We start from the raw sequence: 142984 nt of genomic DNA on the forward strand, positions 1-142984 counted from the left end.
CTTTAAGCTGTATACGGTTAAAGTTTGATTTGATGTCATTTTACTGCACAGGGTTGCGCAACGACATGCAGTTGTAGTCTCTTTATACAAGAAAAAAAACTAAATAAAGCAAAATCTGTGGTGCATTTCTGTAGTGCTTTTTAAAAAATTTGAATCAGGAGGAATGTTAACAGTACAGCAACAAAAAGACTGGTACATTCTGGGCAGACAATATGGCCTGCTACATCTCATGTATGACATTTCCCCCACTATTTTGTGGTTAGGGACACAGACAACATGCTTGCAAATGTAATCCATTTGATCTTATTTCCATATACATATTTTGTATGTACCTTCGTAGACACCCTATTTTGAAAACCGGACATAGTCACGTCTAATCCTATGGTATCCTTCCGCTAACCTCACCAAGGTCATCACTGTCAGCTCATCTGGGCTGTTTGAATACATTTACCTTCGGAATGATTTCCAGTGATAACAAATTAGTTATCACGTTATCTCAAGATAACATGGTTGTTTTCTAGAGTGATCTTGCAATAAGGATATTTAAAAGGTTTATGGTCTCAATTGCTAGTTCAAAGTCTCCTTCAAGCATGATGTTCATTTATTAAATCATGGTCCCTTTTAGAGTAAAATAGATCATAAGCAGAATATGATACCAGAGCCGTATACGGCGTCTCTACATCACTCTTATGAATTCCCAATATGGTAATCTCCATTCATTAGTTGCAAAAAAACTGATATGGCGACACGAACCAATAGGTGACGTCACGATGACTACGTCCACTTCTTATACACAGTCTATGGTTTGGACTACACTGCAGACAGTAACAGAGGGACAGCTGACTCATATGAACGGGTCCAATATACAGTCTGTGGTTGAATGCACATCTGCGCCTATGAATCCTATACTGCTTTTCTTGCAGGTCTGCTACGTCTCATGTATGAAATATCTGCGTCGGCACTGCGCCGCCTTTTGTTTTAAAAATAATAAGCTGGTAATGAGTCGCATCTCTCGCCGCGTCCATGTGTCGTCCCTCTTCCCCTCCTTGCAGTTCTCTTAGGACCTACTCATAGAACTGCTAAAGAAAACAAAACACCAAGTGTGAGACCACTTTATTGTTAGGTAATTGGCACATGTGTTTCAGATACCCTACATGTTACAGTTACTGTGAGGAGCAGAGTGCCTCCCGTATCCAGATCCTGTTGTGTCTGTCTGACATTGTGGTTGTTTCCATTTCAACCCCTTTAATAAGATTATTTTGGCGCTACTGTGTTTAGTCTGACTGTAATCCTATAAGCATAGTGTATTCTTTCAGTCAATGCTAAAAGTTAAATCTGGACCATAGGCTACAAAACTGTCTCATTTAAAGATATATCACTTGGATGCTGTCACTGTAAACATTTTATTTAGTATATGTTATGCTATATGTAGGCTATTATCTTATAACCTTTTGTTTGTATAGCGGAGTTGATTTTTTCAGAATCAAAGTCCGAATCATCAGCTTTATTGGCAAGATATGTGTAGCCTACGCACACAAGTAATTTTGACTCCATTGCTCTCAATGTACAATAACCTAAACGAAGGACATGAGTAACAAAGCATTGGGCCAAATCCGTACAGCTGACTTACATCACATGATGGGACATAATGTCCAATTACAAATGTGAACATTTTCTGTACTAACCATGTAGGGTACTCTTACAATAAATCTGATGCTGTACATATCTATAGATGGATCCCAGCCGTCAACATGTTCATATTTGTTCCATCCATACTGTTAATCTGATTTTGGCATTTCATATTTGCAATCTTCCACTCTTTATTGCAACTGCTGCACAGCTAGTTTCCCTTGGGATACATGCAGTTTGGTCTTATCTTATCTTTTGGTCAGTTTCATATCTCTCACAACGTGACATCATAAAGATGAGCCCGACCACCACCCAAGTCCAACCCCACGATACAGACTTATATTCACATAATGTACAGGATTTCACATTTTGGTTCAATTCAACATCACTTCTGATGACGAAGTACGAATGTAATTTCGTATTCAGACTGAAATCCATCCGTTTGAATTCCTTTAGTCCCGGTTTAGATTGTATTTAAAACTCAAATAAAAAGCCATTTTAGTACTAGACATTAACTAAGACATTATAATAATGCTAAATAGCAATTGTCACAATTCAAAATATTCTGTGTATACATTTTGCAGTTCATAATTAATCATATTGTGTAGTAGCCTACTTTTAGTCCTAATATATTTGTCTATAAAAAGATGTACAGTGTTTTTATGTAAACTGTAGGATTGTCTATATAAAAATATACACACACTCAATTGTAAATGAATACAGTTTAGTGTAGGTTAGTCTCTATTATTGAGTGTATAAATCTCTGCGTTCATCATCTGACTAAAATAGTGCAGTTGTTAGTTACTAGTGAGCTATATAAACTGTAGAAACGGCATGGCCAGTAAAACAGCGCAACCCGTGCACTCACCTGTGCTGAGGGGCTGAGGCTTCTGCGGAGCTTCTGACTTGCGGCCGTACTGTCCAGCGCTGACTAAGGTCAAATGCAGAATGCAGAAGCAGAAGCACACGACAGCCAACTTCATCCCGAATGAAACCATCTGCCTCTCCTCGGATGCAACGATGGACCCCCCCAAAAAAGGGAAAAGAACCGCGTGTTGCGTTGCCAGCTGCCGCTTGTTGCCTACATCCAACTTGTTGCCCGTGTCGTTCTTTTTCTCTGCGTCTCACTCACTCGCGGACTTCTATTTATTAGAAAGGCAGGTTCTAACAGTACACGCCCCCTTGTCTTCATGCCTCTAAGTGCTGTCCCCCAACAAGAAAAACTATTTAACAAAATAATTAAGTATTCAGACATAGATATTTACTAAGAATGTGTTATGGTCTATTTAAACCCAAGGCATTAAATTAGATAGTGATAAGCTAAATATATACAAAATCATCATTTATAGGGTACTTTCTATTGGGAAGTAGCTGTCCCCAACCCTGACATCTAAATTTCAATTTCTGTAAATAACACTTAAAACAATTTTTAGATTTTGTTCAATGGTGTAATTTCAAAGATCTTTATGATTAAGTTTAAACAGAAGTTGTAAGATTTAGATTTATTTTGGGTTTAATTTTAAAATTAAAAAGCTATACCCAAAAAATCATGTCCCCAGTTTTCATGTCACAACCAAAACACAAGAGTTTTAGTCCATTGGCTGAGCCTGGTTTTTAGCCACACCCCTGCATTTTTGACCAGGCAGTGACACTGCATCCCTGTCCCTCATGGCTGAATGGTAAGTAGCTAAATCCCATACTTTTGATATAAATGTGTTCCAAAGTCTGAAAATCAGTGTGTAACCTTAAGAATTGTCACTACTGTTGGGGATTTACCCTCGGGCAAAAAGCCCACCGTATAATCTGACTCCAAAAGACTACACCTTCAGAAGGACCCCGCGCAGATCGTTTTGATTGGAATTACATTCGATGAACAGAAGACGGTAGACGATCTACAAGTATTAACAATTTAATAAGTCAAGCATCAAAGCATAAAAATCATAGATCTATGGTTTCACAAAACACAAGAATTGATTAAGTATCCCTAGCAACAGACAGAAAGTCAGGGCTCGGTCCACGCATCTCTCCTCTCAGTGTTTTGTGAGCCCCGCCTAATCCTTTCCCTGTTACTTTATTCATTCTCATGAGGAGTTGACCTTGTCCTGCACAGGGACGAGTTATCTTCACACACACACACGCCAGGGTTGGGGCCACTGTGTGTGTGGGAGTCCTCCAGTTCTCATGGACAGAGAAGATGCTGTTCCTGCTTTCCACCTGTTGTTGCTACATAATATCGCACGGACTAACCCGCTTCACAACACATCTAGTTTCGAGTTTAAGCTAAACCACCCGTGTGTCAGAGCTTCATCTTTGTACGGGGAGCGCGTGAGTGCCTCACCCGAAGATTCAAACCTTTGCTCTATGACACACGCAACACTATTGCAAATGAGCACACACATAATACTTATACGTTTTTGTAAATACCGTTAGCATATTTCTACAATCCCTCTTTTCACACTGTTTAACAGTGTGAATATAAATTGCTATATCAGTAGTCATCTTGCAATGTAAGCGTGCAGACAGAGCAAAGGAGCACATTACAATTATTTTGACACATGTGGAAATGGTTAAACAGTTTAAATGCGCGTTTTTAATACAGAGTTATTTGGAAGTGGTTATAACAGCAACATCGTCGTAGTTTAGTGGCTGGAGGGGATGGCATTCACCCCCTTCAGCGTCCTGATAGTCATCGTCAGAGTGTAAGTCAAGGTATCGGTCTGGGTCTTGTTGTGTCACAGGTTGATACAGTTGTTGGCACTGAGTGAGGAGCATTTGTCTGGGAATGGATCCCTCTTTTGTCAGTCACATTTTTATTAGGAGTATGGTCAGTAGTTGTTACATCAGTGTCACTTTGTCTCGTCAGTGACCTTTGGTAACCCTCGTAAAATAGGATGGGGACAACAATACAGAAGGTAAGGAGTCCCAGTACGCAAGTTGATTTTCGTAACCCACATCCCCACAGACGTCTTTGTCTGGACCTAGGGGGCCTTATTGGCCATTTTCTACAGATGTACACCAAATTAAGATAGAAAAACCCACTAATTACAGAAGCAAAGTGAGCCCTGCTATTAAGGCTGTTTTAGTTTTTACTGAATTGTTTGGTCCTGATATGTCCTGTGTATAAGTGCCTCGTAATTATCTGGTCATTTTATTCCACAAGAAGAGGAGGGCTGTTGACTATTATAGATACTTTCAGTTGCGCACACACATTTGGGCGTCCTGCCAACACACAGTAGACGGAGCACGAAAGGGAGGGCTATTGTAACAGAAGAAACAAAAAAGAATAAAACACAATAGGCAGTGATAACCTCTCCTCTGAGAGGGCCTGGTTTAGTTAATGTTTTATGAGCGTTTAAACCAAAGTTCCCCGTGGCACAGAGCTTTTTTGGTTGTCTTGTGCCTTTGCACACTGAGTCTGATGATACCAGTTTGACCCTTTTTTCTCAAGTCTTACTGAATGTGTAGTGGCAGCCTCTATTTTGTAAGGTCCTGTCCACCTTGGTTCAGTCCATTTTCTTTTAATGACTTTTAACCAAACCCACTCTCCTTCTTTCACGGTTCCGCTGGGGGAGCCCGATCCTTGGCTTACCTCTGCTGATTCTGCACCTATTGAGAGAGGGAAGCTACCAATATTGTTAGTGCATCATAGTATACTTTACCCTCTATACTTGATAGTTCTACAGGCTCTTTCAGAGGGCCACTGGATGCCGGTCCTGGCATCCTCCTTCCTGTTACTAATTCATGGGGAGAGAAAGATGATCTAATGCTCATTAGTACATATGGTAATGCCTCGACCCAATTTCCCAATTTCCCAATTACCCAGTTTCTCTGCAGGCTTTTGACAGTTTGTCCTTGAGAGTTATGTTTGCTCTCTCCACCTTCCCCTGGGACTGCGGGTGATACACTGAACCGTAAGAGTGCGTTATGTTTAACACAGCCTCTACCTTTTTTAGGTCCTTGCTTGAAAAATGTGTACCATTATCCGATCTTATCCTCATAGGGAGTCCAAGCCTAGGGATATGTTGATTTACCAAATATTTTATCACTGACGCGGCATCCTCTTTTTTTAGTGGGGACTGCCTCCACCCACTTTGAGAAACAGTCGACTATTACTAACATGAACCTGTAACCCCCAACTCGTTATTCTTGTCCCATGTCTGTATAATCGATCATTATTTCTTGCCATGGCGCTGTAGGAACTGGATAGCTGCCCATGGTTGGTTTTACTGTTGGTTTAGCATTATGTTCATTACATATTTTACAATCAATTACTCTATCATTGCTTTTAGGTAAGGATGCCACCAATGTAGCTCCATGTTTGTCAATGTTTGTTTTCTTCCACTATGAGTAACCCCATGTGCTTGTTTTGCCAATAGAGGGATAAGTCCTGCTGGATGTTACAAAAGCCATAACACCATGCTCAGTCAAAATGACAAGTGGATGGCTCATGACTATGTGAGCAGTTTTCAAAACCGCTTTAGCCACGCCTGCTGCATGTTTGACACATGGAGGCTGGCTGGATTCTGTAGAGTCAAGTTTTGCACTGTAGTACATTAGTACGTCTCTACCCCCCTCTTTTTTCTGGAATAAGGCGGCATTGACAATGCCTGCTTTTTCAGAAACATCCAAATAGAAAGGCAATGTGTAGTCTGGCACAGAGAGTGAGACTGCTTCTGACAAGGATTGTTTGAGTGAAATTAACTGCTGTTCAGCGTCAGGGCTCCAAGTCAGCTGTGCTGTGAGGGTCCGATGACCTACAGCGGCGACAAGGGCACGTAATGGAGATGTTCTGTCTGTGTATGCTGCGATGTAGTTTCTGCTGTAGCCTGTCAGGCCTAGAAAAGAGAGCATGTCTTTTACTGTGATAGGTTTTGAGTGGTGCAGGATTGATGTTTTATGAGCACTAGAGAGGCCAGAAGAGTTTTGAGCAACTTCTCGGCCTAAGAAGGCAACAACCTGTCTGCAAAGTTGAACCTTAGTTTTGCTTACTTTAAACCCGCACTCAGCCAATCGTGCGAGCACCTGGTGGCTTGCAGTCATCCATGTCTCTGCTGATGGAGCAGCAATCAGTAAGTCGTCCACATATTGAATTAACAATACGTCCTCAGGAAGTTCAAGAGTTGACAAGTCATGTTTCAAATGTCGGTTAAACAGTCCTGGCGAGAGAACCAAGCCTTGTGGCAGTCTGGTGTATGTGTACTGCTGTCCCTGGAAAGTAAATACAAAAACCTCTTGTAAGGCTGGGTCAAGTGGAAGACAGAAAAACGCATTTGCGAGGTCAATGACAGTGAAATGCGAGTGAGCAGGAGACGATGAGAGAGCAGTGTAAGGGTTGGGCATGGACATAGACTGTGTGGTGATTATTTTGTTAATCAACCTTAAGTCATGAACCATTCTGTATTTATCAGTGTTAGGTTTTGGGACAGGGAGAATCGGTGTGTTCCACGGTGAATGGCAAGGAACCAAAACACCTGCTTTCAATAGGCCATCAATCGTGTCTTTAATACCTGCTTCCGCTTCAGGTTTGAGAGGATATTGTCTCCTCCAAATAGGCTGCATATTCGCCTCGAGTGCAAACGTAACCGATGTGTGTGTGCAGTGGCCCACATCCATAGGGGAGGTGGACCAAAGAGAATCAGGGAGTGTAGCAAACATGGTGTCGGTGTGTGGGTGGTTTGTTCTCTCGCGACCATGAAACCGGTCCAATGTGGTTTGTTGCAAAACAACTGTGTCACGTGTGTGATGCGTAATCTTCCAGCTGTTATCTGAAGGTGAAAACATGATGGCAGGGCACTGAGTAGGCTGCCAATCCGTTAACTGAGACATTCTTTTAGTCATTGGGCCCAATTGCCTGGCTTCATGCCTGGCATGCAGAGCCAGAGAGACGTGAGGAGAGCTGTCCTCTGATAATTCATACCATTTTAGCTGTTCTTCTGTTAAGGTAACTGCAGCAACAACACCCTCTCTTCCCACAAACAAACAAGGTGATGCTATGTGCCAAACACCTCCTGCAAGTTCAGATTCAAAAGCCTCTGTGTACAAATCGTCAGGCTCGCGTAAGTAATTCAGGGTGACATGGAGGGGATCAGCTGGAGGAGCATATGGAGCAAGCTGTGCAATCCAGGGCTTCCAAAGCTGGAAAAGGGAGAAAATGCCTCCTTTTTCAGGTGTTTCAGGCTGTAACAGGCCCCAAAAGATTTCAGCTGAGAAGGTGGGAGGCTGCTGTTCAGACTGCAGCAACATGTTCTTTGAGCTGTACATAACATGTTCATTGCAGTGGAGGATTGTACCGTCTCTCAATGTCACTTGTAGTCCAAGAGGACCACACAGGATCACTGCACCCATTGTCTGTAACATATCTCTCCCCATTAAGTTCACAGGACATGCTGGTGAGAAGAGGTACTGCTGGCGAAAAGTCTGAGTGCCCACCTGGGCCAAGAGAGGTGATGTGAATGGTAATCGTTCTGTTTTTCCCGAGAAACCCGATACTGCTGTAGAATCAGTGGACATTGTCATTTTTGGCAAAGTCTTTGTCATCGTAGAGTATCTCGCCCCACAATCAACCATCATGTCAACAGGTGTATGTAAAACAGTACACCTTAACATGGGGTCGCTCAACCCACTTTGTGGAACGTTGGGGTTGCTTGGGCACCTCTAGTGGTTGCTCTGCCAGGCCTGAGTCGGCACCGCCGCTGGATGAGGCAGGCTGGACTGCTGGTGAGGAGGTGGTGAGGGACCTCCCCCTCTGGGCGGTCCCCAGTGTGGCACTCACGAGACCAATGGCCTGGGTCTCCACAGATGTAACACCCCTGACCTCCTGGGCCTCCTGGTCTTGGTCTTCCCCCTTGTTGCTTTGACATATATCTTCCCCTGCCTCGCCCTCTAAAACCCTGTGATGGTCTTTGATAGCCCCTCTGAGGCTGCTGCCATTGCTGTGCTTGTGCTGGCGGCGGATAATACTGTTGCTGTTGTGATTGTGGGAAGGGGAAAGTTTGTGGCTCAGCTTGCTGAACAGGCATTTGTTTAACATTAGTTGATTTTTTCTTTTCATTTTGTGCTGAATCAGAATCACGGATCTGCGCCTTTAAGAGACGGACTTGAAGTAGTTTAAGCTCTTCCTCTGTCTCCTGTTTCTGCACCTGAACACGGGACATGTGATGTTTGACATGTGCCAACCAGGGAGGGGCAAAAAGCTGGTCTGATTCAACCAGGCCGTCCATTTTAGCTTTTACACTAGGATCAGCACCTCTCAGTACAGCTGCTTTAAACATCATGCGCGTACCTGGATTGTTATCAGGATGTTACATGTTAGCTCTGGTAATTTTTGCTCTAACATTTGCATGTCTGCCATTCCCCAAAGTTGGTAGTGTGGTCTTACCCCTGTAGGCCCCTGAACCAATGGAAGTTGATAATTAACGTTGTGTTTTGTCTTATGTTTATGTTGCTGTTTTCTAGAGCTGAGGAGCTTGTATGGGTGTGTGTGTATGGAGGAGGTCTGTCGAGCAGTTGTAACTCTGCAACTGGATACAACTGAGGAGGAGAGGTGGGGGCCAGTGGCGCCTCCACTCTCTCTTTTTTCTTTCTTATCTCCTGTCTTTTTTTTTTTTTAGCTTTGTGATTCTCATGAACTGTGTTGAACGAATTCAGTCCTCTGACAGAAATCCGGTGTTTATTTGTGCATCGGCCAGAGCCTTATTGGTTTTCCGTTTTACTACGCATTGATTGTCTTTGTGATCTTTTTCTGTCTGCTCTGTGCGCTCTTTTGATTGCTCATACAGTTTATTTCACATGTCCATGTTGTAATCTGTGGCCTCGTCCCCTGGGAACAAGCCTTCTTTCTGATAATCTTCTTTTAGTTTTAACAACTCCTTTTTAAATTTTTCTTGATTCTCCTGTCCCTCATTACGCTGCGAACAGTACTGCTGCGGCATATATCTGTCCAAAATTTGCCATGTTTTTTATCAACCTATTGTTATCCCTATACACAGAATTACTCACACAATATCTACGTGATCCAAACTTTGACTTGCGATAGTTGATACTCAGTTAGGAAATCACCGGAATTCGACTTTCAGGGCGCAAACAATCAGTGTGTATGGAATACACCCGAGTCACTGATCTGAGCACCCCTGTTAGTCTACACAGTGAGATACACGAGTCAAGTATTTTCCACCTCAATTCTTAGTTTCTGTTAGATCCAGTCATTCACAAGTACAGTTTATTTCATACATTTTTATCAATACAGTTTTATCAATAGTTTTATCACATTGCGGGTCTCTAACCCGCCCTCCCTGAGGTCTTAGACGCGGGCCTTTAACCCCGTCTAGGGCATTTAACCCGTCTAGGGCCTTTAACCCCGTCTAGGGCCTTTAACCCCTCGAGGGCCTTTAAGTGAGAAGTAGGGTAATTTTCTCATAGACTTCTATACAATCAGACTTCTTTGGCAACCTCGTCCGGATGCTCTTTGCACATTGTTTTCCCCTGATATCCATTAGAAAGAATGCAAGTTTAAGGCACTATGCATCGGCTTTCATTTTTTAGACCCATCCCTTTCAGCCAATCAAATGCCAGCATACTAGGTCGTCTTGGACATAAAGCCTTTGTGAAGGCAAATGTCTGATAATATGATGATATGATAATATGACTTCCCTGCAAACATAATGTGAAAAAGTTCACTCAAATATGTGTATGGACAATTCTGTCCTCCCCCATATGCAAACCTACGCTCTTGGTTCCCGCTGAGGTAGGTGTCTCCAGGACCATATTTTGCGATGATTACACACACACACACACACAAACTCACACGTTAAAAACTAATACCCGAGTCGCTGTTATAGCTAGTTTAACACACTACTGCTTTATGTGTTTACTTCAACTTTGCATTGATATTCGGGGACTTGTTACTTGAAAAGGAACAGCAGCAGTAAAACTTTATTACACACTATGATGGTTCACAAGTGTGCCAAACCGTGAGGGGTGATCCGAACCGATCACGGATCGATCCGTGATCCGTTACACCACTAGCCAGTACTCGCACGTTGGTGTGTTTCGGCCGGTATCAGCAATCTCTTGCTACTTATTCCTATTTAAGTATTATTTTTTAAAGCAATAAACTGTGTCAGTTGATTATATTATGCATCTTGTATAGTAGGCCTACAACACTCCAATCATATTCTAACTTAAATATTGTAGGGTTCAGGGGGATGTTTGAATATGTACCCATAGTGTTAATACTTATAGTGCTTTCCTTTGTTATTTGTAGCCTATAGTATCTCTCTATAATATATTATAGCTCAGACCCTGGAATCAGTACCAGCCAGACAGACAGGTATGTATGCAGAGCAGAGGAATGTGAGCTATTCATTCAGGTTTTAGGAGCAGGGTCCGAGTAAGGATGCTCAAACATCCTGAGGTTTTGGGGGGTTTTGACTTATAACTATGCAATTCTACATCATTTTGGATCATTTTTATTATTATAGATAATGCCGAAAAAGCTTTAAGACTTGCCATAAAAAATATTTTGAATGGCAAATATGTTTGGATTGCAGTGTGTTGTTGAAACTGAAATATCTCAACAACTATGAGATGGATAGCCATGAAATTGGCATTGGCATTCATGGTCCCAAGGTAGTAAAGTATTTAAAAACATTTCATCAAGATCAGAATCATCCAGATTTTGTAATACTGTGCTTTTACGACAGATGGGAAAATATTGGGAGGTACAAATCAGTTTTGATATTAATCGTATTCACTTATCATAAACCCTTTCGTATTCACAACATTTGTTTGTCAGCATACGTTTTTATTGATCAAAAGCCCCAAAGAAAAACAAAGGTTCCCTAGAGCGTCTCTCATTGACTGTCCAGCTGGTCCATATGGTTGCGGTGCCAGTGGTAGGTCAGGGTCAACTACTTAGGCCTGTGAATGATCACCCCATCCATCACAATGAGGAACCTTGCGTTCTTGAGCAATATCATGAAGCGTGACGCAGACAAGAATTATGTTGCATTATGCAAATAAATAAATTTCCACTTACCTGACGTCTCTTGGAAATAACTTGACCTCATCACCCTCACTCCTGACCGGCCTCTTCTGACCAGCCCATAAGCCAAATGTGCATGTGTTTGGACATGTTTGAGAAACTCTCATTTATTGTTGTTTGCAAACAAACTAAAATTGAACTATAATCCGCTTGGGGAAATTCAGCAGAGAAGGATTTTGATCAATCACCATTTTGGGTTACAGACCCTGCATGCTTCCGTTGCATGACTATGTCAAAACTGTGTATTCCTCTGGGCTCAAAGGAATTCATTTTTTTCAATTTAGTAGGCTATGATTATAAAAGTGTTTGAATGTTATGTAAATTAACCGATTAAATCACGTAGGCTAATGTTGTTATGTCGTAATGATATGATCTGGCCTGTGTAAGGTCAATGTGCTAGTTTGAGGCCAAATTGTCACAGGAATAGTCAGTGGCAGTATCTATCGTGTCAATTCCTGAATATTACATATATTTCCATCTGCAATTTTCATAAGTGGTCCCAGTAAGATTTGTTCCTAAAGTGGCAATCCATAAGATTTCAGTTCTGGTTTATTTGGCGACACCGTATTTAGTGGTGGTAGCATTCCTGCTACCACCACTAAATACGGTGGTTTAATACTACAGGTCCCAGAATCCTGGGGGCAGTAATACAAATAATTGTCTTTTAAATAAAGAAGACAGGCAATTATTGGCCTATTCAGTGAGCTGCTCACAGCATGATTCAGCAAAAAGCAAAAGTGAAAGTAATTGATTACCTTCCTGTAAAGTTGGAGGTGTGCAGCCTTAAAATGAAAATGTTAGAGATCTCTTGAAGGTGTACTAAAGTGGTATATCATATGACAAGGTAAAGATACGTTCAAGTTCAATCCTGTAATTGTGGACTGCTTTAAATTCCAAAACATAGCCATGTTATTTTCAACAAATGGTTATTGTCCTTTTTCAATCACATGCAAACACACAGTGGACGTGCAATGGTTTACGTTAAACAGATCAGACATGCCACGTACAAGCTCGCTTCAAGCCCTCCACCATCATCCCCATCCCTAAAAAAACAAGGATCACAGCACTTAATGACTCCAGGCCCGTCTCCCTGACCTCTGTGGTTATGAAGTCTTTTGAGCACCTTGACCTGTCCCATCTCACAACCCTCACCGACCCACTCCCTGCAGGTTGTCTACAGAGCCAGCAGGTCTGTGGACGACGCCGTCAACATGGCCCCTGACTTCATCCTCCAGCATATGGACTCCTCTGGAACCTACGTCAGGCCGCAAACCAGTTTGAGCCACTCAATAATCTGCGCCACCTCCGTAAAATATGACTTTACAAGATATAAAGTCCAGATACAGTGACCAAGACTTACTTCCATAAACTCATCATTGATCAACTACATTAGTTTTTTGGGATTACAAGCTACATTTAAGATGAACTACATTTTAATTATTTTTGTGTGTTATCAATATGGCTGCAGTTTGCTTGGCATGTAATGTGGAATGTGATTTTTAATTGTGCAGAAAGCGACCACATCTGGAGACTATATCAGACTTTCAACAAAGCACTGTCCCCAGCCCTTCATTCATCCATGTGGACACAACCCAGAAAATTGAATCATGCACAATCAAAATAATCATGCAAGTAAGTGAACTTCAACAAATATGCTGATCTGCTTCAAGTGCTACATTTATGCCTCATTTCCACTGCATGGTTCTACTCAACTCGAGTCTATTTCACTCACTTTTTTTATATTTCATTTTCCACTGCAGATAGTACCCTGTCAATGTCGGTGGGACCATGGCTTATTTTTTGCAGTCCTCCTTTTTAAAAACAATCTGGGTCGAGCGAATACATTTTTATTTAAAGTTATTCAAAAATGGCAGATTTGTGCAGGATCTTCCATGTAGCGCTAGTAACTGTTCTCTCTGACCAATCAGTGGTCTATAGTGTTTAACTCCTACTCCTAATAGCTGCTCAGCTCGCTTGGAACCTCGACCAAGGTGGTACAAAACAAAAGTACCAGGTACCATCCACAACTTTTACCAATGGAAAACCAAAAAAGAACTATTCCAAATCAGTTGATTCGAGTCAAGCCGTACCAGTACCATACAGTAGAAATGAGGCATTAGAAACAATAAGATATTTTAATTTTACTTTTATTTTTTATGGAGTAAGGGGCAGTCGCAACAGATTTTTCCGTTTTTAGTCTGCAACAGAAGATGTGTAGAGTTTCTGCTGTCCTGATGTCAATGGGAGCTCGTTCCACTATTGTGGAGCCAGGGCAGCAAACGTGATGTTTGTCATTGTGTTGAGCAGTAGCCGGGGCCCCTTTGTGGTGAGGAAGTAGCAAGCCAGTTGGTAGTAGCAGATTAGTAGCATGTTGAAAGGGCTGGGGAGTATTGTTTGACCATGTACTGGATGTAGGACTGGCCTGAGCCATTTCCAGCTTGGTACCAGTGTCTTTAATTGGATGAGAGCAGCCACCGGTAGCCAGTGCAGGGTGCGGAAGAGTGGGAGAACTTTGGTCGGTTAAAGACCACACTGGCTGCCGCATTCTAGGTTGAACTGCAGAGGTCGGTTGGCAGGCGCACTCTAAATCTAAACTTAAATCTAAGTCTTAATTATACTGAATATATTTGCCAATGATTGTTTACTTTAAATAAATTGTTGCCTCAAATTTACTAAAAGCTGTGTTGCTGGCCCGGGATCCATTCTGAGGCTGCTGAATAAGAGCCCCAAGATCTATTACATATTGTTATGTCCGTGGTCCTATTTCGTTGTGTTGATGTGTTTGTTTGTGCTGCTGTCATCAGTGTAAATGTTACGGCATGATACCAGACAAGTAAGTGAACGGTAATGTATGCAAATAGGTGTGTACTAACCCGCAGAGGTGATTTGTCCAACACCTGCTGGTGATGGGCTTTTTTTCCTAATGCCAATCGAATATATAAAAGATGTTGGATTGTAGTTGTAAGATCTCCGGCATGGTGATGGCTTTTTGTCCTGGTTTTGAAAGGTGCTATAGAATTAACGTGTATTGTTATTGGTATTAGCGACTGCCTGGCCTGCTGTCTGCACCTTCTTCCTCTCTCCCTGTTGTTCCCTGAATGAGCTAGTGCAAATATGAAAATACTAACTAGTAACTGTGTGTCTATTCTGTATAAGCTGACCTCCTCCTCCAGGTCACCTGTGTCTGCCCTTTCTCCAGCTTCCTTCTCTACTGTCCACAGCGTGCAGCGGGAGGTGCACGACCAAGCCCCTCAACGGTCGCGATGATTTTCTGAGCAGACGCGCAGCACTAGATGATGTTATACTTATTATACTGCATTGAGCATAAAGCTGGCAACAGTGATGGCATTGAGATTTGCCTTGACGGAGTCTGAGCATGAGACCCTGTTTTTATTTTTTATTTGTCAGCAAATCAAGCCTTTACAGCCATCATGCGACTGTGTAGTTTGTTTATATCCCAATGTTACCATATTACTTCTGCTGATTGCATTTATACTCCAAAAATCCCAAAAGTGGTGTTCTTTGGGAAGATTATTATCTTACTGAACAAATCTTGAAAACGATCCTAAACTTTTGTTTTGCCACAGAGCTTATTTTCTTCCCTTTCTAGATCTAGAAGATGTTTTTGCTCTTCTCCCAACTTGCTTCCTTCCGTAAGAGTTTGCTTGACAGATGGTTCATCCAATCATCTGCCACGTATTATCTGAAAGTGCCTGCCCTTTTCCAAAAAGGTTTCCAATGATGTTTTCTCGGATGGTTCCCTGTAACAGACCATCTGGCGGGTCAGGTCACCTATTTTCTGCAATAATCCAAAATCCAAAGGAAAAATCCCACTGGCTTTTTCTAAAGGGAACCAGGGCGATGCTAACGTTCGAGTTGGCCAACAAAAATACAATATCCCTGCAGCACTCTATTACAGTTGATAAAATCTGCCAGCAATAATTATTTTAGCAGGCAGAATGTTGCCAGCTAGAAAAGAGAAGCCTGCTTTGTCTGGAATCAAAGACCCATTATTTTCACGATGAATGAGTGATAAATCTGCCACTGTTATTGTAAACTGCATACCAGTATGTGCCCTGTCAGAATGGAAAGCTTGACAAGCGTAGCACCAGTAACTACAGGGAGAGGGGCTTAGTGTATTTAACGCCTTAACACTTAAATGTATTCATGGGGGAAAAGTGGTGGACAAGGAGAATAGATGAACACTGATGACTTTTGATGCCATTTTCCCAGAATGGACATAATTGGACATAATTCCCTGAACAGAATCTCCCCTGGAGCTGTGCACCCTAATTTACCATGGAGATATACAACACTATCATAAGATCAAAAATCCGAAGTCATTTTGCTAATGCATTGATCTCACTCTGTGTGATAAGCGCCATGAATCCCTGCTGAGGTCCAAAGTCACAGCCAGTGCCAACCAGCCTTTCAGTATTTTTGGAAACAATTCAGTGCCAAAGGCTAGTCTTATGATTAGCACTGTCAAACATCTCTGTTCGGTCAAAACATCTCTCTTCTGATTACACACAACGATGCTGGACTTACAAGGCTGATTTCTATCAAACGTCAGGAGGGTTGTAGCCTGAAGGGTGAAGAGAAGTTGTGGTTAGTGACAATATTCTTGGATACGGCATAATAATAAAACTGATATCTGCTGTAGTCACTTGATTAGTATTAGTTCCAAGCTATTAAACAAATGAATAAGCTAGTAAACAACTTGCGTTGTGCCCAAAGTTCAACCTCGTTAATGTGTCCTGAACCCAGCGGCCGAGCGTAGCTCAAACTGCAAAAGTGCTCAATATAGATTTTATTTTTCTATGTAATGGCAAATTTGCAGGGCTGGGGTTATTAGTGTTTAACACTGAGCTGAAATCAACAACCAATATTCTGATTTAGGTCTTTAGTCTGAGTGGAGATGACATTCCTTTTGTGATCTGTGAGAATGCAAACTGGTGAGGGTCCAGGCTATCCGGGATGTTGCCTATGATGTGCTGGAGAACCAGTTCCACAAAACACTTTATCAGAATGGGGAAATGATTTAGACTAAACACAGCAGACTTTTTAGAGACAAGGACAATAGCGGCAGCTGGGAACGCTTTGCTGTGACAGTGATATGTTTGGAATGTCCGTGACGGGGCTTCCGGTTCCGGTCACCGAAGGGATGGCAGCATAAGGAAAGGTCTCTCAACAAAAGTGAAAGAATTCTGTCTCAAAGTCAAAATGATAGAAGTACTGCTTTATGTTTATTATATTCAGAAAGGTGGCGAGGATGACATCCAAGCAAAAGGGTCGAAAGCCCAGCCAGAATATCGATAAAGGCAACGAATAGCCAGGACAGCAACAGAAAAAAAATGGCGGGGAAGGGCCAGTGAACCTGACTCTGATTCTCAGAGAGATGCGTGACTTCAGGTAAGACCGCTAAGCCGAAGCGAGGATTGTAGAGAACGAAGAGAGGCTGCAAAACACGGAAGAGGCATTAGCAGAAGTGCGAAAACTAAAAGAGCAGCTCCAGGCAAAGCTAACAGATCAAGAGGGGTGCTCATGGAGGGAAAACATGAAGTTATGCAGAGTACCCAAAGGAGCTGAAGGCGGACCCAGGTCAGTGATTCCCTTCGTGTAGAAGCTGCTTATAAAGAACCTAGACATTCCCGGCACGAAGGACCTACAGAGAGAAAGAGCTCACTGGGCATTAGCGCCACTGCCTACGGCAAGTGCCCAGCGCAGATTGATCCTAGTCAGATTCCTCAGTTTCAGAATGAAGGAAGAAGTGCTTAAACTGGCATGGCAAAAGAAAATCCTCTCACGGACAAACTGCAAAAAGAGCCTTGACCACATATGCACTGGGAATCCCAGTCAGACGGAAGGAATATGCGGTGGCACGGAGGGTCCTGAATGAAAACATCAGAAAATTCCAGTTCCTGTAAGCAGCTTGGCTGAAAGTATTCTATGACAACGGGGAAAAATCCTACCTGGTGGAGGAGGCAGTGTTGGACCAAGTGGACCGGGGATTCACACAACCAGAATCGCTTCTGGAGAGGATTCAGCGTGGTCACGGCAGCCTGTGCAGACGCAGCGCACAACTCCAGGTTAAAAGGAGAAACTACAAGTATTCAGACCTGGACAATCAGAGAAGACGGACTAATGTAAAAGTCTGAAAAGAGCAGTTTGGCTCAGGTAAAGGTTTATAACTATTTAAAAAACAAAACAAAAAAACCCGGACAAAACACTTTAAATCATAGCAACATGGTAGAGACATAAAAAAGGCGGGATATTCTATGGTTGTTATCACAGCAGAAGGCCCTCTAACCCAGTTATCCCTCAGATTCAGTCAATAAACTTCATGAAGAACTTTACGAAGTCTGGAAAAAAGTTCAAATGTTCTATGTTCAAAACATCTCTTGTCTCAGTTCTGCTTTTTGTTTTTTTGTTGAGAAGGGATTGCTTGCTATCTAGAAGGCAAGAGTGGTCATTTTACTTCAGTTCGATCAAAATGCAAGGTGGATCTTTGAAAACAATTTCTTTTAAACATTTTGCAATATCGTCTTTACTGTGATAAACACACGTTTAGGTTTAGCACACGCACACACACACACACATTTTGGTTTAAACACACTTCAGGAGGAGGGAGATACAACACCCGATGACCTACGTTTCACAGTTTTTACTCTGAGGCTATCACCGTTCCGTTTCGTAGTGGAACCTCTTGCTTTTCATTTCTGCGCCCACGTGTATAGGTTAGAGCAGCCTCACAGCCCCTGTGAGCAGCGAAACTGCTGCTGCCTCACTGCTGTCACTAGTCCTCAACAGGTCATTATCATTGTGTATTTTTGCTGAGGAGAAATATGCAACACACAGCTGAGCTGCTGACGGTCCATGTGTCTTTTGTAGTACTGGTCCAACAGCGTGTAGGCTGCATATTTTCAACTTTCAAATGTGGGTTAAGATGTAAAAGATTATGTTAGCTTTCGGGTTCTTCAAAGATGTAAATTATTGTAAATGTTATGTTATTCACATTTTGGCTGTGGTGAAAAGAGGTGAAAAAATTTAAATAATATAGCAGTAAATATGTGGAAAAAAACCATTTATTTTAGATATTCTCTGTTGCTGAAATCCAGGTTGCTCAGCAACACAGTTCAAGCACATCTCAAAACAACAGCATGGCTGTTATTAAGTTAATTAAAGGATTGATGAAATTCAAAATCAAAAATACTTATTTTTCCTCTTATCTGTAGTGCTATCTATCAAACTAATCTAATCTAATTTTGGAGAGATCCGCTGTAGAGATGTCTGCCTTCTCTCAAATATAATTGGACAATATATTACTCAAAAAAAAATACATTCACAAAACTCAACATTAATGTGTCTTTCCAGAAATCAGGACCCAGTTACTCAGTGAAAACAGGCCAGTGCAGAAAACATGGATCTCTCTCTCAGTGAAGCAGAATCTGGGCACCAGGGAGCTCTGGAACGGGACAACAGGTTCAGTCCGGCAGGGTCACCTGGTTTTGTAGTTAATAAAATGGAATTGTATTTATTCATGTGTTGTTTAGAAGCAATAGGTTATCTTTCTTTTTTTAATTTGACTGATTGAGCCAGCTTTGGGAAGCCCTCAGACCCTTATAGTAGGGGACTGATACCGTTAAATAAGCTGCACCCAGACCCTAAAGGAAGACATCAAAGACTATCTAGAAATTAATGATTCTGGGAAAGTGTCAATTGTGTGGAACATAATGAAAGTTGTAATAAGAGGGAAAATAATTTCCAGCACTGCATATGGGGAAACCTAGGGGCAAAGATTGGCAGATCTGCAGGGGAAATTAAAACATATAATTTGTTGACAGCAATAAAACAACTGGAAATGAAAAAAAAACTACAGAGATTGACTAAATACATACACAGGAAAACCAGAAAAGGTTTCTTTTACAGAAAAAAATAAATAATGAAGTCAGAGGTAAATTAGCTAAATTTGTAGTGCACAAGTTATGCAAACAGGCGGAAAATTACATTTATAAAACAAAGAACCCTAAAACTAAAAATGAGGAGAATAGAATAGAGAAAGCGAGCTTTGAAACATTTTAACAGGAGCTATATTTTCAACCCCAGGCCTCCAACAAGACCCATATCAACACTGTAATTTCCATACAAGTGTCCATACAAAATGAAAAACTAGTACAAGTAGTTTCTACCAAAGAATTGGACTCGGCCAGCTCTGAATTAAAGGCTGGAAAGTCCCTAGGCTCAGATTGTTTTACCACAGAGTGGTACAAATCTTTAAAGTCACAGATATCACCATTATAACTCAACCCGTTAAACTCAATTTACCGAAAGGAGAATTTCCACCCTCTTGGAGGGAGGCAATTATCTCTGTTATTCCCAAAGAGGATAAAGAAAAACAAGAATTTGGGAATTATAGACCCGTCAGGGTTCTCAATTATCCAGCAACACTTGTAGTAAATAAAACAATTTTATTTTTTAGACCAAGGCATTTTGGCCTGTGTCCTTAATCAGGGTTGTCAATAAATGTTTTGACCTCTTCAGACTTTTCCCTTTCCCATGCACCTTGGAAGTTGATGAACCCCACCCCTCTGCTTCTACAATGTTCTCCATTATTACAAATTATTTACTTCTATTTTAGCTCGCAGATTCGAAAGACTCTTACCTGACCTCATCCATTTAGAACAAACTGTTTTTAACAAAGACAAACTATGGAAAACATAAGGACCTCACATATCGTCTCTGTTGGGCGGAAGCCATGTTCAATACAGTTACTTTTCAGGAAACGGAAGAAATAAAACCCTACATGTGGGTAAATATTTATGTGTGTGTGTGTGTGTGTTTGTGTGTACACTGTAACCAATTGCTGTTAATTTACAGCCAATTTCTAACATTAATCTACTGTATTAATGTAATACGGTTTTGTACTGTAGTCTGCAATGCATTGTGGGCTGGCCCATTTGAAGCAACTGCACAGAGGCCCTAAACAGTATCCTAATGTTTTAAATTACAGTACACTACAGTATTTTTTGGAAATCTGCAGTTTTTCCAGAGGAGGACTGACTTCAGAGGACATGTGCTACACATCAACAAGACGTCCTGCTTCATCTGCATCAATCCAGTTGTGTCTCTACAAATTAGACGGTAATTAAAAACAATATTATTTTCCTCTCAGTATGTTATTCAAACAGGTAACGTAGCATTACCGAAAATAAGGTTTGAAATCAAACTGATGCTCTGCAAGCTGTCTAGCCAGTCTATGATTCTAAAATGTCACTTATCGATGAGGTTGAGATTTGAATAGCTCAAACATTTATATTCACATGCATTTTAGAGTCACCGTTTTTAATCAAATGCTAACTGTTTATCATCTTAATTTCTTAAGACTGGTAGCAGTTGTTGCTAGCTAGCTAGCTGATAGCCTTTGCTCCTTGTTAATAGCTTCAAATGCCACAAAGAAAATAAGGTTTGAAATTAAACTGATGCTCTACAAGCTGTCTAGCTAGCCAGTCTATGATTCTAAAATGTCACTTATCAATGAGGTTGAGATTTGAATAGCTCAAACATTTGTATTCACATGCATTTTAGAGTCACCGTTTAATCAAATGCTAACCGTTTCATTTCTTAAGACTGGTAGCAGTTGTTGATAGCTAGCTCGTTGATAGCCTTTTGTCCCTTGTTAATAGCTTCAAATGCCACAAAGAAACAAAGAAACTTGAAGGTGGGAATGGTTAGGGGATCATTTAAAGTAGAAAGGTGGTTCATTTTCCTCCTTAAAAACCATATGGTATTCATAATATGGATGTATTTGTCTGTTCCCTACAGGTGTCTGCCACCACAGCTGATGTTGAGACAACCCTCACTCTACCTGCAAGTCCACGCCTGATACTGCCTGGTATGCATGTCATTGGTAGACATATTACACATTAGATTGGCCATTGTTTTTTGAATTTACAGATGTTTACTCAAGGTGAGAGGCATTCTGATGTTGCTATTACTTGAAGTTTCAGGTGGAACAGGGCAAGTCACTACTGGACGCTGGATGATCACCCTTGAGGGCCGTGTTATAGCTGAGGGCATCACACCAACTTTCTTGACGGGACTTGCTGCTGTGTTTGCGATTTACTATATATTCAACCTTCAATACCAAGAAGAGGCGGCCTGTACTCTAGAATTCATTCAGAGGTAAGACTCATTTAATTTCCTTGTCGTCATTATAGTATTTTTTTGGACAATTACTATTCTTGAAACCTTAATAACCACAAATCATTACTTTGCACAGTTAAAAGGATAGTTTGGATTCTTTAGCAGAAGATGGTATTAGTTACTTACCGGTATTTAGACAGACATTAACTCAGCAGAAGATTGGTCAGGTAACAAAAACATTTCAAGCCACAACACACACAAAAAAAATATATTAAGATAATTCTGCTGCTTGATGCTCCTGTCCGATCTCTCTGTATCTTAAAAATATTTTCTTTGTGAATTACGTCAGATTATTACTATGCAGTGGAGCCAATTCTCATATCACGCTGCCTATGAACTTTATTAGAGGCGTAATATGTGAACTGGCTCCAGTGCGAAGTAATACTGCCAGTCACTGGCAATTTTCAACAAATAATATAGTTAGTTCTAATATAGAAAGGTCTGATAGGAAAATCCAGCACCGGAATTACACAAAATACCTCATGACATCAGAACTGGTTAGTAACTCATATCACCTTATGTTAGAAAATTGAAACTACTCCTTTAAGACTATAAAGTGTTCCTAATAGTTTTTCATTCAGTCTCTGATTTTACACTATTGTGATTTTAGGCGCTTCATTGGTATTAATCCAGAGAGAGGAACAAAGGCCATACGGGGCAAGGTTGTCTCCAAGAAGACGGGTGTGATCGTCCAGAAGAAGTCTACCACCGTCAACACACACGTCTCCTCACTACTGAAGAACCTCCTGGACTTTGAATGGGACTTCATATAGGTCAGTGAACTCTCTCTCGTCTCTCACTCTCTCACTCCATATGTTGTTTTGACATACTGACGTTGCCACATTAAGCGACAAGACACTTTGGTATTATCAGCTACATAAGCGTTGATTGGACGTTGTTATTGTACATTCTGACTCTAGAGTTATTTTGATTAATTATTTTGTTTGTTGTTGTTTTACAGTGGCAACACTGGAATGTATCTATGGAGACGAACAACCACCAGCAAGGTGATGGCCATTTCTACCTGACCCAGAAGATTCCTCTATAAATAAGGACTGTCCACAACCACCCAGACTTTTCCTCATGCACCTATCTCACAGGACTCTTAAGAGGTAAAGCACAAGCCTACCTTCACTTTATTTTTTTCAAGATGTTGATATTGATGTATATTTTCTAAATAGTCTTAATGCTAATTTTCAAAATGTCCTTACTGATTAACTTTTAAAATGTTGTTCATAGTATAGTTAGTATAGTTTACAAATGTTGCTGATTATGCATATCTTCGAAATGTTCTTACTGATGTATATTTTACAGACAGTAGAGAATGCATTGCAGTACATTTAGATATTGTCACTATTCGAAACTACTTTTTGAGAGAACATCAACGTATCTCAAATTATTCTTTATAGGTTATTTCTTTTGTATTAGTTACCTTGGTATTCAGCCCAACTATTTAATTTAAAACTTATGTCTCAATTGTTTTCAAGTCGTTGACATGCAATTTAGGAATTCAAATGTATTGCCATTGTTTCATGCAGACATGGCAGTTTTTAATTTGCTACTAAAAAATCTCTTTGGCTTGTTTCGCTGCCAAACAAGCTGGGTCGTCCAAGTGTTTTATTTTGGTTATTATTATTTTGTACACTAGCGATATTTATGTTGACACTGTCCTGTTAAATAAACGTTTGTTTGATTTATATCCTTTCTAAGTCGTTTATTGCTTATGTTGCATAATTTACATGATAATGCAGATGTCTGTTGCCCACAGAAAAATAAAGTTGTAATGTTAATTGCATTGCAGATTGATATTTTAGATATTCTAAGCTGTTAAATTGAGTTATTGTATTATCAATGTTGCCCGTATACAGTAAACACTGAGAATTTAAAGTAATATAACTCCTTAATCAGAATGTTACTTCAAATAATCACTGAAAAATACTGCATTCATTTTTACTGTAATAGACTGTGAAATATTTCAACAGTATGACTACTGTAGAATTACAGTATGTTGCTGGCGTCTCTGCTGCCAGCATTTTACTGTAAATTGAAAAAAATACAGAAACACACTGTATTATAATTTTACAGTAATAGGCCGTTAAGTATTTCACGGTATGAATACTGTAGAATTACAGTACATTGCTGGCGTCTCTGCTGCCAGTATTATACTGTAGATTGAAAAAATACAGAAATATACTGTATTCTACTTTTACAGTACTATGCTGTTGTGCCATTTCACGGTATGAGTACTGTAGAATAACAGTAAAGAGCTGGCGTCTCTGCTGCCAGCACTTTACTGTTATTTAACAGAGAAATTTGTTACAGTGTAGATATGTAACATTTTACCTTTTTATTAGGAGAAAGTTGGCATGAGATACAGAGAAATATGGTCTAATTGTCCAAAATGGGGGCCGGGGGAGAGAATTTTTCCCTCAGCTACAGGTTAGGGCATGCTGGTGGAATGTAGTTAAAACAGTTCTGTACAGATGTACAGATGTACAGATGTAAAGATGTGGCCACAGCAGTGTGATTTCTGCCACCACATGAGAGTGGTATTGTCCTCGTCATGTTACTCTTTACATGAAAGTCACTAAGCATATTCATTTTGTAGTAGTCTGAGCATATTGTATCAGTAAATATTTTAGGTACAGTGTTTTGTGTATTTTTTTTACATATTTGCCTTTGTTTGACAGTCAGTATACAGAGAGACATGAAACATGGTGAGAGAGGGTAAGACTCGCATCGAAGGGTTTTTGTCTGAACAGGCTGGGATTTGAAGACACTGGTCCAGCAGCTAACACCTTCTAGGATCTTCCTAGCTCTTATGTAACACTCACCTTGCTGGCCTTCATTCAAGGGACAATGTAATCACTCTTATTCTACTTTTTAATTCAGCAGTTTCTGTGGAAGCCTTAACTCTCTAATTTTGGAAAAATATACCAGTCAAATTATTCCTATCAAATCTTGAGTTACAACAAACACAGCAAGTCGAGAAAGGATTTGTTTTGGCCGACCTTTTTTCACAAAAACTCTTCACACTTATGATACACATATGACCAGTTTATTTAACACTTGGACATGATGCAGCTGTACTAAGCACCGGACACCACACAACATTTGCACAAACTGATGAATGACATGACATCTCAGTTTACACTTTAGTTTACATGTGAGCGGTTTAGTCATGGATAAGCAAGAGGAAAACTTGCCTTTTAGGGTACATAAAACTGCCAGTGTGCACACTGTCCCTGTGTTCCTGTTTGGTTGCACTGTAACTTGCCAGTTTGTCTTATTAATCCTTGAAAATGCCTCTGTAGAAACTGTGCAACATACGTTGCGACACATTGTCCATAAAATTGTGGACTGTTTTTTTTGTCTCAAAGAAAAAGAGAAAGAGAGAAGGGAGGAAGGAAAGAAGGGAAAGAAATTAAACTACTTTTAGAGCTGGCTGGGATAATGCTAACAAAGCTGTACATAAATAACAGGCTACCAGCTGGCCACCCACTTGTGGGTAGTTTAGAATTAGGAAATTATACACCTGGAGTGAAATGTGTGAAGCATTTGTTTCTAAAATCATTAAGGGCTATCCGAACTGACAGGGTGCAGTCAACTCATGGGGGGGGGGTTTGGGTTGCCCAGATCTGAGCCATTCTGAGACAGACGCAGTGTTTTTAGCCATAATGTGGCAAAAATAAGACTTGGACAGTGAGCGAACAGACGGGCAGCAAATACGTTGATTACAGCAATGCTGCACGATTGGCATAAGAAATAAAGACATTTTGATACTTCTTTTGTGCCACGAAAACTTGTTACTTTTGGAATCTAATGCAATAGAAATAAGATAAACAGCATTTTAAATCAATGACTAATGTTGAGTATTGTTGAGTATGACTGTAAACTACTCAAAAAGATCTCTTCAGATAACTGCTACACATCTGACTTATTCATTATTCAACAAGATGAACCTAAAATTTACAGCTAGGTCTATAAGTCACAGAGGCAATCAAATGCAGGACCGGCATACCAGAGTCAAACAGGAAGCAGAAAAAAACAAACTAAGTCACACAATAACAGAAACAAACTAACGACCGGGCAGACCCCGTGCTCTGCAAGGCAAATTTAGTGTTTTTCTTAATCGAGTCTGATGGCTTTGACGAAAGCATAGATGGATGCAACAGTTTCCGTTGCCCTTCTGAAATGGTTGTCTCATGGCAGCCATAACTGGGCACCACAACATCAGTTAGCTGCAGCAGAATGCGAGATTAGCTGTTGACCGACACAGAGGTGCAAAGGCACGCACCCACTCGCCATCACATGATTCTCCAGGCGGAGATAATACATAGGCCTATAAACAAATGAATTGTGCAGTGCGGGGTGTAATTCTTGTCTCATTTGTTATCTAACAGTAACTCAATTAAATTCAGTGCCCCATGCCTTATCGCTATTATCCAAGCTAACGTTGCTGTAGTTGACATGTTTGTCCTCGCTGCGTCAAGGATGTCAGAGAAATAGGTGTGATTTCATCTCTCAGCCCACTTTTTTAAAATGATGCAATGGGTGAAGTTAGGCTAGGACCTGAGGGCTTTATAATGCCCATCGCTGTGTGAAGTTACACTTTATAATGCCCATCGCTGTGTGAAGTTACACTTTATAATGCCCATCCCTAGTACAGCGGGGCTTGTACAGTTCATTAGTGATGCACCGATATCTGCATCGGGTCCGATACTGTGCTCATGTACTTGTAAAACCACTCTGGTACAACCACACCCAAAACCACTATGGCAACGTGACATCTGATGAAAATAAAACAATTATTTTGTTAAGTACTCATCCCTCGATATGGATACTATAATGTAAGTACTCGTACCTGGTCTGAATATCGGTATCGGTGCAACCCTACAGTTTATGATGTTTGCCTTATCGCAGTGGCAGGAGAGGGGTAAGGTTGGCAGTTCTTGGTTCTGGGATCTTCATTCCAGGGATCTCGAGGTCTCATCTGGGTTGGCCAGCCATCAACTTCGAATTGACTCAAAAGACCTGACATGCAGTCATTGACATGGCCAAAAATGTTCATTAATCAATTACCTTTTCCATTCATCAGGATATACATTATAAATACAATGTAAATTGCACATCAAACAATTTGAGTACTGTTTTCTATCTTAACGCATCATTGCATTTACTTTTTAACTGTTCATGATGTTACAATCTCGTGTAACATATACTACGCAGACAGTAAGCATACAGTCCCTTCTCTAGGGACATTTTTAAAGCTTAAAAGATACTATGTTGGCAAAGAAAGAAGATATTTCTGTGATAAGAATTTATTACATTTTGAAAGCATCACACTTTTAAAATGGGCCTTACAGTAACTGTAAACCCACATCATCTCATCACTTATGAGACCTGACAGTTTATTTCACCCAAGCACAGACTACTAATCTGATTTCATGAAAGCAGACTTTAAATGTGAAGAAGCATACACGTGTATTCAATAGATCATTCCACGTTTGATTGTGGGTGAATTCAATATTTATTTCTGATAAACATCTCTGCTGTGACATTTTTTTGTGTCCACAGTATTCATTTCGGACCAGACGTCTCAGTGAATTACCCCCTTTTAAACCCAGGACATTAATAGTGACACCAAAGGTTATTCATTTAAGTTTTTCATAGTGCAACTATAGGTGTATATATGCAACTAAAACTTCATATTGATTCATGTATCATTACAAAAAAAAGTCTCTTCATTCTATTCCAAGCAACAACATACACATAAGGGTTATTTAAAAGATTGTTTCCATCAGAGGAACAAAGTGGAATTGTTTCATGTTCTGCACAAATCTATAAAGCTATTTAAACACATCAAAAGAAAAGTTAGGTGAAAAATGTTCCAAGGCACTTAGAATTACACGTGAAGGGAATTTACAGAACAACACATTAACAAAACTCATATATATAAATCAAACATTGACACATTAGATCCAGTTGGAAATCAAGACAGATTCAGTGGTTGAAAAGGCACGTTTCTGTCTCAAACAAATGGAGTAAAAAGCATATCCTAGCAAACGTTATGGGTTGCCATTCATCCATAAAGTGCATCACATAACCTTTTTTTCCAGGTCGAATGTGAGACGATTCGATAGAGCTGTGGTTGTTATACACTTCATTAACTCATCATCAAAGAGTGAAAACACACTACAAAATGTGAAACCACTGCCCTTCAAGTGTTTTATATGGCTTTTGGGCCTGGTGACACTCTTTTCTAATACCCGCACCCACCGACCCGCTATATGAGCCAATCTGCACCACCCGACCTGCAAATTAAGCGTTTATCAACCACCCGACCCGAACGCATACCGCCAACTTTATGCATTATAGTCGCAGAATTGTCAAGACTCTGGTCTGACTCGAGTGCCGCTGCTAACATACTCTTGCTAGTGTCTCAAGATTAGCTCATCCAGACGACAAAATGTTCTCGCCTACTCTTACAGGAATCTAGCATTGCAGATAGTTTTGGTTTTATGTGCAGAGGTCACAGTTCCTCATGATGTTACCCTCAGATGGCCCTGTCAAGAGGGATTATGTGCCGGTAGATGGTGGTTTCACCGTGTCTGTGGATAATCTGTGGATTACCGTTTTTCATGCCATTTTACCAGTACTTTAGACACCACAAACAAAAATTCCATTGACCTAAATTAGATGAAGATAGAGGCAGAAACCTTAGAAGTGGATATATTTAAAGATGCTTGCTGAGAACAGAATTCAATGCCTCCACACAGCTTTCAACACGGAGCCGGCTGAGCCTGCGGCTAGCAGCTAACGGTGCTATAAGCACGAAACAGCGCAGATGACGGCACCAGTGCTGAGAGAGCTAACAGTGTTTACCTAAAAGGGGAACGATCTGGGGCGGGGCGGCATTATCAGCGGTAATTGCCATATGAGCGCAATGCACAGCGGCGGCCATTACTTCGCCAGTGGGGAACAAAAGAGACTGGCGTCCACTAAAATGTATGTCGTAGTGACTCAGTGTCTGTTAACCGTGTTAACTGATGACTTTCAGCCAAGTCCGTCCTTGGTTACTCGTAGTAACTTACTTAAATGGTTGGTGTAGATAATAAACAAGTTAGTATATATTTGTTAATTGATTAAAGTAAAATTGAAGGCTATTACAAGGACATTAGGTTAGCTTAGTTGTCTTAAGCACACTAACCTTTGCTACGCTAGCTAAGCAGCGTTGACTTGGCTGATGTTACTTGTTTCACCACGTTAGACTAACATTAGGCAGCTGATAAGTGCAGGTTGTTCTCGACATCGTTGTTAAAAGTAAGTTAATACGGAAAGTAAACTTGAAAGTAGAACATTTTACACTTCCTAGGACAGCTTGCATGCGAGAGACGCCACCGTAGTAATGGTGACTTGTTCACTTCCGGTATTTCCCGGTTTTGTATATATTTTTTTTATCTTCACATTACAAATAGCTGTTTGCTGCTATGTTAATGCACTGAATTCTGTATATAGATAACCGTTAAAATCTATAGCAGATATGACCAAAACCTTCTGCAAGGCCACACACTCGTAGGGGTAAGTAGAAAATGTTTTGTTTTTTTGTTGAATGGGTGAACTGATCCCTCGTTGATACCCATGTTACAACATCTAGGTTGACCTCGAGGAAACTGATGCAAGTCCAGGCTCAGTCTACTCTATTAACAGGCAAGGTGCCAGAAGAGGTTTAGTGTTGTAAATATTTATGGACTTTCCTTAAATTGGCATAAGCAAACTGATGCATGTGTCAGGGGAATGACATTACATTCCTCTAAAAGCAACAATGGACCACATTTCCTTGTCTCTCTCTCTCTCAATAGAATACATTACAGATTTGATGTATGGTCTCTCACAGGACTTTAGTTCACCAGAAATCTTCCATGGCACTAACACATGGGGGAGCCGAGGCCTTTAGACGCAAACTGAAAGTGAAAACCCCAAGAAGTATCTAAAGGTCAGTCCATAGCCTCAATGGGAGTCAATGCCAGTACAAAGCAATGACATGGAAGTACATAAAGTTATCAATCCTCTGTGATACCCACCTGGTTACTGGTGCATATCCTGAGACATCTAATCTATCCAGACTTTTATTTATTCCTATAGTCGCATGGGGGGGGGGGGGGGGGGGGGGGGGGGGGGGGGAGGTGTTTCTCTGGTTTGAGAGGAGGGCCTCTCGTCACAAGTGATGTGCCACAACGCACGTCTGCAGAAACTGATGAGGTGATGGTTCAGGTTTTCTGTAGATTGTCATGACTGTGAATGTCTTTAAGTGATCTTTTTTTTTTTGGTCAAGAAGCCAAACTTTGGCTTTGTGACTGCAGGATCAAGTTGATTCAGACTGGCGGCCGCTGTACGAGGTTCAAAAGTAAACAGGAAGGATTGAAAAATCCCCACAAGACAGATCAACTTAGTTTTAGGTTTAAATAAGTGCAGCCATGTAATTCAAGATATAGTTCATATCTTGCACATGTTGAGTGAGGTCTTCAGGATGTCTTCTGTAGGGGCCAGCTAAAATATCCCATGACCCATTGTGTAGGGGGAAATATAAGTGAAACAGGCTGTTGCAGTATGAAGATGTTCCCTTTTAACATTTACACGGATCTTGAGATAACTGCTGCTTCAGATCCATCTCCAAGACTGAAAGGCCAAACAGCAGTAACAAAGTGGAAAGTGAAAAGAGGAAATTGGAGTTGTGGCGGGAGGAAGGAATGATAAGGTAAACGAGAGGCCAGAAAAACAAACAAGAAGTTATGGAATAGCACTCAAATATAATGAAGTAGGGGAGGAGGAAATGGAGGGAAGAGGAGGAGAGGGGGACCAGTGTTCATTGTTATTCTTCCAGCTTCTGGTGGTGAAGCTGAGTGACCTCAATGACCGGAGGAGAGGCGCTGAGTGGCGGACCACACCAACAGGCGGAGGATCGCAAAGGTTGGACCTCACATCTGCCACTAGAGATAAGGAGGTCACAGCAGAGGAAACAAATTCAGTAATTGACCTATTCAACTCAAATGCTATGCAACATGAGAGCTGTACACCTCAGACAACATGAAGCCAGACAGACAGAGAGGATCAAAGAGGAAACATACAGTGGAGGAGAGATGCTAATACAGCCCAACTTAGGAGCCATCCTTGGAAGGAGACGCATACTGTAGGGACGTGTTATTAATGCCACGACAACAGCAAGTTACAGGTCGACTGAAAACACAGCAAGGAGACAGGTTTTTACTTCGGATCCTCTTCCATCTCACACTGCATGACATATAACCAGGAGATGTCTGTGTACAGAACTCCACACTGTTTGTGACTAGCCGACTAGCCATGTGTTGAATACATTACTACTAGACAGCTCAAACAGATGGTATAGTCCGTTTTACACATGCTGATTCAAAAGGCAGAATGAGAAGGATTTGTCGGTTTGTGGACGAGCAGGTAGAAGCCAGCCCCAGATTCACTCTTGTTTTGGAACGAGCTTTATCCACTTGCCTTGCTTATTTCCGGCCTTTTTTTTTTTTATAGCTCAGAAACATCCCCAACAGAGCAAAATAAGAAAATCCTGACAGTGTGCAGGGTATCTGCAGATACAACACAACACACTTGTAATGGGTCATAAGTGATGATTGAGAGGGATTATGTTTGGATGAGAACATTTCATTTTCTCACCCCACTCATTCTGCCTTCAATTAAGGGATTTCCCCTGCATGTCATGAAACCAGATGATGAGAGGAAGAAGCAAGACCTGAAATCCAACAACCTACAATGCCCACATAGTGAGCATACATCACCGTGTGAAAGAGAGGCGCTAACAGCACGTGTTAGTCAAATATGATGCAGGGGAGCAGTGTGGCACAGCCAAAAGGTTCACAGAGCACAGACCACGGCAGTACAATGGATAGACGCCACGGTTGGGAACAAATCATTTTCAGGACAGTTAAATTCAAAAAGGGGAAATACTACGAAAAACTTCACTTTAGTGTCTATTTTAAAATGTATTTTGTGGCCTGAAGCCCTGTTGTCCTTATAAATAACAAGAACCTTTGTAGCAAAAAACATCTTTCTTTCAAGGTTCAAAGTTTAAAGGGACATTTTGACACATTAAATGTGGATGTCAAATCAGTGTTGATAGTAAATGTAGTCAATTGAAGCAGTACATTCCTCAATGCGTGTTATATTGACCCAGAGTTTGCGGTTTAAAAAAAAAATCCCTTCCTGCATTTGATGCGACAGCTGAAATATGTGAGGATGTTATGGACGAGGACACATTTTACAGTGTTTTTGATGAATCGGATATTCAGGCTGCAGCGGGGATCACACTGAGGAATTAATTGCTTTAATTGACTACATTTACCATGAGCACTGATTGTGATATCCACCTATAAGGTGCCAAATTTCCCTTCAAGACAATTTGTGTAAGAGAAGGTAAGATCTTTTCCTGAAAGTGAAATGACCCCAACCTTGATAAACATCCAATCACATAAAAGATAGGTTCATATTTTTTTCCAATGGAAATCTCAATACAATGCTCACATGTCATATACAGTATATATGGCCAGTGTGGATATTAGGAACAATAAGAGCAACAATTAACTGCACATATGGCATACGAGCATGGTATTAAGACAAGATGTGAAAATAATAGAAACCTGTTCTTTTGCATCCTGATACCACGGAGAAAGGACACGTCCATTCAAGTTAACAGTGGGATGCAGGTTACTGAGAAGAAGAATGTGACAAGACAGTATGCCCGTGTAGTGTCAGCCTGAGCTGGTATACAGTATAAAGTACCTCACATGTTATGGGACTCGTTTTTTTTCAGATTGGGGCAGCACTGCTGTGAAATGTGAAGGTCGAAAAAACACAAGAAGGGAAGGGAAACATTTATTTTTTTTAAAAGCACACTAACAGGTGTGATTATGATGAAAATAATAATAATAATGGTATTCATATTTTCACTTTCAAAATCAATGGTATCTTTGCAGACGTACATGCCAACAAATCATTTATTTAAAGAACAGATCAGAGACTGATGTGTTGATACAGCCATGTGCAAAGGTTTGTCATTTAGGCCCAAAATTATTAAAGGACAGTTTGGGTTTTGCATTTCTTGACATTAAAAAGCCAGTTACAAATTGGATCAATTACTGGAAATGACCACTGATATCTGGGAATCATGTGGGGATAAAGATACTAGGACATTGGATATCCCGTCAATGGGCAATAAAAAATAATGGGCAATAAAAATATCTAAAGTAACCTTCATAGTGCTTTATAATGGATCTGTATGTCCGTAGCAATTGGGATTATTTTGTGGTAAGGACTAATAAATCAATGCAGTGCAAAAAAAGGAAGCTTATAGTTAGTGATGAATCAAAAGAATTGTGATTGGATTAGTGTATCATTTTTAAGATGAGAGGCGGAACTTTTGACGGGTAAATTTGAACGTTTAACAGGAGTATTCTCAGATCAGATTACATCATTTTGAGATAAAGTGCTTAAATATTACACAGTTAGGAGGCTTATCAATTAGACCAGCAGGCCCAGGACTCATAACAGGACCAGTATTACTGAACATAACCTGGTATTATGTAAGATAGTAAAAGTCTTGCATTTGCATGTATCTAAGCGTATGTGTAGCAATAACAGCATTTTTTTTTTAAAATCAGGACTTTTACTTGTCGCGCAGTATTCTTTCCATTGTGGTATTGCTACTTCTGCTAAGGAAATTAGAATACTTTTCCAACTATAGGTCGAAGCAGAGCACAGGGTTTAAATGCATCTGTCTTCTTGTGCCTATTTCCTCCTATGTCATTTGATTAGGTAGTAGAGAAAAGTGCACACTGCTTAGGACCGGCCAATCAAGTTCACCACGGTAGATAGTCAATAAGCCATGGTTTAACTGAAGGCAGATCCATGCCTTTGTTTACACATGCTTTACTTCATATTTAGTAAGAAGCCTACAGCTTTTTCACCTGCTCCCTTTTACCATGTTCATTTGGTGTTAGAGGATGTGTTGAATTTCGGTTTCACATTAAGTGCTTCCTGTGGTTAACGGGGCGTAATCCCTTTACTTCCCTGAAAGGCTTTTTCTGGAAACATCTTCAGGAATAGTGGAGTTTCATCAGCAGCAGCTTAGCCCCAAAAAAAAACACAAGTGCAACAGTAGAACTCACCAGAAAATAATGTATACTCATCATAATCACTGTAGTTACTGTGCGTGTGTAACATGGAAGAAAATGGATTTGAAACTTAACAGTCACGGGAGGAAAACACGAGCGAAACGGGAGACGTGGGCTTTAGAGACATGTGTATTTGTACAAGCAAAGGTCACAGTGCATGGACGCTCCCATAGGGTGATTGATGCAGCATTCAACCGTTGACCAGTTAACTGTGCCCTCGACTCCTGAGCCACTTCCTAAAGCATTAGAACATATATTTTGGGGCTCTCTTTTTGTGGCAGAAAAACACCAAATGGGGAATATCACTGGGCATCATTTGCTCTGTGTAATAGAACCAACCGGAGAATGGGATGGTGGGATTCACTTGAGAATGGGGCCGTGTGAGTTGTGTTTGGTCTCTACATTTGTGGAGTTTTCTGGCGCTGCACTCATGAATCTCATTCACTACTGCGTGTGGTGTGTGTGTGTGTGCGTGTCCATTACCCAGTGTCGTCAAGCACATCCTGATCAGCCTCTGCAGCGGACGACTCCACATCTGCACTGCTCTCGCTGCCCTGAGCTGACAGATCGCACAGAGACTCGGGGCTCACACACTCGCCACTGGGACGGACAGAGACACACAGAACCAGGTGGTTTTTATTGACTTAGTTACCACGTTTGATGCTATTTTAGAACTTGCGTGTGGACCTCAACGACCACCTCCCTCTGCCTAAGAAGCAGCACATGGTGTGAACCACATGTGCGCCGCTTGTATGTCATTTTTTGTCTTTTGTAGTTTGTACTTTGTTACAACCCTGATTCCCGTTTCTTGTATTGTATTGTATGCGTGTGTGTGTGTGTCTACTGACTTGATATGCTTCTGCAGTAGCAGGAGGGCTTGCTCCCTCTCCTGCAACCTCCTCTTCAGGGAGGCGATCTCCTTCTGCTTCTCGAGCAGCTCCTTCTGGAGACGATAGTTGCTCTCCTCCAGAGTCTCACAGAACGCCTGGAGGGAGGCAGTGACGGAGAAAAGATGAACAGAAAATATTTGTTAGGAACAAGGATTGGCGGGCAAATCCTGACAAGCAACAGAGGAGATGACGGGGATAACATTTCTGCATGCAGGATACCTCAACATGGCAGACTCTAAAGCCACTTGTTGAATCTAACAAGTGAAACATGTTCATTGCCTGCTGTGATGTGAGTGAGTTCAAGTCACTTCATATGATATCCCTGGAAAGTGTAGGGCTGGGTATCGTTTTTATTGCTCAAATACATATAAATAATAGAAAGCTTTGTATTTACTGTAGTCTTACGACACACACAGAGGAAAAGAGATCTCAAACGGTGATAGGTCAGTCCTAATAGCTCAATAAAACACAATAAAGACAATAAAAACACTGGTGACAGCAGAAATGGATATGGCAGCAAATTAAGATGTATAAAAAAGGTCACTTTACAAGAGCTCTCAGGGCCACAACCTTTTTATACCTTTCTCTTTCCAAAGATTCCATCTTAATGTATTTATTTCTGTCTTCTGATCTGCAGTTGGGTGTTTCTTTTCATATCTAATCTAAAATTAAATAATGTGGTCAAGTAAATATCTAAGAGTCTGAAGAAAAACTAAGTGTGAACTTTAGAGTAGTCTTGGTTTCTATACATCCTGCGACGGACAAAACATGGTCGGTTCTCAAAGCTACTGTATCAATGATCAATACTCTTTAAAGGGCCTTGAAATGACACGGATAACATACACTACATGAGCTAACGTGATGTCACATGCGTATGCACACTTACTCTGCTCTCCTCCAGACTATCAAAAGGCCCAGGTGGGTCATCCAGACACAGAAACTCTCTCACTGCCAGGCTGTTGAGGAGAACAAATGAGGTGACATGAATATATGTGTGTGTGTGTGTGTGTCTGTGGTTGTTGTTAATGAACGGACCGGTGTGCTCAGTAATACAATAAAAAAAAGCTTAAATAAAATTGAAGGGTTCATCAACTATCAGATGACCACGTCGTTTACACAAAAAGGCAAAAATAATTCCATTTTAACAAAAGACACTGCATAATCATGTGACATACCAGTTGGCGATGTCCTTGTGTGCCACCAGGTTTTGCAAAAAAGCCTGTAGTCCCAACTGTCTGTCTTCCAGGAAGTCGCTGTCATAGTTGTCTTTGAACCACCGCTTGGGAGGAAGCGAGAGGCGGAAGCCGGGGAACATCTCCTTCAGCTAGAAGACACACAAACACACACTTATCACATGGTCTCTCTCAAAGAGTTAGTCACAGCCGTTATTGTGAAAGAATACTTTACAGTTGAGGACAATGTGAGGTAAGAGTGGCAAAGAGAAATAGTACATGCTGCTGCTCCCTGAAGCACTCGCGCCACACTTCTGCATTACATGCTGGGATCAACTTGTGAAGTCTGCTGTCCTCCAACCCGTTTCCCTCATCAAATAATTTGCATGTTATCTCGGTTTGGTTTGAACACGATTCAAGTCTTATGTCACATGCAAAACACTTACAGAGAAGTTCATAGTTTTTTGTAAAACAAGCGGATGGATAGATCTGTGAGAAAAAAAAAAGCTAAGAGCAGCAAATAAAATCAGCATGCCAGATATTTAGCTGGTACCCTTCAGCACTGAGCTCCAGGTGCCCCTCGGTGTGTCTCTACCACCTTCTTTTTTTCTCTATTGAATGCATGAGTGTAGAGACGGTGCTCAACAGCAAATAAGATGTGCAGGGCGCTGTGATTCAGTGTGGAGGAAGAGAAATCGCATCATTACACCAAATTGTTACAAAACCTAGGAGGTATGCCTCCACCAACCAGTCAAAATGCAGTTTAGAGACATATCTGTACTAAATGTCATCACTTTATCATTTTATCCTATTAGCTATTTTTGTGAAATTGGCATAATTAGCATATAAATTATTGAGTTTTGGTCGAAAACATGTTTTGTCAGGTCACAGTTATTTTGACCATCGACCACCAAAATCTAACCAGCACACGCCTCTGGCCACGGCTGTCGCCTGGTGCGGAGGCTGTTTCAACTGTGTCGCAAACATGCGTCGACGCCTCTGGAGAACTCTGACGTAAATTACATTGGCATGGCATTCTCTGCTCGAGAACCGCTCCCACAGTCTCGGGAGCAGAGAAAGAAAGACATTCATTCCCTCTACTGATAACCCTTGCATCAACCTCCTGCCACATTATGAGATACGACCCTGACGGGAGGAACTGTTGCTTACGCGCCAAACCACACAGCTTCTGGAAGTACTGCTCAGTGTGCGTGTGCAATGTTTGACATGAAAACTCAAACTTGTCACAATGCCATTATAAATGAACCCCTTGAAAAATGACCAATTGCTGCCTTTGATAAGAACTAGGGCTGACCTCTTCTGCTCATTGTCCTGTGCGGACTGCCTCAGCTGGAGCCTTCAAAGTTAATCACGCCTATTTCCATCGCGATTTACTAAATCCTCAAAACAGATGTAGGCGGTATAGTGGAAGGCGGAATTTTTTTTTATGTGGTCAACTTTGGGAGATACTGTATTGAGAAGAGGCCCTGATGTCAGTTTGCTCAGCAGGAGGTGGGTTCAGTGTCTATGTACACATTGTTGTCTTCACTTGGCAGCCTGAGCCATCTGCACAAACGTACAGTAAAACAATGTTGGGTGAGGTTCCACACCACTAAACACGCAATGGTTGATTCCGGCAGTGTGAAGACCGTGCCGCATGCCGAAAACCGGATCAATCATGTGTTCCATGCCTCGTTTAGCTTAATTACGTGTGCATGTTTGGCTGTGTGCACAGAGGGCAAGTCCTCTTCAATAACTTCTAGATAAATGCACAAAGGAATATCATCCACATGTTTGTGCAGACGTGCCACATTGATGGATGCACCTGATGCTGAAACATTTCCTGTCATTTGAATGTATGAATGAGGCCTCAAAAATGACAGTAGGTGGATGACAAAAGACCATTTATCATGGACATTACAGCTGCCTTTTGCGGGAAAAGTCACAAGAACGCTAGAGAAGTCCCCCCTGCCCATCCTTACCTCTTCCTCCTAACCAGGTGGATCCCATTTCCTGTGTTTCCATTCTTCTTGCCTGGGGTTACTGAATTACTGCATTTCAGTTATAGATTTAATCGCTATTTTACAACCCTATAAAAATAGGTTTTGCTTGTTTGTTGCAGATATTTAACATCATTGTTTTTTTTCTGTTGCGGGCTCCTTTTTTTTCATACAGTATTATCACATGGCATCACATCCCCGTCTGCTGGCAATATTTCCCCCCCTTTTATAATCTGTGACAAAACGATCCATCCCGAAACCACGAGAGACCTGTTCCCTAGTTGGCTCGGCCCTGTTGGCCATTTGGGAACAGAAGGCTTCTTTGTGTAGCTTTAATCACTTCCACAGTGCACTCAAAAACAAAAGAAAGTACGCTGAAAGCAATTCTTTGATGGTCATAAACAGCTTCCGCAAGCAGATGATCACTAAATGAAGCTTCAGATAGGCCTGAGATTTGGGACTGCCCGTACTTTGCACACACATGTGCGTATGTACATAGAACACACCCAAACACACCTTGTCGTTGAGTCTGGAGAAGTCTGTGTACCTTCTAAAAACAACCCAGCTCTCATCGGGAGTCTTCCTGACCAGGACCTTGAATACCTGCAGCAGAGATAAGACAATACACGTGAACTTAAAGCCACATATTATTAAGTAATTGTTGACATTTGACCTTTAATCTCTAGTATTCCTCATGCTGTGTGTTTGTCCTCAGTGAGCATATCTGGTCTCTTTAACCTACATGTCAATATAGGCTAAATAACACAGCATTTCAAATGTAATCAGAGCACTTAGCTGGAAAGTTATGCCACAGATAGACAAGTTCAAAAAGGTTGTCATGACAAGCCCATTTTCTGCTTTCATACCGTGAACTTGGCCCTCTCCTCCATGACCTCATACCCCAGCAAAGTGGGGGTAAAGGGCCTCTCCTCGCCTTGCTGGCTCCCAGCAGGATCCGAAATGGAGCGTGGACAGCTGGAGTACTCGATGGAGGGCTCCAGAGTCCCGTTCACCCTGGCCAGTGTCACAGGGCTGAAGAGGGGTGGTGGTGTCCTGCTCCGACCGCCACTGTCCATGCCGCGGGATTGCCGCCGGGAACCTAATCCTCCGCATCCTCTTCCATGGTCCTCCCCGGCCAAGATGCTGGAGACGCTGCCTAGTGACGAGGCTCGCTGTGGCCGCCTGAGCTTGCTGCTACCTGCTGACAAGGCTCTGTCAAACGGCACGGGGACAGGCACAAAGGGTGATGCCATCTTCCTGAGCTTTGTCCTCCTGCCCTGCCACCGCAGTAGTCAACCAGGCTCTTCACACGGACCTGGCTTTGCTTCAGTGGAAGCTGTGCAATAATGAAGTGAAGCAGTGATGCTCACCGTGGGGGGGCTGACAACGACTCCGAGTACCCTGCACCAAGAAAAAGAAGAGAATAATCCTTATTCCTTTTATTCATCATGATCAAAATGGACTATAAGCCTCCCTAAATACAGGCGGCAAAAATGGGATCTTGAGATTTTCCTTAAACTTCCACCAATGTAGCATAATCTGTCAGCAAACGTTATCCTTAAATGAGGGTGCCAGACTGTGAGGGCAGATGAATTATTGACATGAGCCACATATCATTCATAATTCATGGATTTGTGCATTATTTGTAAAATGCATGATGGGAAAGGGCCTGTGAAGATCTGTAGATAATTATAGTGAGTCAGATCCTCTCGTCCACTTATTCTCATAGCAGCCTGATTGATCCTAGCAAATGCTGCAAAAAGCCACGAGGAGATGAAAGTAAAGAGGAACCTGCAGATATTGATTTCAGCTCAGCCTGAGAGACTGTTGGCTACCTGTCAAACCTGTTTGGATTAATCCAGCATCAGTGGCGCTTACAGAGACCAGCCCTGTGCCTCTGTGTGATTATCTTAATAATTACACGTTAGTACTACACATTGCAATGGGTGTATGGGATGTTAAAATACATATTTCAATGTAAATGTAAGGCCAGAGGACAAAAGAAGAAAAAAAAACAGATGGAAACATTACAGAAGAAAGGCACAAAGGAAGAATTGGTTAAGTTAACAAAATGACACTGTTGATATTTAGGCTGCTTACTCTTGACTATATCTATTTTGGTGCGCTTAGGAAACATGTAGAACGAGCTGAGACTAGAGCCAGCATGACTACAGAACGATGGCTGGCAAATATCCTGCTTTAACCAACGTTATACTTTTATGTCACGTTTCTTAAGTCAAGCGGCCAATGATGTAGCTAGCGTTTGGTAGGCAAAGTTAGCACGCGAGCTAACCTGAGAGCAATAGATGACGTATTTTTACTGAGGAGCACGACATCCATTAACAAAATGTGGCAATGTACAAATACCGAATAGGAAGTAACCACCAAGCAAAGCAGCTGCAGCAGCTGCAGCTACCGTTAGCTAGTTATAGTTGCTTACAATTCACATCGGTACAAAGTAGGTTTACTACAAATAAAGGGGCTGCTTATAATATTAGTTGCATGCCAAATGGAGTAGAAATTCCTAACAGTTGGTCAAAAGTTGTCTTCTATTTTCTACAAGGTATTGTGACAATAATACACAAGGTAACTCTAAATCGATAACATTTTGGACGGCGTTGGCTGTGTGCTCCATACCAGTGGAAGGACCCTGTGATTCAAGGCTATCACGTTACCCTCAAGTTAGCTCGTGAGCTAGGACGGGCAGCCGGTGTGGACAAAGATGACGCATGATGACAACGATGTTCGCTTACCAGGAAGCCAGTATCCGTCCCCTTCAGAACAGCATTTTTAAACGTATAAAGCCCGAGGTCTGGTTGTTCTGTTGCTGTTATTCCACTGCACTATCTCCTCCCCTCCCCTGTTCATGTTACCTCGGTTAAATTCGGACCAAGACAGTTGCAGTGCGCCAAGGTAACCAGGTGGGGGCGCTGTAGCATAAATAATATTGAAATGATGCCAGTATCCGTCTTTCTGTGAAGTAGTCAGACGATTCCTTGCTGGATAAAGTCCAGTCTGACCCAAAATGCTACAAATCCCAATGGTTTATCCCTACAATTTATACAGTTTTTTTCATAAAATCAAATACATTCAACTCACTAGATCATAACAATATTTCCTTCCTAAAATTAAAATCTGTTGTCATCTAATGGGAACAATATTGGCATTAGAGGAAGCAGTGAAATGCAAACTAAATCACATAACATGATCAGATTATGCAGAACCTTCTAAGCAAATGGAGGCCAGCAGTGTGACTTCACTGGTTTGCATGTCTTTAACCCCAGTACTCCCTCATTCTACTTTTGGCAAACTTACTAAAACAATTTGAAACTGATTTTTTATCGATGCATCTCTAAATTTACAAAATGCAAAACAATACAACCACAAACGTGTGCGTGCACATATTAAAAAAATTCAAGCAGCCTTATATTTTGTGAGCCACAGGTGAATAGTACCAACATTATATGAGAAATATCTGATAAGAAACTGCACCTGAATTAATAACCCAAAGATCTTTGTCATTGACGCCAAATAATGTCCCACTGTCAGCATCTCAAGTATACTTTACTTTTCTAGCCTTTAACAAAGAACAATTTGAACTCTATTCTGTGATGCCACAACATCCGCACCTGGAATGATAGCAGGACTTATGAGCTCTGAACCCGAATGCATCTAAATCCAGTTTGATTTGCTTGATACATTTCAGATCAGAAATGTGTTAATGACATTTCTATTGTGATGTTTCTAAAGGTTATTCCTATATATACTGTAGACCGCACCTTGTCTTTATCTCAGCACCATCCCTCCATCTATCCATGACCTTTTATGCCTCTGTGCAGCCGTGGCTGGAGGCATTATGTTTTGGGTTGTCCACCCGACTGTCTGGCCCATTCTCGTGAACATGACATCGCAAGAACTCCTGGGGGGAAATTCTTAAAATTTGGCACAAAAATCCACCTGGACTCAAGGATGAACCATAGACTGTAAATAAAAAGGGATGAACTGATTAGCTCTTGGAGGTCAAAGGTCACTATGAACTTGTGTCTGTGCCATTTTCGTAAACGCTCAATGATGAACTTTGACAATTTCACACAAATGTATCATGGTATAAAAATGATGAAGTGATGACATTTCGTCAGACAGGGATGTAAACCGCAACATGACTGGTTGGTGGAGGCTTACAACCTGCGAGGTAATATTTCTAGTATGGTGTGTGTCTGTGGTTAGCAGACTCTCACAAAGCACACCCATTGCCACAAGGCATGCCAAAATCATGATATGGGTGTGTCTTTTACTGATGGGTGTGATTTCTAGATACTTTCTCAAGCTGCAGCCAGACATACTTGAGCTTGGGTGTGTCAAATAAAATAACACTGATGGTTCAAACAGAACAGGTCTTCCTTTCACTGAATCGTTCCCGATCACTTGTTGCCTTGAAGAAGAGTCTCTGTCAGTAAGTACAATATGTGCCTTGTTGTGATTTGATTTTGATGAGAGCGATAGCAAAATATTACCCTGTTTTAGTAACAGTTCATGACTTTTTACCTAGTTTCCAATGGTAACAGTGGTCGAGCAGTGATAAGCAATATCTGTGTGAGTTCTACTGTGTTTGGTGACATTTCCCTTTTGTTTAAGAATCTGAATCGATTTAGAATAATCAGTGAGTGAAAAGATTATGGGAAAGGAAGAATGAGGATTTGTCTACACGTGTCTGGGGAAGGGAGAGTATTGTTGGAGGATGCTGCCAACTTCTAAACTAAAAACAATACAAAAGTATTTAAAGGAATCCAGAAGCTGCTTATGTTGTACAACTGTAAACGATTTAAGCCAAGAGGTCGAAGACTTTCAAATTCATGAAAACCATAATATGGATTCAGTAGCGTCTCTGAAACACCACTCATGTTGTCCCTGAGCATCCGCGTAAAAAGCGCAAGAATGCAGACAAAGAACTATTCTTGTGGCTGGAAAAAGTTTTTCCGATAAAAGATATGCTACGGTTTATAGTGCGATGAGTAATGCTCCTGCTCTGTAACAGACACAATGGCGACATCCACCTCATCCAAGACATCCAAGGCCAACACCACCTTCTCTCTGGCCTTGTTCAAAAAGCTGAGTGATGACGACAAGACAGCGAATATCTTCTACTCCCCTTTCAGCATCTCTTCAGCCCTGGCTATGGTGATGCTGGGGGCCAGGGGCAACACAGCCACACAGATGTCAGAGGTACAGTATACACACACTTTAACATTTAAAATGAACAGTAAAAGTTTCACTTCCCAGGTTAACACACCCATCTGGAAGTGTTTGTACAGGCATGCATTCAAAAGTCATTGCAAGTCAGTGGATCTGATTCATCACGGTGTTGGAATTTGGCAACTATATTAAAGGAGAAAGGCGTGGGTTCAGGTTTACCTTTGTAATATAAACAAGTTATCTTAATGTATTCTTAATGAAAGAAGAGGCATCTTCCAAGAAATATTAAAAACATGAGTAAATGATTCAGACCCAGAAATATATAAGAGGTGAGAGGGTTTTGGCCAGATTTTGCGATGGAAAACTTTGACCTCACTGTCTTGCAGAGTGGGTGTGGCAGGAGAAAGTGTTTGGACATGCATATATTACTCATTCTGTCTCCCAGCGTCAGCAGGGATCTGTTCTATTCTGCCTCGGATTTCAGGGAGAGGACTAGTTCCTCTGTTGTAGACCACAAAAATGATCAGCACAGTGAAGCGACAAAGCCTGTAACTTTTTCCTTCAGACTTTCACAAAAAAATCTTGAAGATTTTCATGTAAACAAATGCTGAATGATACTAAGGTGACTGGGCTGATGGGATATGTGCCGCCAAAGAGAACAAAACAGAGACGTGTGATATTGTAACTTTAAGTTCATTTTGCTGTTATTAGAGAGCTGCAGGGATGACACAATTTGGTTCAGCAAGATAATCTTTACAAATGAACAACACCTTCATGATTTTTGAGGCATGAATGCAATCACCAGAAGTAAAAAGCTAACCTCAGGCTACAAACAAACTACACCATGGTCGCATGACTTCACATCACCACCACTAAGATAAAGGAGGACTAATGTTCTAGTGATGACGATTAGTCAGTCTCTTTTTTCAAGATAGGTAAAAGCTTCAAAATTCTCAAGACGGGTATTCACTGACTTATTATATCTCATAGAACAAAACATTAAAATCTGTTCAGCTTGTGTTAACAGCAGGCCTTGTTTCAGGCATTTAACCAAAAACATATTTAAAAAACCTATTGTCTTCTAAACGAGAGACCCGAAAGTGCAAAAATGCTGACTCAGTCTCGGGTTTAAACTTCTAAACATATGTTCTTCTACTTTTTGAATGACTATAACCTTTACAGCATGGAATTGCTACTCTTACTTAAGAAAAAGATGTGAATACTTTATGACTGAGGGAATTAGACAACTTGAAGACTGGAGTGACTCCAGAATAAAAAATGTGTATTAAGGCTGCGGGATGTCGGGATGTCGATGGAGTAACAATTCAGTCAGATGTGAAGTTGACGATGTGGGCAGTTGAGGATGAACATGCGATGGAATTTCACTGGGAAGAGATTCTGACTTTGTTGTTAGCAGAAGAGCATCATCAGTTAATGTGTACATGCATGCCTTTGTTTGTATGTGTGACTCAGCATGAGGCTGTACAGAGGTTTATTTTCTCTAGCCAGTCGCCAGAGATGTATGACATATATGCATCAATTTGCCCTGCCACACACACACACACACACACACACACACACACACACACACACACACACACACACACACACACACACACACACACACACACACACACACACACACACACACACACACACACACACACACACTATCACCTTTACAGTGATCCTATACTGATGAGAGAAACTCCCATTTGCACCCACAGGTCCTTCGCTTCACTGAGGCAGAGCAACCGAAGCAGGCGGGAGAAGAGCCGATGCAAACGCAGTCGGCGATGCACTCGCAGATGCAGACACGGATGCAGTTGCGGACGCAGATACAGCGCACCAGCAGACTGCCTCAGTACCTGGTCAAGGTGGTAACAAAGCCAGAATTAAAGGCTTAATTAATGATTCGGCTTAGTGGTGTCATCGGGTGAGGAAAACTGAGATTTTGGTATTCACACTTCATTTCCCACTGCTTTGCTCGCTAATCTTATCAAACTGCATCTTTTAAAACACAATTTGGAAATATGAAGTGTACTGTGAAGCTTTAAAAGGCAAAACAAGCTGAGTTATGAACAGGTGGAGAATTTGGTGATTTGACAAAGCAACGAAAGCACTCCATCCTAAAATGTCTTTGGTCCACTTTAAATAAGACGGTGTAAAACAACATACTAGTGAGCAAATGGGTGTGTAACTGCGAAAAAAAAACGTCCACATGGGTTATTTATTATTTCACAATAATGTTCATGATGTGATGGCTTTTGTTTAGTCTGTTTTTGCCTTTTTCCATATTCTTTCCAAAAGGTGCTGTGGGTCTCATAAAGAGAAATTTAACTTCTGAAAACTTCTGGGTCGTGTGAGGTTTTGCTGAAAGTCATTCTAATTACAGTAAATGATGAGAACAATGACACCAAAATCATCCATTTTATATTCCCTTCACTGGGCAGCATTCCATGCTGGCACAGACAAATTGAGAAACAATTGCATTGGCCTACAGCATGGATTCATGACATGACATGTATTAAAGGTGCTAAACGTTTTTTTTCCTGCTTTGGTAATGTTTAAACACCCAACACAGCGTTTGCAAACTGTATATGGAGCACCAGGGTTTAATGATGATGTTGGTGTCTATTCTCATTATTTAAGAGGTAAGCTGACCACTAGGTCAATAGTCCATATTAACATAATACAAAGTTGTCTTGATTCTATCACTGGCTCAGTGTATCTTTGTAACAAGCAGGTCTTCTCTGTCTGTTCGCAGTGCCTGAAACCCGAGAATGTTGAAGACGATGTCCACGCTAGCTTTTCCCAACTGCTGAGTGAGCTCAACAAGAAAGACGCTCCATATGCCCTCAGCCTTGCCAACAGGCTGTATGGGGAGCAGTCCTACCAGTTTGTCAAGGTGTGTATGTGAGCCTGTTTTGCTCAGCACAAATTGATTAATTGGTAAGAAAGTGAACTGCAACCCTGTAAATGTGCACCCTAATTTCTAGTTAGCTGGATCCAATTGCTTCTCGAGGTTGAACACATCCAATTGCTAACTGTATGAGACAATTTGCTAAGCCCCACCCCCCTCTGCTACTCCGTCAAGCTCTCAGAGCTACCATGGAGCCCACACTGTCACTAACTGCACTCACTGAGTAAATATTAACAATTATTTTGGAGAAAAAAGCTATCTCAGAGAGAAGCAGACAGAAGGGAAACGTTTGCATTAGAGTCTATGGAGCAGAGCCGGATAGTTGTCGGACACTGGTCGGGGCTGGCTGCTGATAAGCTATGGTTGGCCAGTCGGTGCTCTAGGGCGGGTCTTAGCAATGGGTCAGTTACATAACCAGCTCTCAGAAAATCATACTCAATAAGGGCTTTTAACACTCCACTCATGTTGGCTTTATTTCAAAATCAGAGATTAACAAATCCATTATTAGTTCAAAGATCTGAAAACTGTGAATATACAAATGAAACTCATGCAGATGACCTAGTATTCCTTGAAATATTTCTTCCTTGTGGATTGGTTAATGTGAGTATCTAATTGTGGTGTGAGTGTTCAAATGTGCTGTTTTTGCTTCCAGGATTTCTTATCAGAAACCAGAAAGTACTACAACGCTGACCTGGAGTCTGTGGACTTCAAAACCAAGGCAGAGGACGCCAGGGTCAACATCAATAGCTGGGTGGAGAAGGAGACGCAAGGTAGATCTCACACAAACTCATCAGTACATTACATAGATTGGGAACTACATGGCCCCTTTCCAAGCCCTCTCCTTCTTATGAAAAAAGAGAGAGAGTGTACATGATACTGTAGGTGTACACCTGGGTTTTGTGTTGATGTGTACAAGTTCTTTGACCCATCTTTACTTTACGTTTTGTGTCCTTTGGTTATGTAATATTTATTTTCTTTTTAATTATAAAACGATTCTACCTGATTCTATATTTGAGCCTTCTGTTCCTTGTTTTTCATGCATCTCTTGTTCTTGTTCTTCAAGTGGTGTTAGTACTTCTAGAAGTTGTGGTGGAATATGAAATCAAATTTTCCTGAGCTCTGGATGAAAACATTGCTAATCTGTGTCTCTGTCTTAATAATGATGTCTTTGCTCAATACTGACCACCAGGAAAAATCAAGGACTTGCTGAAGAAGGATATAGTGGACAGCGCAACCATGCTGGTCTTGGTCAATGCCATCTACTTCAAAGGCAACTGGGACAAAAAGTTCAAGGAGGATTCTACTGTTGATGCTCAGTTTAAAATCAACAAGGTAACGCTGCACAAAGTCTGAAGAAATTAGCATGTCTTGCAAAAAATGTTAAGACATCACGCTTCCATCGTAATAATTAAAGTGTTTATTTAAAACTATGATATCAGAAGAATCATAAACTGGACCTTTTGATGTGATGATAACGAGGGATGGGTACCAACACACGCTATTAAATGGGCCCCGGTGCTAAATTCTTAAAGACCAGAGTATTGATAAGCTCCCACCTTATCAGTTCTTTTATCGGTGCTTTTGAAAGTTTTGGTGTCGGCTAATATATCATCAGACTGCAGCTCGTATCTCCTCTGCTCTCTCTGTCGGGGGCTGAGCTCCTCCAACTGACGATTGCTACGACAGCTATGCTCGTTACTGTAAGTGCAATAAAACAACAGCGAGTAAAAAGCCAATACTTTTTCAATACATCTGTTCAACAAGCATGAACATGTAAACATAAGTAGCTTCTCATCAACCGCCGCTAGCAATAACAGAAGCCTGTTTAGCTTAGTTTGTTTTTGTGAACTTCTCTGCCGGCTGAGACAAAGCAGCCCTCCTCAGGACAGAGGACAGGAGGAGTGACTGATACTGACTGATGTTTGTGTTCTTCATTCTTTATAAACGCTACTCAGGAATGTTGTTTCATTTATTGACATTTTAGATGTTGAATGTATTTTTTTTTTTTAAATCATATACATGTCTTAAAAGCAATTATTTAGTTGTGAAAAAGAACCAATTAGAGTCTTGATAAAGAACTGAACCAATAAGGAGTATCACTAAGAGTTGTATCGATAAAATCCTAACGATACCCATTCCTAATGATGACTCAACAAGAAAAGGGCTTGTTCTGTTTGCTGCTTTCTTTAGAATGACACAAAGTCGGTGAAGATGATGTACCAGAAAAGTAAATTCAGTCTCACCTCCATGCCTGAGACCAACTGCCAGGTAATGTCCGTGTTTTTTATCAGTGTGGTTTTGCCCATGTCTGTTTGTCTGCTATGCAATCTGATATTTGGAGGATTTGAGAACAGATTTTTTTTTAAATACAGTGAACGGATTTACCACGATTGATTCCATTTTGACTATGGTTCCATCTATCAGACTTACGTTTTTGAAGATATGTCCATTCCTGTAACTAATCAGATTATCTTCAAATGAAATGAAAAGAAAAACATAATGTGTTTGGACAGATCCTAGAGATGCTCTATGAAGGGAAGGAGCTAAGCATGCTCATCTTCCTGCCCGACGAGATAGAGGACGACACAACAGGCTTGGAGAAGGTGGGACACATACACACAAAAAAACAAATGCACAATTTTAAACGGACCAATTAATAATTCATATTGCACCCACACTAGCTGGAGAGGGAGCTGACCTATGAGAAATTTGTGGAGTGGACTCGTTCAGACATGATGGGTCAAACTGAGGTTGAGGTGAAGCTGCCTCGCTTCAAGATGGAGGAGACATATAACTTGAAAGATGTTCTAACCAGCATGGGCATGGTGGACGCTTTTGATGTCTCAAGGAGTGACTTTTCCGGTGAGAAACACACCATAAATGTATAAGCTGCATAATTATTCTAAGAGCACAGCATATCTGAACAGACAGATGAAAGAGCACCACTTCCCATACAGAAAGGTGTCTTTCAAAACCCAAAATGTCGCACTTGAAATTTAAACAAAAACCTGACATCGGAAATAAAATGGACTCTCTCCTCTGCTGACAGGCATGTCCCCAGCAAACGACCTGGTGCTGTCAAAAGTCATCCACAAGGCTTTCGTGGAGGTCAACGAGGAGGGAACGGAGGCTGCTGCTGCCACTGCTGCTATCCTGACGGAACGCTCTATAATGATTCCTGCCACATTCATCGCAGACCACCCCTTCCTCTTCTTCATCCGACATAACCCCACCATGAGCGTTCTCTTTGCGGGCCGATACTGCTCCCCCGAGTGAGAACTACTGTACGCCCTGCAGACATGGGAGGATTATGAGAAAATGGGCCCCTGAGCACAGACATGTAAAGGGCCCCGGCCCCATTCTACGTGAGAACGAGAGCCACAGATAAAAAAAAAAAACAAAAAAAAAAAAAAAAGAGACATATTTTTGATAATTTGCATCTTTGTCTTTGTGGTCATATCCTGTCTCTTGGTTGTTCTGGGTCTCGTTTTTGGTCATTTCGCAACTCTGTGTATATTATATACTAGATCAAATAAAAGTGCATATTGGAGCTTGGTGGGGTTAAATCTTAGTCATGTCTTTTTGTGCATGCATTTTACTCAATGAGTCTGTTTGTCCACCTTCTGTTTGTCATCCTGCACAAATGTGACTGTGAGCCACATCATACACACTGCACCATTACATTCATCCTCCCATCCATTCATCTGTCACAAAATGGAAACTTTTGTAGTTGTTTGTGCAAGTCTGTTCTCTGCAGGTGTGTAGCACCTCTAGTTCTAAGCAATGATAGCAATAGAGACACTACTAATACAAACAGCTAACTAGGCTCGGGGAGCGGTATGCCTTGAGTAACTCATGAGAGGAGTTGGTATTGAGTTAAACTGTTGACAGTTTTATTGCCTTACAACAAAACTTGTACAACACTGCACTTTGTATATAGAAAATTGAAATAAAAATAGAGCTTGTTAAAGTACCAAATAGAATAGAAAAAAGCAAAGAATAAGCCCTTTGAGTGGAAATCTTCAAAGCATGCTCCTTTAAATGAAGGAGTTTGAGATTCAAAGAGTTCAGTTCCTTGTCTTTGTGTGTGTGTTGGGTGTACGAGTCATCGTGTACATCTTGTAGTGTGTACGTGTTCTTATCTGGTGTCTCAATGGTTGAATGAATCTTGTCAGACATCTTCTGTGGGCAGATCCTACAGTAGGCCACACCGCTTCCACGACCATCCACAGTCTTATGGGGCCGGGCTCGCCAATAAGGAATCCTTCAGATTCTAGTTGAAAAAAAACACCCAACCCACACAAATAAGTTATTCTCGTCTCTTTCTGTTTCTTCGGTTTTTGGGGCGTGTCAGCCAGGATAGGTGTGATACTTTCTCAAGCTGCAGCCAGACATACTTGAGCTTGGGTGTGTCACATAAAGTAACACTGATGGTTCAAGAACACGTCTTTCTTTCACTGAATCGTTCCCGATCACTTGTTACCTTGAAGAAGAGTCTCTGTCAGTAAGTACAGTATGTGCCTTGTTGTGATTTGATTTTGATGAGAGCGATGGTTAATAATATTACCCTGTTTTAGTAACAGTTCATGACTTTTGCCCTTTTCACCTAGTTTTTAAAATGAACCGTTGTCGAGCAGTGATAAGCAATCTGTGTGATTTTTACTCGGTTTGGTGACATTTCATTTTTGTTTAAGAATCTGAATCGATTTAGAATAATCAGCGAGTGAAAATATTATGGGAAAGGAAGAATGAGGATTTGTCTACAGAAATATTCTTGTGGCTGGAAAAAATACGATAAAAGTGATTTGTGTTTTGCATAATCAGGGAAACGGATCCAAGCAGGAGAGTGGAAGTTTTTCCGATAAAAGATATGCTACGGTTTATAGTGCGATGAGTAATGCTCCGCTCTGTAACAGACACAATGGCGACATCCACCTCATCCAAGACATCCAAGGCCAACACCACCTTCTCTCTGGCCTTGTTCAAAAAGCTGAGTGATGACGACAAGACGGCGAATATCTTCTACTCCCCTTTCAGCATCTCTTCAGCCCTGGCTATGGTGATGCTGGGGGCCAGGGGCAACACAGCCACGCAGATGTCAGAGGTACAGTAGACACACACACACACACACACACACGCTCTCTCTCTTAAAGACATTTTGTGAAAATGAACAGTAAAAAGTTTCAGTTCTCAGGTTAACACACCCATCTGGAAGTGTTTGTACAGGCATGCATTCAAAAGTCATTGCAAGTCAGTGGATCTGGTTCATCATGGTGTTTGAATTTCCCAACCATATTATTGAAGGAGAAAGGCGTGGGTTCAGGTTTGGGCACAAGTTCTCTTAATAATGTATTCTTAATGAAAGAAGAGGCATCTTCCAAGAAATATTAAAAACATGAGTACATGATTCAGACCCAGAAATGTAGAAGAGATGAGAGGGTTTTGGCCAGATTTTGTGATGGAAAACTTTGACTTCACTGTCTTGCAGAGTGGGTGTGGCATTTCACTGGGAAGGGATTCTGACTTTGTGGTTAACATGTGTGCATGCCTTGGTTTATATGTGTGACTCGGCATGAGGCTGTACAGAGGTTTATTTTAGCCAGTCGCCAGAGACTTCAGATGCAGATAGTTAACCTATGCATCAATCTGCCCTGCCACACACACACACACACACACACACACACACACACACACACACACACACACACACACACACACACACACACACACACACACACACACACACACACACACACACACACTATCACCTTTACAGTGATCCTATACTGATGAGAGAAACTACCATTTGCACCCCCAGGTCCTTTGCTTCACTGAGGCAGAGCAACCGAAGCAGGCGGGAGAAGAGCCGACGCAAACGCAGTCGCTGATGCAGTCACAGCCGCTGATGCAGTCACAGTGCACCAGCAGACTGCCTCAGTACCTGGTCAAGGTGGTAACAAAGCCAAAATGAAAGGCATAATTAATGATTAGGCTTAGTGGTGTCATCGGGTGAGGAAAACTGAGATTTTGGTATTTACACTTCATTTCCCACTGCTTTGCTCTGTAATCTTATCGTGCTGCATCTTTTAAACATAATTTGGAAATATGAAGTGTACAGTGAAGCTTTAAAAAGCAAAACAAGCTGAGTTCTGGTTTGTTTTTGCCTTTTTCCATATTCTTTCCAAAAGGTGCTGTGGGTCTCATAAAGAGAAATTAAACTTCTGAAAACTTCCGGGTCGTGGGAGGTTTTGACGAAAGTCATTCTAATTACAGTAAATGATGAGAACAATGACACCAAAATCATCCATTTTATGTTCCCTTCACTGGGCAGCATTCCATGCTGGCACAGACAAATTGAGAAACAATTGGCAATACAGTAGCATTGTCGAAAAAAAAATAACTGACCATAATACTACAGCATGGATTCATGTAATAAAGGTGCTAAAAAATTTGCTCCTGCCTTGGTAATGTTTAAACACCCAACACAGTGTTTGTAAAGCTGTATATGGAGCACCAGGGTTAATGATGATGTTGGTGTCTATTCTCTTTATTTAAGAGGTAAGCTGACCACTAGGTCAATAGTCCATATTAACATAATACAAAGTTGTCTTGCATCTATCACTGGCTCAGTGTATCTTTGTAACACGCAGGTCTTCTCTGTCTGTTCGCAGTGCCTGAAACCCGAGAATGGTGAAGACGATGTCCACGCTAGCTTTTCCCAACTGCTGAGTGAGCTCAACAAGAAAGACGCTCCATATGCCCTCAGCCTTGCCAACAGGCTGTATGGGGAGCAGTCCTACCAGTTTGTCGAGGTGTGTATGTGAGGCTGTTTTGCTCAGCATGAGTTCATTATTTGGTAAGAAAGTGAACTGCAACCCTGTAAATCTGCACCCTAATTTCTAGTTAGCAATTGGATGTGTTGAACCTCGAGAAGCAAGGATTCAGCTAACTGTATGAGACAATGGACCCTTTGCTAAGCCCCGCCCCCACTGCAACTCCGTCAAGCTGTCAGAGCTACCATGGAGCCCACACTGTCACTAACTGCACTCACTGAGTAAATATTAACAATTACTTTGGAGAAAAAAAAAGCTATCTCAGACAGAAGGGTCTACAATGAGTGTTTGAAGGAAATATCCAGGATGTCAAACTGATTCAGCAGCGAAAACAGGTTGAAAAGATAAAGATAGATGCTAAAGCCTATAGACCACAGTGTTAAACTGAACCACCACATCACCTGGCAATCGAGACAGAAGACGATCAAAAATAAGGAACTATACACTGTTTCTGTAAAGCCAAGCCAAGCATGTGTATACGTTCAGTCTCCAGCTCAACTCTCCGGGTAACGAGTATCTCTACAATGTTTCACCATGACTGGCTTGAAATCCACAAAACCACCATGAAAATCTGAAACGTTTGCATTAAATCGATATGGAACAGAGCTGGATAGTTGTCGGACACTGGTCGAGGCTGGCTGCTGAAGCCATGGTTGGCGGGTCTTAGCAAAGGGTCAGTTACATAATCGGCTCTCAGAAAATCATACTCAATAAGGTCTTCCAGCACTCCACTCATGCTGGCTTTGTTTCAAAATCAGAGATTAACAAATCCATTATTAGTTCAGAGAACTGAAAACTGTGAATATACAAATGAAACTCATGCAGATGACCTAGTATTCCTTGAAATATTTCTTCCTTGTGGATTGGTTAATGTGAGTATCTAATTGTGGTGTGAGTGTTCAAATGTGCTGTTTTTGCTTCCAGGATTTCTTATCAGAAACCAGAAAGTACTACAACGCTGACCTGGAGTCTGTGGACTTCAAAACCAAGGCAGAGGACGCCAGGGTCAACATCAATAGCTGGGTGGAGAAGGAGACGCAAGGTAGATCTCACACAAACTCATCAGTACATTACATAGATTGGGAACTACATGGCCCCTTTCCAAGCCCTCTCCTTCTTATGAAAAAAAGAGAGAGAGAGTACATGATACTGTAGGTGTACACCTGGGTTTTGTGTTGATGTGCACAAGTTTTTTGACCCATCTTTACTTTACGTTTTGTGTCCTTTGGTTATGTAATATTTATTTTCTTTTTAATTATAAAACGATTCTACCTGATTTTATATTTGAGCCTTCTGTTCCTTGTTTTTCGTCCATCTCTTGTTCTTCTTCTTCAAGTGGTGTTAGTACTTCTAGAAGTTGTGGTGGAATAAGAAATCAAATTTTCCTGAGCTCTGGATGAAAACATTGCTAGTCCGTGTCTCTGTCTTAATAATGATGTCTTTGCTCAATACTGACCACCAGGAAAAATCAAGGACTTGCTGGTCCAGGGTGTAGTGAACGACAAGACCTTGCTGGTCTTGGTCAATGCCATCTACTTCAAAGGCAACTGGGACAAAAAGTTCAAGGAGGATTCTACTGTTGATGCTCAGTTTAAAATCAACAAGGTAACGCTGCACAAAGTCTGAAGAAAAGAAATTAGCATGTCTTGCAAAAAATGTTAAGACATCACGCTTCCATCGTAATAATTAAAGTGTTTATTTAGAACTATGATATCAGAAGAATCATAAATTGGACCTTTTGATGTGATGATAACGAGGGATGGGTACCAACACACGCTATTAAATGGGTCCCGGTGCTAAACAGCTATGCTCGTTACTGTAAGTGCAATAAAACAACAGCGAGTAAAAAGCCAATACTTTTTCAATACATCTGTTCAACAAGCATGAACATGTAAACATAAGTAGCTTCTCATCAACCGCCGCTAGCAATAACAGAAGCCGTCTGTCTGTTTAGCTTAGTTTGTTTTTGTGAACTTCTCTGCCGGCTGAGACAAAGCAGCCCTCCTCAGGACAGAGGACAGGAGGAGTGACTGATACTGACTGATGTTTGTGTTCTTCATTCTTTGTAAACGCTACTCAGGAATGTTGTTTCATTTATTGACATTTTAGATGTTGAATGTATTTTAAAAAAAAAATCATATACATGTCTTAAAAGCAATTATTTAGTTGTGAAAAAGAACCAATTAGAGTCTTGATAAAGAACTGAACCAATAAGGAGTATCACTAAGAGTTGTATCGATAAAATCCTAACGATACCCATTCCTAATGATGACTCAACAAGAAAAGGGCTTGTTCTGTTTGCTGCTTTCTTTAGAATGACACAAAGTCGGTGAAGATGATGCGCCAGAAAAGTAAATTCAGTCTCACCTCCATGCCTGAGACCAACTGCCAGGTAATGTCCGTGTTTTTCATCAGTGTGGTTTTGCCCATGTCTGTTTGTATGCTATGCAATCTGATATTTGGGGGATTTGAGAATCTATCTCAAGAAAATACAGTGAACTGATTTACCACAATTGATTCCATTTTGACTATGGTTCCATCTATCAGACTTACGTTTCTTAAGATAATGTCCATTCCTGTAACTAATCAGATTATCTTCAAATGAAAAGAAAAACATAATGTGTTTGGACAGATCCTAGAGATGCTCTATGAAGGGAAGGAGCTAAGCATGCTCATCTTCCTGCCCGACGAGATAGAGGACGACACAACAGGCTTGGAGAAGGTGGGACACATACACACACGAAAAACAAATGCAAAATTTTAAACGGACCAATTAATAATTCATATTGCACCAATACTAGCTGGAGAGGGAGCTGACCTATGAGAAATTTGTGGAGTGGACTCGTTCAGACATGATGCGTCGAACTGAGGTTGAGGTGAAGCTGCCTCGCTTCAAGATGGAGGAGACGTATAACTTGAAAGATGTTCTGACCAGCATGGGCATGGTGGACGCTTTTGATGTCACAGGGAGTGACTTTTCCGGTGAGAAACACACCATAAATGTATAATTATTCTAAGAGCACATCATATCAGATAAATCAATGTACTCTCTCTCCTCTGCTAACAGGCATGTCCCCAGCAAACGACCTGGTGCTGTCACAAGTCGTCCACAAGGCTTTCGTGGAGGTCAACGAGGAGGGAACGGAGGCTGCTGCTGCCACTGCTGCTATCATGTCGGCGGCCTCTATAATGATTCCTGCCACATTCATCGCAGACCACCCCTTCCTCTTCTTCATCCGACATAACCCCACCATGAGCGTTCTCTTTGCGGGCCGATACTGCTCCCCCGAGTGAGAACTACTGTGGGCCCTGCAGACATGGGAGGATTATGAGACAATGGGCCCCTGAGCACAGACATGTAAAGGGCCCCGGCCCCATTCTACGTGAGAACGAGAGCCACAGATAAAAAAAAAAAAAAAAGAGACATATTTTTGATAATTTGCATCTTTGTCTTTGTGGTCGTATCCTGTCTCTTGGTTGTTCTGGGTCTCGTTTTTGGTCATTTCGCAACTCTGTGTATATTTGCGTCTCTTTTTGATAGTTTTGTGTCACTTTTTGGTCCTTTTATGTCCATTTGTGACTTCCCAACAAAAATTCTAGCAGAAACTTCAAACAGATCTGTGCCAAGTAGCCTTCTTCACTAATCCGTCCATGCCTGTAGAGCACAGTGAGGGGAGGGATATATCTATTGAAGCTACTCTATATGGCTATGATGGTAAAAGGTATTGCTGGAAGAAATGGAGAATCACTGCTCTAGAATGTGTGTGTAAATTCTCATCATTGTTCCTGTCCAATATTTTCAAGACCCGGATTTTGCTAGAGAGCCTTTGAAAAGAAACTGCTGTATGGTACTAGATCAAATAAAAGTCCATATTGGAGCTTGGTGGGGTTAAATCTTGTTCATGTCTTTTTGTGCATGCATTTTATCCAATGAGTCTGTGTTTGTCCACCTTCTGTTTGTCATCCTGCACAAATGTGACTGTGAGCCACATCATACACACTGCACCTTTACATTCATCCTCCCATCCATTCATCTGTCACAAAATGGAAAGTTTTGTAGTTGTTTGCACAAGTCTGTTCTCTGCAGGTGTGTAGCACCTCTAGTTCTAAGCAATGATAGCAATAGAGACACTACTAATACAAACAGCTAACTAGGTTCGGGGAGCGGTATGCCTTGAGTAACTCATGAGAGGAGTTGGTATTGAGTTAAACTGTTGACAGTTTTATTGCCTTACAACAAAACTTGTACAACACTGCACTTTGTATATAGAAAATTGAAATAAAAATAGAGCTTGTTAAAGTACCAAATAGAATAGAAAAAAACAAAGAATAAGCCCTTTGAGTGGAAATCTTCAAAGCATGCTCCTTTAAATGAAGGAGTTTGAGATTCAAAGAGTTCAGTTCCTTGTCTTTGTGTGTGTGTTGGGTGTACGAGTCATCGTGTACATCTTGTAGTGTGTACGTGTTCTTATCTGGTGTCTCAATGGTTGAATGAATCTTGTCAGACATCTTCTGTGGGCAGATCCTACAGTAGGCCACACCGCTTCCACGACCATCCACAGTCTTATGGGGCCGGGCTCGCCAATAAGGAATCCTTCAGATTCTAGTTGAAAAAAAACACCCAACCCACACAAATAAGTTATTCTCGTCTCTTTCTGTTTCTAACAGAATTGTGTCTGCTGGTTGTCGGTTACTGATTTTTGGACTCATCTGCCTAGTAGGTTTTGTTATTTCTTCATTAATGGCACTGTTTATCATTCCTCTGCTCCCCATGTCTCTAAGCACTTGGGTAAATCCAGTGTACCTTTTTGCCCCAACCATGACAGTAACTTCTCCCATGTGCGGTTGGTATAAAGTTCTAACAAAACATTTAATGTAAGTTATATAAAGTTAGAGGCTTTGCACAGATTGTTTGGATTGTTGATTTTTCATCAATGCCCATGTTGTAGTTGCCATTTGCGAAACAACAGCTGATCCATGAAAAATATATAACAAAATACGTATACATTGATGTTATTGGATCTTGCTAACAAGTCTCAGTGGTCCATGCTTTACCAGTGCCTACAGAATTTGCTGGTTTCACTGGTAAAGCTGCCCTGTGGTGGCAGAGAGGGAGGGGGAACTTTTGATTTATCCAGTTAATTCAAGCACTAGTTGCTGTGCGCACCAGCGACCACCAAGGCCATTAAGGCCTACACATGTGAGCAGTCCAGACTGCCCCAGTACAGTGAGTGAACACAGTGATGCGAGCGAGTGAAAGCTGAGCCCTGCATTTCTGCTCCTCATAGAGCACAATAACCATTTTAATGTAACATAGTGGAACTTAGCGTGGAGGCAACCCTGTTTCCAAAAGTCATCAATTTCAATTACTGTGTTCCTTTTTAATTCCCATATCCCCACTGAGTTGAAGAGCAAGATTTCCACACACCGGATCAGAATCGCATTACGTGAGGTTTACATTGATTTTCACTAAAACAAGACGTTTTTCACGTTATAATAACATATTTTAGATTTTCCTGTTTTGTTTTCAATGACTGAAAGGAAACCAATTTGCCTCAGAGTAGATTTATTCATGATCTTAATGGTATTAAATGTTGGGTTTTCACCAGCAGCAACTTAACACGACTCCTATAGAGCTGTAATTGTAACAGAATCCCTGCACAGCTACCGTCTTCCTCAGTTGCGCTGCTTCCAGCACAGCTTGTTTTAAGTAGAGCATTTATCCAATCAGATTTCACCTCTATGCTGTCTCTAGGTAAAACCAATTTGCCCGGATGCCTTCAGATTTACAATTGAATCCCTTTGCAGTTTAAGTAAATGAGGACGATATTGTTGATTGTCATAGTCTTCAACCAATCAGATCTTTAGTTTGGCATGTTGGGCGTATTCTTTGACGTGCCAGAGCTTCTAGCTGGCCTACAAGTACGTCAGCATTAACATGCAGCTTGATTGGTCAGTGGCCTAGCGTGACTGTTGTGAATCTAGCTAGCAGAAGTTTGTAGTAGTAAGAGTTAAAGATATGTAAGAAGTTTCTACGTGACATTACATTTCTAGTGTTTGGCGGTGACAATCCCAATATCTACTGCCTCTGTCGAGCGGACATTTTCAGCCCTCAAATGCATTAAAACGTATTCAAGAAACACAACTGGGGAGGCTCGACTGTCTTCACTGGCGTCCATGAATCGAGAAGGACTTCTTACTGGAACTGAACCGATGTACTGTACAACCGTATCATTGAACTCTTTGTAATCAAAGAAAGGAGGATATACTTTGTCTTTAAGTGAACTGCTTTTGTTTTTTACATCTGCAGTAGCGTTACTACTAATGTTTCTATCGTGTCGTTTTTATGATATGGTTAATATTGTTCCCTCTGATGTGAATAATATTTGAATGGCCCGTGCTCTTCAGTGTGTGGAGGAATGCGTGTTTTAGCACCGCAGTTTTGCTGGAATGTGCAGAGGCCTGTTGAATCGTTATTTGGGTTTTATGTTATTCAACCTGCTTTGTTGTCATATATATATATATATATATATACACACACACGTGACTGGTTCTTGTCATTGTGTTACAAAATACATTGATTTTGAGTATATGCATTGTCCGTAAGCATCCCGTCATGAGGTTATTCGGAGGTGGTTCTAATGAAGCTCTAGCGTAAGTTCAGACAGGAAGACTATACTCTCGCATGCCTAAGCCCATAGCTTATTTACCATATATCTGCCATCACTCCTCATGCAGGCACACTCATTATTTCCTGGCTGTTATTGTTCGGGGCTGTCAATCATATCAGCTGTCTAGATCAGCTGGTCTCTCTAGCCAATAGCACAACGACACAGGACATTGTTAGCCCATCTGGCTGCTGTCTCTCTTAAATATGATTGTGTCTCTACCTTCAGTTCGTTCAAGCTGCTGTTGCGCAACCCTCCACCTCCCCATCTCCGCCCAATCTTCGCAGATTCATCAACTTCATCAACTTCATCAACTTCATCATTCTATCAACCTCATCAGCCACCATCACCACCAGTGTCTGGACTCCACGGGGGGATTTATATTGTTGTCGCTCAGGGCAATCACAACTCGATCACCAATCTCCTCGCTGAGTTAAAGTGCCAAAGAATTTCTGTGTAACTCATTAACGCAGCATCTGTCATAATAAATGTTAACTACTAATCATTCACTTGTCTCTCCTGATTGAACTGTAGTAGGACAGCAATGAAGGCCCAGGTATTAAATACACGGCCCCCCCATTGCTCTAAGGAAAAACGATGTATTCACAAATAGATCCACTTTTAAGGAAATGTACTAAATCAAGCCTAATTACGTCAAGACACAAAACCAAACCCTGTGTTTATTATTACAGTAATAATAGTTACTGGATAATAATTATACAGCAATAACTTTAGAAAAAATGAGAAGGCTGAAAACTATTTTCTCCATACGGCTTCCGTACAATGAGATGTGAGAATTAAGGCTTATTCACATCCATGGGCTTGTTATGACACATGCGCAGTGTAGCAGAGGCTGTGACGTCGGACGGCGCTAGAGATAAAGGGATGGTGCCCGTACAGGTGCTCTTTTGTTGCGCTCCGCCTGACAAAATGATTCAGGTACGCTCGTGCGCCAGCTAATGAGTCAGTCCAGACCAGATTTCACTGCGCATGTGTTGTACCGCAATGATATGACTCGTGACATTTTCTCTTTTTACTATCCTTGATGAGAATGCGGAAGCTCATTTAGCAAGGTTTTTGGGGCGTGTCAGCCAGGATAGGTGTGATACTTTCTCAAGCTGCAGCCAGACATACTTGAGCTTGGGTGTGTCACATAAAGTAACACTGATGGTTCAAGAACACGTCTTTCTTTCACTGAATCGTTCCCGATCACTTGTTACCTTGAAGAAGAGTCTCTGTCAGTAAGTACAGTATGTGCCTTGTTGTGATTTGATTTTGATGAGAGCGATGGTTAATAATATTACCCTGTTTTAGTAACAGTTCATGACTTCTGCCCTTTTCACCTAGTTTTTAAAATGAACCGTTGTCGAGCAGTGATAAGCAATCTGTGTGATTTTTACTCGGTTTGGTGACATTTCATTTTTGTTTAAGAATCTGAATCGATTTAGAATAATCAGCGAGTGAAAATATTATGGGAAAGGAAGAATGAGGATTTGTCTACAGAAATATTCTTGTGGCTGGAAAAAATACGATAAAAGTGATTTGTGTTTTGCATAATCAGGGAAACGGATCCAAGCAGGAGAGTGGAAGTTTTTCCGATAAAAGATATACTACGGTTTATAGTGCGATGAGTAATGCTCCACTCTGTAACAGACACAATGGCGACATCCACCTCATCCAAGATATCCAAGGCCAACACCACTTTCTCTCTGGCCTTGTTCAAAATGCTGAGTGATGACGACAAGACGGCGAATATCTTCTACTCCCCTTTCAGCATCTCTTCAGCCCTGGCTATGGTGATGCTGGGGGCCAGGGGCAACACAGCCACGCAGATGTCAGAGGTACAGTACACACACACACACACACACACGCTCTCTCTCTTAAAGACATTTTGTGAAAATGAACAGTAAAAAGTTTCAGTTCTCAGGTTAACACACCCATCTGGAAGTGTTTGTACAGGCATGCATTCAAAAGTCATTGCAAGTCAGTGGACCTATGCATCAATCTGCCCTGCCCTGCCACACACACACACACACACACACACACACACACACACACACACACACACACACACACACACACACACACACACACACACTATCACCTTTACAGTGATCCTATACTGATGAGAGAAACTACCATTTGCACCCCCAGGTCCTTTGCTTCACTGAGGCAGAGCAACCGAAGCAGGCGGGAGAAGAGCAGATGCAGTCACAGTGCACCGGCAGACTGCTTCAGTACCTGGTCAAGGTGGTAACAAAGCCAAAATGAAAGGCATAATTACTGATTAGGCTTAGTGGTGTCATCGGGTGAGGACAACTGAGATTTTGGTATTTACACTTCATTTCCCACTGCTTTGCTCTGTAATCTTATCGTGCTGCATCTTTTAAAACATAATTTGGAAATATGAAGTGTACAGTGAAGCTTTAAAAAGCAAAACAAGCTGAGTTCTGGTTTGTTTTTGCCTTTTTCCATATTCTTTCCAAAAGGTGCTGTGGGTCTCATAAAGAGAAATTAAACTTCTGAAAACTTCCGGGTCGTGGGAGGTTTTGACGAAAGTCATTCTAATTACAGTAAATGATGAGAACAATGACACCAAAAAAAAGTAACTGACTATAATGTTTGGCCTACTACAGCATGGATTCATGACATGTAATAAAGGTGCTAAAAAAATTTGCTCCTGCCTTGGTAATGTTTAAACACCCAACACAACGTTTGCAAAGCTGTATATGGAGCACCAGTGTTAATGATGATGTTGGTGTCTATTCTCATTATTTAAGAGGTAAGCTGACCAATAGGTCAATAGTCCATATTAACATAATACAAAGTTGTCTTCCATCTATCACTGGCTCAGTGTATCTTTGTAACACGCAGGTCTTCTCTGTCTGTTCGCAGTGCCTGAAACCCGAGAATGTTGAAGACGATGTCCACACTAGCTTTTCCCAACTGCTGAGTGACCTCAACAAGAAAGACGCTCCATATGCCCTCAGCCTTGCCAACAGGCTGTATGGGGAGCAGTCCTACCAGTTTGTCAAGGTGTGTATGTGAGCCTGTTTTGCTCAGCATGAGTTCATTATTTGGTAAGAAAGTGAACTGCAACCCTGTAAATCTGCACCCTAATTTCTAGTTAGCAATTGGATGTGTTGAACCTCGAGAAGCAAGGATTCAGCTAACTGTATGAGACAATGGACCCTTTGCTAAGCCCCGCCCCCACTGCAACTCCATCAAGCTGTCAGAGCTACCATGGAGCCCACACTGTCACTAACTGCACTCACTGAGTAAATATTAACAATTACTTTGGAGAAAAAAAAAAGCTGTCTCAGACAGAAGGGTCTACAATGAGTGTTTGAAGGAAATATCCAGGATGTCAAACTGATTCAGCAGCGAAAACGGGTTGAAAAGATAAAGATAGATGCTAAAGCCTATAGACCACAGTGTTAAACTGAACCACCACATCACCTGGCAATCGAGACAGAAGACGATCAAAAATAAGGAACTATACACTGTTTCTGTAAAGCCAAGCCAAGCATGTGTATACGTTCAGTCTCCAGCTCAACTCTCCGGGTAACGAGTATCTCTACGTTTCACCATGACTGGCTTGAAATCCACAAAACCACCATGAAAATCTGAAACGTTTGCATTAAATCGATATGGAACAGAGCTGGATAGTTGTCGGACACTGGTCGAGGCTGGCTGCTGAAGCCATGGTTGGCGGGTCTTAGCAAAGGGTCAGTTACATAATCGGCTCTCAGAAAATCATACTCAATAAGGTCTTCCAGCACTCCACTCATGTTGGCTTTGTTTCAAAATCAGAGATTAACAAATCCATTATTAGTTCAGAGAACTGAAAACTGTGAATATACAAATGAAACTCATGCAGATGACCTAGTATTCCTTGAAATATTTCTTCCTTGTGGATTGGTTAATGTGAGTATCTAATTGTGGTGTGAGTGTTCAAATGTGCTGTTTTTGCTTCCAGGATTTCTTATCAGAAACCAGAAAGTACTACAACGCTGACCTGGAGTCTGTGGACTTCAAAACCAAGGCAGAGGACGCCAGGGTCAACATCAATAGCTGGGTGGAGAAGGAGACGCAAGGTAGATCTCACACAAACTCATCAGTACATTACATAGATTGGGAACTACATGGCCCCTTTCCAAGCCCTCTCCTTCTTATGAAAAAAAAGAGAGAGTACATGATACTGTAGGTGTACACCTGGGTTTTGAGTTGATGTGTACAAGTTCTTTGACCCATCTTTACTTTACGTTTTGTGTCCTTTGGTTATGTAATATTTCTTTTCTTTTGAATTAAAAAACGATTCTACCTGATTTTATATTTGAGCCTTTTGTTCCTTGTTTTTCGTCCATCTCTTGTTCTTCTTCTTCAAGTGGTGTTAGTACTTCTAGAAGTTGTGGTGGAATAAGAAATCAAATTTTCCTGAGCTCTGGATAAAAACATTGCTAGTCCGTGTCTCTGTCTTAATAATGATGTCTTTGCTCAATACTGACAACCAGGAAAAATCAAGGACTTGCTGGTCCAGGGTGTAGTGAACGACAAGACCTTGCTGGTCTTGGTCAATGCCATCTACTTCAAAGGCAACTGGGACAAAAAGTTCAAGGAGGATTCTACTGTTGATGCTCAGTTTAAAATCAACAAGGTAACGCTGCACAAAGTCTGAAGAAGAGAAATTAGCATGTCTTGCAAAAAATGTTAAGACATCACGCTTCCATCGTAATAATTAAAGTGTTTATTTAGAACTATGATATCAGAAGAATCATAAACTGGACCTTTTGATGTGATGATAACGAGGGATGGGTACCAACACACGCTATTAAATGGGCCCCGGTGCTAAATTCTTAAAGACCAGAGTATTGATAAGCTCCCACCTTATCAGTTCTTTTATCGGTACTTCTGAACGTTTTGGTGTCGGCTAATATATCATCAGACTGCAGCTCGCATCTCCTCTGCTCTCTCTGTCGGGGGCTGAGCTCCTCCAACTGACGATTGCTACGACAGCTATGCTCGTTACTGTAAGTGCAATAAAACAACAGCGAGTAAAAAGCCAATACTTTTTCAATACATCTGTTCAACAAGCATGAACATGTAAACATAAGTAGCTTCTCATCAACCGCCGCTAGCAATAACAGAAGCCTGTTTAGCTTAGTTTGTTTTTGTGAACTTCTCTGCCGGCTGAGACAAAGCAGCCCTCCTCAGGACAGAGGACAGGAGGAGTGACTGATACTGACTGATGTTTGTGTTCTTCATTCTTTATAAACGCTACTCAGGAATGTTGTTTCATTTATTGACATTTTAGATGTTGAATGTATTCTTTAAAAAAAATCATATACATATCTTAAAAGCAATTATTTAGTTGTGAAAAAGAACCAATTAGAGTCTTGATAAAGAACTGAACCAATAAGGAGTATCACTAAGAGTTGTATCGATAAAATCCTAACGATACCCATTCCTAATGATGACTCAACAAGAAAAGGGCTTGTTCTGTTTGCTGCTTTCTTTAGAATGACACAAAGTCGGTGAAGATGATGCGCCAGAAAAGTAAATTCCGTCTCGCCTCCATGCCTGAGACCAACTGCCAGGTAATGTCCGTGTTTTTCATCAGTGTGGTTTTGCCCATGTCTGTTTGTCTGCTATGCAATCTGATATTTGGAGGATTTGAGAACAGATTTTTTTTTAAATACAGTGAACGGATTTACCACGATTGATTCCATTTTGACTATTGTTCCATCTATCAGACTTACGTTTTTGAAGATATGTCCATTCCTGTAACTAATCAGATTATCTTCAAATGAAATGAAAAGAAAAACATAATGTGTTTGGACAGATCCTAGAGATGCTCTATGAAGGGAAGGAGCTAAGCATGCTCATCTTCCTGCCCGACGAGATAGAGGACGACACAACAGGCTTGGAGAAGGTGGGACACATACACACAAAAAAACAAATGCACAATTTTAAACGGACCAATTAATAATTCATATTGCACCCACACTAGCTGGAGAGGGAGCTGACCTATGAGAAATTTGTGGAGTGGACTCGTTCAGACATGATGCGTCAAACTGAGGTTGAGGTGAAGCTGCCTCGCTTCAAGATGGAGGAGACATATAACTTGAAAGATGTTCTGACCAGCATGGGCATGGTGGACGCTTTTGATGTCTCAAGGAGTGACTTTTCCGGTGAGAAACACACCATAAATGTATAAGCTGCATAATTATTCTAAGAGCACAGCATATCTGAACAGACAGATGAAAGAGCACCACTTCCCATACAGAAAGATGTCTTTCAAAACCCAAAATGTCGCACTTGAAATTTAAACAAAAACCTGACATCGGAAATAAAAATGGACTCTCTCCTCTGCTGACAGGCATGTCCCCAGCAAACGACCTGGTGCTGTCAAAAGTCATCCACAAGGCTTTCGTGGAGGTCAATGAGGAGGGAACGGAGGCTGCTGCTGCCACTGCTGCTATCCTGACGGAACGCTCTATAATGATTCCTGCCACATTCATCGCAGACCACCCCTTCCTCTTCTTCATCCGACATAACCCCACCATGAGCGTTCTCTTTGCGGGCCGATACTGCTCCCCCGAGTGAGAACTACTGTGGGCCCTGCAGACATGGGAGGATTATGAGAAAATGGGCCCCTGAGCACAGACATGTAAAGGGCCCCGACCCCATTCTACGTGAGAACGAGAGCCACAGATAAAAAAAAAAAAAAAAAAGAGACATATTTTTGATTATTTGCATCTTTGTCTTTGTGGTCGTATCCTGTCTCTTGGTTGTTCTGGGTCTCGTTTTTGGTCATTTCGCAACTCTGTGTATATTCGCGTCTCTTTTTGATAGTTTTGTGTCAATTTTTGGTCCTTTTATGTCCATTTGTGACTTCCCAACAAAAATTCTAGCAGAAACTTCAAACAGATCTGTGCCGAGTAGCCTTCTTCACTAATCCGTCCATGCCTGTAGAGCACAGTGATTCAGCAAGGGGAGGGATATATCTATTGAAGCTACTCTATATGGCTATGATGCTAAAAGGTATTGCTGGAAGAAATGGAGAATCACTGTTCTAGAATGTGTGTGTGTAAATTCTCATCATTGTTCCTGTCCAATATTTTCAAGACCCGGATTTTGCTAGAGAGCCTTTGAAAAGAAACTGCTGTATGGTACTAGATCGAATAAAAGTGCATATTGGAGCTTGGTGGGGTTAAATCTTAGTCATGTCTTTTTGTGCATGCATTTTACTCAATGAGTCTGTTTGTCCACCTTCTGTTTGTCATCCTGCACAAATGTGACTGTGAGCCACATCATACACACTGCACCATTACATTCATCCTCCCATCCATTCATCTGTCACAAAATGGAAACTTTTGTAGTTGTTTGTGCAAGTCTGTTCTCTGCAGGTGTGTAGCACCTCTAGTTCTAAGCAATGATAGCAATAGAGACACTACTAATACAAACAGCTAACTAGGTTCGGGGAGCGGTATGCCTTGAGTAACTCATGAGAGGAGTTGGTATTGAGTTAAACTGTTGACAGTTTTATTGCCTTACAACAAAACTTGTACAACACTGCACTTTGTATATAGAAAATTGAAATAAAAATAGAGCTTGTTAAAGTACCAAATAGAATAGAAAAAAACAAAGAATAAGCCCTTTGAGTGGAAATCTTCAAAGCATGCTCCTTTAAATGAAGGAGTTTGAGATTCAAAGAGTTCAGTTCCTTGTCTTTGTGTGTGTGTTGGGTGTACGAGTCATCGTGTACATCTTGTAGTGTGTACGTGTTCTTATCTGGTGTCTCAATGGTTGAATGAATCTTGTCAGACATCTTCTGTGGGCAGATCCTACAGTAGGCCACACCGCTTCCACGACCATCCACAGTCTTATGGGGCCGGGCTCGCCAATAAGGAATCCTTCAGATTCTAGTTGAAAAAAAACACCCAACCCACACAAATAAGTTATTCTCGTCTCTTTCTGTTTCTAACAGAATTGTGTCTGCTGGTTGTCGGTTACTGATTTTCGGACTCATCTGCCTAGTAGGTTTTGTTATTTCTTCATTAATGGCACTGTTTATCATTCCTCTGCTCCCCATGTCTCTAAGCACTTGGATAAATCCAGTGTACCTTTTTGCCCCAACCATGACAGTAACTTCTCCCATGTGCGGTTGGTATAAAGTTCTAACAAAACATTTAATGTAAGTTATATAAAGTTAGAGGCTTTGCACAGATTGTTTGGATTGTTGATTTTTCATCAATGCCCATGTTGTAGTTGCCATTTGTGAAACAACAGCTGATCCATGAAAAATATATAACAAAATACGTATACATTGATGTTATTGGATCTTGCTAACAAGTCTCAGTGGTCCATGCTTTACCAGTGCCTACAGAATTTGCTGGTTTCACTGGTAAAGCTGCCCTGTGGTGGCAGAGAGGGAGGGAGAACTTTTGATTTATCCAGTTAATTCAAGCACTAGTTGCTGTGCGCACCAGCGACCACCAAGGCCATTAAGGCCTACACATGTGAGCAGTCCAGACTGCCCCAGTACAGTGAGTGAACACAGTGATGCGAGCGAGTGAAAGCTGAGCCCTGCATTTCTGCTCCTCATAGAGCACAATAACCATTTTAATGTAACATAGTGGAACTTAGCGTGGAGGCAACCCTGTTTCCAAAAGTCATCAATTTCAATTACTGTGTTCCTTTTTAATTCCCATATCCCCACTGAGTTGAAGAGCAAGATTTCCACACACCGGATCAGAATCGCATTACTTGAGGTTTACATTGATTTGCACTAAAACAAGATGTTTTTCACGTTATAATAACATATTTTAGATTTTCCTGTTTTGTTTTCAATGACTGAAAGGAAACCAATTTGCCTCAGAGTAGATTTATTCATGATCTTAATGGTATTAGGAAATGTTGGGTTTTCACCAGCAGCAACTTAACACGACTCCTATAGAGCTGTAATTGTAACAGAATCCCTGCACAGCTACCGTCTTCCTCAGTTGCGCTGCTTCCAGCACAGCTTGTTTTAGTAGAGCATTTATCCAATCAGATTTCACCTCTATGCTGTCTCTAGGTAAAAACAATCTGCCCGGAGGCCTTCAGATTTACAAGTGAATCCCTTTGCAGTTTAAGTAAATGAGGACGATATTGTTGATTGTCATAGTCTTCAACCAATCAGATCTTTAGTTTGGCATGTTGGGCGTATTCTTTGACGTGCCAGAGCTTCTAGCTGGCCTACAAGTACGTCAGCATTAACGTGCAGCTTGATTGGTCAGTGGCCTAGCGTGACTGTTGTGAATCTAGCTAGCAGAAGTTTGTAGTAGTAAGAGTTAAAGATATGTAAGAAGTTTCTACGTGACATTACATTTCTAGTGTTTGGCGGTGACAATCCCAATATCTACTGCCTCTGTCGAGCGGACATTTTCAGCCCTCAAATGCATTAAAACGTATTCAAGAAACACAACTGGGGAGGCTCGACTGTCTTCACTGGCGTCCATGAATCGAGAAGGACTTCTTACTGGAACTGAACCGATGTACTGTACAACCGTGTCATTGAACTCTTTGTAATCAAAGAAAGGAGGATATACTTTGTCTTTAAGTGAACTGCTTTTGTTTTTTACATCTTCAGTAGCGTTACTACTAATGTTTCTATCGTGTCGTTTTTATGATATGGTTAATATTGTTCCCTCTGATGTGAATAATATTTGAATGGCCCGTGCTCTTCAGTGTGTGGAGGAATGCGTGTTTTAGCACCGCAGTTTTGCTGGAATGTGCAGAGGCCTGTTGAATCGTTATTTGGGTTTTATGTTATTCAACCTGCTTTGTTGTCATATATATATATATATATATATACACACACACGTGACTGGTTCTTGTCATTGTGTTACAAAATACATTGATTTTGAGTATATGCATTGTCCGTAAGCATCCCGTCATGAGGTTATTCGGAGGTGGTTCTAATGAAGCTCTAGCGTAAGTTCAGACAGGAAGACTATACTCTCGCATGCCTAAGCCCATAGCTTATTTACCATATATCTGCCATCACTCCTCATGCAGGCACACTCATTATTTCCTGGCTGTTATTGTTCGGGGCTGTCAATCATATCAGCTGTCTAGATCAGCTGGTCTCTCTAGCCAATAGCACAACGACACAGGACATTGTTAGCCCATCTGGCTGCTGTCTCTCTTAAATATGATTGTGTCTCTACCTTCAGTTCGTTCAAGCTGCTGTTGCGCAACCCTCCACCTCCCCATCTCCGCCCAATCTTCGCAGATTCATCAACTTCATCAACTTCATCATTCTATCAACCTCATCAGCCACCATCACCACCAGTGTCTGGACTCCACGGGGGGATTTATATTGTTGCCGCTCACGGCAATCACAACTCGATCACCAATCTCCTCGCTGAGTTAAAGTGCCAAAGAATTTCTGTGTAACTCATTAATGCAGAATCTGTCATAATAAATGTTAACTACTAATCATTCACTTGTCTCTCCTGATTGAACTGTAGTAGGACAGCAATGAAGGCCCAGGTATTAAATACACGGCCCCCCCACTGATCTAAGGAAAAACGATGTATTCACAAATAGATCCACTTTAAGGAAATGTACTAAATCAAGCCTAATTACGTCAAGACACAAAACCAAACCCTGTGTTTATTATTACAGTAATAATAGTTACTGGATAATAATTATACAGCAATAACTTTAGAAAAAATGAGAAGGCTGAAAACTATTTTCTCCATATGGCTTCCATACAATGAGATGTGAGAATTAAGACTTATTCACATCCATGGGCTTGTTAAAAGAAGGCTGGGACACGTTCTTGAGACATGCGGTATGACACATGCGCAGTGTAGCAGAGGCTGTGACGTCGGACGGCGCTAGAGATAAAGGGATGGTGCCCGTACAGGTGCTCTTTTGTTGCGCTCCGCCTGACAAAATGATTCAGGTACGCTCGTGCGCCAGCTAATGAGCCTGTCCAGACCAGATTTCACTGCGCATGTGTTGTACCGCAATGAGATGACTCGTGACATTTTCTCTTTTTACTATCCTTGATGAGAATGCGGAAGCTCATTTAGCAAGGTTTTTGGGGCGTGTCAGCCAGGATAGGTGTGATACTTTCTCAAGCTGCAGCCAGACATACTTGAGCTTGGGTGTGTCACATAAAGTAACACTGATGGTTCAAGAACACGTCTTTCTTTCACTGAATCGTTCCCGATCACTTGTTACCTTGAAGAAGAGTCTCTGTCAGTAAGTACAATATGTGCCTTGTTGTGATTTGATTTTGATGAGAGCGATGGTTAATAATATTACCCTGTTTTAGTAACAGTTCATGACTTTTGCCCTTTTCACCTAGTTTTTAAAATGAACCGTTGTCGAGCAGTGATAAGCAATCTGTGTGATTTTTACTCGGTTTGGTGACATTTCATTTTTGTTTAAGAATCTGAATCGATTTAGAATAATCAGCGAGTGAAAATATTATGGGAAAGGAAGAATGAGGATTTGTCTACAGAAATATTCTTGTGGCTGGAAAAAATACGATAAAACTGATTTGTGTTTTGCATAATCAGGGAAACAGATCCAAGCAGGAGAGTGGAAGTTTTTCCGATAAAAGATATGCTACAGTTTATAGTGCGATGAGTAATGCTCCGCTCTGTAACAGACACAATGGCGACATCCACCTCATCCAAGACATCCAAGGCCAACACCACCTTCTCTCTGGCCTTGTTCAAAAAGCTGAGTGATGACGACAAGACGGCGAATATCTTCTACTCCCCTTTCAGCATCTCTTCAGCCCTGGCTATGGTGATGCTGGGGGCCAGGGGCAACACAGCCACGCAGATGTCAGAGGTACAGTAGACACACACACACACACACACGCTCTCTCTCTTAAACACATTTTGTGAAAATGAACAGTAAAAAGTTTCAGTTCTCAGGTTAACACACCCATCTGGAAGTGTTTGTACAGGCATGCATTCAAAAGTCATTGCAAGACAGTGGATCTGGTTCATCATGGTGTTCGAATTTCCCAACCATATTATTAAAGGAGAAAGGCGTGGGTTCAGGTTTACCTTTGTAATGTAAACTAGTTCTCTTAATAATGTATTTTTCATGAAAGAAGAGGCATCTTCCAAGAAATATTAAAAACATGAGTACATGATTCAGACCCAGAAATGTAGAAGAGATGAGAGGGTTTTGGCCAGATTTTGCGATGGAAAACTTTGACTTCACTGTCTTGCAGAGTGGGTGTGGCATTTCACTGGGAAGGGATTCTGACTTTGTGGTTAACATGTGTGCATGCCTTGGTTTATATGTGTGACTCGGCATGAGGCTGTACAGAGGTTTATTTTAGCCAGTCGCCAGAGACTTCAGATGCAGATAGTTAACCTATGCATCAATCTGCCCTGCCACACACACACACACACACACACACACACACACACACATACACACACACACACACACACACACACACACACACACACACACACACACACACACACACACACACTATCACCTTTACAGTGATCCTATACTGATGAGAGAAACTACCATTTGCACCCCCAGGTCCTTTGCTTCACTGAGGCAGAGCAACCGAAGCAGGCGGGAGAAGAGCAGATGCAAACGCAGTCGCTGATGCAGTCACAGTGCACCAGCAGACTGCCTCAGTACCTGGTCAAGGTGGTAACAAAGCCAAAATGAAAGGCATAATTATTGATTAGGCTTAGTGGTGTCATCGGGTGAGGAAAACTGAGATTTTGGTATTTACACTTCATTTCCCACTGCTTTGCTCTGTAATCTTATCGTGCTGCATCTTTTAAAACATAATTTGGAAATATGAAGTGTACAGTGAAGCTTTAAAAAGCAAAACAAGCTGAGTTCTGGTTTGTTTTTGCCTTTTTCCATATTCTTTCCAAAAGGTGCTGTGGGTCTCATAAAGAGAAATTAAACTTCTGAAAACTTCCGGGTCGTGGGAGGTTTTGACGAAAGTCATTCTAATTACAGTAAATGATGAGAACAATGACACCAAAATCATCCATTTTATGTTCCCTTCACTGGGCAGCATTCCATGCTGGCACAGACAAATTGAGAAACAATTGGCAATACAGTAGCATTGTCGAAAAAAAAATAACTGACCATAATACTACAGCATGGATTCATGACATGTAATAAAGGTGCTAAAAAATTTGCTCCTGCCTTGGTAATGTTTAAACACCCAACACAGTGTTTGTAAAGCTGTATATGGAGCACCAGGGTTAATGATGATGTTGGTGTCTATTCTCTTTATTTAAGAGGTAAGCTGACCAATAGGTCAATAGTCCATATTAACATAATACAAAGTTGTCTTGCATCTATCACTGGCTCAGTGTATCTTTGTAACACGCAGGTCTTCTCTGTCTGTTCGCAGTGCCTGAAACCCGAGAATGTTGAAGACGATGTCCACGCTAGCTTTTCCCAACTGCTGAGTGAGCTCAACAAGAAAGACGCTCCATATGCCCTCAGCCTTGCCAACAGGCTGTATGGGGAGCAGTCCTACCAGTTTGTCAAGGTGTGTATGTGAGCCTGTTTTGCTCAGCATGAGTTCATTATTTGGTAAGAAAGTGAACTGCAACCCTGTAAATCTGCACCCTAATTTCTAGTTAGCAATTGGATGTGTTGAACCTCGAGAAGCAAGGATTCAGCTAACTGTATGAGACAATGGACCCTTTGCTAAGCCCCGCCCCCACTGCAACTCCGTCAAGCTGTCAGAGCTACCATGGAGCCCACACTGTCACTAACTGCACTCACTGAGTAAATATTAACAATTACTTTGGAGAAAAAAAAAGCTATCTCAGACAGAAGAGTCTACAATGAGTGTTTGAAGGAAATATCCAGGATGTCAAACTGATTCAGCAGCGAAAACAGGTTGAAAAGATAAAGATAGATGCTAAAGCCTATAGACCACAGTGTTAAACTGAACCACCACATCACCTGGCAATCGAGACAGAAGACGATCAAAAATAAGGAACTATACACTGTTTCTGTAAAGCCAAGCCAAGCATGTGTATACGTTCAGTCTCCAGCTCAACTCTCCGGGTAACGAGTATCTCTACAATGTTTCACCATGACTGGCTTGAAATCCACAAAACCACCATGAAAATCTGAAACGTTTGCATTAAATCGATATGGAACAGAGCTGGATAGTTGTCGGACACTGGTCGAGGCTGGCTGCTGAAGCCATGGTTGGCGGGTCTTAGCAAAGGGTCAGTTACATAATCGGCTCTCAGAAAATCATACTCAATAAGGTCTTCCAGCACTCCACTCATGCTGGCTTTGTTTCAAAATCAGAGATTAACAAATCCATTATTAGTTCAGAGAACTGAAAACTGTGAATATACAAATGAAACTCATGCAGATGACCTAGTATTCCTTGAAATATTTCTTCCTTGTGGATTGGTTAATGTGAGTATCTAATTGTGGTGTGAGTGTTCAAATGTGCTGTTTTTGCTTCCAGGATTTCTTATCAGAAACCAGAAAGTACTACAACGCTGAGCTGGAGTCTGTGGACTTCAAAACCAAGGCAGAGGACGCCAGGGTCAACATCAATAGCTGGGTGGAGAAGGAGACGCAAGGTAGATCTCACACAAACTCATCAGTACATTACATAGATTGGGAACTACATGGCCCCTTTCCAAGCCCTCTCCTTCTTATGAAAAAAGAGAGAGAGAGTACATGATACTGTAGGTGTACACCTGGGTTTTGTGTTGATGTGTACAAGTTCTTTGACCCATCTTTACTTTACGTTTTGTGTCCTTTGGTTATGTAATATTTATTTTCTTTTTAATTATAAAACGATTCTACCTGATTTTATATTTGAGCCTTCTGTTCCTTGTTTTTCGTCCATCTCTTGTTCTTGTTCTTCAAGTGGTGTTAGTACTTCTAGAAGTTGTGGTGGAATAAGAAATCAAATTTTCCTGAGCTCTGGATGAAAACATTGCTAGTCCGTGTCTCTGTCTTAATAATGATGTTTTTGCTCAATACTGACAACCAGGAAAAATCAAGGACTTGCTGGTCCAGGGTGTAGTGAACGACAAGACCTTGCTGGTCTTGGTCAATGCCATCTACTTCAAAGGCAACTGGGACAAAAAGTTCAAGGAGGATTCTACTGTTGATGCTCAGTTTAAAATCAACAAGGTAACGCTGCACAAAGTCTGAAGAAAACAAATTAGCATGTCTTGCAAAAAATGTTAAGACATCACGCTTCCATCGTAATAATTAAAGTGTTTATTTAGAACTATGATATCAGAAGAATCATAAACTGGACCTTTTGATGTGATGATAACGAGGGATCAACACACGCTATTAAATGGGCCCCGGTGCTAAATTCTTAAAGACCAGAGTATTGATAAGCTCCCACCTTATCAGTTCTTTTATCGGTACTTCTGAACGTTTTGGTGTCGGCTAATATATCATCAGACTGCAGCTCGCATCTCCTCTGCTCTCTCTGTCGGGGGCTGAGCTCCTCCAACTGACGATTGCTACGACAGCTATGCTCGTTACTGTAAGTGCAATAAAACAACAGCGAGTAAAATGCCAATACTTTTTCAATACATCTGTTCAACAAGCATGAACATGTAAACATAAGTAGCTTCTCATCAACCGCCGCTAGCAATAACAGAAGCCTGTTTAGCTTAGTTTGTTTTTGTGAACTTCTCTGCCGGCTGAGACAAAGCAGCCCTCCTCAGGACAGAGGACAGGAGGAGTGACTGATACTGACTGATGTTTGTGTTCTTCATTCTTTATAAACGCTACTCAGGAATGTTGTTTCATTTATTGACATTTTAGATTTGTTTCCAGTGAGATATCAATGACTTTATATCGGGACTTTGCTGCTGTAAACATTATTGTTGCGGCTAGAAACAACATTTAGTTATGTTTAAAATGTATCTAAATTCCAATCATGTTATGAATGTATTCTTTTTTCTTTTTTTTAAAAATCATATACATGTCTTAAAAGCAATTATTTAGTTGTGAAAAAGAACCAATTAGAGACTTGATAAAGAACTGAACCAATAAGGAGTATCACTAAGAGTTGTATCGATAAAATCCTAACGATACCCATTCCTAATGATGACTCAACAAGAAAAGGGCTTGTTCTGTTTGCTGCTTTCTTTAGAATGACACAAAGTCGGTGAAGATGATGCGCCAGAAAAGTAAATTCAGTCTCGCCTCCATTCCTGAGACCAACTGCCAGGTAATGTCCGTGTTTTTCATCAGTGTGGTTTTGCCCATGTCTGTTTGTATGCTATGCAATCTGATATTTGGGGGATTTGAGAACCTATCTCAAGAAAATGCAGTGAACTGATTGACCACAATTGATTCCATTTTGACTATGGTTCCATCTATCAGACTTACGTTTCTTAAGATAATGTCCATTCCTGTAACTAATCAGATTATCTTCAAATGAAAAGAAAAACATAATGTGTTTGGACAGATCCTAGAGATGCTCTATGAAGGGAAGGAGTTAAGCATGCTCATCTTCCTGCCCGACGAGATAGAGGACGACACAACAGGCTTGGAGAAGGTGGGACACGTATACACACACGAAAAACAAATGCACAATTTTAAACGGACCAATTAATAATTCATATTGCACCCACACTAGCTGGAGAGGGAGCTGACCTATGAGAAATTTGTGGAGTGGACTCGTTCAGACATGATGCGTCGAACTGAGGTTGAGGTGAAGCTGCCTCGCTTCAAGATGGAGGAGACATATAACTTGAAAGATGTTCTGACCAGCATGGGCATGGTGGACGCTTTTGATGTCACAGGGAGTGACTTTTCCGGTGAGAAACACACCATAAATGTATAATTATTCTAAGAGCACATCATATCAGACAAATCAATGTACTGTCTCTCCTCTGCTAACAGGCATGTCCCCAGCAAACGACCTGGTGCTGTCACAAGTCGTCCACAAGGCTTTCGTGGAGGTTAACGAGGAGGGAACGGAGGCTGCTGCTGCCACTGGTGCTTTCATATCGGTGACCTCTATAATGATTCCTGCCACATTCATCGCAGACCACCCCTTCCTCTTCTTCATCCGACATAACCCCACCATGAGCGTTCTCTTTGCGGGCCGATACTGCTCCCCCGAGTGAGAACTACTGTGGGCCCTGCAGACATGGGAGGATTATGAGACAATGGGCCCCGACCCCATCCTATGTGAGAACGAGAGCCACAGATTAAAATTAAAGACATGTTTTTGGTCATTTTGTATCTTTGTCTTTGTGGTCGTATCCTGTCTCTTGGTTGTTCTGGTTCTCGTTTTGGTCATTTCGCAACTCTGTGGATGTTTAGCATCTCTTTTTGATAGTTTTGCGTCAATTTTTGGTCCTTTTATATCCAATTGTAACTTCCCAACAAAAATTCCAGGAGAAACGGTAGCCTTCACTAATCCATCCGTGCCTGTAGAGCACAGTGATTCATTATTGAAGTTACTCTATATGGCTATGATGACCATCATCATATGACGTGGCGGGCCGGATCCGGCCCGCCACGTCATTTTATGTGGCCCGCGAATCCGCCAGATAAAAAAAAATTCAAAATGAAAAGTTAGATTTGATAATGAAAATATCCCCATAGTCGAAATTATGAGATAGAAAGTCATAACTATGAGATAGAAACTCATAATGATGAGATACTTAAACACACAGTCATAGAAGCAGCTCTTTGGCTGGTTACCGTACACTTGAAATGGAAATGTATTGTGAGTACATTGAAGACTACTTCAAACGTGGTTTTAAAACACATGAAATACTTCACGTGGGATTGTGCAAACGCACCCTTGAAAGGATTTTAAGCATTGAACAAAGTTATCATATTAACTTGTGTTTGTCTTTGCTATTTTCTTTAAAAGTTTGATCTTTGATAGAGTAATGTGGGTTTCTTAACCCTAAATTAAAAGGATTTAAGTTATAATGACAGAAATGTGCTTAAATATATTTTTACATTTATATAACTGCATGTACAATATTTTAACACTTGAATAAACAATAATCAAATGCAGAGACAGTTATTCACCAATATGTTAGGAGTAGTTACGTTTACACAGTCTTACATTTACAACCGGCCCTTTGAGGGCGACCGTGATGCTGATGTGGCCCAGAGTGAAAATGAGTTTGACACCCCTGCTTTAAATGAAGGAGTTTGAGATTCAAACAGTTCAGTTCCTTGTCTGTGTGCGGTGTGTGTGTGTGTGTGTGTGTGTGTGTGTGTGTGTGTGTGTGTGTGTGTGTGTGTGTACGGTACATCATTTAGCATGTACGTGTTATCTGGTGTCTCAATGATCAAATGAAGCTTATCAGACATCTTCTGTGGGCAGATCCTACAGTAGGCCACACCGCTTCAACGACCATCCACAGTCTCATTGGGCTGGGCTCGCCAATAAGGCGAAATTAAAATACAAATGTACGTATATATTTAATGTTATGACTTTTCCTGTAACTGAGCACAAAGAATTTTATTAGCGCTGTCTTTATGATATTTGAATATCTTACAATTCCAGAAGTTCTCCTCTTTATGTATACATAATTCTGCCATCTGTTTGATGTACTGAGTAAACCAAAAGAGTAAAAGCAAAGACACTTATGTTTAAACACTGAGTTATAATACCTACTTTAGTAAAATTATCCAAAGTACAACAAAATGTACCGATTATTTTATCGTATACATATACTGAACAATGAACATGGAGTAAAGACAGAAGTGTTTACATTAAGGTTGCTGCTGGGTGAAGACTGATTTGCTTTCATAGTTACAGAATACAGTCACTACAAGACGATTAGCCTACATTATAGCAAAAACAGAAACAGCAAGTGAACTGTGAGCTAAAGTAAACTAACATATTTATTTTAAAAGCTACCCTGGCTGTAATTTTAATTCCACTGAATGAGTGAATCAATGCAATGATTATGTAGTTAGGGTGAATCGATAAAAGTGGCTGGAGAAGCACACACAAGGTGCATCAAGCACACTAACATATCAATAATATGCAACATGAGTCCCTCCATTACCTTCATCTCAAAGAATTCGTGAGATGAGCTCCATCTGGTGGAACATCACAGTGTTGTAACGTTGTCTCGACAGTCTTGTATCAGCCTCAAGTTTTTGTTCATCTATCGAGCAAGTACACAGCACCTCTGCATTCCCCCAGCTATCCAGCACATTCTCCATCTTAAGTTAAAGATATAAATCTAAATTCCCGTCTGTTCGTCCCTCTATCAAGAGCACAATTTTGTAGGAAAGCCACGTTAAAACTGGCTCACTGAACCCACACATTTACATCCGAAGGTAAAAAACTGAAAGTCTCCCAATTGTTGCCCAGTCGGTTGTTTAGAATTCTAATGAATGATTTTCCTGATGATTATGTGTATTTTAGAAATAGTCTTTGCCTGTAGTTGAGTAGGAAAATCACACTGTATCATTTGCTATCTCAGACAAACACTCTGATCTGTTGCACCCACACATCATTAGTAATATGCAATATAATGTAATGTTACCATTTGAGTATGTTGAGAGTGGACTATAATAAAAGAGGATTTTGTCAGCTACTGAATCCAAACTATTACAACAGTATGTATTCTTGTGCTTGTATAAAAGGAGTGTGGTTTGGAAACACTGTACATTTTTTTATGCTGTCATTTTATTTGTCCTTGTTTCTATAGGCAAACATTTGAAATGTTGGAAAATAAAAAGCTCATTAGCTGTATTTCCCAAACATAGAATATAGTAATACAGTATCAAATATATGATCAAACAAGCATATGCAAGCAAAACCAGGGATCTTGTATTTCCAGAACTATAATAATAAATAACTCAGTCCAAGTTCTCTGATGAAGGTTTTGTTTTCCTCAGTAATATTAATTTAATTTCATCCCCTCGATCTCATAGGCAACTGATTTATGTAGAAATAACACTTACAATCATATGAGCACTTCCCTTCTTTTTGCAGGAATCTTTTGTCATCGACATCACTAAATACTCTCAGGAAAAACGATGTATTCACAAATAGATCCACTTTTTGGGAATGTACTAAATCAAGCCTAATTACATCAAGCCACAAAACTAAACCCTGTGTTTATTATTACAGTAATAGTAGTTACTCTACAATAATAATTATACAGCAATAACTTTAGAAAGAATGAGAAAGCTGAAAACTATTTTCTCCGTACGGCTTCCGTACAATGAGATGTGAGCATTAAGGCTTATTCACATCCATGGGCTTGTTAAAAGAAGGCTGGGACACGTTCTTGAGCCGTGCGGTATGACACATGCGCAGTGAAGCAGAGGCTGTGACGTCGGACGGCACTAGAGATAAAGGGATGGTGCCCGTACAGGTGCTCTTTTGTTGCGCTCCGCCTGACAATATTATTCAGGTACGCTCGTGCGCCAGCTAATGAGCCTGTCAGCAAGTGCAGACCAGACTTCACTGCGCATGTGTTGCGCCGCAGTGAAGACACGTGGCATCTCCTCCTTTTACTATCCTTGATGAGAATGCGGAAGCTCATTTAGCGAGGTTTTTGGGGCGTGTCAGCCAGAGTGTAAATAATAAAACTGATGGTTTAAACAGAAGTCTTCCTGTGACGGAAAGGCTATTGAACACTAGAGGAACACAAGAAAAGTCTCTGTCAGTAAGTAGAGAATGAGTTTAATTACTGTTTATCTACAGTTCTACTGGTAGAAAGTTTACTCGTTTGTACAACTCAGATATAATGTGATCGACCGTGTGTTATAGACGATTTACAGGCATTTAACCTGGTTGACTCATGATCTGGCGTTAAGAATGAAGTACAGTAAATGCTAGTATATGTTATTCTAAGTTGTTATATATAGCTACTAAATGTAACATGATCACTTTTTACTCTGTGTTATCCACGAGCCATATTCACTATTTCAGCTGTTATTATTCCATTGAAAAATCCGGAAGTGTAATACTTTATTGAATTTATAATGTTTTGCAATTATATTGACAAAACATCATATATTAAATACTTTATTTAATATATGATTTTTTTGTAAATATAATTACCATCTACAGGTGAATTTGCATAGAAACCACCAACGATGCAGCCAATTTCAAAATCATCTTAAATTAACAAAAACAACCACCACTTTACTTTGGCAAATATTACTAATATATCTCGGTAAAGAGACAACCGTTTTTAAAGTTTGTAATGCAATAATGAATGCTAGTCTGCCCTCCCTTCTTTGTAGACACAATGGCATCACCAACCCCTCTGTCCAAGGCCAACACCACCTTCTCTCTGGCTTTGCTCAAAAAGTTCGGAGATGAGGACAAGACAGCGAATGTCTTCTACTCCCCTTTCAGCATCTCTTCAGCCCTGGCTATGGTGATGCTGGGGGCCAAAGGCAACACAGCCACACAGATGTCAGAGGTACAGTATACACACACACACACACACACACACACACACCGACTGTCCTTGTGAAAAGTAAAAGATTAACATGAATGGCTTTGAGGTCTTGGTGCACCTGGTTCGGCGTGATTTTGTGAATTCTCGTTGGTTTGTCCATGTGGTGGACAATAGGATGCAGGTTTCACACTGTGAAATACACTCCGGCAAAACACCACCACGAGCTGCGTCTTCTGAAAACTCCCAGAGAGTCAACCCAGCACCTCTCTGAGACAATTTCAAGCAACAATGAAGATGGTGGGATAGATTTGGTAGGAAGGAAGGCCAGAGTGCAGTACTGCAGATGTGTAGGCACTTGTTCAGTATGAATCACTGGTTGGTTTCTTTCAGCGTCAGCAAACATGATAAAGATCTGTTCTGTTCAGGTTTCATGGGGGAGGGGGCTCTTTGTTGTGTTACTATGGGAACCTGAAACACAATATTGAAGTGTAAGGGCAATAAAGATATCGGTAAAGTAATCTGTACACCTTATCAGTTCCCATTATGTTATGTGCAGCAGACACTTCTCTGGCTTGCCTGGGTGTCATACGTTGAGTCGCTGAATGGATGTCAGCTGGAAGAATATTTTCAGTCCTCTATAATTAATTCGAATGAATTAAATAAATAAACCCAACTATTCCGAATCAGACAATTAATAGTAATGACTGATTTTACTCTTTCGATGCTCCCATGAACAATGTAGGTAAAGCAGCTGTAGACTGAATTTCCTTCATTTAATTTATGTCTATTCATGAGACATAAAAATAGTTATGCATAGCAACATACTTGTGGAATAATGGACTGATTTGTACTTTAACACCTTGAGGAAGACAAAAAAAAAGCTCTCACACAGTGGCAGTCTGTACAGCAGAAGCAACAGCAGCAGCAGCAGAAGAAAACAACAACATTTTTCGAAAGGATTGCTAAAGCAAAGACACACCCAGATAACTCTGGGCTGGTGTGAGTATGTGGGAGGGGCAGGGCTTCGCCCTAAATCCACCACATCTCTTCCAGTCGCTTGAAATGACAATATTGACGAAGATTACATAAGGATCTTCATTGTGAGGAGGGGTAATAGTATTTAGTCTTCTGATGCGATGACAGAAGGGTTATTACCAGGCTGCTCGACAGGATCAGGCACAAAGTTGGTGTTGTAAATACAGCCTTTTGTGAAAGAGTTCACTGTGCAAAGCAAGGAGCTCTGTCCTTTTGTGTCCTTTGTATAAAGACTGGGTTTGTTCGAGAAGGTATGTGTGTGTGTGTGTGTGTGTGTGTGTGTGTGTGTGTGTGTGTGTGTGTGTGTGTGTGTGTGTGTGTGTGTGTGTGTGTGTGTGTGTGTGTGTGTGTGTGTGTGTGTGTGTGTGTGTGTGTGTGTGTGTGTGTGTGTGTGTGAGTGAGAGCAATTACATCATCCGAGGTTGCAAGAACTTGTCATTTATCTTCCTGCCAACCATTAACGTAATGATTCAATCCAATTTTGTACTGCGCATACACTGGTACCTGCAATATAATATGCAGCTACGATCATCATCTCTGCATTTCTTTGTGCTCTGTGAGAGGGGTTTAAAACTGTAGAGAAGTGTTTTACTGAACAAACAATAGGATCCGTATGGCTTGGCATCATTTTTGATCTATCTTCCAAATATAAGGTTAATGTACTGCATACAAATCAACCCACACACCACTGCTAAGAGCGTATTCTAACTTCCCTTCCAGAGACACATGGGGTCTAAGCTAACAGTCAACACAACTGCACCCCTACTGTAGGTCCTCTGCTTCACCGAGGCAGAGAAGCCACGTCATGCAGGAGCAGAGCAGATGCAGATGCAGCAGCAGGCCCCGTTCAAACTGCCAGCGCATCTGCTGAAGATGGTAACAAAGCCAACAGCGGAGGAATGATAAACTCCCTGAGGGGCGTTTCACTAACACTCTGGTGTCACCTGGTGAGGGGATCCTCGGAGGCAAAGAGCCGGTGGTTCAGGAGAGAATTTTGTGCTTGTTTTCACTCCCCTTTGCTTGCTGATCTCCAATCTGCTGGTTTAGTGTGTATGTGTGTGTGTCCAACGGCTTGAAACCACATATTATTAAATAATACACAGGAATGTAGTCCCGGCTTTTCTATTGATAGCTTCTTCCTGGTGTGCTTTTTAAAACATATCTTGCAGCTGCTGGAAACCACAGTGTGATTAGACTCACTTACAACAAAAATTAGGAAAATAGTGTACACACAAATTAAGCTGTTTCCTTTTGTATACATGCCTTATTCTTGTGTATAACCTTCTTGGATGTGGTTAACGCCAAATTTAACAAACGTCATGACGACTTTCTACGAAAGTGGCTGTTTTAGGGTCTTACTGATTTGGATACACACCGCACTGAATCCAGCTGAATAAAAAGCTTGGTCATGCGTTTTTGAAGATAACCCTGTAAATAACAACGTGGTGGAGGGATGGCGTGCGTCTTCACGTGGCTGTTTCCTGAAAGACTCGTCCACGCTTTTCATTTCCATGGGTTCTCTAAAGTCTGTGTTAAAGGTGTTAAAGTGGTCCCTCTTTTTTTTTTCCATGTCAGTTTTCTTTTTTTTTTTTTGCCTTCTGCCATATTATTCAGTCCGTGTTGGGATGCTGTGCATTAACATTGACATGTAAATGGTTACGGTGTTCTCAGATGCAATATGTACAGAATGTGGAGAGTGAAACACTGGAAGCCTTCAACTTAAAGGAGTACCCCTGTACAAAAAATATGTATCATACCTATTAAGTGATGAGAAGGTCCAAGCAGTCCATTTCCTACCAGTAGATTGTTATGGACTCATCTTTCTGTGCTGCAAATATATCAGGAAGTATTTGAGGTGAGCTACTGCTGCCCGCCATCCCTCAACGTAATGTATGCAAAACTGCTGATGCATAGCATGGAGGAAACCTTGTCAAACTCATCACTTAATAGGCAAGCTAACCCGTCAAATATACGGTTTATAACAGACTGGTCTGTCACGTGCTCAGTGCATCTCTGTAACACTCGTCTACTTTTTTCCACAGTGCCTGAAAACCCAGGATTGCCTGGACGATGTCCACGTTAGCTTTGCCCAACTGCTGCGCGAGCTCAACAAGGCTGACGCTCCGTATGCCCTCAGTGTTGCCAACAGACTGTACGGGGAGCAGTCCTACCAGTTCGTTGAGGTGTGTGTGTAGTTCACATATTAGGCCGGAGTGAATGAGAGGCACACATAGGAATCTTTAAGCTTTGTAAGAGGGAACGATGAATGAGGGTGTGGACAGTGCGCCAGTATACAAGCAAGTAAAACCGTGGAAATACTTCTCTGGCTTTTACTACAACTAAGTAAAGTCAAGCAAAGAGATTATTTTATTTGGGTGATCTGACTCAGTAAATGTGTCGTTGATGATTTCAGGATTATTTGGGAAAAACCAAGAAGCACTACAGCGCAGAGCTGGAGGCGGTGGACTTCGTAGCCAGCTCAGAGGCGGCCAGGCTCAACATCAACAAATGGGTGCTCGAGCAGACACAAGGTGGGCCATACACGCCAGCATACATGGAAACATGGCAATAGACACGCTTTCATTTGTGTGGCATTGCTTCACATCCGTGTCTGTTTTGATTACCAGGTAAAATTAAGGACGCGCTGGCCCAGGGTGTGGTGGACGGCCTCACCAGGCTGGTGCTGGTCAATGCCATCTACTTCAAAGGCAACTGGAACAAGCAGTTTCAAGAGAGTGCCACCAAGGATGCTCAGTTTAGACTCAACAAGGTAACACTGCTCAAAGAACACATTTCATTGGCTAACACTGATTGACAGAAGTCAGTAAATATGTTTTTTTATTTTAACTGTATTGCATGGAGGTTGATTTTGATTCTTCATTGAAAGAAGGAAACCTGACCATATGAAATGGTGGAAAGACAAAAAGGGTGGAATTTGATCACTTAATAAAAAGGCATTTGTCTGACACTTTTGTATTGGAAGTTAGTCAAGACTTGGAGGGAGCGTTTCCCAACAGCTACGCATTAATCATAGGTTGCTTCAGTCCAGAAATGATGCTTCCATTTGGTGAAGAGAAGAGAATGTGTGTTTTAATGAAGCAGAGTTTGAGTCACTAGACACGCCTATGTAATGGTACAACATTGACAAATGGTTCACCAGAGTAAAAAATGTGATGATGTTTGACTTTCCTCTGAGTAATAACAAGTGACCTCGCGTTGAACTTGTGGACAAAATGCTAAAAGTGCATGCAGTGATTTTTAACCAGCAGGTGACGGAAACAGTGGAAAAGAACCAGCAATCATTTTTGCCAAGTTTGTTGCGCCTCTGACCACACCCAGCAGTGATGTCACTATGTACTGACCACACCGTGAAGTACACTTTTACGTCACTGCAACCAGGCGATGTGTACAACATTTCTGTTGGTGTTAAGTTTCTCTTCAAGCTTGCGTATTTTTCTGCTTATTGTCAGAAAGAAACCAAGTCAGTGAAGATGATGTACCTGAAATCTAAGTTCCCCGTCACCTACATCCCGGAAGCCAACTGCCAGGTAACTAGTTCGTTGATCAATCAAACAATTGTTAACTGACCAGGCAACAGCTGAACTAATTGTGTATGAACTTTGTTAATGAGGTTAAACAGGATTTAACAAGATTTCCATGTAATGTGAACGATTCCAAGGAGAATGGATGAGGTTTTGATTGTCATCCATTGTGATCCTAACAAGGTTTTTTTTTTTTGGTTGCATGTAATCCCATAAACTATCTTGTTAATGCATAACAAATAACCATGTAGTTGTCAGACCAGTAAAAGGAATTTGCTGTAATATTTCAAACCCTCTGTTGCACAGATCCTAGAGATGCCTTACAAAGGAAAGGAGCTCAGCATGCTCATCTTTTTACCCAGTCAGATGGAGGACGGTACAACGGGTCTGGAGAAGGTGGGACACACACACACACACACACACACACACACACACACTTGCTCTCATAAAGAAATCCACAAAACGCAGACAAACAAATAATTGATTGTGTGTCCGTCCCCTAGCTGGAGAAGGAGCTGACCTATGAGAACTTTGTGGAGTGGACTCGTCCAGACATGATGGATGAAGTTGAGATCCGGGTGGGGCTGCCTCGGTTCAAGATGGAGGAAAGCTACGACATGAAGAATGTCCTGGCCAGCATGGGCATGTTGGACGCTTTCGACGTGTCAGTGTGTGACTTCTCTGGTAGGACGTGTGCCTGGATCACATCAGATATACGTATATATTCATAATAATTAAAAAGAACAGACACGTGAAACCTGAACTGGCTCCTGCCAACGTGCTCATGCTCCTGTCATGTAGGGTGACACGTGAACTTGTGTTTTTTTTTTATATTCCGACTCCGTTCTCTTCTGTGACAGGCATGTCTCCCGGCAACGACCTGGTGCTGTCGAAGGTCGTCCACAAGGCTTTCGTGGAGGTCAATGAGGAGGGAACGGAGGCGGCTGCCGCCACTGCTGCTGTCATGATGATGCGCTGCATGCCACAATCCTTCACTGCAGACCACCCCTTCATCTTCTTCATCCGACACAACGCCTCCTCGAGCATTCTCTTTGCTGGCCGATACTGCTCCCCTGAGTGAGCCGTTTAGAGCAGTGTTTCTCAACAGGAGGGGGGGGGTCTATTACATCTACTATTGTAACAGTATACAATATAAGCATTACTGGAAGTATGTTGAGAATCACCACCCTGGAGTTCCCTATAGCTAATCACACCCTGAGTTCTCGTCCTTTATCTTCAACACTAAGAATGACTAGTAAAGTCGGTTGTGTTGAAATTTCCTGAGAGTCGCTTGTCGTTGGCGTCACCTCTGTGTGCAATACCTAATCTCATCCGTAGGATCTGCTTCACTTTATGTCTGTAATGCACGTATGGCCCTATTTGCTGCACCCTCACACCCTACCTTAGTTAATCTTTACCATTGAAGTCTAATGTATCTTATCTTAAGCCTTACACCCTTTGAAAGAATTTGCCTTAATCACAATTTCTCTTTTTTCTACCTCCAGCCAAGACGTTAACTTTACTTATACACCATATGAAGATACGAGTGTTGCAAGATTTGCTGCACTTTTTCTACCGAACATGCAATTTAAGCATTTTATATGTTCAGTCAACCAAAGAGAATAAAGTGATAATATAAATCCCATTGTCAGATAGATGATTGGTGTAGTGAAGGAAAGCACGGTTATTTGTAATTGTACCATCATGCATATAATAAATATAGACCATAAAGAACAAGAGCTTACATGAAGGTTTGAACTGGCATTGAGTCCATGTTAGTTTATGCATCCTTGTGCTTTTACATGTGGAATAAAAGTGTGTGGTTTAAAAATAATTTGTCACAAGAAAATCATTTTATTGACATTTTCTAAGATCTGGTTCAGCCACTTGTGTAAGATGGATAACCTGCAGTTTGATCAGTCATTGTGGTTTGTGTGTTAATACTACACTGGTTGTCTATGACACGCCTTTATCTTACTGTTAATGTTTAACCCTCGCTGACAGTAGTAATGCTTTGGTCAATTATATATGAGGGAGACTAAGTATACTATAGGAACTACTTTAAGTGTCCTATTCCTACAGGCGTGTCTTCCCTGAGATCAAAAGAGTAACACATGTTCTTGAAAGAAAACCACACTGTATGAACCCTCTAGACTGGGGCTGTTACACTATTCCATCATGAAGGTCTAATAACATTTGGAATAACTTTTTTAATGGGATTGAGTGTACCTGAAAGTGTTTAGATGTAGAAACATGAGAAGAAACAAAGCAGGCTTACTGTTCTGGACACAGGTTTTAATTCTATCTAGCAGATAAAATAAGATGTATGCTGCGTGATAGAGCAATGGGACATGTAATGGTGTGTTAAACATAACACCGGAAGACACGGGATTTGTCGTTTGTCACAAAGGGACTACATAATATACAGTATGCCAGTAAACGCATATTACTCCAGCCCAGTAGGTGGCGCTGATGCATCGGTGTTTGTGCCCCGAGTAGAAGGCAAGGAAGAAAAAGTTAGGAACGGCACTTCCGGTTTACTTCCTGGTTGTCATTGTTTGAAGTCCGATTATTCAAAAACGAATCGCTTATTAACAATACATGACGACTGTATAACCAAAGGTCGTAGGGGATAATGAGATGAGGGAAACGGACACTTTGGCTGACCTATTCCGGCTGAAAGACGACAAACTAGCTTAGTTAGCTTCCGGGAGCTGCCTGCTGAACTGGTTTCCCTGCTTGGTTGGTGATGGAGAGGCTAATAACCAAGCTCACGGGAAAGCATGTCCTCTTCACGGCTTCCTTCGCTTTACGACTGGCGCTGGTCGCTTATGGAGACTACCAGGACAGGACTATGGTGGTGAAGTACACTGACATTGACTACCATGTGTTCACAGATGCTGCAAGATTCATCACTGAGGTAACAGCAGTCTAATAACTTCTGTGACAGCAGTGAAGTAGTCAGATAAAGCTGCTTGGTCCCAGAATATGTCTACTAATATAAAGTACTGCTTATTGCATGTTAATGCCTCAATAATAATGATCCAATAACATGGACTGGTGCCATTCTGCATGATGAGTACTTGTGATGCTTTCAGTACACTCTGTTGCTCATGCTTCTGTGCACAGGGTCAGTCCCCGTACAACAGATCAACCTACCGCTACACCCCTCTCCTAGCCTGGCTGCTCACCCCGAACATCTATCTCAGCCTGGTGTTTGGCAAGATCCTCTTCATTGTGTGTGACGTGCTGTCAGGACTGCTCATCTACAGAATCCTCCGTCTGAGAGGCCTGAGCTCTGAGGTATGCTTTTGAGGCACTTTTAGCAATTTGTGTACTCATTCGTTTTGTCCTGTAAAACAACAGTGTGTAGCCTTCCTGGAAATACACAGTTCAGATTAAGTTGTGTTTTTTGGGGGGGGGGGGATTTATGTTCAGACCGCGCGCCGTGTTTGTTCTCTGTGGCTACTCAACCCACTGCCCATGGGAGTGTCCAGCCGAGGGAATGCTGAGTCAATACTGGCAGCTCTGGTGCTGGGGACATTACTCTGTATGGAAGGTAAGGGTGTGGATGGTGTGTGTGGAGCTTTTGAGTTTTAAAAAGACATTTTAAGCTCTTTAAAATAATGTTTTGTAAGGGTGTGGATGGTGTGTGTGGAGCTTTTGAGTTTCAAAAAGACATTTTAAGCTCTTTAAAATAATGTTTTGTTATGTAGATACTCAGCTTCTGCGCTAATACTTTTGACCTTGTTTTCCTTCTAGCCCGGCATCTGACGTGGGCAGCCGTGCTCTATGGTCTGTCAGTCCATATGAAGATCTACCCCGTTACATACGCTCTGCCCATCGCTCTGTCCCTGCGCACGCCAGAGACCAGACCACAGAAGGACCAAAAGGGGTGGAGGAGGTTCATCGGGTTTACGGGAAGCTTCCTCAACCGGGAGCTGCTCCTCTTTGCAAGTGTGGCCGGAGGAGTTTTCTGTCTGCTTACAGCCCTCTTCTACTACATGTGAGAAGCTACTCATTAAGTATTTCTGATACGACTCAATATTAGCCTCTCTACATTCTCTCTTATCTGAAGAAATACACTTAATAATCCTTTCCTGAACCATCAGGTATGGATGGGAGTTCCTTCATGAGACCTACTTGTACCATCTGACCAGAAGGGACATCAGACACAACTTCTCTCCATACTTCTATATGCTCTACCTCACCACAGGTATTCACCGCTCCATCCCTTCATAGCCTCCTAGCGTGACACCTTGCTGCAGACAGAACTACAGAACAAAGACCAGCATCGAGTTTAAGCTCATGTGCAGAAGTACACGGTCAGCAGCAATGAAGTGGTTGTTTATTAAATCAGATTTAAAGTTGGAGCTATTTTTATTAGTTTTCCTTTCATCTCTTTGATTGGGAGCGTAAACTTGCAGGAGATGATGCAGCTTTCTAAGCCTGGTCTCATTCTTTCGTTGGTGCAGACAGCAGGTGGAGCCAGTGGCTCGGCCTGGCAGCATTCCTGCCTCAGCTCATCCTGCTGTTGGTAGCGTCATGGGCCTTTCACTCTGACCTGGCCTTCTGCTGCTTCCTGCACACCGCCATCTTTGTCTCTTTCAACAAAGTCTGCACTTCACAGGTACATCAAAACAGGCAATATTCACCCAGTTTTTTCCCCACTCTCTTCTGTAGTCCTAAAGCATTTTCAGCATTGAGATGAGCCGTAGAAAGACAATAAGGATGCTTGTTTGGGGGGAAAAGGATCCAATTAAGAAGAGATACTGTCTTTTTGTTGTTTTGTAGTTTAGTGTCATGACACTGGACTTGACTTTTATTTTCAAAGGCATATTTCTTAGCGAGAGAACCACCTGACGACATCACAACAGATATGCAATAATATGATAAATCAAAACATTAAAGTGAATGAACTCACAGGACGCACACGTAGACATGACGTCTGAGGTCATTGAGTGAAAGTGATTGCACCTGGGGGGGGAGGTCGGGTCCTTTCCAGTCAGGAGCGTTTGTTTTGTCCTACCTGCCTCAGGTGTGGCCATATGTTTGTCATCCTTTCATAGTACTTCCTGTGGTACCTGTGTCTCCTCCCTCTGGTCATCCCTCACCTGAGTCTGTCACTAAAACAGGGAGTGGGACTGCTCCTCCTCTGGTTTGCCGGACAGGTAATTTACTTCATCGTATTTTGGGTTTGCAGTGCTTTGAACAAAGTAACTGAAATTGTCTTTGGTATGAAGAAGCTATTATATTTTCTCTCCACCATCAGGGTATCTGGTTGGGCCCAGCCTACTTCCTGGAGTTTGAAGGCTACAACACCTTCGTGTTAATCTGGCTGGCTGGATTACTCTTCTTGATCATCAACTCATCCATCTTGATTCAGATCGTAGCCCATTACAAACCGACTCAAACTCCACAGAGACTGAAGGTTGAGTGACATTCCAGTCATTTTAACTGAAGATGATGGACTATGGATGCTCAAAAATAAAGTCTATATTTTGTTAACTCTCAGTCTCCCGGGTACTTAACTACTTCCTGTAACCTAAATCATTTTGGGACAGAACGGATGCATACAGTGCTATTTTCTGAGTGACTAAATCCACTGGTTAATTTCAGTCATTCGTAGTTAAAACCATTGATTACATGCTTGCCGCTGTAGGCCACTTAAATCCTCTCAATGACTCACATAGGGCAGAACACTGCTGCTGTGCTGCTTTCTCTCGGGTGAAACGTTGAAGTCTGTTCTTCCACCTGTGGCCACGCCACATGACAAAGCAGATGTTTTACATTTGCTGGCAAGGGCAAAATACCAACCGCAGATCAGAGAACACACACACAGCCCCTCCACAGTTTAACAACCACCATGTTAAACAGCTCTGCACCAAAATACTTAACACACCCTTCAGAGGTTTCTGGTTGCCATTGTCACTGCCATCTTGAGAATAGGAAGTACTTTCTCATACCAGAGGGAGAAATGGACACATTGTGTATAGCTAGGTAAATCTATATCATTTTTGTGACCTGACTGGGATAAATACTGCTCATTAGTCTAATGAATTGGGAATGTTTTCTCTTTATATATTTTGTTGCGTTGTGAAACTACTAATGGCTAGACTGTGATCGGTAATTATCAACAAATCCAGATACGGATACAGAATCACGCTGTCCTGTAACAGCCGCTTCCATCTTCCTATGTAAATATTCTACATGGCTTCAAAGCTCATGCCATGCGATGTGATTTAAAAAGACTTGACTCTTCCTCAGTTGCAGTGTGCTGTCGTGACCAGTAGGTAGAAGCATTCGCCAGCATACGAGGCAGCTTAAACGTCTATCCTCTGGTAACCCTCGCAGATTAATCGGGCAACTGGAGCATAAACAAACCGCAAAACAGACAGTGCTGGCAGTGGCTCCATAATCTCACTGTACTCTTCCCCCTAATCTCACCCGGGAGTTATTGGAGCATTCGCTAGTCCTGTAGGTTCAGATCATGTTTGCTGGCCTTGCCCCGTGGGATTGAATGTAGGAGTGCGTAATGATAATAAAGCATGTATTCGTGGATGCATGTGAGATACACAGTAGAGGGTTGATTTAGTTGCTTTCCTGAGACATTCCTGTAAAGCACTTTGTGTATCTGTACGCTTTCCTTGTGTGTTGTGTGCATGCGTACATTTGTGTCTGACTCACGGTCAGCTGCGGCCTGCATATCTAGTTTATGAATCACCAGGTTGCACTCAGTAACCTTTCAACTGGCTAGTCGCCCCTGGGCACATAAACCATTTCATTTTTACACTGCATCCCACCGAATAAACTCACATGCAGCAGTTTATTTTTAAATCCCCAGGACTGGAAATATGAATGTTGTTCCTTCTTCAACTCGCTTTCCTCTGAGTTTCTATTGTAGAGCAGTCATGCCCAACCAGGGATAGCTGTACCTCTCCAGTTCCCTGGGGGTTGGAAAGATTTTAGAGTAGCTCAATTTATTTGACAAAGTCAAAATTACAAACCTGTTACAGTAATACGTAATGTCCGTATCAGCTGTAACACCTGGACACGTAGAGATTGAGGCTGCTTGAAAAGTAGTTAGCAAGCTAGCAGTGCAGAAACAGTTAGCGAAATACTGGATAATGATTCAAATGAATAGCTAAAAGTCGTGAATAAACAGTTCAAATGGTTAGGTAAATGTACTGTATAGTGGATAGGTGGTTGATACTTAGCTACACATGATGGATAAATGATTGCAATAGTCAAAAGTTATGGGTATATGTTTGAAATAGACAGCTAAACATAGGATCATTTGGCTAGTTCAAATTGTTAGCTAAAAGTAGGATAAACAGTTGAAATAGCTAAAGGTAGGAAACATAATTTAAATTGTTAGGTAAAAGTAGGATAACCTGTTTAAAAAAAAGTGAACTAAAGAAGAACAAAAGTGTTGGAAATGGTGGAAACCCCCCAAAATATGGCTTATTGATAAAGTTATGAATTGTCAGAATAAATAGCCTAGCTAATAGTAATGGGTAAATGTTGAAACATCCGGCTTTCGTTTGGTAGTAGTGCGAATGGAAAACGGATTCAATTGTGTTAAATAACATCCAGTTTAATACACTTAATATCAATGAATACATTTGGAACATGATGGCTGGTTTAAAGCGGTACTTGAGTTCTTCTGACAGGGCTGTGGGGATAGATCAGACAAAAAAAAGGTTGGGCACTACTGGGTTCGAGGCTTTGACAGAGCTAAAGAAAGTAAGCACTAAGGCAAGGTGCTGTTTATTGTTCATTAGCTAATTGTAGTCGGGAAGCAAGAAGTGGCAAGGTTGTGGGGGTTATGGGCGGGGGATTGCGTGACTGTCTCCCATGTGCTTAGTAGGGTGTGTGTATATGTGCATGCTAATGTGCATGCATGTATGTACATGCGTGTCTGTGATATACCCTCAAGGATTCTCCTCATTGTCACTGGGGGATATGGGGAGAGGAGCTGTGGACATTGTTGTGTCTATGTATGCATTGGTGCATCTGCCTATATGAGTGTGTATTAGTGTGTGTGAGTGTGTGTGATCAATTAGGGCAAATGGTGTGTGGAGCAGCAAAGAGTGGGGTATGAACGGTCACGCAACCTTGCATGGTATAGGATTATAGGTCTTGGTCTGCACACACAACCCCCCTCCCCCTCACAGATACAGCTGTCAACAAGCATCAAACACTTTGCCTACACTACAGTTGCCCAAAGCAGTCTCCCCCTCTCTCTTGATTGGATGTGCTCTCTGCATTGTTTTCACCCCTTTTCCCGAGCTAACTTCTCTTTTCTCACCTCTAGGTTTTGTCTCTCCACCTCTCACTCTCCCTGTCTCGGTTTCTTCGTCATTCTCACACCTTCCCGTCCGTACAGAACAAGTGTCATGTGGCGTGATGGCGTGATGGAGTGTTGCGTGCATGCTGATGAATATTAAACATTTAAAGTCAGCCTCATCTCCCCCTCCCTCTTGTTGTCACATCATCAGTCTCACTGCAGTGAGACAAAAGCAAAGTCTTCCTTTGGGGGAAAGCGAGAGAGAGATACTACACACAGTCTTCGTGTGAGTTAGTTGTTACTCACTTGTGAAGAAAACTGTGTGTATGTCAGAGGGGCACAATTGCATATGTAATTCATGTTATAGAGCTTGAAAAGCGCTATGCTTCCTCCTTGTTCGGCTCTGTCTAACATTGCACTTAGTGGGGTGTATACCATTATAGCTTTGAATATTCAGTGTCCACATTGTGGGTGCATGTCTGGTGAGCAAAACAAAAAAAGTACTCATGTAGTTCTTCCTTGTACAAAAACTTCTTTTTTTCTATTAAACTCTACAACGCTGCCCGTGGACCATTTTTTGTTTATTACTGTATGAATCAAAAACACTTATGTTAACACCATTTAGCCCTTCCTATCCCTCCTGTACGATATTGTCCCACTCCTTGCCAACTGCCAAGTAATGAAACTAATTTGTTTTCAGGCAGTTACACATAACCTGTCACAACAAGCCCTGCCGCACACACAAACTTGCTGAGGGAAACCCAGAAAATGTTACTGTTAAGATTAAATGCATGTTAAGTTCCTGTTCAAGTGAAAGCCCAAGTGAACACAGTGTTCAGTCTCAGGACAGCACCTGGAGGAGGAAGTATTATCTTAATTGGATAGAGCATGTTTTAAGCCAAGAGGAAGAGAACAGTTCTTCTGTACTGTTCTGTACTGTCCGGGTGTACAAAACATCAACGCTGACACGCATATGGCCATTGTGTAACTTGTTGCATAGTGAATCAACAAAATACTGGTAACCAGAGGAATTAACCTTGTTAGGTGTACACTTACTGTAAGGGAAGTGTAGTTTTAAATGGAGAAATACTAGCTTCGATAGCAATTATCTTCCAACCCCCGGGCACATACATTAGACTAACATGGCCATCCATTATTAATATTGTGCACATGAGTGACTTCTGTGGTTTTTGATGCAGGGCCATTTGAAATTTTAGCAATTGCATCAACTCCATTGTTGTTGTAAATCTAGCAGAGGCTATTTTAACCACAGAAGTTCCACTCTATCTTTAAATATCTTTATTCACAGCACTTTTAAAATCCAAAACATGTTATGACAGGTATCTTTTCTCAGGTTGTGTTTTTTTCTATTGCTTCCCTTTAAAGAAGGTTAACAATAACAAAATAAACGGAATCAAAAAGCCTTATTCTTAAAAATGAGTTAGTAGTCTGTTCGCAATCAAACCTGGGACGTCGCTATCTGGTTATACTCCCCATACAAGCATGCAAATACACACTCTTGCACACATGCACATACACACTCACAATCGTCCCCACACTAACTGATCCTTGTGTATCCTGAGATTCCCTATAAGCGACACTCTTGACTGTGAAGAAACAAACACGAGCTACTGGGAGGGATTAGAGAGAGGGACGACGGTAGCTGTGGAATCGGTGGCAGACTCTTGTTCTTTCACATCGGAGCAAACTAGTAAAGATTCTCACTTCCGATCATGCCTATGACACATGCACATGATTGTGTTTCTGTGGCCCTAACTGGCCAAGTGCCCACGCAATTTAAATACAAAAAATGTAATCTTTATATTTCTCTTGGTGCAAATATATAATATATTGACCTAATAGCTTGAATTGTGGTCATTTAAAGAGCAATTATTGAATGTGTGATTTTGTTTCCTGGTGTTACAGTTGCATTAAAGCAAAATAGAAAAATTCACAGTGTCATATAACCTGAGGTTTTGAATGTGGCCACCATGCCAAATAGTGCTGAACACTCGTCCTGCAGTAGCTATTCATGTGGTGTGATTTCAGTTATTTTTCTCATATTAATGCATACTTTTACATGTTCCAGTGTTGTTATTATAGGTCGCCCACCATTTGCTTTATTCCGAAACCTCTATTTTGTGTCCAACTATCTGCAACCGCATCACCCTAGAAGTTTCCTTTCACCCAATTTACATCTAATACAAGCAAATCAGATGTCACTGACTTTAGAAAAGGAAAATAGTTGTATTTCAAGCTGAAACTGTAATTTTCATTAGTGTTGATAAGTGATTTTTTGGGGGGCTTTCAGAGCCAATATAATCTACAGTATTTAATGCATGTAATGATGAAAGATCAGATTCTCTCTGTTACAATGCAACTTTCATATGAAAAATGAACTGCTCCTCTGTCCAGAGGGAGGAACACTGGATAAAGTAGACAGTGAATGTTCAGGGCCGATTTTAAACCCGATGTGCCAAGTGAACGCAATTAATTACCTAGTAGGATAGAATTCCCTGGACCAGGACTTAACCACAGCTTTTAGGCTACATCTCTGCCTCTTCTTGCTCCCTGCTCCCGTCCTCGCCCTATACCTCTCCGTGGATGCCAACATTCCCCTGGCTCTAGCTCTCGTCCTAGACAGTGGTGAGAGACTGGTGTTGAGTTTCTCAGATCGTGTGAAGGAGCTGTCATGCCAACTTTACAGCACATTAATCATACAGGCAATGTGGCTAGAGATACTCTGTATCCTGTTCTGCTGAGTATTTATTATTAATAGAGACACAAATCTGAAGGATGAGACCACATTTGGTGTACATGAAAAATTCAAAAGCTGCTAAAGAGACATGGCTGTTAACTGAACCATAGGATTTGGGAATTTTTAATTCTGGAGAACATTAATGAGAGCAGGAAACCATAAGATTATTTCACATTACTTGATTTGAGCTCCATGGTTTTCATTTGGCATTGTTAAGGAAAAAAGTCCTTCGAACATTGTACCATCTTCTGCAGAGTTTCTTGCACAAAGCCATGTTGCTGCTCGCAACATGGCTTTGTTTTTTGGTGGTAGTCCAGAATGCCATCTTGTGGGACATGTTGATATGTTACTCGCCCACCAAGCTGGCAGTAATTGGTTGCCTTGTTTTCTATCTGCCTCGTGGCAAAAGAACAACACTTCGCCCAGAGTTTACATATTAAGAAAAAGTCTTTTAATAGATAAGTCCCATTTGCAAAAACACGTAGAAACATTGGAAGACATTGCATATGTACACTGTGTTCGCTACCTTGCAGCTACCTCCTCCATGAGACAAGTATGACTTTTATAACAATTATCAAAAAAGATAGCAAGAAAAGAAAAAGGCATATTTATTTACCTTAGTGAAACAGAAAAGCCTTCAAAACTGTAGTTTTTTTTAAATTATACGCTTTTGCCTCTTACAATAAATACGAATCATCAAACATTTATTGAAATGAACACACACAGAGAGAAAAAGACAAAGTCAAAACAGTGACACCGTGTACAGTTGTGCGTGTTGACTCAAAAACCTGTCTGGGTAGGCTGAACTTCGACTGAACTACTCCCAGTAGTGCAATTTCGAAACTACAACAGTAGCTCCACAGAACTGAGACTAACAGCGAATCAATTTGGTGCTTTTTAATTCATCTTGTGCAAAAACATTGATTGTGACGAAAAGGTCGGATGTTTTCGGACTCAAACGACGACATGAAAAGTGTATATTCATTTCAAAAGGAAACGTGTCGTGTCTGCAGTGAGACAGGCTGTATTGAGTTGAAATGCTCAGCTTGCCATGAACACTAAACCAAACTGTACAACATTAGCTTTGACATAAATAAATTCATTATTTGTATGCTCGACAGGTTGCATGACTTAATATGATAAAAATGATTGTGCGTGTTGGAAGAATAATCAACATCGAACCTATTAACAAAAGACTGTCTTCTTTTCCTTCAGTTCAAACACTTCTACCTCGTCCAAACAAACCTTCAAGTGAGTAATTATATGATCATTTAAGCAGACCATCTTTCTTAGGTCCAAGTTCATCTTATTAAGGTCCTGCAACTTAAAGGGCAATTCAAGTGTGATCTTTTATCTCAGAGCCAAGGAGCGCATGCTTGAACCACGGGTGGTGGTGCTTCATCCGCCCCCTCATGTATTCAGTTTCTAGTTTAATAAACAGATGTAGTGAATATACTTAAAGCTTTGGCCAATAGTTTTACATGTTTCCGTCTATGAACTAAGACGTTTTGCAAAGGTTTCTGCATTTGCAAGGAGAAACCTTTTTGTTGTTGATGTTAAACTGTCCTTTGTGGTGGATTAATGGGCGCTCTGACAAAAGCACTGCATTGTACGCTATGATCTTGGAAAATCAAATTCAGGACATAAATCTTGAGTAAACAAAGTAGTTGTGAATAAGATGTCAATTTGGTTGTGTCATGCATTAAAAAAAAACAGCTTTTCTGTAGCTGCAGGAATGCATGAATGAGGAGGGACCAAACTTTTTTCTTTACTGCAATTGATTACGTTTCAAGTCTCTGAAAGTTGATTTAATACAAGTCTAAAATGCATAGAAACCACTAGATTCCATTCAAACATCACTGAGTCATGAAAAAGGTAGGCTGATGTTGAAGCACTAAAACATGCAGAACCACCATCAAAGCAGATCATCCTTTAAGTTGTTATCACTGACTGTGTGCCTTCTGCTTTGATAAGCCCAGCAGTAGGTGTAAAGTCATCTCCTGTGTACAACGTTTTAAAAAGAAAGTCTCTTTTTACAGCAAAATCTTTGTTCCTCCCACAAAAGCCAGGTGTGCACAACACATAAAACCAAAATGAAATTGTGTCTCTAGACATAAATTGTCTCACTAAATCCAAAAGTGCTAGGAACAAACTACAAAATGTATCCCTTAAAAACTAAATCGCCGATCCACAAACTGGATTCAAGGTATTATTTTTGATTGTCACAACACGAACACTAGAACCTGAGCCTTGTTTGTGACCTCTTCATCGGACTGAAGAAGAAGTCATTTAAATGTTGGGGATCCTGGGAATCCTTTTGTAATGCTGGTGCATTTGGCGCAATACAAAGTACTTTAATGCACACTGATTGTTTGAGAGTGTGTGTGTGTGTGTGTGTGTGTGAGAGAGAAATGATCTGCTGTGTTTGCTCCAATCACTCTTATGGCAAATAAATGTAGGGACTGGACTTGTGGTGACCCGTGCTCATAACACATGGCATAATGTTCCTCGGACCAACCATCATGGACTGGCTTATGTTGCGAGCGTTCTCAGACCACGGTGGGGAGTCCATGGGCTCCCGCTTGATGGAATGGACCAGGCCGTGACCTTTGAACTCGTAAGTGCCATGCTTGTTGTAGTCCGGGTGCATGTAGGCCTTGTGAGGGTCCTGTGGATAGACGTGTGAGTCCATGAGGTTGACAGATTGGTTGCTGCATAGAGAGTCAGAGTGAGAGAGTCTCTGAGGACTAAACTGGCTGTTGTCGTTGTGATTGCCCAAGTCTTTGTCACATTTCAACAGACGTCCGGTTGTGTTCCCGCCGTTGTTGACTGCATAGTTCTGATAGTTGCCGTTGTTGTACGGTGGGCTGATTCCTGCTTTCCCTCGCTGGCAGGGCGAGTACTGCGGATCATAATATTCCGCCTCTGATTTGAGATGGAGGCCTGAGCTCTGGTCGTATACCTCGTTGCCGTAGCGGCGGTCGATGGCCTCTGGGTCGCGGCACGCCCAGGGTCGCCCGTAGGCATCGCAGCCGTTCTCAGAGTCCGAGTCATGCTCCACCTTGATGGGCTGCATCTCGGGCATCAGGTGGCCATCGTAGCATTCCCCGTAGCCGTTCTCGTTCTTCACCAGGTCCACGCAGTAGGCATCCGGGTCTGTGGGCATCTGGACGTTCCCGTAGAGCTTAGAGACAAACACCTCGCCGCCTCTGCCGCTGTGGCAGTTAGGGGAAAGGCGGTATGGCTTCCCGTACTGGCCGGCCTTGTTCATGCGGTTAGAGGGGATGTAGCCGACACCCTGGCCCGCTCTGAGGGGACCGGAGTTCGGCCGCAGGGGCCAGCCGCAGCCCAGGCCTGGGCTAACACCTTTATGGGACGCCATGGTGGACTTGCAGTAGTTGAGGGGCTCCTCCTGGTTGTAGTAACCCTCAGGGCGGTACTTGAGGTTGTCTTTAGAGAGCGGGGTCCAGGGAGTGTGGTGACCCCGCTGGGTTGCGCCAGGAGTGGGACAGGAGAGGAGGACGGGGTCTGCTATGTCGCCCATTCCTCCACCGAAGGAATGCCTCCGGAGCTGTTCCCCTCGCTCACTGTGAGGGAGAGGAGAGGCATGAAAAGAGGGGTGGGGAGGAGAGAGGGATGGAAGAAGGATATCATTAGTCACAAAACAAGATGACAAAACAATAGATTATACAATGTTCCTGTAGTCCTTGAGGACATTCAAGAAGAGGTGGTCTCTTGAAATATCATTGATCCGCCCCGAAATCCATTTGGGATCGTCCACAAACTGATTGTTTATTCTACTGATTGATGAGTGACTCAAAGCCCAAATATCTAGGTTTGGTTCACTTAAGTTCACGAGAGAATCATTCCAAAAGTGACTCATTTTTTCCAGGATTCATCTCATCTGAAAATTGAGAACAGAGTCAACATCCATAGCCCAAAGATCAATGATGGCCCGCAATCCCAGTTAATTGGCAGGACAACGCATCTTCATTTCCTTTTAAAACACCGAGTATTCAGTGAAAAAAACCTAAAAACATTTCTAATCTTACAAACACATATTTCAAGTGTTTAATTAACTTTGTTAGCGATGAGAAATCCACCAGTGGTGTCAGCTAATGTTGGCCATTTGTCGTGCTGTCTGCTGATTATTGTAGAAGAAGAATGTTTCAAATCTACATTTTTCAGCAACGTGGCCAAACCTTTTGCTGAGGTCATCAATGCATTTTGATCACTACATATTGGAAATACTATTTTCCTTGTTATGAAAAGTGGCCATTTCAAACTTCTGATTATAATGGCAAAAACTTGACTTTAAAACAAGTTGTTTTCTTCCGTGAATCCCCACTCTGACTGTCTTTTGCTGCTCTCTGCTCTTTCTCAACAGGAGCTTTTCAGACGTGTCGCAGCAGGGTAAACACAGGTGTAATTGATCAAAATAATTATGCCCTCATTCCATTTAGTGTGCCACAGCCAGTCCAGTGAGCCAGCATGCACAGTACCAGGGCCCTGGCCCACCTAAATGGAACAGGGCCATAATTGATTAAAAACACCTGTGTTCACCCTGCAATTACATGTCAAAATGATTACTGTGAAAAGGGCCGACTGGATCACATAACACTATATTGATAAGATAAGGCTTTGGAGTAGTATTACCTCTTTGGACCCAGGCAGCACACATTGTCTTTTTAAAAACATTATGTAAATATACACATTTTCAAGTGTTTCCCAGCTGCCATGTATTTTGAACATGGCACTGTGTTCTCATACTGAAGACCCAACCCTATGAGCTCCTTGTGATCCAACCAGCCAACATGCCGTCCACTTATAAGTAATTGGTATGTTTTTCGAGAAACCTGGAAGATGCTTAGAAGGAATGAACAGCAGAGGGGGTGGTGGGGCTCTGCTCCCTGACTACAGCTCAACTCTTGGCCTCTCTGCCTCCCAAAGTTGTTAATGATGCATGAAGCGCAGAGGGCCTCATCCAAGCTGGGACATGTATTTGCTCCTAATTGGCCACAGGTAAGGCATCCAGCACTCGTATGGTTTGGTGTCGGAGCCTGCTGGGCGAGGAAAGGGCTTATGTCTGTGTTCATAAAGCTGTTTCTGGGCAATACGCTGGTATATCTTGAAAATGATTTAAAGAATGAATAATACACGAGGACTGATGCCCATTTTCCATCACACTAACACTGTTAGAGTGTTTGAATATGTTTGTGTACCGCTGCCTCATGGATCTTACTCAAGGTAGTCACGAAGTATGATTTTACATATTTACCAAAGTAAACATATTGGCCCTTGTGAATTATGAGGGCAGTTCTGATGTAGCAGATGTGGCCTTTTAATGTTTATAGTTTTGACCTTTACTTCTAGCGCCCCCATCAGGCAAATCAGTGTAATCTCTAGAGGAGATAACAAGCTGCCAAAATGCATCAAAGGACCAAAGGTGTCTGAGATATCAAGTTTGTGTTAAAAAGCTTGACCTTTAATTACAGTATAGCGCCCCCATTAAAACAATCAGTGGCTTTACACTAAGACACAGTGTGAATATACATCATTCCTTTAACTTTGGTTAACGTTGCAAGGATGACGCTCATGGACTGTACGGGTTCTCTCACCCATGCTCCAGTGAGGAGATCATCCCTCCACCTCCTCCCTTGTTCTTTCCCCGCATTAACATGTTCTTCATTTTCATCTCAGTGATGGAGGGCAGTAGAAGGGGTACACCTATGCAGAATAAAGCCAGCTGGGGAGGCATCAGAGCCCCGGAGGCTGACTTCTTTTTCTGACCGTGGAGGAACTTCAACCGACCCTGGAACTGCATAGTCTGGGAGAGAAGAGAAGAAGAAGTTACTGGTTTGAACAAATGATCTTTAGGCTATGCTCTTCCAAACGTCTTACATGTTATTTTTTTACTTTATTCATTTCCCTTGAAAGTTCACATTTACTTGTCTTCTTTTGCGTTTTTTATATTTGTATTTAAACTGGTTTTCAATTTGATTCCAGGAAACATTGGGAAGTGTCAACTTGTACTGAAACACAGTGTACTATACAGTCGGGACACTGTGTCTTTATGTCATCCTTAATAAAAAGAACCATACACACACTGGGAACCACATTAGTATTTAAACAAGACTAAGCATCTACAGCTGAGCTGGAAGCTCTTTGAAGCTGTACAGCAGTGCTTTGAGCTAAATGCTAACGTCATCATGCTAACATGCTCATAATGCTAGCATGCTAATGTTTAGCACATAATTGGCCTATTTAGCAGATAATTTGAGGGTTGTTTAGCGGTCCGCTTCCAGTCTGTTAGCATGCTAACATTTGCTAATTAGCAAATTAGTTGTTGAGATATTTCAGTCTGGACCAGAGACCCACCGCCATCTATTAAGCTGCTGGCGAGCAGATATGTTCAATAAAACATGCATTACATTAATATTCTGTGTGCCTGCAATTATGTTGACTGATCAGGAAAGCATCTCACCAGTATTTGCTCACTACTTGGCTATAAAGGCTTCCAGAATAAATCGGCCTTCTAAAATTTCTGTGCAGCCAGAGCAGACTTGGTGACAGTGAACTTTAATGACCCTGATGAAATGGTCCAAACCCATATGCTTATTGCTCTGTCATCATGGCCCTGAACTTTTCCACTGCTGTTCTCCAAACCACTCTAGTCACAGCCTCGAGGGATGAACCAGGCTCCTATTCTGCTGCTGTGTCCAGGCACCCAATTACTTCATAATGCATTGCAATAGAACTATAAATAACTGTACGCACTACAATTCAAAAATAGGTTTTGCTGTACCGAATGGGTCATAATACTTTTTATAGGCCTGGGTCTTCTCCCAGAAAGTGGGCAACATTTACTCCATGGTTTAATTTTCATTGCATATCTCTGCACTTTTCTACGTAAACGTTAATGCGTTAATTGAAAACGAACTGTTCCGACCACTCACCAAGAATCCGGAGGTGCTGTCCAAGAGGCATCGGACTCTGGCAATGAAACACCTGTTGAGAAAGCAGGAGAGCTCAGGAGGAACTCCCCCTGCCTCCGGAGAATGGAACAGGCTGCTCACTACAAAGTCCTCACCTGAAATGTAATGGAGACAGATGGAGGAGGTGAAGAAGAAGAGTTTAATTTCAACTGCAAATTTTGTGGCAAACCTACAATGGGAGATAGACATACTCTAGATCTCAAGAGTAACTAGCAGAACTTCAATATTAAAAAAATTTAACAAAGAATGTCTGTGATCAAACCCATATCCACATTTCAACCCAACAGTTTGCCCAAGGGAACTGGTTCATCCCTTCCCAGTAAACTACCCACCGGTCCCTGCAGCTAGCTGGCCGTCCTGGTGTGCCGAATTCCCCTGCGGAGGACACATGGCCCAGTGGAGCTGGCGTCTGAACTCTTGGCGGTCGTCTACGTGGATGTAGTCAAACACATTCTGGTGCATCACGTCAGTCTGCCGGGGAAAATTGAACGGCATTTAGTACGTTTGTCAAGGAAAGGACATTTCCAGTTTTAGACTCTTTGTTTTGTCATCTCATGAAAGTCTTCAGAAACATGAGATTGCAGCAGACTGACTTTGGACTGCGTTGTGCTGCCATCAGTGCAGCTGGTGGACACCGTTTAGACGGGGGATTCCAGTTATTGCTGCTCTGATACACTCAGCCTGCCTCAGGATTCCCAGGGAGCATGTTAACTTCCCCCGATACACTCATAAGGACCATACTGTACACACAAAGTCCCCGGAAACATACAGTACATGCACACTGCATCAATAGATATGTGTTTTGCACACACACAGGAATATTTACTTAGTACTGTAACAGTCTAAGGGCCGCTGTAGGGCCAGCGAGGGCAGCTGTGTTTGTCAAACATCGCGTGACACCGGCTCTCGAACAGCAGTCCAGCCCAGCTTGCCCTCCCCATCCACACACACACACACACACACACGCAGACACTCACACACAGAGTGAGCGGGGTTCCAGCCCACTCTCGTCATGCCTCTCGCTCTTTTCCAGCAATAGCTTTGCTTTCTGTCATTCCATGACAGATTCCTCACTAAAACGTTCAACCTTCTCCTCTTCCCTCCTCCCTGCACTCTCTCCATAATTTCCACACTGGTGGCACGCGAGGGTTTTTGATCGCCTGCCTCTGAAAACACAATCTGTTCCCACCGTCTTCGGCGGGCTCTTCGGCCTGTGGTTTTTGTTCCCTACCGGCAGTCAGGCAGACAGACGGATTGAGTGACTATTGTTTATGTTTCTCGTAAAAAACGCAGGGAGGAAAAGAAGAGGGGGAAAAGAAAAGAGAATAAGTGATATTTTCGCTGACCTTCAAAGGCCAGTGGAGGTTTTCTGCTGTTCTCCGGGGCTTTCTTGTGGTGCTACTTAGTGAAGCGTTCTCTTTTCTTTTTTTCCTGTGGTATATTAGGGATAAGTGTCCTTCTGACTACAATTGTGGGCTCAAAATTATGTGACATGTTGTCAAGGCCTTAGAGGCAAACTATGTGGCTTAAAAACAACCAATATCTTATTTGCGAGAAATGTGGGAAAGACTAAGAGAATGTTTTGGGGACAGTCTCTGAAATATAACATGGTGATCTGTGAGTACTTCTTTTATGTACTGCAAGGACAGACTGTCAACAACTCATTCATTCTTAGGTTTCTCATATAGAACAGTTTGTATTTAAAGTCGCCTGTATTTTAGCCCGTAGTACAAGTACAGAGAACTACTTGATTTTAATTTGATGTATAGATAAACAGTGATCGTCTGCCTCTGGTCAAATATGACCATATGACACAAACTGCTTTGGCTCTTTCTCTTGAGCATGTAAAGTATGTTTTTGCATTTGTTAACTCAAAAATATTGATGAACAATTGGCAGTATGAACAGAACTTAAATTACTGTTACTGCTATGTTCTGTAAAATAAAAACATGTGTGGTTGTATTGGTGTGACTTGGTGAATTTTGATTGAATTTGACACATCTCAACAAATATCGGATGGATTGCCATGAAATTTTGTACAGAAATACAAGGTCCCCGGAGGAAATCCCCTGATTTTTCATCCAGCACCACCAGCTTAAAATTGTCCAGTACCTCCAAACTTATCACACAGCCTCAACTGTACTTTGTGTTTAGTGCGAAATAGCAAATGTTAGCATCCTAACATGCTGCACTAGGATGGTGAACACTGTAAACATTTGACCTGTTTATCTTCACCATGTTAGCATTGCTATTGTGAGCATGTTAGCATGCTGATGTTAGCGTTTAGCTCAAAACTCCGCTGTTCCTGTGTGCAGCTTCGCAGAGCCGTTAGCATAGCATAGCTCGTAGTCTTAAATATGAACTATATATACTACAGTTTTCCTTTTTTTTTTTTTTACACATGCACACACACACATTTTATGCACTTTACGGTTTTAATTTCCTTTGTCTGTCTCCACTTGCTCCCATGCCACCCTGCTCACACACACACTCGTACACTCATGTGCGCACAGACACACGCTGTGGCAGGATCTTTCAGACCACTGTGGTTCGCATGTCAATTTCATGGCGCTGGGTTACTGCCCCTGTCTGCTTGTAAGCCAAGTAGGAGCGCTGTAGCAGAATAATTTCCACCCCCAAAGTGTCAATGTGCTGTGTGTGTGTGAGCAGACATGAGGGCAAAGGAGGGATTTTAACAGTGAAAAGCACTTTATTCATGGTTTTGAAGGAGGGAGATGATTTTAGCATCGCAGTACAGGCAAGCCTGTGTTGACATCATCCATAATTAATGACTAGCTGGGTATAGGTGCCGGAGAGGAAGGAAGCTAAACCATTGGTGACTTATCAGTGCCCGCACACACACCGACACCCACAGTGTGTATCTCAGGGTGAAACGGGGGTCTTCACCTTCCTGTGGCCTCTAAGCTGTGACTTAAAGGGTTCAGTCTGCCCCTCTAGATAGAGTTATCAGGCAGGCTGAAAGAGAGACTTTTACTCTGACTCATTAGCCGTAGCATGGGAAGGAAAGAAAGTAGAAAGGGATGGATGGAAGAGAAAACATCGTCTGCGGGTGAAAAAGGGAAATAGTGAACTTTCTGAATGATGGCGGAGACCTCTGACACTTGTTGACTTTGAGAAGGGGCGACGTGAGAGGCTTCCCAGGAGTGGATTTATTAGCTTACCTTTTGAAAAGTGTATATAACTAGGTGTTGCATATCTCTTATAATGTAAATGATGACACCTGTTTGATTCTAATTTTATAATGCATCCAAGCTATTAAAGAACTCTTTTTGGTAAATAAGAGAGAGGATGAGATTAGAAGATCATACCATTTTCATGACTGTACTGTAAAATAAGAAGCTAGCAGCTGCTTAGCTTAGCCTAGCAAAAGGACTGGAATCAAGTGGAAACATCTCCAAATGAAAATCCACCTACCAGCGCCTCTAAAGCTCACTAATTAACTATTTGCAATTTTATGGTAATGTGCCGGACAGAATATCTCTTGGTGGGGAGCAGTAACTTCCTGTCCAAACAGCGGAGGTTGAGATATAATATATTAATTAGTATGATTATTATATCAATATTACCTAAAACTGTATATTCATCAGACAACAAGACCACAACAAGAAATTGATCAATATTACCATTGTTTTGGCATTTTTCATACTGGCTGTGTTTGCTGTCAGGTGCCTAAATTCCTGAAATAGTTTCATGGATTCAGGTTACCTCGGCCTCAGGCAGGAGGACATTGGATGACTAACAATTAGTCAAAAACATGATAAGTTGGGCTCCTAAAAAACACCGGCTAAGTACAACACACCTACTTTCTCAGGGAAATGTTGCAGTTGAAGATGACGCTGCCAACTAGTCTGTCAGTTGATACATGTTTTGTTCAGCTTTGTATGTGTAAAATATATTTGAGACGTTTAACTCACCTGATGAAATCCCAGATAGTCCACAATGGTTGAAGAGGCATAAAATACCATCCCATCACTGCTCACTACCAAGGCAAAGCCTGTAAGAGACTACACACACACACACACACACACACACACACACACACACACACACACACACACACACAGGAATAAGCAGTGACTCAGGGCAACTCATGCAGCAAATAAACTCAAGTGCAACAAATACATAATTGACAAACACAAACAACTGGATTTAATCGGTGGCGTCTTTGCAAAGCTAGCTTTAGATGGCATGATTGCACCCAGCAGAAACACAGTGCAACAGAGTCAAATGTTTTTTTATTTACGACCCAACTGTGGTCACAGCCATTACTGTACATTTATTTTACGCAGCCAGAATTTGACTCAAGCCAGACTTTTTATAGCACATTTATATCATTCTTTCCATAATTATCAGAACAGCAAATAACGGTAAAAATGGAACAAAAAATGGAATAATACTGGACACTGGAGCAGGAATGAAAGACAGATGGCTATGGAAGTGAGTGGGCCAAATAAAACTTGCTGATTTGCAATGCAAAGTATTGCTTTTGAAAGACATTTTAGAATATTTTCTGGCGGTATTTCAATTCGTGGTATTTTTAAAGCAGTCAACTTGAGGATGACATACACACCAATTTGCTCCCCTTTTAAATGTATGTATTTCATCAGAAACTTTGATAATTAATTCCGTTTGACTGCTAACATGCTTTGATTTGTGATACCAAACACGTTGATTAAAAGCAGAGAAACTCCAGACACAAACACAAACACAGACACACACACACATACACACACACACACACACACACATAATGTGTTTGGCCGGCACAGCTCACAGAGACAAGTGTTGATTAAAGAGAAAATTTCAATAAATACATAACTGGCTTCAGTCAAACGAGGAGGGGAGGACAGATGGAGGTGGAGAGGGAAAGAAAAGGAAAACAAGGGAAGGAGACGTGGAAGAGTCTTTCAGTGTGCATGTGTGTTGTGCACAGCTGTGATAGCGTGACAACTGCAAGGCTACTTGACTTGCGTGACTGCTGCTGCCAGAGTCTGTCGTCTCTATTTTACTGCGAGACTATGCAGGTCTTCCCCTTGTGTGTGTGTGTGTGTTCTATGTGGCATATATCTCCCTGTGGCCTCCAAATTCACACTCACTCCCTCACTTTCTCCTAACATTGATCTGATTGCCTTAGCGAGCAGAGTAATGCTCAGCTCCCCGCATGCACGCTCCATCCCGACCGCATGACAGACTGCGATACCTGTCTGTCTGTGAACAGAGCAATTTGTCCACGAGGTATTTGAGTCAAAGCGTGACAAAGCAACGCTGTGACAGAAAAATATCTGGACTATGATATGACAATATGTGGAAAGCATATATGATGGAGGGAAGCAGAGAACGGGAGGATAACTCAGGGTCTTGGTGGTGTAGATGCAGATGTTGTTTGACAAGTTCAACTGGCACATGCTCATAACATCCAAGGGGTGGGCATAGTTTCTAAAAATGGACATGTAAACAGTCTGAATATACTTGGATGTGATGTTGCCTTTATGAGGTCCAACAAGGCCATAAAAAGGCCAACATTTACATGTTGGGTTCATTTAGTTTTTTTAGCCCATTCACCTTTCTCCATTCCTCGTCAAAGCCATTGAAATGCCACAGTCAATTTTCTGCATTTTCTTTCGAAAGGGCTTTTTTATTTTTCTGAGAACAAATAGGCCTTGGACTTGAGACCTGACAGACTGTGTGCAGGCAAAAACACTACGTTTTTTTTTTTAGAGTTGATTACTGTAATAACTGGCTTTCCAAGACGGAATGACAAATGTATTATAGCTGAATACAGTGCATTTATTTTTCACATAACCAAAACTATTATGGGAACACCCATCATTTATGTTGGAATAAGAGAGGTCATTTACAATGTAGAAAAATGCCTATACTTCTTAAATAATCATTATTCTATTTTCTTTATGAAAAACAACCAAGCTAAAGACCAAGAGAGAGAGCTTTATTCCTCTATTTTGAAATAAGAAAATAGTTATAATAAAGAAAGAAATACTGTGCTCGTATTGGCTGCACTGTGCTGCATGTTATTTTTGTGTGTTTTCTCCATTCACATTTCCCTCACTTCCTCGCATACTAAAGCCTTTAGGTAATGGAAACAGGCACCTGCTGCTGGCCTGCTCCGCCACATATCTGCAACTACGACGCCCCCGGCTCCCGTAACCACCCCCAGGGAGACTAAAGGCTTTGACTTACAAATCGTAAGAGGCGCTTTGCACGCAGAGCCCAAAATAAAATATTAGTTCACTGGATTTGGAAGCATGGGAGAGGCGGGGAGGAGGTGGTGGTGATGGTGGCGGGGCAGCCGTGTCTCATTGTTTCGACAGAGTTCCTTTGGTTTTTCCTTCGGTCTCGGTGTCACAGCGAGATGAAAGCAGTGATGATGAGGTCATGACAAACATGCAGACCTTCTTCCATCAGGAAGCCATATCCTTCACACACATATGAAGGTTAGCATAATATGGGGTTCTGATATATTGAATGATGTCTGGAAAGAAAATGCTGGATATCAGCCAATGAGTGAGACCGCAGTCACACATCAGAAACACATTACAGCTAGCTGTGTGGCTCTAGGGAAGGCCGATATCACAACAAGTACCGCGTGAACTGCCATGAAAATTGGTAGAGATATGTATGGTCCCCAGAGGATGATCCCTACTGACTTTGGTGATTCCCTGACTTTTCCTCTAGCGCCACAATGAGGCTGACATTTTTGGTTCTGACTTAAATGTCTCGACAACTATTGGATGGATTGCATCAGCAAGTTGGCTCTTGAAATTTTGATATTCGACATTTTATATAACATATATTGTATAAACATAAAAAAATACAATATTCTAAATACAATCTACACAATAAAACATACAATATATGGTGTATGTTTCTTATGAGAATCAACCTCCAAAATGGATACACAAACATACACAAGCATGAAAAATGTACGCGTCAAACAAACACATACAAAGACATGCAATTCCACTAACCAAACACACACAAACATATCCGCCTGCCCCTCTCTCGGGATCCCATCCCCGTAACAACTAATGCACAGTTTGCTGTGAGGCCCCGGTGCAGGTTGAGTCACGCAACGGGAGGGGCCCATCGCTACGGTCAATCTATCCTTTTGTTGAGACAACCCAACACGTTAACAGAAGCATCAGTGGATCAGCTCGCCCCTGTGCGTGTGCGCACACAGTTGTTGGCCAACGATCAGTGTGGTTTGTTGTTCGACAGACAGCCATTAAGGTATTGAGTGCGTAGCAATGATCTGATGCTAAATGAAATTCCCACGTAGCGTGCTGCTGCATGTGTCTGACTACGACATCCTGTCTGCTCGGATGCCTTCAAGAGAAACATTCGCCTCTCTAGGAATCTAACGACATATTTTCAACTTTTATGTAACATATATTAAGAACATGCATCGTGTGCGTTATTGGTCATAGCCAAGTTCGACTAGGTGTCCTGGTATCATCTAAAAGACATGACGTGTCATACCCTGAACTATATGCACGTATGATAATCTTATTCTGTCTGATTAAAGGTCTGAGGTCAACTGATTTGCTCTGATTAATGTTGTCAGGCTTGGTGTGTTCTTCTCACTCTCTTCTGCTCACTTTCTCACACACACGCACACACACACGCACACGCACACGCACTTGACTGGCTGCTAAAGCCGCCAGCATGTGTGAGTCCCCACCTCCTCCATCAGCTCTGACACCCCCGCCTCACCCGTATGTCACGCAACACCACAGCTCTGCAAAGGAGGTCAGGGCAAAGGGCGAAGGGCACACACGCATGCACACACAAAAGACCCCCCCCCCCCCCCCCCCTCCCCAACTCACACTCACTCAGTCGCACTCAGGCTACATCCATCAGACACAAATGCTCTCCTGACTGATGCGAATGCAAGCTAGCGAGTATTTAATCGCGGCAACAACCAAAAAGGCAACGGTTTGAAGGCAGCATGGTGAGAAGTGATGTCATTGAAATATACTTAGGACGGCATACGTACGTACACATAATAGTTTCTGTTCACAGAGTTATTCCACACATACAGACAACAGCCATGTGGTTTCTTACTTCCAGGAGGAGGCTGCTTTCATTGACTGTGGTGGCCAGTGGAAGGCTCTCTTTCCTGGGTTCAGGGTTTGAGGATGCTGTGCTGATACTCTGCTTCCTGGAGGGCTTCTCATGGTTTGCTGTAAAAAAGAAAAAGAAAAGGGTCAATTGGCTGGAACGAGGGGCATATTTACGTTAAAACAACAAAAACTAAAAGCACTGAGCAAACTCTGTGGTTACAAGTGCAGGTGGAGATGAAAAGAGCAGCCACAAACACAAACCCAGTCCTTAATTTCATTAACCTTATACTGCAGGGACATGTGCTCATATCTGCTGCGTTCAAGGTCTGGAAAATAAAATCAAGCACACGTCTAGCTCTTGACTTTCCATGTCAACACAGGAAAAGTTGAGGACGATAACAATGATTGCATTTTCTAAAGCTTCTAAATCCTCCAAAAAGCCTGTCTGATGCTGCAGTGATAAGAGTTGGACCGGCACGCAGACATGTGGCCGACACATTAATGGCATCAGTCTCCTCTTGCACTGCGTGATCTCCAGGTATTAGTCTGTGCGGCGGGGCCGTCTAACGAGGCAAAACAGAGGAGGATTTCATGACTTTACGGGATTCTTCTCACACGATACGGCCGCACGCACACGCAGAGGCTCACTGGCACACCAAGCGCGAGGTAGAGCGCAGCATGTAGTGCTTTTGGGACGACTTATTTGCACTGAAACAAGGCGCTGCCACTCTCCTGCTCCTGTTGTGCCATCTGATATTCAAAAGAGTAGGAACATCTACTTAAGTTATACAAATATCACAAGCGAGTCACGCTCCATCAACCGCTGCTATACACATGCTGCGATCTCTCCGCTGTAGAGTAAAGGCCTACCACCATGCCGGAGTGTCTACACATGCAATTAGCCTCCACGGACATGGCGTGCAGAAATGTCACGTGTGCATCGGTGATGTGTGCGTTGCGTGTCGGAGGCATGTTTGCGTGTTTCTCTTATGGGCGTGCTGTCAGTGGGCATGTGGCTCACTCCAAGAGATCAGCCCTTCGCTCCGTCACTCATTGTAGCTGGCACAGATTAGTCACGCAACACATACACACACACACACCATAGCCTCATTACGAAAAACGATCTAAGTATGTGTCTTCCGATGCTTTGTACAGTCCCCACCCCCACCGAATAACCCCATTACAGTACCATTCCTCCCCCTTTAACCTTCTACTGTATCCTGTCCTCTGTCCATTCCTCCCCCAATGAACCCCCGTCTTCCTCCTCCTCCTCATCTCTCCACCCTTTCTTTGTTCAACTCGGCATCTCAGGCGATCGACAACCGATTTCGTGATGCTGAAAGAGTTCCCCATCTCTTAATTCCACTCTGAAGCACGCAAAGCTAATGCGCCCGTTTTTTTCTTTCTATCTATACATTTTTAATGGGTTAACTACTTTTGCGTTTAATCATTCCCCGGTTGCAACATCAGGTTAATGAGTGTAAATAAAGGCCTCAATGTGAATGCTGGAAATCAGTAAAGCGCTGATGACTGCATTGACAGTCGCTCAGTAAACTCATAAATGCCAGTAATAATGTCAAGTATTTTGTCATCACCTCCTTCAGGTGCAAACACACACAAACAAACAGACTCAGACAGCCACACACACACACACACACACACACACCATTCTCTTCAATCACCGCAATATCATCCCACCAGTGGAAACTAGCAGAGGGACATGGATCTAATAAGCCTCTTTTTTCCTCCTTCAGCGCCTCGTGTATTTTTGTTTTCTCTCTTACGGCAGCTTTTGGAGAGGATGCAGCGTCAGGAAAGACAAACACACGGGATGATTAATTAACGGCACAGGCACTTCCTCTGCCGACAATACGGGCTTTATTCATCACCGCTCGCGTCTTCGGGTTTGCTTTTCTTTGCCTCCATTTTCTCCCTGGTCTATAAAGGAAAACAGAGTGGGTAATGGCGAGGCGCTTATGTGCTCTGTGTGAGGACGGGGTGTCAAGTAAAAAGTGACAAGTAGCGGGATGTCGATGCTGCCAAGGGGTGAGGCTGAAAGTCTCTCGCTCCCTTAGTCGGCCCCGGTCTGTCTTTTCCACCTCCACTCAGTACACAAAACGTTAAGACCACCCGCCAGATATCAAGATACATTGTGATTCAATTGGCACAATTCGAGTCACAATTGTCTCGGGACTTCAATTGGCTCAGAGGACACCTTTGATGATTTGTTGAAATGAAAGAATAATCCGATATTACGAATAGGGACTGTGATGGAAAGAGATGCTGGAAGGGAGGAAAGACTTGCTTGTAGAATGTGATGCGGTTGAGATGGGATTGCTTTAGATTGCTGCGTAGTGTGTGTATGTGTGAGTTTAGGACACAGTCCACATCAATCAGGTGTTTCTGCACCCTCTAGGGGGCGAGGTGAGTCTGGCCGTGGGGCATATGGACGTGTAGCAGCAAAGTCTCGGTTTGTTCTTCTGTATTCTCCTTTACAGCCACTTCCTCCCACGCTACCAATAACAGAAAAAAAAGAAATACGAAGAGGAACCAGAGGAGAGAAAGAAGAACACCTCTATAAGGAGGGAGAGCTGTGCAGAGGGGGGGGGGGGTCTCTGTGGACCCATAGTGTCACCGACATGCTTTTATTCTGGGGATAATGGAGGTCAAACACAAAGGAATGTCTCGCAAAAAGACGAGAGATGCAAAGATGAATATTTCAATGCAGTCCTGTGCATTAGGTTCAAAGATGGCATGGCCATGACATTATGTTGGAGAGTGTCGCACGTGTCAAAGCGCTTCAGAAATCGTGAGTACAAGAGCGGCATGCGGTTTAAACTGAATGGTAGGTGATACCCCGGCTCCATTCTCCTGCTCACGCTGCTATCCAGAGCAATATGCAGCGAGGAGCAGGTAAGTGTTCATACATGGCTGCTCATAGACACAACACCAGCTGCTGCACGGTTTTAACCTGGGACCTATACCAACCTGCATGCACACTGCTCCAAACCCAGTCCAACAGGTGGCTACTGCTGCTTTTTTGGGTGTTCTTTAGACATTTGATCACTTTGTACTCAGTTTAATGCCAGTTCAGTTAATATGTAATAAGTAGTGGAGGACCGCCCTGAACATTTATTTGTCAGCTATAGTTACTGTGATATATCATATATAACATATGACGATCTTTAAAAAATCGTATGCACTGTTGTAGAAGAAACTACCCAACAGTATGTCAAATAGTTTAAATTAACGGTAGAATGCTCATTAAACATTAATGCATTCGTCATAATAATCCAATACTATAATATTTGAATACTTTTTTTTACTTAAGTCACAATTTTGATGCAGTAATTTTACTTCTTGAAGTATTTATATATTGCAATATTGCTACTTTTACTCAAGCAAGGGATCTGATATTTTCCCCACCCCTGGTAAGAAGTAATCTTATCCGAAATTATTTGTTTTTTCTCTGTCAGAGGGTTGGTGTTTTGCTAACATATGAGTGAAGCCCAATCACATCCATACTACCTACATCTGCATGCAGGCTCTCCATCTCCCTGATTTGCAGCAGCATGGGTGCCATCTCTTGGCAGCCGATCCTCTGCTGTGGTTTTTGGCTTGTAAAAAAAGAGCTCCGGACCTGAACATGCGAAACGCTGTGCTGCACAGCAGTCCCTCCCCTTTCACAAGGCTTGCGTGAGTAGAGAGAACTGTGTGTGTGTGTGCATGTGTGTGCGTTGAGGTCGGGTTGGCTTACAGCCACTTCCTTTGCCTATTCCCGCCCCCTTCCCTCAGCGCTCTTCTTCTCTCTCTCTCTCTCTCTCTCTCTCTCCGCAGGCACAGGAAATCCACAGCAGAGAGAGCAGCAGCACCAACACACACACACACACACACACAGAGAGAGAGAGAGGGAGAGAGAGAAGTTGGCCGATCAAGGGCTGGTTGTCACGCGAGCGAGCCGTCTGTCAATCTCCCCCCCCTCCTCCTGACAGTGGGCTGGCAGCCGGCCAAGGCCTTGCGTGCAAGCCGGCGAGCCACATTAGCCCATAAAGAATTTCATAATAGCAACAGCTGTTAAATATTGATGACTGCTGGCAAGCGCTCAATGGTGCTCCGCAAAAAGGTTAAGCCTGCACTGTAATGGAAGCTAATACTTCAATATGCCACAGATCAAATGTCCGGATCTCTGCCTGTCCAAATCCAACCCTTACCATTTTAACTTTTTTTTCCTTTTTCTTTAGCAGTATGGCAAAGAGAAGAAAAAAAAGACTCACTGACAGAAAGTTTTTGGCGCTTTTCATATTTTTCTGAAGATAAACAGCAGCTTTTTCTACGTTGTTCCGACCGTTCCACTTGATGGATATAAACAGTATGCATTCAAATTTCAATCACCCTTGATACCAGTATTAATATTGGATTGAGGTCTCTAATCTTCCCCGATATTGTTTTGGATGACAATGTATTCCACTGTGACATAAGATTACAGTTGGAGGGAGGGACTGCCAGGATTTAAAGCCTTTTTTTCTTCACTAAACCACATTTACAAAAAGGACTGTTCTTGTCGTCCCGGCATGAATCACGAATATGCATCTTTTAGAGGAGATCCTAACGTGAGTGAGAGATTTTTGAGAGTAGTGTGCACGTGGATTCGCAACAGGAAGTCTCTCTCTGAGGAAGGGGAAAAAAATACAAAATGTGATTCCTGAATAGAACATAAACAATAGCCTAGACGCTGAAATGAAGGGGAAGTGATATTATGACCGAGCAAACGGGATCACACAGATTGGAGGTCGGGATGCAAAACTCAATTGTTTCCACTTCTCTGTTTTGTTTGGCAAACAGACACACGACTGTTGTACAGGAGTGATCTGTCTCCACGCATGGGCCCCCGGGCAAAACAGACTCGTATGGCAACTGTGTGTACTGCTACTGTATGTGGCTTGTATACACGGGCGCATCATAAAAACTGGCGCCACACACACTCCACACACACACTGCTTCCATAAATAGAGAACATGACTGATTGTGGCGCACATGTTTTATATGAGCGTGGTGTTTGTCAGCGGAGAAAAATGTTTTTTTCCTGATGAACCCATTGAAAGAGCGACACACAAGTGCGCAACCAGCTAAAGGGCTGTCTAAACACTCCTAAATTTGCCTTGTCAAGCTTTGGAAAAAAATGCACCACAACATAAGGCCAACGTGGTACAATATTTATACAGACAATTAGAAAAACTAACAGGATGCAAATGGATGAAGGCCCGGGGAGAATGTGCCTCAGCGTGAAATGATGTGCTCTCCGCTTACACACACACACACACACACACAAAGGCTGCATTCAGGCATGTGTTGCGTGAGATGAGCCAGTTACGCAGGAAAGCTTTTAATTTGACTGTACCCAAATGAATGCAACAGTGTATTTTTTAATTGAAGACAACAAGACGCTACAGTTTGCCTGCCGCTGCCAGGGATCTGGCGCGTTCCACCAGCACAAGCGTCGGCCCCGGCCTTCAGTCTGCTCAGCGGGGGTGAACTCAGGATACGGACTCCCTCGTGAGTCACACACATATCCGAGCAGTAACCCGGCCCGGAGGCCGAATGACAACACACGTGCACAATCACATGTACAGTTCGCGGTTGCAAAAAAGACAAACACAAGGGAGTCAAGGGGGGGGGGGGGACTCCATTGTCAGGCCTATTCTCCACTCTCCTATGCGTCAATATTTATCACAAACTTCCTCTGATTAGTTCATTCAAATAGAGGAATTAATTTCCTTTTGGGGGACCTCGGTGTCCAGGAATGTTTTGACTTTTGTGGGAAAAATATTGACGCACTTTCTACCAAGCTAAAGCCCAGACTTTTATTTTCTTCTTCTGGTTAGCCAACTGTAAAATTGATAGAACGAACTGATACATTTCTCAAGCACAAAGGTGACAAAATAATGGAATCTTTGTGCCATGTGTGCACATCTGAGATACACACTTCATCACTGTAAGGGACATCAGCTCCCGCATGCATGTGTATGTTGGCGTGGTTACTCTTTAAATAGCTTTTCCCTTGGATTCCTGTTTTGATGAAGATGGCTGTTGCTCTCTCAAGGAGCTGGCGGTTAATAAAATTTGCATTTAGGAACCCCACCTGGCCACAATAAAGCACAAGCCTTCTATTTATGTGCTCGTACACAATCTCCATTTTCACGAGCGGTCTGAGATTCAATAGCTGGAAATGAACGCGCAGCGCGTCTTTCCTCAAACTGTAAAGTTTATGTGGACATTCGCTGCTTGCTGTAAAGCCCATCTCCCCGATTTTGAGTTTAATTAAGAGATGCATTTGAAAGGAAAACCTCTCGTGCTTCATAAACAAACAAGGAGCATGGAAACAGATGTGCCATGAGAGGTGAATTTAAAGTGCTTTGGAATTAGTTAAATATGATTGGAATTGCAGAGTGAGAAAGAGAGGGATGAAGAGGGAGAGGAGGAGTGAAATGCAAAAAGGCATCAAATATTTTTTGGGTTCCTCATAAGTTGAGTTATTTAGGTCCAAAAAGTCTACTTCATCAAAATCTAGACTGGAACAAACGTACTGCAGAGCACGGGGGCTGTTGACTTACAATGTATAGAATAAACTACCATAAAGTGTTTATTATATAGCTCATTCATTTCACTCAGTTGTCCTACACTGAGTTTTTCATTAGAAAACACACCAGTGCCTCTGCTAATTCATACGGAAAAAGGGAATTCTTAACAACAACTCAGGGAATAATTATTAGTTCTCTACCCCTGTCTTTCAGTCTGCATTCCTGCATGAGAGGGGAGGAGGGCAAAAGAAAGACGGAGAGCAGAGCGAAGGTTACAGTCTGCAGCTCTGCTGGTTCCTTGTGTTGCGTGCCAACTAGTGTCACTGGCATTATTCACAATAAGAGGGAGAAAGAAGCACAACAAGCCTTAGATTATCCCCCTCGTGTTCTCCTCCCCGCTGGCCAGTCGAAAGCAATCATCACTCGCTTTGCGGTCTTCAACAAGTTTTCTCAAGAACCACACCTTTCATTATTTTATTTTTGATCCTCTTAGCATTGTTTTTCTTTCTTTTGTTTTTAATCCATGCAGCCTCTCCGTAACAAGAAGGTAATCTGTTGAAAAGATTATGGCGCTGTTTCGGCCCATTGAGGAAAATAATAACGGACAGATGGTCCCCCAGGCTGAATGCATATGGGGAGGGAATCTACACTAATGCTGCTAGCAGCACGCAATGCTAAACAAATGCTAACCACGGAGCACTTTTACGACATCAACAAGTTGTGCTCATTTGCTGGGCTTGAACTCAAGAGAGGCATCGTTTTAGTGGAGGAAACGTGAGTACAAAGTGGCTGACATAATGCACCAATGAGAAGAGTTGTACTGAGTTAAATAGACGGACGGAAAGTAAAAGAGTATAAAAGTTCTTTTATGGCACTTTGCTGAAACTCTGTGGGAGCAAAATGTCGCTGTCACTAGAAAAAAAACATTGGCTTTTAAGCTTCGTGACAATGCATTTGAACGAAAACAATGAGATTTTAAATGCTTCATTTAGTCTGAGAGGAAGGAGAAGTTGCTCAACCCATGAAGCGACATGTAATCCTTCCGTGAAACAAATCAAAACCACACAATTTGGCGATACGTGATTTTTCTTTCACTGGGAACAATAAGTTAAAAGATGTATTGACATAGACTACAAGTGTGAACAGTGTGCCGCTTGCAGAGCCCTCACCAAAACGCTACACACACATACGCCAACACACAGGAAAGGCCTACCGATGTGTAATTAAATTGATGTGAGGTGGTTAATGTGTGCAGGGGTCAAGTGATAGCCACGATGCCGACCATGCTTAATGCATGAAAGCCATTAACTTGTCAGTCAGTAGACACTATCAGAGGTGTTCAGTATCCGCTGTGCTTCTGTGTGTGTGTGTGTGTGTGTGTGGATGTGTATGTGTGTGTGTGTGTGTGTGTGTGTGTGTGTGTGTGTAGGACCAGGGCCAATCTGTGAGGCAGGTAATCTAGAGCAATAGCATAATGCAGTATTTAAGGTCTCTCTCTCCACATCCAAACAGTCACATTTCAATTTAAGGTTGTCGCCCCACCAAAAGCTGATTTTTCAGTAAAAATAAAATATATCCAAAGACAGTATTTTTGGGACAGTTTCTGCCTGATTTGATCTTCCTTTACGTCACCCATCAGCTTCGCTTTAACGTGAGTGACCCGTCTCCTGCGTCTCTCACCAACAATATCACACAACAATTTGGCCTCTGACAGAGCTAATTCATTAAGCGACACGCTAACCCAACAGTAATCTGATTATCCTTCTCCTAACACCTCGTCCCTGGGTTGCAGGGTATTAGATCCGGGGCGGCAGGCAAACACTGGCCGCTCGCAGAAAAAATACGACCCAGAGGCATCTCAGCATCAAAACATCAAACATGATGATGCCTTTTGACATGGCATCTTAAGAATTTAGAAAATAGGCAAAAATGTGCGTACAGATTTACAACCACGTACAGCAAATATACCCGTCATAACTAGAGTTAATATTGTCTTTTAATACTTGTGTGTCAAAGTACCAAACAAGAGGACTAAGTGTTAGCTACTGGCAGCGTCACTCCAACGAAAGCATCAGCTTTTCTAAAAATTCAGACGTGAGCTGTGGGAGCACAGTTGAAAAGAAGTCGAGGTGAGCACGGCGAGACATCCTTTGTCAGGTCTGGACATATCGTGACTGTCCACTTCACATTCTCCCATCTGTGCCCCTCACATGTCACCACAACACTCTAATCCAAGCTTGTTTATACTAACAGTGTTTGCTCCGATCACTTCATTTGGCTCAGGGAGGGAGAGGACATATACCCCCCCGCTCTATCGCCCAGCAGGCGATATACTCGTGTGTTTGTGTGTGAGGGCATGATGGGGGAGTGATGTTGGGATCACGCAAGCTTGCTAAAAGAGGAAAAGTCAGGAGAGAGTCACGCATGGCGGGGCTTTGCTGTGGATGCCACTCAGTCGCCACTGTACTTCTTGGCATCTGGTGTTGGCGTGACGCTATGAGTATATATGTATGTGTGTGTGTGTGTTGTGTTGTGCTTAATTCCGAAACAACCAACGAGATTTTCAGAGGGTAAACAAACACCGACTCTCCAAACAGGCTGTCGCTCTGAATAGGAAGACTATTTTTCTCACTTTGCACGCAGAGCTGCCGACTCCGCTGCCCCCCCTACTTGAGGGAATATTCAACACGCTGCTCAACCTGTAAAACAGCTACTTCTGGAGGAGCTTTGTCCAGTGAGAGACGAAAACCCTGATGATGTCACAGCGATGACACACAGCTCGAGAGGGAAATTTTCAAACAGAAAGTCCTGCGTTGCAAACTAGAGGAGTGGATTTGGACAGACTATGTGAGAAAGGTCTCACAAAAAGATGCAATTCAACTGCATTATTTGGAAATGTAGGACTCAGTGTTTTGAAGCTTGACGCACTTTTTCTTGACCTAAATTTGTCTCTTCAGAGTGCCTGAATCCCTTTAATCCAAATGGTTAGTGTGGTTTGGTGAGTCCTTATTTGTGTCAAAGGTGGTCCAGCCTTTTTTTCTGCTTGAGCTTATGACACATCTTTGTTTGTGTGTTTCACCCTGGAGATGATCTCATCAACATGTGTTGAAAGATGGGACTCGGCTTGTCACGGAAGCAAAGTCGGAAGTAGTGGTCAGTCCAATTTACATTATATAACCTTCGGTTTTGGCCATTTTCATGGAAAATAAAAGGTTCCTTAATGTCTGATTGCTGCAGGATACTTCATTTTAACTTTGCAGAAAGCTGCAGATGGTGAAGAGCAGCACTGCAATGCCGAGGCGAGGCAAGGGATAAATGTGGAAAAAGTTTCGGGGGAAGATTCGCAGGCTAATTTGATTTATGTAAATAGTAGGTACCATCCAGTCATTTCGTAATTTGATTTGTTAGGATTTAGGTTACTTAGAAAGACATCTGCTTACAGAAAATCATGGATGAAATGCAAGATGAGATCATGTGCATCTGATATTTATTTTCAAGCTGGAGATAGAAATGTAATCAAACAGGAACGCATGCATGTATCTGTCAACTCTTCAAAACCAACAACGGTTAGAGTCCTGATGTGACTAATGGAGGTTTTCTTCTGCAAAATATTCCGTTTAACAAGCAAGGGAATCTAAAAGGACATGGTTCAGAAAGGCTTTAAGGAGAAATTCTTACAATTGTGCTGAACACCAGGGCCTAACGCGCGGCACACTTCTCAAACTACCCAGCACAATTATCGCCTCCACGCTAATGAACCTCACATTACACCGTGTGTCAGTAAACCACCATTTGGGCCGAACAGCATATAAACTTCCACTTCGGCTCTTGTATCGCCCTGCAGCTGAGACCTGTGGGCAACACCGCTGGACCTGGGCCCATACCCGCAGATCTGAGCCTCCAGCTCCGTTTCCATACTGACACTTCATTTAAAGCATTACTCTGCATCTAAGAGAGTCTCTTCCACCTCAAGTGCCCTGACATTAAATTAAAATCTAGGCTGTTTCATATAATACCTTTTTAATTTAGTAGTGGAGAAGTATCTCTATGACTTGTGCACCTAACAAAGTGGCATCTACTTTCAAACATCGACTCATGTGTTTTTTTTGTATCTCTTCTATTCTCTGATGCTGCAATGACCAGATTGTCTGATAAAAATCCTCAAAGTTTCATCTTATCACATCTAACTGCTGTACTGAGTGAGATGTGAGATGGCAGCTTTTATGAGTTTCTAAACCTCAGACTCAGAAACTGAAGTAGCTGCTTTGTCCACCCAGAGCTCAAAAGTCCACTTCAGCACCGGACATTAAACAAATGGACGATTTGAAGTGATTTGAAGACAGATAATAGTTTTTTCCTCCATAAACTCGACATCGGATTTCCAGACGTTGAGGCCGCGACGGAGACACCTCAAACCAAACGCGTCTGAGGTAGAAGGGCAGAACATGTGTTTCTGGAGCTGCGCTGCGCTGTATTCCACTATGCAGGCCTGTCCTCCAGTATTTTCTGCCTGCAGCTGAAGTCTGATTTATGAGCGGGACCACAGAAATTCCTCTGCAATAGCTTCAGGATGTGTCCGGAATAACAGTAAGATCTCTGACTTGGGAAAGTATGAGCAGCTCAAAAACACTGCTGTGTCACTGTGAGCGACTCACGCGAGGCGAGGCATGCCTCTTTCCCCCTCTATTGCATAAGGGCTTCATAAACTGTGGCTCGTTTTCTGTTGTTCTGTTGGGAAATCTGGTGGGATGACATTCCAGCTGAATAAACAAAACCAGAAGTTGCATGATGTATCAATTTTACAATTACACGTTATTAATACATCATATGAATTGATTCTAAAATAATAAAAAGTAAGAGTGATTTTTGTGGATTACAATTGGAGTGTCCTTTAATCTTTATGCTGTTTCTTATGCAAAGAGTTGCAGCACTGTTCCAGTTCAGAGAAGTTGTCACACATCACTCCAGATCCTGATCCACTTACAGTTAAGAATGCACACACACACACACACACACACACACACACACACACACACATAAAAAACACAATGTAAAAACATGGACACATATCCAATTTAGTCAGGGAGCGATGTGGTGTCTTGCTCAAGGACACTTCAACAGGACACACAGCTGCTGCTGGGTTTGGACCGTCCATTTGGCGGCCGGTCTCCCGTTACACACACTCTGCGCGCACACACACACACACAAAATAAACACAGCAAATACCCACATCCTCCTCACCCGACAACAGTGCTGCAACTGTTCCTCATGTGACAGAAGGGGGGTGAGCTGCTGAGCTGAGGGAGTGGCGAGGAATAGCGTGCGAAGACCTAATACAATGTTTCAACCCCAGATGGGTCACATCAGTAGCCCGCAATCAACCAATTTGGCCCTGCCAAGTTTACACGCTTTACATGTCAAAAGGGACGGGACGGGGAAAAGAGAGAAACCTGTTTCTTCTTCTTCTTTTTTTTCTTCTTCCCCCCATGCTTCTTTTTATTGCCTGCCACAGCTTATAATTATTAATTACTGTGACTGTTTTTTCCGTTGTGGAGGAGAAGAGGAGAGGAGACAAAAGGAGAGGAGGAGAGAAGAGAAGAGAAAAAAGGACTACAGGGACAGAAAACCTGAGTGGAGCTCAGTGGTGTGAATGCAGAAAATAACAGAGCTGGTTCCTGACACCAGGGCATTTCACGGAAACTAAGGTTAACTGCATAGATGTTAAGGGTCATGGGACACCCTCAAGCTTTGTCTACCCTCCCAATCCACATTTCAGTACAGCAGGAAGTGCTCTGCAAAAGCACCGCGATGAGCTGATCCATTTCCTCACTGACACCACCGATTATAACCAGCACCGCAGAGCCATTCGGGGGCTGGCAAGACACCGTTGTCTCCGTCCAAAGTGGATAGGACGAGCCGAGGGGACACCTGGTGAGCGACTTTACACGGGGAGCTCCCCTAATGCGTTCACAGCAGGGATGTTTAAATGAGGCCGATGATATCAATGTCTCTGGAGAAGTGAAGCTCCAGATGACACAAGTTTCAGCATCCTGCGCCAAATTATCAGTGACAAATCACACACATACACACAAACACAGTACTAGGCATACCCTTGTATAAGAGATATCTATCTCTCAGACACACACACACACACACACACATACACACACAGACAGAGCTTTCCCATGGCAGTGTGTGGTCTTGTCATTCAGGCTTTGTTTCCACCGTGGCCTCTCATCTTTAAATAGCCTGCTATAATCTGTCCATTCAAGCACAGCCACATCTAGTTTCAGACCGAATTTTTATAGTGCACTGTGCAGTTTGGAATCAGAGCAGACAGTAAGATCTGAGCCCAGATCTGCTGCAGGGTTGTGCACACGATGACGGAGGCTTAACGTCGGTGGAAAGGGAGCTAAGTGGTGTGAAAGTATATTGAAAAGGTTTCCAGTGTTTCCTAAAAGATCAACTGCAATATAATGAAAGATTTAAAATTGACTGGTGTCAGCATGACAAAGGAATACTGCCTGGCAGCTTTACACTTTAGCTTTGTGTGTTTTTGCACAGAACAGAATGCTTTCAATTGATGCTACTCACGCATAATGACTTGACAAACTGTTAGGGCGAGGACTAACAGTCATCATCAACTTGTTTAAAGAAGAACACAGAGTTTGAACTTAAGGGTGGCTCTATATGGTGTTGCAATTCAAGCACCGATTCCCAGGCGATTGTCTCAAACTCTCACTAACAAAGAAGAGGTGGGAGGGGGGGAAAAAAGAATGGAATCCTTTTTGCACGTAAAAAAAAAAAAAAAAAAAAAGGCAGAAAGAGAGGAAAAGATAAAGAGAGGCAGGGTGGGAACTGTCATAAAATGAACAGAGAATGAGATTCAAAGTCTTTTTTCCCACCGGACAATAAAACATGAAAAAGTATGTGTTAGAAGGATGGAGAAATCCTTCCCTGGCTCCACTGTGCTGTGAAGGAGAGTCTCCAGAGAGAGCGCTCCAGATGTGTCTCAAACATGCCTCGAGTTTCATTGTGATACTTAGTGGGTCTTAGTGAAGCGGACCCGGGGTTTTCTATTTAAGTCTGGCCCAACACCAGGGCCAGATGGTTAGCACATGAGAGATAGAGAGCAACAGCTTTGACCTTAATTGTTTAACAGTTATCTTTAAGGTAGTTGTACACAGCACCCACCAAATGACTTCGTAGTTTTGGTTTATTAGCTTCCACCAAGATGATGAACACCATTCCTCTGCACCAGCATCACTGTCTGGAGTCCTCATCATTACTGCATATTTAAAAGTGATAATTACATGGACTTTGTGCTATGCGTGTAGGCTTTATCTTGCACTTGTTTTCGGGTCACCTGCAGGTACGGATCCTCAAAAAGGACAAAGCTGGTGTTGTGTGTATTTATTCGCTATATGATTGTGCCATTAAGGTAGATGTATATTTGAGGAAGAATTGGTTCTGACAAATGCAAAGGACATAACATCTCCCTCATTTCAACACGTTCACACTGAGGTGAAAGGTCACGGCTGACATCACCTCTCCTTTCCTGTCTCTCGTCCCCTTGCTCTACGGTCACTGCTTCTCCCTGTCTATGCATTTAGGCTAATTATGCCACAACGGAGAAATTGTCCTCCAATCACCAGTGGTGAATCACCGGGGAAATAAAGAAAGACAAAGTGGTTAGACAGCGTTTTTGCTATTTCTGGGGAAAAATGTCGACTAAACTAATTTGGGGACCCATCGTTTGAAAATGACAAACCATCACAACCCAATTCACACCAGGCCTTATCTGAAATTTGTGCGTAAATTAGCCTTCCTGATCATCTTCACTGCCATTTACGCATCATCGTATGTTATCTTGAATAGGTAAACCAGCCAGTTCGAATAGATTTTATTTTATGTGGGTGTTATTGAAAATATATACACATGTTAATACAAAATAATGATCCGAACAACGCGAGCATTCAAGCTCCGTCATGTGATAAACTCTCATCTAAATAATTAGAGAAATTCTTATGTGAACACTGAATTATACAAAATAATCATCCTTAGGCTTAAATAGACAAAAACTAAATGCAATTAAGTCTTCATTCTTTGGCTGTTCTGGAAGCCAATTTATTTCGATTTATATTCTGCTAATTGTTCCTCTGGTATGTCAAACATTTGCTTCAAGGAGCTTGACAGTTAGATGGAAACGCTGCTAGCTAACATGCCATACCAGCTTTCTGCATCTCAAATTCATATTTTCTTGACTCCGAGCCAAACAAGCTGGTTGATATGCTGCCAACTGGAACATAAACTGTTATGCTTCTGGCTTCTTTCATGTAGTATTTGTTTTGGTTTTCTTTTTACTCTACATATGAGCCGAGTGTACATTTTTAATCTGGCACCGCGTCATAAGCTCCAGTGTTTTTATGAAGCGCAGAATAAAAGACAGAGGACACGAACAGCACAGGAGGAGGTGAAACCCTGCGTCTGATTGTCCGTTTCAGGTGCAGATTTGTGTGCACATTTCTGTGGACTGGCGGTCTTTGTGTGTGATCTCATCTGATCAGTGTCAGGTATGACAGCTCAGCATCCTGAAGGCGTTTGGGGGAAGCGTGTGCACGTGTACAGCACCAGTGTCGCGTTCATGTGTGTGACTGCACAGCATCAGTGCTTTGTATCCAAGTGGCGTGTGTGTGTGTGCGTGTGTTTGTGTGTGCATGAACGCCATTTTTATGAGTGATTCCACCTGATCAGTGTTAACTCAGCTCTATATCCTAAAGGTGTGTGTGTGTGTGCCTATGTGGGAGGGAGAGAGCTGGGATTCCCTAAAGCGTGTTTAGTAAATCCTCAACCGGCACGATTCCCAGGCATCGCGTGCAGCAGGGTGGGACTCCCGAGCTAAACCACGCCTCTGCACACATACGTACATACACACGCATATACACTCACACACACACACACATACAGACAACAGCTCCTAGCTGAGGCCAGTGTAATGTTAGGTACAGGGCTTAAGCTGGTGTTGTGGGAGGGTTAATGGATTTCAACCATTTATTCACCTGTCATCCCCATTAAATCCATAACAACCCTCATCTGGTTAACCTCAACCCCGCTTACTCTCCGCGGTGTGTGTGTGTGTCAGTGGAAATGCACATCCCTTGTATGCTCGCGGCAGCATTAGTGGAAACACAGAATGATACTTATCTCATGTAAATAGGAAAGCAATGATCCAATGTACCTTCAGATTTACCCTCGGCATGTCCGTGCTCTTTGCCATGGCTGCAACACCTTGAGACATATGCGGTTTTGAAGTTAAAGAGCAGGTTTGGCTGATGGGTCTCACATGTCGAGGAGGTTTCGGTCGCACTGTGGGTGGTCAGTGCACAGTAGATCAGAGCGCTGACAAGAAAAAAAACAGTCGCACTGTTGTGTGGGTGTGTCGTGGTGGTGTGTTCGAGGGAGAGTGCAGGGGGAGAGTGCAGCCTATTATGGTCGACTGGGCCCAAAACATGTCATTGCTGAGAAATGACACCGCCAAACTATTTTCAGCGAAACACTTTTCATTTTCAACAATGTTGTAATTATACTGTAAAAGTGCAGAGAAACAAAGTCTGCCTCCTCCTTGGATTGCTGTAATATTTACAGGTGATGCTGGATTTTCAATTTGGAGAGTGTTAAAATTTGAATCCCAGTGAGAGTTTTTTTGGTGGGAGTGGTCCTGTGCGGCTACATGGGTGGATTATTTGGCATCAAGGTGACCTATACTGTATAGAAGAACCATCTTTCAACAGGGGGATAATGAAACCCTACAAGCTCCAGCTTTACTGGGCGAGAGGACTGATCAGCAACTCGTTATGCTTCTGGGACAAAGAATACAGTAGCTCGCAAATTTTGCTTTGCTCATTGGAGTCGGGCAAGTCTCAAGCACAAGCACTAGCACACTCCCAAATCTAGAAGATCCTAACTAGACAAATGCACCACTCGCTGGTCTTCGCCTCAGGTTGTAAATCTCGACGAACAAGGCAGCTGTTCTGGAAACAAGCCTTTAAATGTCAACATATTTCTTCTGTCATGTCTGAAATACTGTGGTTGAGCATTTCTTTTTTTGGGATGGGTCACTCGGATCAACTGATGCCAGCCCCCTCAGAAACATTATGACTGATCTCTGGTCTATAACACCTGAACAAGAGCTCCAGATCAGCTACCTGGCATTTTTACTGATTCCAATTCAGTCCCGATGTCAAATTGAAACAGCTTGTCAATTTATCATGTGAAAACCTTCAGAATAAAAGCCCTTCTGTTGTGAGTTAGCTGTGTTACAAACCAGAGAGCTTGTAATCTGGCAATCTGTAACCTTAAAATTTGGATGTATAATGTGCTGGACATACTCCTTTATCTGTTTAACTACACAGTAACAGGTAGAAATGGAGGAGGGCGTCTCTGGACAGATTGACTCCCTTATGTAGAAGGTTGTTTTGCTCTGCAGTTCACAGCCAAAGTGGAGCATATCGAAGCTGTTTAGTTGATCAGTTTGACTGATTCGTTAACCAGTAAGTGTTGAAGAACTCCCGCTTGGAAATGAACTCTATTAAGGAAAAATAAATGATGCATTTTACAGCTCGTAACCAGCCTCTTTTTAGCGTGTGCACACAAGTGTACAGTGCATACGGGCTAATGCGTGTCCATGTGTGCAGCCTTGATGCGTAAACCTGACACCATTACAACATGTGATGCACACCACCTGTGCAAACAGCACAACAAAGACTTCCCTGTTTTCATGGACTGGCCCTTTAATTGGCCTTTAATTGGGCCAGAGCCTCGCACAGTTAGGACAGTGAGACAGAACCAGACAGCTGTGGAACGAACAGGAGCAGAGGACGGGAGATTAACTGTGGCTGGAAAATGACTTTTCCCGACATCAACCAGTCGGTAATCTGTTATTTTCAATGGTGTGATCAGCAGTTTTGACAACGGCATGCGTTATGACGCAGGATCTTTTATTAATAAAAGATATTTACATAAGGATAAATAAGCTTAAGCTGTTAGGTAAGGTGGCTGTCAGCACACACACACACACACACACACACACACCTCTATAGCCCAAAATTACTTGGTGATTTACAAACCACATCTGAGAAGTTGTGCAATGTTCAAACATGTGGCCAGTTCTGAAAACAAACCATGGCACGCAACGGCAGCGAGGTCATTTTATACACTGGAGAGTTTTACTCTCTGCTCTCTCTCCTTTCTCTCCTTTCTCTCTCAACCCCCTCTCTTATTCCGGAAGGAGCACTTGTGAAGCTAACAGGGAAAGCGCTCAGACATTATTAGCTCAGCAACATGCCACTGAGTTTTTCCTGACATAGGTTGAAGCCCTTAAATAGACTTCACACTGCAGTAGGGACACGCAATGTCTTCTACTGTCAGAGCCATTGATCCTGAAGCAAGTCGGAATGAACTGGACACGGAACCGAAAAATGACAACGTAACAAAGTGAAATGGCATCGATCCAGATGATGGGTTGATGATCCGGGACAAGTGTACTAAAGCGTTACTTAATGGTTGATAAGAAACATGTGACGGCTTCTTTAAGGTACCGCATGATGTGTCATTTTCATGTAATCGTTACCACACCCGAGTGGCAGGAAGTCATGAAGGTTGTCTTGCAGATTTTATAACCACTCTAACGCACGTCACCATCATTAACCAATGGTATTTCACACAGAGACAACAATGTATTTGTCCAAAGTCATCTTTCAACATGCATCTTATTTAGGCACCAAGTACTGTTAAAAAGTCTTGTTTGCAAGAAGGTGGCAAATGGGGAACCCGGCACGAAAATCTGTTTATAGTGAAAATGTGTTTCCATGATTCGATTATATCGTCTTATGAATCCAGTATCATGAGGCAATTCAGGTTTTATAGGCCTTACTTCTTGAATTTGGGCAGAATGATCACACTAAAATACCCAGGAGATAATAACTAGAATAAATAAGATGTGAAGTTTGGTTCTAATCAGGGTAAGGAAGGGTTGATGTAGAGTTTATCCACCTTTGTGGCCTGAAATAAATATTTATCAAGTAAAATGTAAAACTCACTGAATAGAGGTCATATGGAAATACTTTAAAATGTCTATAAAGTAAAGGAAGAATAAAAACTGGAGCAGATATGAACATATTGGAGATAAAAGAAGTGTGAAGACACTGTGAAAAGCCAAAGATTCCTCCACTTGTTTTCCATATCCTGCATTTGATTGAACCGATTCAACAGGTGATGGGAATTTTTCTACATATTTTTTACGAGAAGATTCAGCAGTTGTAAATCCAATGAAAGCAGCATGTGTGGATCCATTGTTCTTTGTTCGTTTATGTGTGTGTATTGCATATGTCTGTTTATGTAGGCAGCATCCTGTGAAGAAGCGGAGGGAAATCATGCCATTGTGTTGGTGTATGTCGACACCTCCTTCCTACTACCCCCCCCTGCCTCACCAGCACTTCAACTGAAACAGACGCACAGCAATAGAAAGTGGGTTATTCTTTTGAACCTCTAGACTATTTTTGAAGGCCTATGCTCTGTAATACTGAAGTTTTATCATTTAAAAAAAATCCAGGTTTTAATAACTGTCTTTATGAACTTTAAATAAATAGTAAGCTTATAGTAATACATTGTAGAAATAGTTAGCTTGACATAATGGATAAATAGTTAGCTAAATGTAACAGATAAGTAGTTGAAATAGTTCGCTAAAAGTAATAAATAGTCAAGATAGCTACCTAAAAGTAAGAAATGGCCAAAATAGTTATAAAATAATAAACGGTCGGAAAAACTAGACGTAGCACATAAATGGTCGAAATACTAAGCTAGAGGAAATGGAGAAACGGTCGAAATTGTTTGCTAAAAGTAATTGTTTGCTAAAATTAAGTAATAACTGATTGAAATAGTTAGCTAGATGTAATGGATATGTGGTCGAAATAGTTAACTAAAAGTGATAAATGGTTGTAATAGTTAGGTAAAATGTTGTGCAGGCATCACAATGCCAGGTGTTCCTAATGTTAAATGCTGGATATTTTTCTTTGGAGCCAAATCCGTCTCATGCGACTTTCATATGTGTTCTTCTGCAAAATCCAGGGCGAAAATCTACAAAAGGTGCAACTCCATCAGGTCTGGTCACCAGATCCACTCACTGTCGTGCAAGACATGGAACACAAGAATCCTCTTTGGAAAAGCATGAGTGGGGAACTGAACATCCTCTAGGAAGCCCCAGGACATGACAGAAACGCATATATGTACATAACGCATGACACGCCCTTAAATTTACATTTACCCACATTCAAACTGGATGCAACAGCTGTATGCAGAATGAATTACTACATGTAGTACTAGCACGAGAGATGGTGAGATGGAGGGGAGGATACACATATGGAGAGAGAGATGGAGTGGCACGAGTTCCCTATAATGTATTGCTTCCACAGGATGCCCTGCACGCTAAAAGGAAACCATAATTGGCCTTGATCACGCTCAGCCATTGAGACATATAGTACAAGTGACTGGCAGTGGAGAGATAGGGAGAGATAGGGAGAGATAGGGAGAGAGACAGAGAGAGAGAGAGACAGAAAGGGAAGGGAAGGGAGGGGGAGATGGTAAGGCAGTGTGACAGAGTGATTTTTCTGAAGAGGATGAACTGTAAATATTGACCCTGGAGAGGACAATATGTGTGTGCAAGATGCGTGTGTGATATTATTTCTCTGCTGGTGCAGAGAAATGATATCACGATAGCGACTCACACACACAAACAAACACACACACACACACACACACACACAATTCAAGTTCTTCACTGGTCTGGAAAATGCAGTAGCTATGAATCTTATTGAGACGAGATAAATGTGGTTTTAGAATTGTTCCAGTAGTTTACGTGTATAGTTTTGGAACTGAGAACTTTTTAAACATGGAAGACTCTCTTAAAACGTTACAGTACAAACCCTTAAACCACACGCAAGAAGGTAAGATGTTTTTTGTTCCTCATCATATGATGTATGAGAGTTTAAAATTCTTCGCCTCAGCCGTCCAATGCACAGTGTTAATGGAAATGCGGCAGCCCACCTGAAAGAACTTCTTCGCCCCAAATTTCCCAAACTCTACAAACTGAAATCAGATGACCCCTTGACCCTTTGCACCCCATGACTAATCCTCACAGCAGATCGGGCCTTCAGCTCAAATATCCCCCATCTTTGGAATGCTCTTCCCCACCATCTACGAGCGCTACAAACGTTTGTGTCCTTTAAAAGAGGCCTCAAAACCTTTTAGTTCGGGAAGGCTTTTCATTCATTCATTTTTTTGAATTGTAGCACTTTATCTTTTGATGAAAGGTATGATAAAATTAATTATTACAATCTGTATCAACTATGTATTAATAGTGAGTTATCGGTTATTACTTTTTTATTTGCCAAGATACTCACAGCTGCCCAGGATTTAACGAGCGCTGAGCTACTTTTCACTTCACTCACATATTCATCATAAAGCAATTTCTACTGTAAGGGTTCATGAACAGGGTTTGTAATTTTCAATACAGATCCTGGGATAGGGTTTTAACTCTTTATATGTATATATATAGATATATATATATCTATATATATCTATATATATATATATAGATATATATATGTGCATTTAAGTGTTTTTACTATACGCTAATTGAAACCAGCTTTGCTTTTACACTCTCCTTGATTCAAGACCGGTATGTGGAGCCTCGGAGTGTGGGACAGAGCGTAAAAGCAAGTATCTCACGCCAAAAGCGTGAGAGCTGGCAACCCTGCTCACAACAAAGATTACAATTGTCATGACACAGACTCGCTCGCCCTTCTTCTCTCCCTCTTCCTGCATCTCTCTCCCGGCCCTTGTCCTGGTATGCCCTCCCTCCCTCTGTCACGCCGCTGTCCCTGTTGAGCGACTCATGCATGGATACAATGTGCTCCACTGTGCTCTTTGAAGGCTAGCATTACTGTTCACACGCAATCTGCACCGAACACCGATATGTTTCTCCCTCTTTCTCGCTTTGGTTGTTTCCTCTCTTCCATCTTTTATCCCTTCTTTATTTTTCTGATTCAAGTCAGGGCTGGGGAAACTGGTAAACCTTCAGAAATATTTACGATTGTATCGCATATTCCTACATTTACTCAAGTGAAGGTAATAACAAATTCCCTTAATGTAACAAATTAAATTCATCGCGTACATTTATAAGTAATATTTTTACAGATTCACACATTCTCGGTTATATTTACCCTCATTTATCCTGAAAGCTTAGTTCCCGAAATACGCAGTATCTGCTGAAAATGAACAGCTTGCATCTTTCTTCGATTACAGATTTACAACCTCTCTTGCTCGCAGAGTAATGAGCATAAACAGCCACTGGTCTCACCACAATGGCATTGTGGAAACTAACCTGATGCTCTTCCTCTAATTATTTCAAGTGCACCACAAACCGAAATCGCATTACGTCTCTCTGCATTTAGGAGAAAAATAAAAGTTGAACCTTAAAATGAACTTGATGTAGGTTCACAATTACTGTGTGTCATAGCGATCACATTTACATTCATTTGTATAAAAATGTTGATGACCGGTTCCCCCCCCCCCCCCCGCGTTATTCATTTCAAGAAGAAATATTCAAACATACAGGCTATCAATAAGTAGTTCAAAAGTAAGTTCTAAGTCTTTCCTATCATCTGTCAATTATTTCCATGTGCTCGACCTCAGGAATCTCTCCTGGATATTCAGAGCATGCCACTACCACAGCGGGAATATGATACCTGACTTTCTTTCTCCACCTCTCCCCTGTTTTTCCCCCTCTGAGTCTCAATGGCAAAAATATTCCCTCTCTCTCTCTCTTTTTTTTTATCTCACTTTTTGTCTCCAAGCACACTATCTGCTCCCCTGTGTGGACTGACTCTTAGTGTCATTCCCTCATGGCTCGGCAATAAGCACAGTACGGTGTGTGTGAGATTTAGTGTATGCGCATTGAATACCTTCAGGAGTGTGTGTGGCAGCTCTCCAGTGTCATTCAGTGATAGCGTAGTATAGGAAGTAAATTAACTCATTTCTGCAGGGCTGGTCTCACTCTCTTTCTCTCTCTATAATGCTTGCTTTCTCCGTTTCTCTCTCACTCTCACTCTCACTCTCTCACTCTCTCTCTCACTCTCTCTCTCTCTCTCTCTCTCCGCTCGCTTTGACAGATCGTTTTCATAACCACTTTTCTGAGGTCACAGCCTCGTCTGCAGTAGTCACGCAACCCCTCGCCTGCTCAGTCAGCTTTACATGAGCACACACAGTCAATGTAAATGTACACGTATGCACACACACTACTACAGTAATACTACACTACACAAAAGCCCGCCTTAAAGAGATAGCGCGCGGCTCTCTCCCGGCAGCCACAACATGTTAGAAACTCCACTTTTAAAGGGTCAGCATGTCTATTTTTGGCTCTCTGCGCTCAAAGCATTCCTCCGCTGCTGGCAACACACATGCAACCTGTGGCTGCGGAGTGGTAATGCAACAAGGGCTGAAGCTGATTTTCAGATTAAACAACTTGACTTTTGGAAAATTTCTAATTTTAACCATATTTTTACTCTGCAGAAAACATAAACAGGGAATTAATTCCGATGATGATACTCCTGTTGTTCTTGCAACATTCTGCTTCTGGGGATTCATAGGAATGATCTCTTTATGTGGTGGGTGCATACATAGGAAGTTATCGCTTTACCTCATCAACCACATGTGACTCAATGATGCCAGTTGCTAGTGCAGGTGAGAGTCAACTCCTCAGTGATCATTTCTCTTTATCTTTGACGGTCTCTCTGTGTGGAAGACTTCCTTCTCTGTGTGTTGCAATGAGATGGAACCTCGCATTGTCCAGTCCTGACCGGGTCTATCCATCCGTCTGTCTCCTCCTCTCCGTCCTCTTGTTTCTGTCTCGCTGCCTCTCCCCAACACCTTTCTATCCTCTCATCACCTCTCCACCACCAGGATAGCCCACGGAGGAATATACAGTAACTGGGGATGACAGCGAACCAAAGACTGGGATGAAAGAGAGTGCCAGTGATCGGAACGGGTTTAGTGAAGACGGTGAAACAAAGGGATCATTCATAAAATACTTGCAGATTCCTACAAAGGTCTGGTTTGTTGGACGAAGGATGTGTCTGAGACCGGATACTAATATTGACTAACAGGGATGTTGAAAAGATGCTCACAAAAATAACATTGCATCCCTTTTCCAATCCATATGGGTGATTAGGAAGACACAAATGGACAGCGGTAGACTTTTAATCTATTATTCTGCTGCCAGGCCCCCTTAGTTACTGATGCTAAGCCTGTTAAGCTTTCTGTTCCTGCACGACACATGTAGTTTACAACGGCGGTCTTAGCTTTGTCTTAAAGGCTCAGTGTTCACTTGAAGCACATGAGCGTATATGCCGGAACGTACTGTAAATATGTGCGAGCACACACAAACCTAGCCGGTCTCAAATATTATTACCTGCACTCTAGCTGCATAACCAGAGTGGACATTTTGACACTTAGGCTACACAGAGTGGACAATAATTCTTTACAAGCTGAAATGAGATTTTCCAGCTCATCAAATCTCAGTTTGTGTTTTTTGTCATGACATCACCGGGAGGGGAGGGGAGCCCGCGAAACAGCCTCAATATGGCCTGGAAATTGACTGAGAATTTGGCCGGGAGAGGTTGCATGAGAAGGAGAAGGACTTGAAGTAGCGGGGAGGAGAGGCCTGCCAAGAGTAAAGGCTCAGGCCTGAAGGCTTTTGGCAGGTGTTTTGACTCTGCTATCCATCCAGCTGCTGACTTAAAACATGGGAATCTATTAGCCGTAAAGACAGGTTGTAATCTCCGTAATCTTCTGTCCTTTTACCAATTTCTAAGAATCCTGCAAATGTACAAAAAACGCTTGTCTGACTAGTAGATGAAGAGATAACCATATGCAATCATCCAACAAAATGACTTTGTTTCTGGAAAATCTGAATCATAGTTAATTGTCTACCACAGCAGCCTCAGCCTCATCAACGATCATATGGCTCTGCCAATTAGGTCAAGGTCTGAGAGTTTTCTACATGAATTGGCCCATCTGACCTTTTAACAAAGATGCTGGTCCGAGGATGGATGGATGGAGAATTGGTATTGTGATGGCCCAATGAATTATGCAATAGGGTTTCTCTCCTTTTATTTTACGCCTCCCTTCTGCCTTTTTGCAACCCCCATCCACCTCTCTCGAACACGGCCCTGTGTTAAAATCATTCATGGCATCAGCTCTCGCGACCCGTTGACCTCATTGCCAAAGCCTTCCGATTTAGTAGCCGCAACGCTCATTTATAAAGACACGACGGTCGGGTCTAAATCGTGGTCATGGTAAAGGGACAGGTGAGAGCAACAAAAGTAAAGAATCGGCAGCCTTAGTCACAAAGGCGAAAACAATGAAAAGTGAGTGAGTGTGGGAGGTGTGCCAAAGCCGCACAAGCAGGCAGACAGGTTGAGGTTGTGCAGGCCTCCAGGCAAAGGAGTGGTGGCACCACAAGAGAGGAAGGATTAAATGGAAGATTAACAAGCTCTGAGATCAAAACAGACAAAACAGACAGCTGCCTTGACGTAGGAATAAAATGACAATGAAAGTGATACGTCAAGAAAATCATGTATGATAAAAGGAGCCCCGATGATTTAAGGGGAATTAAATAAATATGTCTATACTACTGCTATATATTCAATATCACCAGTGTAAACTCACTGAGGGAGGCCGCCCTGTTGAGTTTGTGACTTTTACATTTTTCTGTAGTTAGTTCTTTGGACTTGTTTCCCATAAGAAGCCACAGATAACTCCTTTGTTTAATCCAAGGCGAAAGACAAAGGATTTAAAATGTGAGCAGATGGTGGATGATCTGTTCGCTTTTAAAGAGATCCAACGGCACATCTGATCGAGCGAGAATACCATTGACAGGCACAGGACAATCCGCATTCGCTGCTCCTGTGTGTGTGCATGAGAGGGGATATTTATAAAACCATCACCACATTATCATGCCTGAGACATGTGGGCGGGTGCGGCATCTTCATCCTTAACTCGTTTAGGACATATTGAGGTCATTTTCCCCGGGTTTACACAACATTGCGTGAGAAGGGAAGGGTATCCGGTGGATCCAATTGCCCTCTGTGAGGGAGGCAGCGCCTCTATGAATGTGGCCTTTGAGTGGCGAGAGGCCAGTAGACATGCAGACAGCCTGTACTTACTGTAACTGGGAAATAGGCCTGATGCGACTTCAAACAGCCACAATGATGTTATTATGGTCTCCCCCCCCCACCCCCCTGCTCCTTCCCAAGCCTGTCTCTCTCTACTTTCTGAGAACTTGTTGCTCATGAGTCACAAGGAAGGAGTCTCCAGCGATATGTTGTTTACCCTCACATTACCCATGGTAGGACAAATCACTGCTTCACTTCCAGTTTTAAAAAAAAGAGTTTTTTGTTATCACCCCCTCTAAGAGAGACTGAAGTCGATTTATCCAAAAGCTATCATTATCTCCATTTACCCCGGAGAAACGGAAGTGGACAAAAGTGCTTTCACACTTCTAACTTTAATTTGTTGAGCAAAAGAATGACAAGAACATTAGACGCCATTGCAGTAGCCGGGGGGTTTACTGAAGAGGAAAAACAAGGAAATGATCCTTGTTATGGAGGTCAAAGAGGATCATTCTGAGGGGTATCATGACTCTTCCAATATAGTGATAAGCAATGCACCAATATAACTTTTGAGGTGATAACGCTGCACTGACTTTGCTCCTAACTTTGGGCAAACAAGGATTACACACTCCTTCGTTGTAAACTGGGTTATCCATATATCTTTAAGCCGAGATTTGCTGTTTTCCCCCCAGAAAAATCAAATGAGGGCTCCCAGCAAACATTTGACAGGCGGGTAATAGGCAAGAGGTAGAAAAGTTCAACATCATCCCAAGCAAAGCAACAATATGATGGCATACAGTAGCAAAGTAAAAAACACAAGTGAAAACAGCTTTTTGTGAACTTATATCAGACAGATATGGAAGTCCTGGTTTCACAAAATGACGCAGGTGGCAGGCAGCTACGGACGACGAGTGGATGTGACTCAGTTTTGACTTTGGTGCTATATTTACACATTCTTTCAACGTCGGTGGAGGCTGTCATATCAACATCTTCTCAGTGTCACAATGTTTGCTGGGCCTGGCTAACTTTTGATGGTGAGAAACTGGGTTAGACTTCAGAGGGACAATTCTATCACATTAAATTCGTCAAGTCATCCCTTAAAAAATACAAACTTTGTTCTGAGAGTTGTAGTTGTTGTAAAGCAAATGGAGGTTGTGGTACTTTATTCTGCTCCAAATTAACACTACACTATATTGACGCTAACGGTAGTTCTTTTCAAAATATATACCATATACATCTATTTTTAAAAAACAGGTAAAAGTGCATTTAAAATAAAAACAATTGTATCTCTTTCTGGTGATTTTTTGTTTGTTTTCAGTAAATAAAGATGTATAAGACTCAATAATATACTAAATGCCAAAATGCCTTTGTGGTAAGTTTAAAGGGCTAAAGATGTGAAAGCTTTATATTTCAGGCTGTATAGTCAATATATAAACATGCCAAGACTCAGTTACCTCTTTAATCTCCCTGCTCTCAAGCTAATTGTTATCCCGCGGTGTGAAAAGCTCTTGCATGTGTTAATCTGGAGACAGCGCCAGGGAAAGCACTGAGATCCATTACAGGGCAAGAAATACTGCGTAGGAAATAAAAAATGATTGAAAGATTATGGGAGTGGTTTATGAAAAATAAACATGGGTGGAAGCCACTTCCATCTCTTCATTGACACATGACACTGTACAAAAACACGGATTACTGTCAATGCTCTGACTGGATAAATGTGGGTATGTGTGCGTGTGTGTGTGTGTGTGTGGGTGTGGGTGTGGGTGTGTGTGTGCGTGTGCGTGTGCGATGCATATTTAAAACATTTGCAATTTGATGATGAAAACAAACCCTGGCACATTAGCATGGAGAATTTCCCAGCTCCGCACGCAAACTTAGAGATGGGGAGGGCCCCAGAGTGTGTGTGTGTGTTTGTGTGTGTTGCTGTGGGTGAAGCCAGCAGCTGTTTAAAGTCAGTCTACAGTCTTACAGCGCACCATACCAATTTAAACACGATCCTCAGGGACAGAAACAGAGTCGGACACTTTTCTCCACCACTTCTTTCTGTCTTTCTCCCTCCTTCTCGTTCTTCTTTCTTTTGTTGCGAATATCCACTATCAGAATTCAACAAGCACAACGATGTCTACAACCCCGGCCCGTCGTGCACTCAGACCTCACTTATCTCGCTGCATTAGCCATTAGCTCCTGCACCTTATATGATGATCCTAATTGATCCCTTTGCTCTCTGTCATGTACCATCTTTGAGGGGTCGTGTCATCATTGCCTGATGAATAAGTCATTAGATCAGCGCTGTGCTCGTCCCTGAAAGGTCCAGAGGCTTGGTGCCCGTGGCTCCATTTCGAATGAGGTCACAAAAACAAAGGAACCTCCGTGACAGACAACAGCTCTGCCATAATCTTCGCCGATGAAGTCAAAATTCAAATAATGAAAGAAGTTGAAATGTAAATTTAAGTGTAAGCGCTGAGTGAAGTTGAAGATTCGCTGAGAGGAGTTTAAAAAAGCCAGCCGAGGTGTAGGGGATGAATTGAGCTACAGGCGTCCGTCAAAGTGAACGCCTAAAAAGAGATTAGTGCCAGCTCCAGTCTATGAATTGAAAGATGATGTCAGTTGAAATGTTGTCTGAAGTGAAAGCACAAGAAAGCAGTTGAAATGTTAGAGCTGGATGTGTCAGTTAAAGTGAAAGCCTACAGAGAGATAGTGCCAGCTAAAGCGTGCAAATTGAAAGGTGATGCCAGTTGAAGCGTAAGCCCCCACTAAGTCCTGAAAGCAGTTGCAGTAAATCTGCAAACAATCTAAGAGCTTGCACGGGTTAATAGTGGCAGTCCAAGTGTGAAAGGAGTTAACGTGTCAGTATAGAAGAGGAAGAGAGAGAATGCAATCAAAGTGTCAGTGGACATGTAAGTGGTAAAAGATGTTGAATTAAGAGATACAACTGTAGAAATTAAACACAAATTACAGATTACCAACTGCTTCTCACCAAAGATATTCAAAACACAAACTAGTGCAACTCTGACAGCTTTTAAAAGTGTGTGTGTGTGTGTGTGTGTGTGTGTGTGTGTGTGTGTGTGTGTGTCAATTAGGGCTGCAGCAGGAACGACTTTTATTTCATTTGATCAGATTAGATAACCTTTGAGCGACTGCCAGTAGCTATGAACTACCACAATGCATTTATTGCTTTAGCTATGAACTACTATATACTATATTTGCTTTAAATAAAAAGGAATGTGACAGTAGATTAGTATGATGCTTCATAATGGAAGAGTTACATTTCCTATTTCTAAGGTGTGTCATTTCAACACTGGTGCCTTGAATCCAAAGAATGTCATGAACGGAAAAAACAACCTGCGACACAACATTTAAAAATAGCATTCTTCTCCTCTATTATTCACTCACTACTTCTTTTACTTTTTTTTCTTCCTTTTTTGTCAGTTGAAATTACAGTTTAAGGAACCTCAGAGAGCCTCAGAGAGCTTTCACCATAAACTCCCCCAGTGGGCCCTTAGTGTCGGTGATGTCAGTGAAACCGCCAGTGCAGCTATCCAGCATTCAGACACACACACACACACACACACACACACACACACACACAGAAACACAAAAACAACAGGAAAACTTAGCTGGTTTCAAGTTTTTCAGTAGAATTAACAATTTATAACACACATTTATAAATAAAGGAAACACTTCTAAAATTAGAGTCTTGAGTCAATAGCATTTTTTTTGTAGTGTGTGCGTAAGTGTGGATATACACATCTGTGATTATGCTAAATCATCACTTCCCACTGGAGTTTTTCCTCATTGGCTTTAAGTGAGGTTGATAAACGATCGGATACAAGATGAAATCCCTTGCACTGCCCGTAATTATTATATATTTTTTTTGCAGTGCACAAACACGCACAAATCTCAAATAAATCCCAGTGAGCTTTCGGGCCTTTTCGCGGCTCTGTTTACTGTTGAACACTTAAGATACACCCTTCTTTCTCCTAGCTAACAAATAACGCCTGGGGGGCTGGAGGGCTGAGCCAAGCACAAGTCACGCAACTGCCTCGCTCTGTCTCTCTCTCTCTCAGTCAACCCCCCCCCCCCCCCACACACACACACACACACACACTCTGGCCATCCTGACTCACTGGATACCTGGCTGCCTGGGTGAGACATTTGCCCCTGCAGAGCTGTCCCTCTTTAACAATGTGCCTCGACGCTGTCAAGTCAGAGACCATCCCGCTGCCGCTAACTGATGTTTGACTTCACCTTGTCTTCCTTTGCGGCGCCCAAGTAAAAGTGTATGTGTGTGTGCATGTGTGATGAGATTGTCTTCACCCGCTGTTCCTCCAGCTGTACCCTCTGCTTGCGTCTCTCTCCACCCTAAAAATATTTTGTCAGATTCACTCATTCGATCATAATTCAGCAGAGAGCAGGAGTTCACGCAGAGTTCAGACTGCTATGGGTGCACAGAGTGCAGCGGAGGCCTGCCAGCCAACAGAAAAAAACACACAAACCCTTTAAACATCCTCTTGCATCCCATTCTTTATCTTCAAATAGCCCTTACTATGGCCATTTCTCACTGAAATACATGTTTTGCAATGTACAGGATGCACAGCAATATGTCTTGGTTCAGTGCCAGTTACATTTTGTGTGGTGGGCTTACAACACACTCAGTCTGAGATTGAAAAAAAAAGCTATTCCCCACCGAAGCTTCTCCAAGTGACCCTAACTTTATATGACATGATCTGAAGGACTATTTTTACTCGGGCGAGTTACGTGCTCCTGTTTTCCCGTATCAGATACTGATGAAAGGGGACCTCATCTGGCTGATGGTCGTTAGCGTATAGAGCTGTACCGGGTCATATGCCACCTTTGCTTAGTGATCTTTCCAACCGCATGGAAACATATCGATTTACATTAGGGAACAACAGCAGGGACCGGGCCACTGTTGCACACTGAAGCATGCTTCAATTAAGATAAATGGAGGTGACAGACAGAACAAACGGTCTGGTGTACAGTGCGCCCGGGCACAACCTGATGACATGTAGTACTTGTGGAAGTCATGCCATGCGAGTCTTCAGAGAACAAACACAGCCAGTGATTCTGCTTATAAAAGGCTTATGCTTCGGTTTTCCTTTGCATTAATTCCATCACTCGACTAAGCGCTGGCATTTACACTGACTGCAGGTTTAAATCATAATTTCTTCAGGATTCAACACTTTTTTTTTTTTCGGCCAAGCTGACAGTCCAGGATCACGCTGCGTTCAGGTGAGGGTTGCAGAACGT

At 42.0% G+C, this 142984-nt stretch overlaps 8 protein-coding genes across 28 annotated transcripts in view; 6 read left to right on the forward strand and 2 right to left on the reverse strand.

Annotated features, from left to right (window-relative positions):
• Positions 1–27179: 27179 nt before the first annotated feature.
• snx16 (sorting nexin 16) lies at positions 27180–41046 on the reverse strand. 10 transcript variants are annotated; one of them, XR_012959416.1, is made up of 11 exons: positions 40905–41046; positions 39018–39552; positions 38668–38754; positions 36155–36303; positions 35866–35935; positions 34938–35074; positions 34573–34689; positions 33897–34041; positions 32704–32744; positions 32557–32626; positions 27180–30864 (listed from the first exon to the last, which is right to left on the reverse strand). XR_012959416.1 is itself a non-coding variant. In XM_076112504.1 (9 exons), exons 2-8 carry the CDS (start codon positions 39402–39404, stop codon positions 32726–32728), a joined length of 966 nt encoding a protein of 321 aa, XP_075968619.1. In that variant the 5' UTR covers positions 39405–39552; positions 40905–41046; the 3' UTR covers positions 27180–30864; positions 32704–32725. The 10 variants fall into 10 exon arrangements, 6 of the variants coding, with proteins under 6 accessions (XP_075968619.1, XP_075968618.1, XP_075968615.1 ...); XR_012959414.1 differs by lacking the exon at positions 33897–34041; XR_012959417.1 differs by lacking the exon at positions 32557–32626 and having other exon boundaries at positions 30791–30864; positions 32699–32744.
• Positions 41047–43191: 2145 nt separating this feature from the next.
• Positions 43192–49909, forward strand: LOC142971820 (leukocyte elastase inhibitor-like). 2 transcript variants are annotated; one of them, XM_076112499.1, is made up of 10 exons: positions 43192–43374; positions 45072–45148; positions 45200–45221; positions 46112–46252; positions 46920–47037; positions 47457–47599; positions 48458–48535; positions 48781–48870; positions 48949–49129; positions 49317–49909. In XM_076112499.1, the coding sequence occupies exons 1-10, from the start codon at positions 43192–43194 to the stop codon at positions 49541–49543; spliced, it is 1260 nt and encodes a 419-aa protein (XP_075968614.1). In that variant the 3' UTR covers positions 49544–49909. The 2 variants fall into 2 exon arrangements, with proteins under 2 accessions (XP_075968614.1, XP_075968613.1); XM_076112498.1 differs by having other exon boundaries at positions 45072–45221.
• Positions 49910–51188: 1279 nt separating this feature from the next.
• Positions 51189–56394, forward strand: LOC142971858 (leukocyte elastase inhibitor-like). 5 transcript variants are annotated; one of them, XM_076112575.1, is made up of 9 exons: positions 51189–51376; positions 51421–51440; positions 52964–53079; positions 54025–54142; positions 54563–54705; positions 55415–55492; positions 55733–55822; positions 55902–56082; positions 56168–56394. In XM_076112575.1, exons 1-9 carry the CDS (start codon positions 51189–51191, stop codon positions 56392–56394), a joined length of 1161 nt encoding a protein of 386 aa, XP_075968690.1. The 5 variants fall into 5 exon arrangements, with proteins under 5 accessions (XP_075968690.1, XP_075968691.1, XP_075968687.1 ...); XM_076112576.1 differs by lacking the exon at positions 51421–51440 and adding an exon at positions 52842–52848 and having other exon boundaries at positions 52954–53079; XM_076112572.1 differs by lacking the exon at positions 51421–51440 and adding an exon at positions 52086–52217 and having other exon boundaries at positions 51189–51371; positions 52939–53079.
• Positions 56395–61426: 5032 nt separating this feature from the next.
• LOC142971859 (leukocyte elastase inhibitor-like) lies at positions 61427–66374 on the forward strand. The gene is made up of 8 exons (XM_076112577.1): positions 61427–61609; positions 62643–62804; positions 63748–63865; positions 64283–64425; positions 65288–65365; positions 65611–65700; positions 65779–65959; positions 66148–66374. The coding sequence occupies exons 1-8, from the start codon at positions 61427–61429 to the stop codon at positions 66372–66374; spliced, it is 1182 nt and encodes a 393-aa protein (XP_075968692.1).
• A 5070-nt stretch (positions 66375–71444) lies between these two features.
• LOC142971853 (leukocyte elastase inhibitor-like) lies at positions 71445–76915 on the forward strand. Of its 5 annotated transcripts, none has more exons than XM_076112569.1 (9): positions 71445–71632; positions 73089–73095; positions 73201–73326; positions 74272–74389; positions 74809–74951; positions 75934–76011; positions 76252–76341; positions 76423–76603; positions 76689–76915. In XM_076112569.1, the coding sequence occupies exons 1-9, from the start codon at positions 71445–71447 to the stop codon at positions 76913–76915; spliced, it is 1158 nt and encodes a 385-aa protein (XP_075968684.1). The 5 variants fall into 5 exon arrangements, with proteins under 5 accessions (XP_075968684.1, XP_075968680.1, XP_075968681.1 ...); XM_076112565.1 differs by lacking the exon at positions 73089–73095 and adding an exon at positions 72345–72461 and having other exon boundaries at positions 71445–71627; positions 73186–73326; XM_076112566.1 differs by lacking the exon at positions 73089–73095 and adding an exon at positions 72345–72458 and having other exon boundaries at positions 71445–71627; positions 73186–73326.
• Positions 76916–80294: 3379 nt separating this feature from the next.
• LOC142971852 (leukocyte elastase inhibitor-like) lies at positions 80295–87601 on the forward strand. 3 transcript variants are annotated; one of them, XM_076112564.1, is made up of 10 exons: positions 80295–80446; positions 81030–81211; positions 82997–83101; positions 84268–84408; positions 84639–84756; positions 84853–84995; positions 85696–85773; positions 86074–86163; positions 86271–86451; positions 86628–87601. In XM_076112564.1, the coding sequence occupies exons 2-10, from the start codon at positions 81035–81037 to the stop codon at positions 86846–86848; spliced, it is 1254 nt and encodes a 417-aa protein (XP_075968679.1). In that variant the 5' UTR covers positions 80295–80446; positions 81030–81034; the 3' UTR covers positions 86849–87601. The 3 variants fall into 3 exon arrangements, with proteins under 3 accessions (XP_075968679.1, XP_075968677.1, XP_075968678.1); XM_076112562.1 differs by lacking the exon at positions 82997–83101; XM_076112563.1 differs by lacking the exons at positions 80295–80446; positions 81030–81211 and having other exon boundaries at positions 83008–83172.
• A 710-nt stretch (positions 87602–88311) lies between these two features.
• pigm (phosphatidylinositol glycan anchor biosynthesis, class M) lies at positions 88312–91275 on the forward strand. Its single transcript, XM_076112620.1, has 8 exons — positions 88312–88687; positions 88897–89070; positions 89206–89326; positions 89530–89773; positions 89880–89983; positions 90243–90397; positions 90837–90938; positions 91040–91275. The coding sequence occupies exons 1-8, from the start codon at positions 88517–88519 to the stop codon at positions 91205–91207; spliced, it is 1239 nt and encodes a 412-aa protein (XP_075968735.1). The 5' UTR covers positions 88312–88516; the 3' UTR covers positions 91208–91275.
• Positions 91276–99255: 7980 nt separating this feature from the next.
• LOC142971887 (uncharacterized) overlaps positions 99256–142984 on the reverse strand; it is a 55400-nt gene continuing 11671 nt past the window's right edge. The window contains exons 3-8 of the mRNA XM_076112617.1: positions 111914–112032; positions 107746–107835; positions 104143–104281; positions 103772–103905; positions 102434–102642; positions 99256–100402 (exon numbers count right to left, since the gene is read on the reverse strand). Coding sequence (XP_075968732.1) covers positions 99256–100402; positions 102434–102642; positions 103772–103905; positions 104143–104281; positions 107746–107835; positions 111914–112032 — 1838 coding nt within the window. The remainder of the gene's footprint in view (positions 100403–102433; positions 102643–103771; positions 103906–104142; positions 104282–107745; positions 107836–111913; positions 112033–142984) is intronic.

This window comes from Anarhichas minor, unplaced genomic scaffold, assembly GCF_050575085.1.
Source record: "Anarhichas minor isolate MPS153535 unplaced genomic scaffold, ASM5057508v1 ptg000050l, whole genome shotgun sequence".
Classification (NCBI taxonomy): Eukaryota; Metazoa; Chordata; class Actinopteri; order Perciformes; family Anarhichadidae; genus Anarhichas; species Anarhichas minor.

What these genes read in the sequence shown, in the direction of transcription:
- pigm (XM_076112620.1), top strand. Translation starts at nt 88,517, where the DNA reads ATGGAGAGGCTAATAACCAAGCTCACGGGAAAGCATGTCCTCTTCACG. An exon ending in CTGCAAGATTCATCACTGAG is followed by an intron (nt 88,688 to 88,896) that starts GTAACAGCAGTC and finishes TTCTGTGCACAG; the next exon opens with GGTCAGTCCCCGTACAACAG. An exon ending in TATGCTCTACCTCACCACAG is followed by an intron (nt 89,984 to 90,242) that starts GTATTCACCGCT and finishes TCGTTGGTGCAG; the next exon opens with ACAGCAGGTGGAGCCAGTGG.
- LOC142971820 (XM_076112498.1), top strand. Translation starts at nt 43,192, where the DNA reads ATGGCGACATCCACCTCATCCAAGACATCCAAGGCCAACACCACCTTC. An exon ending in CAGCCACACAGATGTCAGAG is followed by an intron (nt 43,375 to 45,071) that starts GTACAGTATACA and finishes TTGCACCCACAG; the next exon opens with GTCCTTCGCTTCACTGAGGC. An exon ending in CTCAGTTTAAAATCAACAAG is followed by an intron (nt 47,600 to 48,457) that starts GTAACGCTGCAC and finishes TGCTTTCTTTAG; the next exon opens with AATGACACAAAGTCGGTGAA.
- LOC142971859 (XM_076112577.1), top strand. Translation starts at nt 61,427, where the DNA reads ATGGCGACATCCACCTCATCCAAGATATCCAAGGCCAACACCACTTTC. An exon ending in TGCCTGAGACCAACTGCCAG is followed by an intron (nt 65,366 to 65,610) that starts GTAATGTCCGTG and finishes GTGTTTGGACAG; the next exon opens with ATCCTAGAGATGCTCTATGA. An exon ending in ACACAACAGGCTTGGAGAAG is followed by an intron (nt 65,701 to 65,778) that starts GTGGGACACATA and finishes CACCCACACTAG; the next exon opens with CTGGAGAGGGAGCTGACCTA.
- snx16 (XM_076112500.1), bottom strand. Translation starts at nt 39,404, where the DNA reads ATGGCATCACCCTTTGTGCCTGTCCCCGTGCCGTTTGACAGAGCCTTG. An exon ending in ATAGTCTGGAGGAGAGCAGA is followed by an intron (nt 35,075 to 35,865) that starts GTAAGTGTGCAT and finishes GCCTCCCTCCAG; the next exon opens with GCGTTCTGTGAGACTCTGGA. An exon ending in CTACTGCAGAAGCATATCAA is followed by an intron (nt 34,690 to 34,937) that starts GTCAGTAGACAC and finishes TGTCCGTCCCAG; the next exon opens with TGGCGAGTGTGTGAGCCCCG.
- LOC142971852 (XM_076112564.1), top strand. Translation starts at nt 81,035, where the DNA reads ATGGCATCACCAACCCCTCTGTCCAAGGCCAACACCACCTTCTCTCTG. An exon ending in AGTCCTACCAGTTCGTTGAG is followed by an intron (nt 84,409 to 84,638) that starts GTGTGTGTGTAG and finishes TGATGATTTCAG; the next exon opens with GATTATTTGGGAAAAACCAA. An exon ending in TCCCGGAAGCCAACTGCCAG is followed by an intron (nt 85,774 to 86,073) that starts GTAACTAGTTCG and finishes TCTGTTGCACAG; the next exon opens with ATCCTAGAGATGCCTTACAA.
- LOC142971853 (XM_076112565.1), top strand. Translation starts at nt 71,445, where the DNA reads ATGGCGACATCCACCTCATCCAAGACATCCAAGGCCAACACCACCTTC. An exon ending in AGTCCTACCAGTTTGTCAAG is followed by an intron (nt 73,327 to 74,271) that starts GTGTGTATGTGA and finishes TTTTGCTTCCAG; the next exon opens with GATTTCTTATCAGAAACCAG. An exon ending in ACACAACAGGCTTGGAGAAG is followed by an intron (nt 76,342 to 76,422) that starts GTGGGACACGTA and finishes CACCCACACTAG; the next exon opens with CTGGAGAGGGAGCTGACCTA.
- LOC142971858 (XM_076112572.1), top strand. Translation starts at nt 51,189, where the DNA reads ATGGCGACATCCACCTCATCCAAGACATCCAAGGCCAACACCACCTTC. An exon ending in TGCCTCAGTACCTGGTCAAG is followed by an intron (nt 52,218 to 52,938) that starts GTGGTAACAAAG and finishes GTCTGTTCGCAG; the next exon opens with TGCCTGAAACCCGAGAATGG. An exon ending in GGTGGAGAAGGAGACGCAAG is followed by an intron (nt 54,143 to 54,562) that starts GTAGATCTCACA and finishes ACTGACCACCAG; the next exon opens with GAAAAATCAAGGACTTGCTG.